Raw genomic sequence first — 107,695 nt, 5'->3', positions numbered from 1 at the left:
GAGTTTCATATTCTGATTTGTATTTCAATTTATTTTCCTTGGGCAAGGTTTGACGGCAGGGAACTCCCCACCATCCGCCCCCCCACCCCACCTGTTCCTGCCAAGTTACGTCCACGAGGAAAGCAAATAAAGGCAAAAAGGTAAGAAAGGAGGAGCGACAGACGACAGAAATGAATTATTAAATAATAAACTGATGTAAGTTAAGAGATAAGTGGATTTATTTCATTGATCATCAAAAGGTAAACTAGGGGGAGAGGGAACACACTGACATGAGAGAGAGAGAGAGAGAGAGAGAGAGAGAGAGAGAGAGAGAGAGAGAGAGAGAGAGAGAGAGAGGTTGGGGAGTTGTTATAAAACGTAAATGTTTAAATGATCATTGAGAATTAGTCATATCATCAGATAACAAGCAAAGGCGTGGTAGTAAGTGAGAGAGAGAGAGAGAGAGAGAGAGGGGCGGCAAGATGGCGAGTTTAAAGAAAAAAAAAATTTCAAATCCACTGAGAATTATAAATAGTTATATCATCGGATTACACGAAAAGACGTGTGTGAGAGAGAGAGAGAGAGAGAGAGAGAGAGAGAGAGAGAGAGAGAGAGAGAGAGAGATGCGGGCAGGGGGCGGACGGTTGGGGAATTGATGTAAAACGAAAATTTTTAAATCACCAATAAGAACTGTAAATAGCCAGATCATCTGATAACAAAAATAGGCGTTGAGTAAATAAAGAGAGAGAGAGAGAGAGAGAGAGAGAGAGAGAGAGAGAGAGAGAGAGAGAGAGAGAGAGAGGAGAGGGGGAGATGGCGAGTTCAAAGAAAAAAAAATTAAACCTCCACTGAGAATTGTAAATAGTTATATCATCGGATTGCAAGAAAAGGAGAGAGAGAGAGAGAGAGAGAGAGAGAGAGAGAGAGAGAGAGAGAGAGAGAGAGAGAGAGAGAGAGAGAGAGAGAGAGGCGAGATGGCGAGTTTAAAGAAGAAAAAAATTGAAATCACCACTGAGAATTATAAACAGTCTTATCATCAGATTGCAAGAAAAGGCATGAGAGAGAGAGAGAGAGAGAGAGAGAGAGAGAGAGAGAGAGAGAGAGAGAGAGAGAGAGAGAGAGAGAGAGAGAGAATGGGGAGTTATAAGAGAACAAAAAATTTTAAATCGCCACTGAGAATTAAAAATATTTACAGCGTAACAGGAAGAGGCGAGAGAGAGAGAGAGAGAGAGAGAGAGAGAGAGAGAGAGAGAGAGAGAGAGAGAGGAGAGAGAGAGAGAGAGAGAGAGGGCGGGGGGAGAAAAGTATCTAATGAATAACCCAACTGAGAACCAGCCCATCGAACCCCGCCCATTTTAATCTTGTTTTATGAAATTCATGTAATCTATCGTAAGAGCTGACTTATAGTTAAGATCAGCATTTTATAAAAAGCTGAACAACCATAATTACCACTATATCTGACATTATTTAAATTGATTCTGATGTTAGTATAATAACAATTGGTAATTAATCTTTAAGGTTAGGATAAAAGATGTACAAAATGTTCAATTTAAGCAAACATGATAATAGAATCAACGTAGTTTTCGGATGTAGAATTGGCAACGATCTGTAACTACGGATGGCACAGCCGTCATCCCTGTTATATGATCAAATTATTTGTAAAACCTACTGTAATATATGGTTAAAGGCAATTATTGTTGTGATTAACGATTATTCGCGTCTCTCTGTCTCCCTCTCTCTCTCTCTCCCACACACTTACACACAGTAGTCGACTAATAACCAGGTACATAATTTACTGGTTAAGTCATCCAAGAGAGAGAGAGAGAGAGAGAGAGAGAGAGAGAGAGAGAGAGAGAGAGAGAGAGAGAGGCTGTAGGAAGAACATTTACTCGACATCTCAAGTCACGAAGAAAGATTATCTAGATAATATTCGTTGGATGTCTTTAAGAGACTAAGGTGAGATGTTAATGTCAGAGGTTAGGTCACCAGAACGCCTCATTTACACATTTCTTCATTTTGATTTTGCATTGGCTATATATATATATATATATATATATATATATATATATATATATATATATATATATATATATACATAGGTATACATGTATATGTATACCTATGTATCTTTACATATATATGTTATATATATATATGTGTGTGTTTCTTTATATATATAAATATATATACACATATACATGTATATATATATATACATATATGCATCTATATATATATATATATATATATATATATGTATATATATATATATATATATATATATATATATATATATATATATATATATATATATATATATATATATGTTTTGTGCTTGTGTGTACATGTGCGTGAGCTTATTTATGTATGCATGCAAATACGCACGTATGTATATGTGTGTGTGTATATATAACTTTTAGGCTTTCTGAAAATATTTTCCTCTCTATCTTCGTTTATAAACCCAAGTGGCCAAAGATTATATATTGCATATATCTTACTGCATGTCATCCTGACAACTCACAGATCATCATCGCCCCAACGCAGTCATATCATCAAAATTATAAGTCCAAAACCAAGAGGGAATTACTTAAAGCACCGAGAAAATATTTATCGCCGAGCATCCACTTGTCTTTGGCAATAAATATTCTTCAGAAACAATTTTTTATACCTTGCTGCAGCTCATGAATGTACCGCAGCTATTTCGTATAATTAAAAAAAAAAAAAATATATATATATATATATATATATATATATATATATATATATATATATATATATATATATATATATACAGTATACATATATGTACATATATATATATATATATATATATATATATATATATATATATATATATATATATATATATATATATATATATATATATATATATATATATATGCACCACATGCAAAATTCAAGGCATTTTTTAAATCTGCGTTTTAGTAAATTTTTATTTCTAAATTGCTCGTAAAAGCACTTGAAAATTAGGTCTATTCTTAAATAGTGTAAAAAATGAAATTGGTGTATGATTTTGTTTGTTGCGCACGCTCAAGTTAGTATGGTCGGGTGAAAATAAATAAATAGTTTCGTTTAAAAACAGACTTTGTACGGTATAATGATATAATTAAATAGTTTTATCATCAATTAAAGGCTCGGTGCGTGCATGGAAAAGAGTATAAACATAAAAAACTTGACGGATAATCGATTATCGTATTTTCAAATTTAGCGGTATATTTACGGTCTGCCATCAAGCGGCCATCTGGGTAACCTCGGAATGTTCGCAATCTAGACTTGGAAAGAGCACTTTTTAAAATAATAAATTTTAAGAGGAAGGTGAAATAAACGATATGAAAAAAGTAATATGATATAAATACCTTCACAAAATAATAATATAGATAGGTTGAACTACCAATAACGTAGCAAGAAAGTCTTTAATTTGCAAATAGTGAACCTTTTAGTCGAAATCATTTCAAAGATGTACCGACACACTCAGTAGTTGTTGAGAGTGTGGCGAAGAAGGAGAGAAGGAATTATGTCTCTCATATAATATATTATTGCTGTGATTGTTGATTTATATAAAAGTGTCTTGTGCGCAGTGATGGAACCATTTTGGTAGAAGAAGTTCGTAACAAAAATACATCCCTCGGAGAAAGGAATAATAAAAAGTAGACTAAAAGAGGTGAGAGTGAAGGAGTTTGTTTACGTCTCTCTCAGCTGTGCCATGACCCCTGTGGGTATTCGGGTATGACCTTCGGTACTTCCTTTTTAGTGTTTGAGAATTGCAGGGCAAGAAGTTTAGATGCATATTTAGTCGTGTGAACAATCCAGAGTATTCCTTTGCGGAAGAGATGACGAATTAGCAAAAATCGAAGAAGTCAAAGATGTCCTACTTCGGCGAGTTTGCTTGGTGATCTAACATGCTCTATTAAACCAGCCAACGCCTATATTTTACGATTAAACTGGAAATTACCACCAACTATCATGTGCTTTAAGCGCCAAGTTTGTTTTCGCTATAGTATGAGGCTATTCCTGGGGCTAATGAACTGTGACAGGAGGATTTAGGTGGGATGGGTAGTAGCTTATTTTGACAGCTTTTGATGACCCACCGTCGTCGTCTGCAGGGCTCCTTGAAGCCAAGTCAGACAAGCCTGTCATGTCTGATTTACTTGTCTTAGATCAAGTTTTGCCACTTTTGTGTCAGTCTTTCTATATTGAGGGTATTTTTGTTTTGTGCACCTCAGAAGGCTTAGGCTATTGAGACCTAGCCTAGGTAGTCTGAGTTTAATCAGTTGCAGTGGACTAGTAAAGGTTAATTTTTGTGGGGTATAGATGTTTAATATAGTTTTGTGACAGTTTTTAATGTGATTATGTCGAATTAGACGTTCACAGGTAGAATGCAGAGTAAGGGGTCACAGATTACATGGGGCCAGGGTCCAGGAGGCCAGGTTAGGACATGGTGCCCAGGTTAGGTTAAGGTAAGTCTGGGTAGGTCATATTCCCTCTGAAATGCCTATTACAGAAATACCTACCAGGCCTACAGTAGCCCTGACCTCGTACTCAGCATTGGCTCTGACACACTTCTGCCAGAAATGGGTGGTTAACCATTCACGAGTTGCAGCGCCCGTTATCTCAAAATTTGGGACTGCAGTGAAAAGCTAGGGTTTTTGGGTAGGCAGATAGATACAAAAAATTGTTAAATACAGAAATCCCTCCAATCCTTACCATTTATAATTTATCCTACCACAGGATCCCAGGTCCCACCTGACAGGTGATGCTTTTATTTTTTTTTTCCCTCTGGACCCCTACCAACTTAACTGATGTAGGCCATAAGTCACTTAGTAATATACAGGGATACATTCTAAGCATGCTTTCCTTAGCCTAACTGAATGTAGGATGACCCCCACCAAAGCTGATCTGGCGTATTGTAAATCATGAAGAATCAATAGTTCCTTGCTTACCCACCTTGGTTATTTGTTCTGTTTGTTCCTCCTCCTCAAAACACTGACTGTAAGACCATTATTGGGAGATGGGTGTATGTGTAGGCTAATGGGTTTACCAATCATTTCTGATAAATGCGAGTCATTAAAGTCACGTTAAAACCAGCAGGAAAACTTAGGTCCAACTAAAGTCATATAAGCCTACTACTTCATATCCAAAATGTCAAAACGAGGTCGGTTTCATATATGATCTCTGTTACCTCTGAGAGGGCTAGCCTAAGTATTTTCAAAAACAACTGGTAGTTTTGACAAGATATTTCACAGTCCCAGCAAAGTATTCCTACAAGATTTCAAAGTTTATACACATTCTTTTAATAGTCAGTGATGATGTACTCTATCTCAGCCACCACATAGAGACCAAGATTGTGAAATCACGACCTTAGCGGAAAACCTATAGGGATGTTTGAAAACCAGAAAGCCAGCATTGATATGTCAGTGAGGGAAGTAATGTCGCACCAAGCTTACACAATTATATAGTGTTGAAGAAGAACTCAAAATATGGTGCTGGATGACATTCCAGACTAAGAAACACTATAGAGCATTTAGAACAGTTTCTTTACAAAAGAAAAAATCTTGAGATAGATTAAAATATTCATCATGGTTCTTTTGCACTGTTCTATTATAAATTGCAAGTGAACCATAAAATAGGTTTCTCTTGAAAAGGTGAATCAAACATCAGAAAGCAACGTCTGATGAAAAACAGGGCAGGAGGGTAAGGAGCAGTTCATTGATTTTGTAGATGAACTTCATTGCCTATTCAGACTACAGCAATGTGTGTTTACCAAGGTTACAGACCTCAGTAGCCTAGGCACAAAAAAGGTTAAATATGTTGGTGTTTAATTAGCCTAAGCACCAAGCTTGGGCTGAGGCTAGAGACTAGTTACCCAGGAGTACTAGGACTGAGGCTAGCCTAATGTCAACTTATATGCTAGCCTTATCTAAATCAATCTCAGATTTTATACCTTAGGATAATTACATGAATTTTCACTATATACATGAACTGGATATTTTTTTGATTGCTTATCTTTTATGAAAAATGTAGGCTTATGCACTGTAAACCATTTTTCACCAAATACATGAACTATTTTTCTGAATGGTTATCTTTTATGCACAAAGTTTCTACAGATCAGTTGTATCGATTTGAAGTGTATATACCATAGAGAATCGGAGTTTCTCATAGCCTGTTTTAGACATTCAGATACTAGACAAATTGTGTTTTGAGAGTTGATGGCATTGATGGGTGGCCAGCAATGTCATTGTGAGTCATTGTATACAGGCAGTCCCTGGTTATCGGCAATCCAGTTTTACGGAGCTTGTCTAGCAACAACGATGACTGGATTTTCGGCGCTGATCTCCACTTATCGGCACCAGTAAGCGCTGTTATAGCTGATTTTCGGTTATCGTCATGTTGTCAGGAACGGAACCCCCGCCGATAACCGGGAACTGCTTGTACAATAGTAATTTCTGAAGAAATTCAAGAAATATTTGTGACAATATATGCTGTTGTAATTTAATGCATTTTTGACCATTACTGTATTGTTATTGCAGACCATCACTTTGCCTTTGACATCTTCAGACTTAGGGAATTGGCTAACTCACCAGTTAAGATTTTTTTTTTATATAGTAGTTGATAAATGTTGCTGCACTAATCAGATTTTATTTGTATATATACCATGGCTCATTACAGGTAACTAAACAAAATAAACTATATCAAAATACTAGCTTATAAGTCTAGGATCTTTATTAGGTGTAGGTTTATTTCTAACTAGCAGTAAAGTTTGGTTTAAAACAGCATGATGAATAGCTACAGTATTATGATTACTCAACATTTGTTTGCGGTGTGGAAAACTGTAAATTTTTAAGAACCGTGCTTAAATTTTTTTTTTTTTTTTTTTACCAGTACTCCAGAAAATTGTCTGCTGTCATATCTTGAGTTGCTTTTCTTCTTCAGCTCTGTGACATGTAGTCAAGAGGATAGTTGTGCTCACTTACTGTAACATAGTTTCCTTAATAGGCTACTTAGCCTATATGTTTTATGATTTTGAGATATGAGCAACCTGTCAAATATAATGTATTTGGAAAAAGAGCTCCTTTTATGAGTGTGTGCTGTTGCTAATAGCATAGGTGTGATTTTCATAATTCTATGGAAACGATCAAGTTTGGATAGGTGTGAGTACTGAAAACAAAATGGACTTCACTGATTTTGTATGTGAAGTAATTTTTCTGATCTTTTTGTTTTTAGGTAAGGACTGATATTTATTTTTCAGAAATGATTGGTTAACCCATCTTACACACTGTGATGGGTCACTTTATCCTAATTGCTTCAAAAGCTATCAGAAAAACTGTTTTACATTTGTACACAATTATAGGTGTAGTTTGGAGATAATTCTTTACTTGCAAATTTAAATCATTGTTCATCAGAAGTATGATACTGATATTACATAATTATCTGGAAAGATACATGTATTGCGACTGTGGAAGTTTGCACTGCAATGGGGCATGAGTGAATTGAATACATGGTAAGTTAGATTATAGGGTAACATTTGATAAGGCCATGTGTTGCCCACATATGTTAATGATGTTAGTAAAGCTAAGGCAAACTTTTGACAGAGGCTTTTGGTATTAATTTTTCTTCATGTTATGCAACTATTAAAATGTAGTCAGTAGTGAGGAGTGGGGTTGTAAGCAGTAGCTGCTGCTGCTGTAATTACCAGTTGATCCACAACCCGAGGGAGTATTATGTGCATCTTAAGACAATTTCAGGAGTCTCAGTATCCAAATAGGCACTTCTTTGGTAGCAACAACACCAAAGTAGTACCATGGTTACACTGACCTCCTCCAGAGACTTTTCGTTCTTAGGAATGTTGACCAGGACAGCAGTCTCCTACACTTCCTTTCTTGGGACTTAAGCACATTTCTTTTTAGACTTTCAGGAGTCTCAAGATCCAAGATAGACACTCCTTGGTGTGATAGCAACAACACCACGGTAGTGCCATGGTCAACAAAATGTCCTAGTGCCCTTTCATCTGCTCTGTTGCAGTGGAAGTACACAAGCAGATAGAAGAACATACAGTGCAGTGGCCAACCATACATCCCAAGCAAGATGGATGTCATTGCAACATTTATTCGTCGACTTGCTTAAGTTGGCGCTGTTCTGTTCTGTCTTCTTGCACCTTTGGTACCCATTTACATCTGGAAGCTTATGCCTTTCATCCTTCTACATGTTTCAAAAGTGGTCAGTGAGATGGATCATTCCACTTACTTGGTCCTGTGTTGTCAATGACAGTATGTCTATGTTGCCCCCAAAAAGACTCGACTTTCAACCCAGTGCTATTGACTTGTTCGTTACCTTTGAGTTGGCCAAGAAACGCTGTCCAAATTGTCATTTCTCTGACTAGTTAGAAGATCAAATGAGCGTACCCCGCAACTTCTTGGTGGACATCAGTGCTTTTCAGACCAGCACTTTCAAGAACTTGTGGGTCGAGTACTGGGATGGAATGTAATCATGCAGATCACATTCATATCTTTTACCTTGGAACATTGCCCATAGGTCCTTCGACTCCTTTTCCTTGGAGCATGTGGTGGATGCTCAACAGGTCATTTAGTTCACCCAGCTCTTGAGGGACAGGTTGCATCTCGCCTAAGGTGTGCGGCTGCTAGTAGAGGGTGTGCGTGGGACTGTCCTCCCTTTCTCCGACTTCCTTCCTCTTCCATTGGGCAAAGGAACAGTGAACGAGCCGTCACGTTCTGGACTGGCGTGTATGCAGGTGATCTAGATGACTGAGTATCCTATCTATAATTTAACTGTTTGGATTTGTAGATGCAAATCCTTCCTTCTCTTAGCAAGGGGAGAGAGGGACTGACTATGAGCAAACCAGTTGGTTATTCTTAGCTTTATAGTCTGTGACAATGTGGGTTCATCCAAACCTTTTCGAATCAAGGATATTACATCCCTGTAATTCAAAATCCCCAGAAATCTGATGTTGAACATCTCTCTTGTTCAATGAATCAGAGGTATGATCATCTTCCTTTGCTCTTTCATGACCAGGAAGAGAGTACCCAGGTGAGCCAAATTACCAATCATTTCAGAGATTTACTCGGAATCTTCCCTCCAGAAGTAAGTCTCCCATATGTAAAGACCGAGAGTTTGTATTCATGTAGGAAGAAATAATTTTTTAAAGTAATTTGTATTTTTCCTAAAATGCAAACCTGAGGTCTTGACATTAAGGGCCCACCTCTTACCTGGGCCAAAAGGTAAACTTCGCAGAACTGAATGTATACCGAGTGGGTGGGTGGTGTTCCACCCCTACCATCGGTAACTTACCATAACCAACCTTGCAAAGTTTAATGGCCGCACTTCCAGCTTGCTGAAAGTTAATCCCATATGTAAAGACCTTAGGTTTGTATGTTAGGAAAAATACAAGTTACTTTAAAAAATTTGCCATTTCATGTTAACCTTCCACCATCAATGTAAAACATTTGTACTTGCTATTCCTTCTGTAACATCAGCATATAGCCTATATTCTGCTGAGGCATTGCAGTATAACATTGTCTGAAGATTTATTCTTTCCACGGTAGAAGTGTGGAATTGTCTTTCTGGTGGCATTTTGGATTTTGATGCTCCTTAGTTTGAGAGGTTGTTATGCTACTGGACATGATTGCTTCAGCTGTGACTTTCCTCGACTACTGTACGGTTATCTTGTTAGTTGGTGGTTTTATTTTATTTTTATCTACATTGCTCCTGTTCACTGCTCTTTTAAAATTGGGGCATTTTGTTCAATCGAAGCTAGCTTAGCACGTATGTGGCCATTTTAGATTGTCCTACATTATGTATGTTCAAATGGCAACAGGTAATTATTTAGAGAAGTAAACCTGAATACTGTACTCTTGCACAGAAAATTTGACTAAAACACCTATTAATATAGCCTTTACAGAAAAAGAGAGTTATGAGAATGCTAAGTATGAGAGGGGCACATTTTGAACATAATCCCCAATTTATGACTGTAGAGGCCTTTGACACAAACGTGTCAGTTTTCAGGCCATGACGATGTTGAAATTTCCATAACCTTTAATTCCTATACTATATGTACTTGCATGTTGCTGGGTCATTTACTTATAAAGTTAAACCTTTTTTTTTTTTTTTTTTTAGCTAAGCAACATTTGATTTCATTTGCTTAAAACCACTGTGCTACCACTATGAACATTACTTGGCGTAATGCTTTTTGATAAGTGCATGAAGACTATGTCTGGTTTTTTAAAACTGGAAATGTTTTGTCTCACACATTGACTTGGGATACAATCATTATCTCAGAAAGTAAAAAGTGTTATTGGTGAGAATATGACTCCTTGATCTTTAACCTGCACTAGGCTAGTCTTGTTAGGTGGCAAAGTACATGCAGTGAGTGCTTCCACTTACTACCACCAGATATTCAAATGTGGATGGACCAGAGAATTCTCTAACAGTACTGAACGTACACAATCCTTGCTTAATTGAAGTTTTTTTTATGTGGCATTTTGAAATGGCTGGGGAAAAGTGCATGGAAAAACACTTAATTGAAGATGTTATCAGTGAACCTGGCTTTAGATTAAGAATCACAATGGGAATGCAAATCATTCATTTAATTTTTTAACACTTGTAGGCCATCTGTGCTGACCTGCCCACAATAACAAGCCTGACTTAGTAACTCCTGTCATCATTCCAGTGTCCCCTGTAGGGTGCAGTGTAGGCTATCCAGTCTCTCTTAACAATTGTTTCATAGTACAGTTGTGTGGTTTTCCTCCTGTTACACTTTCCAATCTTTCTACTCTCAATTTCCCTTTCAGCACCAAATGACCTCATATGTCCCATTGCTTGGTCTTTGGCGTAAATGCTATATTCTGTTTTATTCTAACATTACTGTCAACGGGCACATAGTACCTGCTCTTGTCTGATTTTCAACCAGGCACAAAAGAGCAATAAATATAGGTCTTTATTATCTTTGGTTAGTGAGTGTAGAATATGACAGTCTCACAGAAATTCCACACATAGGCCAAAACAAGACCCTCATCCTTCTTTTATTGGGGGGGTGGGGGGTGTTAGTAAACATGTTCCAGGAAGGGCCCATAGCTTCACAAGCGTTACTTGCTGATTTCTCATTAACATATTGATTTGTACAGCCATGATGACATAAAAGTTCTACAACTTCTAATTCAATGACTCACCTATTGCTTGCCCATACACTCATAGCTTGTTTCATTAGATTTTACTTTTAGCTAAGCAAGTTTATTTTATTTACAATATGAACAATGTCAAGCAAATGGTTTTTTTTTTGGGGGGGGGGAATACCTGTAGATTATACATTTCTTCACACCCATTTACATTACTGGAATTGTTGCAGAGTGAAATTTTTCTGACTTACCTAAGATTTTCAGCATTTCTTTTACAAACAAAAACATTAAAAGATAATTGGAAGAGCACTTCCTGAATTTAAGTTTACAAAACAGCAGTGATGATACTTGTACTTGATTAGGCTAAGCATGTGGATGCTTCTGTTATCTGTCATCGTCCTGTCCCAGACTCTAATTCTTTTGAGAGAAGCATAAGCTACCTTGAAGCAACATGTCATTGTGATATTTTATTGTAGTACTGTATATTGATTACTTTTCAGTTAATAACAAACAGCCTGTATATTTAATGGTTAAGTTTGTACTGTACTGCATTTGTTGGTTTTCTCAAGTTTTTGTATACTGTGTGAGCCTTTAAAGCAAGTTCTGTTTTTCAGTTAATAACACTGTGTATATATAGCCTATTGGTTATGTATGTACTGTGCTGCATTTGTTGTTTTTCTAATGTTTTCTATATACTGTACTGTACAAGCTTTTAAAGTGGGCTAATCACCTTGTATGCATGTTCCATGGCAGTGTTTGTTCTTTACATCCTGTTAATCATAAGATGCCTTATTCTTTGTAGAACCCGTTCCAGTTACACTTCTATCCTGATGGGAATGCACCTGCTGGTGATAGAAAGTAATTTCTCGCTATAATGTGGTTCGGATTCCACAATAAGCTGTAGGTCCCATTGCTAAGTAACCAATTGGTTCTTAGCCACGTTAAATAAGTCTAATCTTTCTTCGGGCCAGACCTAGCAGAGCTGTTAATTGGCTCAGTGGTCTGGTAAAACCAAGGTATACTTAACTTAACCTGCTCTGTCTGGTTGACCACCAACATCCACTTGCATTTGCACTCTTGTTGTTTTGCTCTGTTAGGGGTTGAATGAGTCCAGGGATTAGAGGAGGGCATAGTCCCATATAATTAATGGGTTTGTCTGAAGAACATTTGTATCGTAAAAACCCTTTATTACAAATCATTTCCCCATTTATGCCAAGAAAAAATAAAGATTTGCAATCCATTTTTTTATGATAGATATTGGCTGGATAAACCATAAGCTAGCCTCAGAATTCCCTTTGAAGGCGTATATAAGGAAAAAAGGGGAAAAAAATAAATGTTGCAAAATTGCAAGCAGGGTAACCTAGCTGTCACAGATGTTGCAAAAATGCAACAGTGGGAACATCAGTGACTTAGAAAATGTACGAATTTTCAGTTCTTTATGTATTTTAAACTACAAGCCAGATATCATTCATACTAATAAAAGGGGACTTATAAACTGATTGGCCCCGTAGGGGGCTAGTGCCATCAGAGCACCTCATGGGGTGCACTGTAGGCATTATTAAAGGTTCTGTACAGCGTCTCTTCGGCCCCTGGCTGCAACCCCTTTCATTCCTTTTACTGTACCTCTGTTCATATTACCTTCCTTCTGTCATGCCATCCACCCTCTCCTAACAATTATTTCATAGTGCAACTGGGAGGTTTTCCTCCAGTTACACCTTTAAACCCACTTATTCTGTTTCCTTTCCAGTGCTGACTGACCTCATAGGTCCCAGTACTTGGCCTTTAGCCTAAACTCTATATTCCATTCCATTCCTATAAACTGCTTGGGCAAGCAAGGAAAGTGTATTTATTACTGTACTCAATTTTGCATTCACTCAATTTCAATTTTCTTATTTTATGATCTGATGAAGTTGGAATAATTGAATGAGAATTTTTTTTATCAATAATGGAGTGAATTAAAATGAAACATAATTGTCTTGTTTTAGGATAGAAACTTAGAATAACAGATATTCATATATTATTCATAAATGTGGGGTCTTAAATTGAGAGAATCCACTCATGCAAAGGTTGATATAAAATTTAAATGAAAAGATGTAATGTGAACACACATCACTACAATGTTGCAAAAAATAATGCAAGGTATTTGGACTCAATATAATCACATGGTGATACTTGGTTATTATGTACAACTAAAGGCCATCTTTCCATTGCTCTTTTTAATTTAATACAAAGTCTTCTGGTGTTCTTGGATAATAGTTTGAATATTAGTACCTAAATCAAAAGAAAATTTTAGGATCTTTGTAGGAATGACACTTGAAATGCATAGGCTAGTATTGCCATTCAGTATACCTTATATTATGATACAATAGTTTTTCAATGTACAATTTTACATTATCCCTCTAGTTATAATGGAAATTTTGTAATTGTTAATTGAAATGGTGTATCAGAATGTAAAGTGGTCATAGAAAAAGTTTATATATATTCTGCCAAAAGCAGAGTCATCTTTTTGCTATACTCCTGTTGTGAAAATGCAACACTCAAAAAGGATGGGATACCCATTGTTGCATTTTGGCATCATCCAATTTTATTTAATTTTGAAACAAAGTTATGAGACCAGTAATTTCTTGAGAGCTAAGGAATTGCTTGAATTGCTTCTATAAGCAAGAGGAACAATTATGATATGACAGAAATAGTGAGAACACATGAATACAACAACTGTTTGAGCAATTTACTTCTTTGGGTGTGAAGCCATGGAATCGGAAAATTTTACACAGATTTAGATGGCAATATCTTTGGGAAATGTAGTTCAAGGACATGATATTCCAATGCATGTGTTATCCAAGGGAGGTGGTTAGACACTGTTGGGTTTATAAGCAATGTGCCTGCACTCAAACATGATGAAAAATGTGCAGGCACGTTTTACTGTGCAAAAAATGCAACTATGGGGTTAAACGGTTTAATTAATCATTAAATACATTGAGTAAATAGGAAGGCAGGCAAGAGAGAAAGACTCCCAGATGTAACAGTTCTATGATTCAGGTGGTAATGTTGTTCTAAGAGCCCCCATGAGCGGGTTTGGTTTCATCTATAACATGACATCCCAAGGATAATGAAGAGTTACTTCACGTAGGGCAGGTCAAGCCCCTTGCTATCAAGTCATTTTTGTGAAGCTAAGCCATTGATGTATCTTAGGCAGTAGGGAAAGCCATCAGAGGTCAAAGATGCCACAGACCAGATGTAGGACTCTCCTGAAGGAGAATTCATCTTGCAAGGTCCTCAGATCCTCCCTGGATTCTTCATCCTTCCTTTATCAATATTATCTGGCCACGAGGAGTTGAATCATTTATTTACATTTAGGGCGATAACTCTTTAGGGGCCAACCCTTAGTTGTTTATGTTGATAGACATAAACATGAGTTTCATTTTTGCAGCTTGGATTATTTAAGTGCATTGTCAGTTGACACATATGCTGAGGAGGTATTCAGTTTAATGCTTCATATATCAGTACAGTAAAAGACTTTTCATACAAGTCCCTTACGTGAAATTTTGTACTGTACTTATTAAATTGAGATTTCCATTTTGAAACAGAGGTAGTTATATAGTTTATGTATTTTTAAGAGGCTATGAGGAACTGGTGTGGGAAAAAATGACTTCATTATGTTTGATATGTAATCACTGGTCAGTGATTTTTCTTCCAAAAATGTGCATGATCAAGTTGCAAGGATATTGTATGTACAACCACTTCTTGTAAAGCTAATATGGAAGTTCTAGCTAAGAATGTAGTACAGAACATCACGTTTCAAAGTTTTCTTCCGTATACAGCTATACCATACTACATAGAGTAAGATGATTTTCTTTGTTAGTTAGAATGTATGATTACATCTAAATAAAGGTAGTCAGGTTAGTGAGGGTTGGGATTTGTTTGTTGTAATGTTCACTTATTAGAAAGTTTAAGTAGCTACATCAGACTCATAGATACTAAAACACAAGATAAAGTTCTTAAATATTGAAATCTTTGGACACTTGATAAAATTCATAAACATTGAAACTCCTGATACTCCTGTATTTATTAGGTTAAGCACCCATTGCACTCATGAAAGTGACATAATCAGGTTTGTTTATCTCTTTAGTGTTTAGTTTGAAATAAGATAGGAGTGATGTCATTGTCATTTTACTCCGCTGAAAAGCACCATTAATTCTAATACAGCTCTGGACTGTGGGGTATTTTAGTCTGACTAGGCAAATTACATTCAGCTACTTTAGTATGTAGCCTTTTGTATTGCTTTGTTTTCATGTACACAGTTTTGATGAATATTAGTTGTTGATTTTACTTAAGTGTGTGATGAAATAGGACTAGATGAGTTAAGTTGATGTGTGTATGATACAGGCTAGCAGCCTTCCCAAATTCATTTCTGTATACTGAGATACCTAAAAATTGTTGTAGACAAATTTGGACTCACTAATTGCTATTTTTGAGAAGCAGTATTTTTGGAATTGTTGAGGGATAGACATTGGAAGAAGTTGCCAAAACTCTAAGTTTCTGGAGCTTTTTTTAATCTTTTTTTCTGTAGTAAAAACTTTAAAATGTAACTGGAAGCTGGTTTCTTTCATCTTAATCATTCTCATTGCCATAGGATTTTTTATACCATAAAATTGGTATGCTCATGCAACATCAATGAATAGTGTGGTACTGTATTGTGGTTTTAGTGTTATTAATTCAGTAATTTACAGTAGATTGATTTCAGTTTTATTAATTCAGTAATTTACAGCATATTTCCGTCAAGGATGTATAACACATACTGTCTTGGTGTAGCCTAGTTTAAATGCCATACCTAGGGGACATTTAAATCTGGAAGCCCCTTAAAAAGAGGAAGGTCATATCCAATTAAGGGAACAATGAGAAGGCAATTACATGGTTGACTAGGCTGAGGACCTGTCAGTCATATCATATTTTTACCTGTCTATTTGCTCCCTGACTGCACACATTTGAAACTTTTATACATAAAATGAAAGGAAGAGGCACAATGTTAGGGAAGATATCTCAGTATTTTTTTTTAATCTTACAGAGAGAGAGAGAGAGAGAGTGTGTGTGTGTGTGTGTGCGCGTGCGTGCGCATGTACGCGCAATAAATTGTTAGTAAAATATACTGTATGTACTTGTAAGTTAGATTCCGTTGTGCTGTAATCTGGTTTTGTGGAACTAGTGTAATTTTCCTGCAGTAAAATTTCCAGAGCAAAAAATATGAAGTGAATGGAATGGAGTGTTAGCCTCCATGAAATCTAAATGTACTTTCTGTTGTATTTTTTAAGTTATAAGATTGGAAAGTATTTTTGGTTCGTTTTAGTAGGCCGGTAATGGCATGTTTTGTGTGTAGCTTTTAGGGGATAATGGTGCGCTTGGAGTAGAATGTGACCTGAAAGGAACTTGTGAATGGGGCGACGAAATTCATACGCTTGAGGCAGCCGCAGCAGATTTCCTTCCCTGCCGGAAAGGTTGTCGAACCCACGGTTGGAAACGAAATAATCGTCCTTAGAGCCCAACATTTTTGCCATCTTAAGGGCTGAAGGGGGAGTGGAGTTGAACCATTGTGTGGTTATTTAATTTAATTCCATAAATGTTTTGTGCTCTAGAGTTTTTAAAGAGTTTTATGATTTATTTTTTAATAATTCTTTGTTTTTTCAGACTTTGGACCCTCAATACTGCACTAGTGAGAAAATAGAAAGAACTTGAAGTTGTGCCTCTTCTCTAGTGCTGAAGGAAAACTACTAGCTAAACAAACATTGAGCTTACAAGGGCCTCCCAAGGGTTTGGGGGTCAGCTGTCCCTTTCAGCGTGTGCTCGGCGGGAACAATGGATAGAACAGAAGCTAGATTTGTTCACGCCATGTTTGCGTTGTGATTGGTCATCTGGACTGCCTGCAGACCCTTGTGAGTCTTATACGCCATTAGTTTTTTCCTTTTTTATTCAATCAATCGCTTTTTCTCTTGTGTCCTGCATGCCATTAGGCTTTTGTATTTCTTTATAACTCGCCTGCTGTCTTACTTTTGAGTTGGCATCATTAATTCTCTCTCTCTCTCTCTCTCTCTCTCTCTCTCTCTCTCTCTCTCTCTCTCTCTCTCTCTCTCTCTCTCTCTCTCTCTCTCTCTCTCTCTCTCTCTCTCTCTCTCTCTCTCTCTCTCTCTCTCTCTCTCTCTCTGCCTGCTCCATTGTTGTCTTCCACAACCTGGAATAATATAATTATGTATTCAGTTCAGTTATCAGGAACTACTTTTGTGAATGTGGTTTTGTTTTAATGTTTAGACATTCTGTCTGACAGGAAGCTGCAGGATATTCCTTGCTATTATTATCATCAGAATTTGAGGGAGAGGCTATTCAGAACTCCCATGAAGGCCTTGTGGGAAGACAAGAGTTTTAATAAAATAGTACCATATTAATTTTTTTTTATCTCTACATAGTACAAGTTATAGTGTGGTTTGGTTATGCATGTTGGAGAAAAACACACAGCAAACTATTTTACTCAATAGGAAAATGACACGTACTGTATTTAAAATTGGAGTTTTTATGATTTTTGTGTGTCAGTCATGAATATTTAGGTTGGTATAAAAGGAATTTAAATTATCTGGGGTGATAGCTGTTGGATTTTACAAGCTTTTTCCAGCGAATGTAATTTTATATAAAAGATTTGTGTAGAGATGTGGAAACTCCCAAGGTATATAACCACAGAATGGTTTGTCTGCAATATGTAAATTTAAACACCACTGCACTTTAAGGGGCCATGTGATTAGAAATGTTTGTTTTTGCATTTTATTTTTTATAGACTTATTTTATTAATCATTTATATTTTTAATTTTGTGTAGTTTACTCTGATATTTTGTTCATAATTCATCAATAGCTGCAGTTGAATTTTTATTGTTTTTAATGGGGTATGTTATTGTTTTGGTTTGTGTGAATCTTTTGTGATTTGTTTGCAAGGTATACTGTATATTGCTTTGTCTCCAGTATATGTGGGTTTCTCTTGCTCTTCTCAGGAAGAGCAGCCAAGGAAATGAATGGGGAAATAATAATAGGGGATTGTTCTCTCTCTCTCTCTCTCTCTCTCTCTCTCTCTCTCTCTCTCTCTCTCTCAGGAAGAGCAACCAGGGAAACGAATGGGGAAATAGTAGTAGGGGGTTGTGCTGAAGGGAGTCGGGATAGTACGCGCTCCTCATTCTTCGAGGGGGAACAGCTGTGGAGAAAAAGGGGAGGTAGGAGATTGGAGTTCTACGCAGCAGTATTGAGCAGGAGCATCCCTTCCATATTGGCAAAGTCATCCAGCTGATTTATCTTATTCAAAGGAAAATGGCGGAGTTTAAATCTTGAGCATTTGTTAATAATGAATGCATATTTGTTAAGATTATCTTGAATAAAAGGTATTGTGTTATTTTACCTGGGTTATTTGACTTTGTACTAAAGCAACAAATTGTTATGTCTTGGAGAGACTGAGCGTGGCCCCCTCCTCTCTCTCTCTCTCTCTCTCTCTCTCTCTCTCTCTCTCTCTCTCTCTCTCTCTCTCTCTCTCTCTCTCTCTCTCTCTCTCTCTCTCTCTCTCTCTCTTTTGTTTACGCTACCTCATTGTTGCTCATATTTTGGTGCTTCCTCTGTTTAGTTCTTGTGAGCAGAATCCATATGTTATCGATCCAGATTGTATTTTGCCTCCATATAGTCTCATTAGTTCAGTTTTAGTGAGAGAGTATATTTCTTAAATTTGTTTTCTTGTATTGTATCTAATATTTGATCATTCATAGTGTTCAAATGTAAAGCTTGTAGCTTCAACTGGACTTCTCCAAGTTATTTTATTTGTCTCCATTGACTTAAGCAGTGAAAGATATTTGATTGTAAGTGGACTGTTGGGGGTAGTGGATGGATTGGATACAGAGAGAGTGATTGATTAGTAATCCTGTTATGGTATTTTATATATTTTATTTGCATTTGGAAAAGGGATATTTAGGGAAAGCTAATGATTTTGAGTATTGTGAAATTTCAGGTAATATATAGTGTATTTCATTTATTTATCATTACGGAGGAAGCTATGGAGATTTTCAAAGTCAGTTGGGTATGAAATTTAGAATTCTCCAAGTCCTATTAAGGATTTAATTGAGCTACTTGTGTTGGATACATTCAAACATTTAATAGTTTCCTGTAGTGTTGTGGTTTTATGACAATTCAAATAGAATTTACTGTTCCATTGAATGTCAGCTTCTATGGTTTTATGTAAATCTTGTAAAAAATGATGTACACTCACACCCTGTTGTTCTTTTTTTTTTTTTTTTTTTAAGATAAATTTTTTTTCCCACTTCAAAATATGGATATACTGAATCAAAAGACAACAGTATAGATACATGATGATTAGTTTAGCCTTATAATTGGGCAGTGAAAAGTAAACACCTGTATGTGCTTGTGCTCCATATTGAACCACTTCCTGGAAACGAGTTGAGATTTCTCAGTATGTTTCTGTAACTTGTGATAAGGTCACAGTCTGATGGCTAAAGCAGGGGTGTTTATTGTTCTACCTTGAATAATGGTGTGATTTAAATGTAATTGGAATGTTAAAGTGCAATTTATTAGGCTTTATTCACAAATTTTGCAAAATATTTGCAATATATTTATCTTATTGTTAAACTGTAGGTAGGAGGTAAGGTGGTTGGGTGTGGGCTGTTATGGGTAGTTGGGGTGGGAGGGTGGGCTGGATGGCAGTACTGGGTAAGCCAGGTAGCAGATGAGAACCTTTGTTACAGGTTATTAACAGTAGGTAGGAGTTTGTGTGCACTTATTTTTGGGTCTTTTATAAGCCTGGTTAGCTTCTTTATATCTTGGGTCTATTAAATCTGCCCATTGACTGCCGAAGTTCTTTGTTGTGTGCTTTTCTGGTTTCGATAGGATTTTTGATTTAGGAACATTATTGGGGAATTTTGAAATGGAAAATTATTGAGGAACAGGTGTAATCTTTTTTATTAACAATGCAGTGGTCCTTTTTTTCCCCCTTTGGTGCTCGTTGAATGTCACGCTAAACCCAGAAAATTAATTTTATGATTGTGGTAGAATTTGGGCATTTTTATGTATGAGCGTCTTTCAGATGTTTTAATTGATGTTTCTGGCCTTGTGAATTTGACTGCCTGAAGTATCTTGGTAATTGAATAAAGTTGCTGTAATTGGGCTAATTTAAGTACTTTAATATTACTAGCCAATATTAACTGTTTATTGTTAATTATATCATTCATTGTCTTCCACCCAGAAAATATATTTGTTGCTAATAAGATATTAGGCAGTTGTATTTTGAAGGACAAGCTTTTTTATGATGGCGTCTTGGGATAATCTATTGTTAAGAAAAATGTGGAGAGGCCAACGAGTGGTTGGCATCCCTGGAATCGATATGCCATATGTCCGGCGAAGGCTGGGAGGAGGAGGCTGCAGTGAGGAAGCTGGGGGGAGACGCTCTCTGACCACCACTGATACCGGCCGCATCGATCGGGGGTTTACATGCGCACTTAGAGATGGGGGCCTGGGATATGGAGGAGGGGCAGGGAAAAAGCGTTTGTTGTTGTTCGAAAGGGGGGAGGGCCAGGGCCACTGCTCCCCTCTGCTGGGCGTGCACAGTGGTAGGGTGACGCACACAAGTGACGCACATAGGGTGTCCCCACAGCAGAGCCGATCACATCCGTGGGAGTGAGGTAAACAAGTTGACCTGGAAGGTGAAGTTCATAAAGCCCAGGGCAGGGCTGACCACATTACCCTTCCTTCTACCCACTTATTGTATTGTAATAGTGTTATTGTGTTGGCCTGGATGCCCTGGATCATCGCTACTAACATAGAATGGGTAAGACGATGATGGGTTAGGTATTGTTCCTCCCTTTCTGTCCAAACTGCTTGGCGTTGGCCATCGATCGCTTTGTCGTTGCGGAATGGCCGAGCGCACGTTCTCGCGCGAGTAGGTTCCTATAACATCTCCGAATATTTCTGAACAGAAGGATTATAAAATGTCTAAACAAAGTCCAATAGTTTCGGTTGTTCGGGAACATCATGTAGTTGGCCCCTCATGTTGTGACAGTCAGGTAGTGTCGTGAATTAAGCATATATTGGACTTGCCAGTTAAGATTTGTCTTAATAATATCTAATTTAAATATTTCTCTTAAATATATTCTAAAGATTTGTGTTCCTGAATAGGTGGCAATGCATTCACAGTGCTTTGTGTCTGTACGATTGTGTACTAAATACTTGCGTATAGATGTACGAACATAAACATAAATAGCATGCTGCTGTAAAATTCTTAATTTATGAAGTCTACCGCTGTGCTAGAATTCACAAAGATGTAAAGCTGGACATAGATTTACTAATTTTCGTTTCAATATGCAGGTGTATGTGTGTAAGCGTTTTACAGTATAGTCTTAAGTGCCTCATAGCAATGTATGGTATAATGTTCATGTGTCAGATCTTGAATCAGACCTCTGAAGAGACATTATGGCTTTAGACAAGTTTTGGTAGTATTTAAGAGTATCTAACTTTTGTTTATGTAAGATTTTCTTTTGCAGACATGAGATTTCAAAGGTTGCTTGGTGTTTTTTCATTATGATATGAAAGAACTTTTCCCCAGAAAGCATAGTGATGTTTTTGCTGTTGATATGTTTGAGTAATACCAAGTTGACATGATGGAAAACATTTGCCTTCATATGATTTGGACTGAATTTCCGTAAAATTTCAAAGCTGTTATCTTTCAGCTATGGTTTCTAGCATTAATATCTTGTTTTGCATAGCTTGCTTTTGGATAAGGTGTAAATTGCCTGGTTGTGAAATAGAATATTACTTAGGATTTAAAGAAAGGATGAGGGATTGAAAATCACATTTTGTCTTATTATTAGATATATAAAAGAGTTGTCTCAGTAGAGATTGATCATTTGAAGTCATACTTCATTTTCCAAATATGAATTGCATATTATTATTATTAAGAAATTGATGAAACAGATCAACAAAATATATATTCATGAACCGTTTTTGAGGGAAGTGAAAAGTGGCGTACGGTATTTGAAAGCAATATTAGTCTCTTTTAATCTTATATCCAAGTCTACAACACAGCCAGGAGATTGTTCAGTAGCTATGAAATCCTGTCATCTTCATCGTCATTGTCACTGTTTTTATGTCAGTCCCCCTTTATGGGGCTAAATGTGAAATAAGCTCTTCATGCTCTCCTTAGACTCATGCACTTCCTGCCAGAGTTCCCATCTGGTTGAAGACCCTGTCCATGGCCCCTTTTCCATGGATTTCACCATACTACTGTGCTTCAGTATCCACTTCTTTACCTAAATGACAAATTACAATTCTATATAGGGAATAACAGGCCTCTGGAGCTGGTCAGTGTCACATCATGCTGCCCCAACAAAATATGGGTGTTGTTGGAGAGGCACTTGCTTTGTTTGGGATGAGATTTTCTTGCAAGGAGCAGGCAGTAATTATGCTGTAATTGAGGAATATTTGTTTATTAGACAGATTATTGATCTGTCACCTTAAAAGAATATGATTGTTCTGCTAACAAGATTCCTTAAAGAATACAATGATTGTTATTTTTTTGTTTCAGTTCTTATGGTAACTAATGTAGATAATTATGAATGTTGGGGTGACATTGTATAGTTGATAGGTCTCTTAATCTTTTTTTACTTTGCAATTGGGTAAATTATGCTAATTGTAGGACTTGCTTTTCATTTGCTCTACAGCATCATTATGACACTGGTTTTGTATTGACCTTGGGTAAAAGGTACTGTGCAGTCATGTTCATTTACCATGTGCCATATGGTAAAGTGAATAAAAAGTGATCATTTGTAGGTTAGACCTTATCTCGAAGAGAAAATGAAAATAGTATTTCAACCTCTGTGAACTGTGACATACCACACAGTTCTGGTTGAAAAATTGCTGTATAACAAGGTGGCTGTGTTCATAGGATGGTATAGTGTGTTTTTAACATGAAATCGTTACCTAATTCAGGTATATAGGCATATAGAATATATTAAAAACAGAAGTAGGCTAGCTGACTGTAAATTGTAAGTGGTGTCCCTTCACCATGAACAGAAAACAAACTAGAACTCTGTTTTACCTTGCATTAATGTCTCATTGCCTATGATGGTTGCATTGGTTATGTTAATAGGTTTTAGGATGACCAGTACAACTCTTGCTGTGAAATGTGCAAATTTTTCCTCTCTTAATGATGTAGGAAATGACTGTGGTTTTGTGCTTAAACTCTCCAGCTCTCAAGCTTAACTAGGATAGCTTAGGCTGTGAAATTCATACCATAGCCTAGGTTAGCTTTATGTTTGAGCTTGTCACACAGACATATTTGTTTAAAAATTTACTCATTTTTGTTTAATTTCATTGCCTCATATGTGATAGTAGTATTTTGCTGTAGTGTTGTATAATACTCACTTTCAATACTTTTCTAACTCTGTGTTAGCTAGGATAGGCCAGGTTATGAAACCTCTTTGCTTAGGTTAGGCTAGATTATTGTTTGTTATGTACTATAGGGTAGGCTGAATAAATTGTATAGCCTAGGGTATCCATTAATATATGAACTTATTACATAGATATTCACAAATTTTAGGTAAATGAAATACACTGATGTTTTTCTCATTATTATATGTATGTGTAGGGTAGACTGAGTAAATTGTGTATCCTAGGCTAGCCTTGTAAATGTATGAACTTAGTATTAGGTATGGAATGCACTGATGTATTTTCCCATTAATGTGTGTATATGTAGCGTAGGTGAGTAAATTGCAGGGTTAGGCTAAGGGTTAGAAGGAACAAGGAATTACCCCATTTTGCCCCCTTTTTCCCACCACTTCTGCTGTATTTGTGTGTGTATGTTGACTTGTGTGTATGTGGCTAAGAGAGCTGTTTGTACTTTCTTACTCAAATACAAGTGAAAACCCATTTGTTTAGGGAACTGTAGGCAGGCTTATTGTCTAAGCCTTTAATTTAAGGATAAAATAGTTGAAGCCTCGATCCCTCTGACCAGTAAGGTCATCTAGCAGTAGGAACAGAGAAAACAAGAAATTAGAAAGTTATACTTTAGATTTAAGTATATTTATGAAGGTAGTTTCAGTTGACATTTCCCCATGAGTTAATGCTCTAGCTACTCACAGCAGCTCATTTGTCCATTAGCACAAGTAAATCGTACAGTGCAGAAAATACTGTATGAAAATAGTTTTCGGTATTTCTCATCAGCTGTATATCTGGAAGGGTGAAGCATATGTGTAAATTGTTCTAAGTCATGTGATCATGTGTTTAGGTTCATCTGTTTGGCCAAACTTCAGCGCAGTACTATGATTCTAGATTTAGAAGACAGCAGCTTTCTGTACAAAAAGGCCATTTTTTGTGTGTAGAATTATTTTGTCGAGGAAGATGATTTATTACCTATATGGAGTTCACATTGTGTAGATAATTAACCTCATTGCGACAAGTAAAGATGGGTACCCATTTGTATTGTTATGATTAATATTTGAGATGTTAGAAGGCCTCTGTGATGGTGAGGGACTGGTTATTGATAAAAATCACATAATTGCATGAGTCACTAAAGTGGTGAAGAAATCCACAATGGTGTCAGTATAAATATATATTAAAAATATATACAAAATAAGCAGGATCTCAAAAGCTCTCATTTTGTATATATAATAAGTACAACAACACTTGTGGATTTCTTTACTAGGCTAGTTAGTATTAGGTGCTTAATAAGTCAGCAGGGTTTATCAGTAATTGTCAGCTTTCAAATACTGTATTGATTAAGGGAAAATGAAGCAATAGCAATCATATGAAAAAAAACTGGTGTGGTGTGCATTGATTGTTTTTAGAGGAAATAGCTATGTTTTAGGGAACTGGTTACATAATTGCTTGGTTAATAAAGTACTGGTATTCAGTAAAGAAGAAATTTGTTTTAAGTGTAGCCTATATTTAGACTTAATAATTTAATACAGGTTTGAAATACAGTAGGATAAAAATGCAAGGCTACATATTTTCCTTCATAGGGAACAGGGAGAGTTACATAATTTTGGTATGAAATTAATTGAAATATCATTTTGAGTAAAATCCTGTAAGCAAGTGAACAGTTTTATATTCTTGTTGAAGAAGCCAGATAGAAGTGTGTGAATTTACTGTGTTTTGATTTAATTTGATTTAATAAATGCAGTACTTGCCATTTCTATTTCATTCTTATTTGTTTTAGATTCACCTTTATGTTGGCTAGCTGCATTATTTTGAAGTAATGGAAGGGTAAGTGAACCCAACTTAGTGCCATACTGTTTTGTGCCACTTTTATTGTTCTGGAGTTTGGAAGACTATGTGGCTTCATGTAGAAATGTGTTTATCAGTAATGACAGTGACTGTTCAAAGAAATTGTAGAGCAATGGTAAAGGAAACTATTTCTTCCCATAATCTTTTAGTGGTTGTTGTAGGATAAAGTATAAAATATGCAAATTACATTGACTAAATTTCCCCCTCCCTCCCTTGTCCTCTCAGCTCTTGAATGGTATAAAAAATATATAAACCAGGCTCCAAATTATATGATGTAATCAGTGTTCAAATGCTGGTAAAAACTTTTATTATTTAGTATTTGTTCAGTTTAGTTTCATTCAAACAAGAACTTAATTGTTGTTTGCCAATAAATTACTCAGCAAAATTGGGTTTGTACCTAAGCTAAAGAAAAGTAAGGACTTGGGTCTTTTTTTTTTTTTTTTTTTTTTTTTTTTTTTTTTTTTTTTACCTCTTGACTATTTAACAGACTATTTAACAGCCACTTGCTGCAGCACTGGATACTGTAGTGTGTTTCTAGTACAGTACACCAAGTTATATACAATAACAGACTAATTTTTCTTGCACCCTAAACCCTGTTGAAAGAACGCATACTAAATGATAAAACTTCTTATTGTCGTTAATATTTGAAGTTCTGTACTTTCTGAATGTGAAAGTACTGACTTCTAAAATGTGGAAACAATGTACAATTATAATCGCTCATAAATCTCTAGGTTTTCTGGATGTGTAGGTTTTGACATTTGAGGAATGGAAACGTTGGTAAATATAAGCTGTGGATAATAAATGTACATACCATAACTTTGTTGTCATAAAGAGATAATTTTGGTGTACAGTTCCTCAGACTGTGATGTTACTTAAACCACTTTTCAGTATTTTTCAGGTAGTTGAGCTGATTTTTTTTTTATCATGGATAGTGTTAGGTCTTGTATGGATTCTGTGTAGAGTACACCAAGATCATGAAGTCATTGTTTCAGGTGCTAATAAATAGGGAGCAATGTTTCCGTTTTTGGATAAGAGGTTTTGTGAAGAATGGTGTGGTTCTGATGAAAGGTAATTTGTATTCTGGGATTTGTGGAGATTGATTAATATACAGTATGCCAAATATGTAACATTTTGTTTGACTAAGAACATGACTTGAAGCTGAGGTAAGCACCTTAAGAGGACTAGCTGGGGTTCATGAGGAGCCTTGAATATCTTCATCTAATCTGGCACATGGTTTTCAAGTTCTGGTACTTACTTGCATTGCAGCTTAACTGTTTACTTGAAGCACTGAATTAAGAGAGATAGTGAAGGAATGAAATGAATGGAAGAGAAGATGAACTAGAAATGGCCATCACTTGTTATTAGATTTGAGGGAGTGTTTTAGTCAAGACAGTGACTGAGGGATTATAAGGATTTGGTCATAAATGAAAGGTGAAAATTTGGTCAATGTAAAGATAAAGCAGTTGGGCAGCAAAATAAGAGATAAGAGGGAATGGATGAAAAGTAATAGACAGAAAGTGGGTGGGGCTGAAGGGATGCTGTATAGACCCTGCTTGCGTGCCTTGTAAGGCACACTGCAAGTAATATTCTCTTACGAGGATTTAGTGCGGGAGTCCTTGTTCAAGGCAACTCTCTTCCATGTAAGAAACCAGAATTCTTACTTATGGCTGGTATCCCCATGGTACCATACAAAAAACAACAGATGGAAGTGTAAAGTATAAGTTTGTGGCAAGGCTTTGTATCATTTCCTGGACAGGTCTCCTGTTCTTTGGTACTGTGAGATGTTGGAATGTGTGATAAGGGCTCAGCAGACAAAAAGGCAGTGTGTAGCTTGTAAACAAGGCTAATATGCACAGAAATACACAAAGCTTAGAGAACTAATTAACATAAAACAGGAAGTCTTTGTGTTCATGTCTAAATTATGCTGGGAGCTATGAATTGCCAGAATTTTAAAGCAAAGAATACTGAAAACAAGAAGACCAGGTTTATCACCCAGGAACATGCACAAACCATAAATTACACTGGGAACCTGAATTGCTAAAACTAAAAAAAAAAAATATTGTGGAGTCAAAATCAGACAGGTTAAAGAAAATCTGATTTACTGAATATAGCTCAGTTTTAATATTAACAAGTAACATGCATGAAAGGGTAGCCTAAAGTAGCAAAATGCATATGCTGTAGTGATATGGAGGGAGAATATGGAGATAAAAGCTAACAGATACATAAGGTAAAAGTAAAACAGGAAAACTGTTAAGGAAAGGGATTAAAGGAACTCGTACTACATACTTGTTGTTGATGTCTTAAAACCTTAACCTTATTTTATATCCATCTACCAAGTGTCTACATATGAAAAGAGAGGTTTTTGCAAAACAGTTTTTTTGTTTGTATTCTCAGAAAGGAATGTATAAGTCCTTGTAATGGATATCATTTTTTTCAGTGTTTTTTAATATCCATAAGTGATAAGTGCATATTAGGTTTTTTTGCATTTTCTGGGATATATTTGTTGAAAGTCAATGCTTACTGACGGGGAAGATTTAGAGTTCACACACTCACTTAAGGCTGGAAGTGGTTATGTAGGATATGTTGAAAAAATTGTGATGAGTTGGTAGGCCTGTAATCTGTTTGATGGTGTAAGAAGCTAGCAGAAGGCTTTTAGATACATGTTTAGTAACCTAGGACTTATTTAATTAGCAAACACATGTTAAAGTTACATCTTCATGATAAGGCCAACCAAGTTTTATGATAAGTTTGAAAGACGAGAAGAAGGGATGATGCATTACAACCATGTCATAGCAGTTAATTCTCTCTCTCTCTCTCTCTCTCTCTCTCTCTCTCTCTCTCTCTCTCTCTCTCTCTCTCTCTCTCTCTCTCTCTCTCTCTCTCTCTCTCTCTCTCTCTCTCTCTCTCTCTCTCTCTCTCTCTCTCTCTCTCTCTCTCTCTCTCTCTCTCTCTCTCTCTCTCTCTCTCTCTCTCTCTCTCTCTCTCTCGTGACTCTTATACTCTTATAGCAGTCTTGATTCTCCAGTGACTCTTATAGCAGACTTGATTCTCATATAATATATGAACTGTTACTTTCTCTTCTTTACTTTGGTAGAAGCATGCACACAATTTTTATTGGCAGCATAGAGAATGCCAGTAAGAAAATATTTAATGCCCTTATATGTGTACACTAGTACAGACTGTTGTTTTACGTGTCCTTAACTTCTGATTGAAAGTTGAACATCTTGCTTGAGAGCTGGAATAGGTTTTGTGTGTGTGTGTTTTTATTATAATTTTTTTTTTTTTTTTTGGTTATAGGGGAAAATTTCAAACTGCTGGTGTATGTGATTAAGTACTGCTTTTGTCAGAATTTCGTATAGGTAATCATGAAACTGCTGTTTACTGTTTAATTGTTTTCGTTGTCAACCTTTGTAGTTTTATGTATAGGAGGTTTACAGTATCCTAGTCAATTTTACAGAAATAACAGTCAGAAATTTGAGGTGTGTTGCTGAAATTTTCATAGTCTAAGTAGACTTTGCTAAAGTCTCTTGAAAATATTTTGTGGACCATTTCTGTTAGGTAGCCATATAATAAATAGACTGGCTGGGTTTGTAGGAGTGTGACTTCATTTTTTTTTATCAGAATCTAACAGTGATCTAAACCATAAAGTTTTGTCAGTTGTTTTACAGTGCACCATTTTAACATACTGGGCTTTATCATAATTTAGTTGAGATTCCTAATTTAGTTGAGATTCCTTGGGTTTCATTTTGTACACTATTGGCTTCTGATTGGTGTAGTTGTCATCTTTGTTGTGGACCAGTTTAAATCATTTATGTCATTCAAACATTATAATTCGATTCCTATAAATGGAAGGGTGGATATTAGTTTCTTATGTAGTGCATTTGCAGCATGATGCAAAATTAACACCTATTTGTAGGTGATGTAAGCATCTTATCAGTATCTAAAATAATAAAATCCGAGTGGATCTTTCTTGTTTGTCTGCCCCAGGTGGGGGTGGGGTAGGTAGGGGATCGGGAGGGTTGGGGAGACATGATGCATCCACCCTCTTCCTGCAAACCTGTGTGTCTGCCCTGGGTGGGGCTGTGGTAGATAGGGGATTGGGAGGGTAGGGGGAACATGACACATCCACCCTCCTCCTGCAAACCTGTTTGCCCACCCCAGTTGGGGGGAGGGTAGGTAGTGGATTGGGAGGGCAAGGGAGACATGACAGGCAGTGCCAGGTTCCAGTGCAGCGTAGCGCGCACCATCAAGCTTGTTGTTAATAATTGTGCAACTCTTCAAACTGTTATCTCAGAGTTAAGGCATGTGAAAAGCAAAGTTTGTGTAATGTACACTATGAAGTATTCATCCAAATCAAACATTTACTTTTACTTTGGCCAAAGTGTATTTTGTTCTAATTGGATCTTCAAAATACTCACCAAAAAATAACGCCTGATTGATTCTCTTCTACATTTGGTGAACTACCTGTTAGAAGTTATTACTACACCATCCATCAAGCTTTTTGCTTTATATAGTCTCACTTGACTTAGCCTTAATCAGCCTACTTAATTTTATTGATTTTTCTCACATTCACTGTTACATGAAATTTTGTTGACTTCTTTAGATTCAGTCAATTTTATCCGTATATATTTTATCCCAATACAGTCAACCCCCAGGATTCGTGTAGGGGTTGGGATAGGGACCACAACCACCACAAATCGTTAAAATCCACGAATACTTGACATCCTCCCCCCTGAAAATGCTTATAACTGTAGTTTGATGACCCAAACACCAAAAAAACCTCTAAAAATGTTTATAACAGTCTATTTTAATAGTTCAAACACTAAATATGCCTTAAATTATTATCCTAAACACTTGAATTTCATGTCAAAGTCATCTTACAACATTACCCTTAAAAATATATGGCTTAGCTAAATGTCAAAACTTAAGTTACCCCTGTATCCAGGGACATCCATTTTCTCTCATACAGTATTGAGGCTGACCTGTTTTCTTTTTTCAATAGATAGGGGAGGCATTGGCAATTCACAAGATAGTTATGTACCTAAATATTTCAGTATACATTGAAAAAAATACATCTGCTTGATATATGCTGTGTTTACATTAATATTAATATTTGAAAATTAGTAAATAAATTTTTTATAAAATTTTATTTATTCATGAAAAATGAAAATACAGTAGCCATTCCCCGGTTATCGGCAGGGGTTCCATTCCCGACGGTGTGACAATAACCGAAAATTGCCAATACAGTAAACCCCCCGTATTCGCGTTCTCATGATTCTCGGACTTGACTATTCTGCGATTTCTGTGTGGAATGTATATACACATTATTCACAGAAAATTCACCCATTCGTGGTATTTTTCAGTGCGAAATATGCACTAATTAATGCATTTTGACATTTTCATGCATTTATTCATTTATTGTGTTAAAACTATTAAAATACTCAGGTATAAGCATTTTTAGAGATTTTTTTGCATTTGAACTATCAAAATAGGCAGTTCTAAGTATTTTTAGAGGGGTTTTAAGTATTCACAGATTTTAGCTATTCGCAAGGGTGGGGGGGTTGTTGTGGTACGCATCCCCGCGAATACAGGGGGTTAATGTAACCGGAAATTGACGATTTTCGGGGCTTATCGGTGCCTCTATTAGGTGTGTATCTGCACTGAGAAGCAGATATTGGTGCCAAAAATCTGTTATCATCGCCGAAAATCCAGTTATTATCATCGCTAGACAGGCGCCATAAAACCGGATCACCGATAACTGGGGACTGCCTGTAATTAGTGAATAGTATTTCTCGACGAAATAAATCCGTGAATTGCAGAATTTTCATGAATAATTTGGGGATAAGTTCCACAGAAAAATCCGCGAATCGGTGAAGCTGCAAATTCTGAACCGGGAATAGGCGCTGGTCAACTGTACTGTACTGTACAGTTTGCATTATGAATTTTTTATTGGCTACATACTGCTGACGTAGATCAGTGTGTGTTGATACAAGGCATTTTGTTTACTTTTTGTAATAATGTTCCCATATAGCCTACTGTAAGTATTTTTACCAAGCTGCTTTGTCTGATGCTCCTTTATAAGTTTTGATTGGTTTTTGAGAGGTAATTTTCACTTAATTTTGTTCGTGTGCAGCCCACTTCCTAGGTTAACTTCCTGTTAGATTGTGCTCATCGTCCAGTCTCTTTTGTTCTCAACACGCCAGAAGGGAAAAGAGAAAATGTTGGTTTTGAGAGTGGCTGAGGAAAAGTGGAAAAGATAAAAAAGAGGCAAAGTACTCTATATATATTGGAATGATGAAGGTAGTTTGTTGACAAGTTTTTAAATACAGAGAATGTGTTAACTGGATGATGTTGGCATAATAAAAGAAGCAGTAGAGAAATGACTGGTTGATAGACTTAAAGGGGCCTCGGGAAGATGGAAAATTTAAGACCCAGAACCAGCTTGAATAACAAGTGATTTATTAAAATCAGCAAGATTAAATGAGGCGCCCAGCAGAGCAAGGATGCAAGGGCTGTTTGTTACAAACTGAGAAAAACACTTTTAAAGTTTTCAAACATCAGTATCTCTGAAACCAACCATACAATTTTAATATAGTTTTCACCATTTTAAAGGAAATTTGTCTTTGTACCATATATGTATTAAAAAATTATTGCATTATTATATGTTATACTTGAGCTGTAGCATAAAATGTAAGATAAAGTAGAATGTGCCGGCTTGTTATTTTGCTTTATTATAATGATTTTTGTGGTTGAATTTACTTTCTCTGGCCATCTCTTAGTTATTGACATTACAACACATAAGAAAAAAATTCATGGTAAACACCAAAAAAAGTAAGCAGGCTCTATATAAAAAAAGGTAAACAGCAACAAATAACATTTATTGTAATTTCTTATTTTTAATCAATAATTTGGTTATGAATTTTTTTTAGATTAATGTTAAATCAAAAATAAACTTCTTAGTTTAACTACATTAATTGAACATAATAACAAAATCATTAGTATACCATACTGCAGTATCAACTTGTAGCGCTATTAACAGCTTCACCTTCTCTAATAACAATCTTTTGGTGATCACTATTATCAACACTAGCAGCCATAGTTAATATATACGCTATTGAATTACTACAAAAATACTCATAAAAAGTAGAAAAATAACAGAGCCTCCACGAGTGAGACAACAGCGTGTTAGCCAGCAATGAGAGAACCGAGAGAAAGGACGGGACGACATCTCTGTGTCCCATTATACAAGATGAGAGCTGCGTCAAGCCAGTAGAAACGCAAACCCAGTCTGTGCGCGTTTTCATTTGCCACTGAGACCTATTGGGAGATGGGTGGAGACAGCAGTGCTCGCTCGCCCATACTCCCTGCGCGTACCACACCAGGTTTAAAGGGACAATGGAGAGGCTCCCTTGCTCAAGGGAGTCTGTTGATCCACGTTTCTACATCCCATAAGGGTAAAAAAGTACTTGTGTTCAGTGTCGTATTAGACCATAATGTTTCAAGCCTAAGGTCATACTGTAAGTACTGATGCATAGAGGAAAGTCAGGGGAAAAATGTCATACTGCTAACTCTAGCCGCAGTGGCGCTTACGCCCTTGCTCCGCAGTGTGCCTCAAATACAGTAGTCTAATGAGTATAGACTGATGAAATGCTTGTCATGGTTGGGGATGTGGCTATGACCTGTGCTGTGGGGGTCACCATATGGAGGAAATCAGTCAATTCTTTTAAGGTTTTTGAGTGGTTTGTGGATCTGATTATTGACACAATGATATTTGGCATAAAGCAAAAGTGATGGCTTGCATTTGTATAAACGTTTAAGAATGCTTAAGTTTTAAAATACTGTACTGCATTCAGATTTTGTACTCCAAGAAAAGTGGGATGAAAATATTTTGAATTAGTATGTAGATTTCGTATGTATCTGTCATACAGTTGTGTGGATGAGTTTCAACTGCTGTTAATTTTAGAATTAATTAATGTAGAAACTGTGACAAAATTTTTTCCAAATCTGCCTATTTACTCAAGTTTGAGGTGTAAGTCAGTCAATCATTTTCAGGTAAGAATAGAAAATTTCAACCCTAGTTATGGTAGTGAGTTAGTCATTTTTTATAATGCAAGAAGTGAACCCTTGTAGTGTGTTTTTAAGAAACAGATTCTTATCTACCCTCTCCAACTGTTCTTTAGAAGGTGAAATTAATCATCACGGTCAAGGTGTTTTTCGTCTTTTAATGCAGCCCTTTTCCACTTTTTTCCCTTCATAAGCTAGTTTTTTCCTTGTGCACTTCCTCATCCTCGTCAGCCTTGCTGGTGCCTTGTACGTGGTCTCTAGTTGCTCAAGAGGTCTTTCTCATGTTCACCAAGAAATCGCAGTAAATACCATGCCCCCTTATCTCTCAGGGTGATACTTAGGTTTTTTCTTTAAACGAGTATTTATTTCATATTTAATCTTTGTAAAATACTTAAAAAAAATTTTTAAGAAAACTATTTTTCTTGAATAGTTAAGTTCTCTGCTGGATGGAAGTAATTTTCCAGTACATAACACAAGAGAGGAGGTTTTCTTATAATGTGCATTTCTCGTATGTATTAATGTACTGCGATCAAAAATAGTGTACTAACCTGCAAAGTTATCGCATTAAAGATAGAAACTCACTAATAGCTTCATAGCACTTGTTAACTTATGTAAGGTTTTGCCATAAATTTTTTCTAATTATGCCAAATACCTTCCATTATTCAGTATGTTAGTAAAGTTTGCCAGTAGCATTTGTACCTAAAAGGAATATGCACTAATTGGAGACCTTTTATTTTTCCTTCTTCTTTCTTGTCTTTTGCTATAGTTCTGTACGAGGACTTTGTCTTGAATTTGATCTGTAATATTGCTATTAAAGCATTCATTGTCATACACATTTTCAGTTAAATTCTTTCAAGTATCGCAGTGATTGAAATGTGGACGTGGTATTTCTGAAGCCTGATCTTGTTTGTGAGACGAACTGACTAATAACCAGTTTTGCACTTATGAATGCCATCGCATGCAAATCACTCTTATTATGTTAGGTTGTCTCCCATGTCATGGAGATATAGCTGCAGTGAAGGGGTAAAGATATGTTGTTAGTGTCTTAGAAGTGATCGGTTTGTATTCCCTTTCTTTTCTTCACCTCCTTCCTCCTCATCACACTGTATTTGATTATATTTCTGAATTTGAATATCGTACAGGAGTTTTGGTGCTTTAGGATGACAGACTTGCAGTATGTATCAATATGAACAGTTTACTGTATTTCAAAGGCCATTAAATTTCCCATTTGATTTTACTTTCGAATCTTGAAATATGATACAGGAATTTTGGTGCTGTATGATGATAAACTTGCAGTATGTATTATGTAAATTTTATTTCAAAGGCCAAGAAATTTCTAGTCTCTAATTATATTCTCAGTATAAAGATGATTTTTGGCATTGCTATATGCTTATTTGTTGATGAATTGTCATTCTCATAATTTCTTCTGTGGCTTTCAAGATTTGAGGCGTCGGGATGGTGTGTTGGTGGTGTGAAGCGCGAGAGTGCAGCAGCAGCAGCAGCAGCAGCGGCACAAGCACCAAGGTGTTGGCTAGATGAGCAGCACCGCGGCCGAACCCCCTCCAGGGGAACCTCCTGGAGGGCAGGCGGGGGACCCAAACACCGGCCCCCAGACATCGGCCAGCTCCTCTCAGCAAGGTCCTCACTCAGAACACTGGTAAGATTGCTAGTATTAATACGATCACTATATTTTAAGGCATTTGATTATGCTAGTACTGTATTGTTATAGAAACAGTAACCTAATGCCCTTTCCTTGTTCATCTACTTTTCTGTATGGTGAGTTTATATGTTGATAAGGGCTTCAATAAAAGTAAAATTATCTGCATTGACTCTTTCAGTCTGTGCTAAGAAACTTGGCAACTGTACATTGCTGTATGTAACACACACACATTTATTAAGACTAAATTAACCTTTCTCTCCCTTGTTTTTATAATACCCTCTTTTAACAAATGAATGGTGTTCCTTTTTTTTCCATATCTTTGGGGGTTTAGGGGGGTAATTAAGGCGTGCTCTCTTTTTTTTATCAGCATTGAAGTATAATAGATGATATTATTATCTCTAAAAAGATTCAAATGTCAAATTACTGATAATAGAATAGCATAGATGTATGCTTAAATCCAGTTCTCTGTGAAAAGTGTCATCTGTAGTTTTAATTACATTATATAATACAGGCAGTCCCCGGTTATCGGCGGGGTTCCGTTTCTGAGGGTGTGATGATAACTGAAAATTGCCGCTAACTGAAAATCGGCGATTTTCGGGGGTTATTGGCGCTGAAAACCGTCAATTTTTGGTTATCGGTGCTGAAAACCACCGATTTTCGGTTATCGGTGCCTCTGTTATGTGTGTATTGCCCCAATACCTAATTATCAGCGCCGATAAGCAGAAATTGGCAATTTTCGGCACCGAAAATTGCCGATTTTAGTTGCTAGACAAGCCCCATAAAACTGGATTGCTGTTAACCGAGCCCCCCGTTAACTGGGGACTGCCTGTATAGGGAAGCATCTACCCTAGCAAATAGAATGTACTGAAGTTGTTATTAGTGTGTGTGTGTGTGTGTGTGTGTAGTTTTGCAAGAAAAAACCATAAAGCAATGAAATATTTAGCATTTATTTAGATATATCCCTGTTTAATAATATAATTTTATACTAGGAATTATCCCAAGTTGGGAGATATAGTTCCCTTGAGGAGGAAATAAGGTGATTTTTTCCTACAGATACACAGACACAGACAGGAGTAGTCTTCAGTGCTAGGTGGAGTTGCTCATTGAAACTTAGTAACAAGGTAGCTAACTATAGTTGGAGGATGATTGGGGGAACCCCCAACCCACCTGTTGTCACCAAGCACTATTTCTTCTGCCACCATTGAGTATGGACTTTATACTGCCCTCATGCCAACTGCCAAATGGAAAGCTCTGTAACTTCTTGTATCTTCTGTGAAAGTGGATAATGAAGGGTATAAAGGATGTAAGCGGGCATTTAGTTGTTCAGTGTTGTTGGTAGTGTAACTGTTATAGGGTAGGCAACCAGCTAACTCCCCAACAGTGTCAGGCCAGGTATCTGCCCGTTATTGAGTCCAGGCTGACCTCTTTTTTTACCACTCCTAAAGGAAAGTGTGACTTGTGGACTGAGCAAGGCAAAGAAATACGAGTGTTGAGCTTCTTTCTAATCCTCATTATTGTTGATCTCATCCTCCTCCTCTTCATCTCATCATCTGAGGAGACCTCTCACAGAAGTTCAGTCAGACCTCCAGTGAACGCTTTCCTCCTCTGTGAATTGGCAGTGGCATTTGCTCTTCTGCTGGAGAGTGTTTGCTGTAGGTGGGGTTGACCAAGGGTTCTCTGAGCATGTCCATGAACCTGCATCTCCCCATAACTTTTGAGGCATGATGCCCCTTCCTGTCTGAACACTTCTTGTACTCTAGCTTAGGAGAACAAGCCTCATGGATGTAATAAGGTGAAGAATGCAAGTGCATATTTTCCCTCTCCACCTCCTCCTTGTGGTCAGCCCTTCTTCCTCTTTGTCTTCTGCTTCTTGTTTCTTCCATGGGAAGAAGAGGAAGGGGTCTTAGAAGTCCTCTTACAAGAGTTCCTTCGTAGATGGTTGATGTAGAATCTGCTCATGTGTCTCCCAGTATACTTCTGAAACATGAGGGCTTTCTCAAACTCTTGCCTGTTCATACCTCTGCTGAGGTGTGCAGAAAAGTCAATGGTACCTTCTCTTTTGGTGTGGTGTGTGCATAATCCCAGGATTGTGTGCATGCAGACAGGTTCATGTGTGACAGGTCATTGATACCATAATAGTATCATCTTGTTAGCATGTATATACATGATTATGTGAACCCTCCAGTAGTGTCTGGTGCATCTGGAATTCTCATTGTATGTGTACATGATCTATGGATTGTGCACTTTCAACAGAAGATTGATGTGTAGAAGGTTGCAGCTCTACAGAACCACTGAGTATAGTGGCGACCTGTAGTCCTTGTTTTGTCCAGAACTCTCTTGATGTACTCATAGATGATCCCCAAATGCAGTGTGTCAACAAATGTTACTTCATTTTGATACTGTTGAGTATCATGGGGTGTCATGCATGTGATCATTCAGATGCTGAAAGTGTTCTTGGTTCATCCAAGATTGCCATAATTCACGTGCATGATGGGGAATTGAATAAATATCTTCAGTGTCTGTTTTGGCTTAGACCCATCATACAGAAGTCAATGGGATTGTGGGCAGTGGTTTTAAGGAATTACAAGTCAACCTTGATTCATTATTATGTGAAATTTTATGTAATTCTAAGGGATTGTGGAAAATGATTTCAACTAGTTAACAAGTCAACTCTGAATCATTTTCAGTGATCTGTAGCTATAGGCCTGATTTTTCATGTCCACGATCCGAGAGCACTCACCAGGCAGACTGGTGTGTCATCCTCTCAGGAGAGGATTCAACTCATGCCTTAGGGGAATCTGTTAGAACCTTATGGTTCTTCTTTCAGAACTCCCCTAGGCAGAGTTGGAATGTAGATTCTTTGGCTCATTGAAAGCTGGATGCTCTTGTGGAAGCTACCCTTTCATTGAGCTTACCTTGTCAATAGAATGTACTCTTAGAGTGCAGTCAGGAGACTAGGCAGTTGTTCCACTGCTGTGGATGCTATGTTCCTGTGGTGTTTTGGGTGAGTTAACATTCTAATCTGCTGCTGTCTAGCAATCAAGCAATCTACTTTCCTCTGTTGATATGCCAAAGGAAGTTCTGCAGGCCTTGGGGTCTAAGATATGGCCAGACTTTCCAGACTCGTTGAGATGTATTGGACTGGGGAGGCCTGGGATTAATAGCTGTACCCTCCATCACAAAATCTTATAGATAACTGCTATACCATCAATGCACCAAGCTGAGGAAATAATGAGTTACTGTATTATTTAAATATATCCAGCTCAAGCTCTCTGTAAAATCATTTGAATACCATGCCGCTAAGTAATATATGTATTCGTTACTCAGATCTCACCCATTGTTGTTGTTGTAGCTCTGTTGATGCTTGCTTAAGGAGTTAATGATATTGCTTTACAAAGTCTGCTATACCTGGTTAATAATAAGACTTACTGAGTTCTATACCCAGATATTATTACAGCTGTATTATTATTGTTATTATTTATTTTATTTATTTTATTATTATTATTATTATTGTATCATTTGTTGCAGAATTGCTAATCCCCATTTTCCCCTCTGTTTATGGCTTTCCTTAAATCTTTTGAATTTAAGTTTTCATAGTTGATGCTTACTAGTTTCAAATTTAGAAATGCAGTGCTTTAAATTTTTGTTTCAATTCCAGTGAGGGAGAAGATGTTGGAGGAGATGATACCTGTGGGAGATTGGACCTTCGGCCTCCTGTTCCAGGAGAAGAAGACCTCCAAAGATCCCACCAAGTTCAGCAAGGGGAATGGAACAAAGATCCCCTTGCTGCAAGCCAGCCACCTTATTCAGATTGGGGTAAAGGCCCCCCGGGTCCCCACTTGCCCCATTCTGTTGACTGGGGTAAAGAACCCCCTGGAGACTGGCATCCAAAACCTTTAAACCCTCATGCAGGAACTCATCTATGTTCCCATTACCAAGGTAAGGAAGGATAAGATTCATCATATATTCTTAAAAAGTATGTGAAGTGACTGTAGTATGGGAAGAGACTAAAATTAATAGTTTGAAAGAAAGGTATTTTTGTACTGGATGAGGAAAGCACTTCAATTTATCTGTTGACATTGCAATCAAAGCATCATGATAGTGAATGTTCTAAAGCACTGAGTTGTAAAGATTTTTGTTTAAACTGTAATTTTCTTTCACATAACTCTCCTCAGTAGTCTAATACAAAGTTGATGATGTTTTTATGGAAAATTAAGTCAATTTACCTTGAAAAATGGAAAGCAAGTGTATTTTTTGTAATTTGATTTTATTTTCTATGTAATTAGCATTAGTTCATAAGGAATAGTGATGATTGCTTGTTAATGTGGATCATGTTCACGTGTAATGAAGTTGATGTATTTAGGACTCAGGTTTTTAACTAAAATTTTTATTCCTTTACCTTGGCAGATATGCAGAACATTGTGTTGAAATGAGAGGGCTGTAGAGTATAATACTTTCAGAAGTCTTTTTTGTTGTATAACTGAATTTTTATTTTTGCAGGTGATGGAGGAGGTGATTTTCCTGCTATTTTAGGAGGATCGGTTGAGGGGGGATCTCCTTGCTTTGGTGGGGGTGAAGGAGGGACTACTCCTCCCGCAGTTCGATGGTCTGAGTCATTGTTACAGCTTTTAGAAGATCCTCATGGTGTCCAGCTGTTTCAAGAATTTTTGAAGGAAGAATGTGGGTCATGTGAGTCATTGCAGTTCTGGTTTGCTTGCAATGGCCTTCGAAAATCGGATAAGCAAGACCCTTCACAGCTGGTGACCATTATCTGGAAACGGTATATTAGGAATTTCGTTGTTCGTGTATCCGAGAAGACGTACAAAATGGTCAATGATCGCATCAATGCTAGAAGTATTGACCGAAGCATTTTTGATGATGCACAGCAAGAGGTTTGTACCCACAACTTTGTACTACTTGACATTTAAAAAGATATTCAAAAGCTCCCTTGAAACTATAGCATCGGTAAACATTTTAATTTAGGCCTTGAATGAATGTCTGTGTTCTGTTTATTGATGCATCCTTGAAAGCTTTGACTGAAAATTCAATCTCATATCCTATTCAAGGAGTTTTTGTTATTAAGTAGTTGAACCAGACCACTAAGCCAATTTATGTAGCTCTCACAGAGCTGGGCAAAAAAATTTGGCTTTATTGACAAAAATGTGTACATTTTATTGATTGAATTGCAGTTTTTTTTAATTTTAGAATTTCATTAATTGATGATGGCAGATTATGACAAAATTTCTTTCAAAGCTTGACATTCATTCTGTAGGGAATCATACTAGAAAGTTGTGGTTTCCATGAAATAATACCTTTTTTAAGTATTTTGATCAATTTAAACATGATTAATAGACTTTAAAAAGTCTGTCTGGGAATAATTGTTTTCAGGCACAAATGTATAAAATAAGTTTGATATTTTATACAATTCACTTTGTGTCAGCACTTAAGAACTTAAAAATCACTGACCAGGATATGTGATAATCCTTTATACTGGAGACCCTTATGCATAAAAGCTCTCTGTGAATTTTGGTAGTTGGTCTGGTAATTCATGTGATAAAAATTTCTCTGGTAATATGTAGCTCTTGGCCTACCCTAAATGGGTTTTGCATTTTTGTCATGGCTTTTGTTTTCAAGGTAAAAGGCATTTTTTAAACATCAGTTTGTGTATTTTGATGTTGAAGCACTTTTTTTTTTTTTTAAGGACTTATGGAAATATGTTTAGTCTATCGTCATCATGAGACTGGGCAACCATTACATTTTCACTCATGGTGTTCAGCTTTGAATCCATGTAACTTAGTTGTTCATACCTTTTAATGTCAGGTGGAGGAGGAAATGGCCCGTAGCACTTATCCCAGTTTCCTGAAAAGCGAGCGCTACCTCACGTACCTGGCAGCTGCCACGCAGCAAACAGGGGGTGAATCTCCCCACTCACCCTCTCCTTGTAGTCCTGGAGCAGGTGTTGTGGGAGGATCAGGAGTGCTTCCCACCTTACATGAAGACTGTGAATATCAAGGCAGCATAGGCAACACTCAGTTGCGCCTCACTCAGGTAGCTTTAGCTGCAACTGTCAAACAAAGAGCAGCTGCAGAGAGAAGAAAACCAGAAGCTTTTGCTGGGTAAGTACAGATAAGGTCAGTTTTTTCTTTGTACAGTGAGAGGCACTGTTTGCTGTTATATTTTCTTGGTGATGGTGCTCTAGGATAATATATCAAGTGATGCAGAGATCCCAAGGTGAGGAAGTACATCATTCATTTACCTCTACAGTAGTGGTAGAATGCGTATTACTACATTCAGTAGTGAACTGTACTGAAAAAATTAGATTTCTTTAGCTTTTGAACCGGAATTACTTTTATACTGTTTAAGGTATTTCTGGTTGAGTTCCTGATAAAGTTGCAATGACGGCTTTGCTACCTGATGATAGCAGGATATTTGAGGCTTTGTTGCTACAAAGCCAATTAAAAATCTGTCAAATGCTGAACTCGGTTGTGAGTACAGTATTGGGTGAAGTAAAATACGGTTGGGTTGGTATGAAGCTACTTAAGTTAAAAAACTTTTATCAGACTGGTGACATAAGCATCAGTTACTTCTTAGGGAAGCAAATTCAAATAGGAATAAGTGTGTGGTATTTGATGGAGGTGTTTCTTTGTATGTTGTGCCTTCTTTAGGAAAGGGACACTTACTGAATTAGTGGGAAAAAGGGAATTAAGTGTGTTCACTACTACAAACAATGTAGTGATAGATACCTTCGAGGTAGGTCACATACTGTAATGTGTCTTCAGGCAAGATGTCCCCAAGAACTTCCTTTTACCTTTCTGCATTGAGATTTGAATCACTCATTTTTAATAGGAATGTATAGTAATTGCTTTATATAAAGTTATTGAAACTGACCAGACAATAATAAGAAATTAAAGGGTTATTAACAATGGGAGCATAGATCTCAAGATCAGTCCAGATTTAGTTAGCATGAGCTTATTTTGAAGAGAGAATCAGCAGATTTAGTGAAATTATATTCATCTATTGAAGAACTATAGTCAAAGTGCCAAGTACTTGTGGCATGTGTCAACAATCCATAAAACTTATAACCAATTAATGGTATATCACCCCAGATCTCCTGATGTTCTTCAGACCCTAGGACACTGTATGTGTGTCCAGCATCCAACTGGAACGTTATTAAAAGAAATCCAGATATCTGTGCTGTAGCCACCTTGTTTCATAATGTAGTAGTCAAATAGAATTCATTTGAGTAGATTATTGTTTATACAGAAGCAGATTGAGATTATTAGAAAGTACAATATAAGGACACCCCTCATTTTGTGTTCTTTTGAAGTGTTCTTGTTAGGGGTTGAGGAAATATTTTAAAATGTTGTACTTTTTCACAGTAGTATAATTTCAAATACAGTACTGTATATATACTGTAAGTGAACCTGTAGATTTTACCTGTATATTAAACAAAATTTTTAACCCTTATCCTTTTCTGTTTATTCAGTTATTTATTATTTTTGATGAGGATTAATTATGGTGAAGGGCTTTAAAAGGTATGTCAGACATCATCAAAATAAGACACATTACATAATTTTTTTAGTGACCCAATGTTCATTTTCTCACAGTTGTTTCACTAGACTGACTGATCTTGTGTACTTACCATAAAGTAGGTTATCAAATACTGTTCCTCTTCAAAAATGTTTGATCTGGTGAAATATTTGAACTGGTTATCTTCAGTTTGAGAAATGTGTCGCAGTCTTTATTTATTCATTGTTTGTTGTCATGTAGTGTTCCTTAAAAAACTGAAATACTGTAATTTGCTAGGAGTGTTTTTATCATCTCTCGCAATCGGATGATGAAGCTTCACTTGTTTCACAGCTGAGATAAGTTTTGCATCAAGTCGTCCTACTCTCCAGAATTTCTGTGTCCTCATAATTGGTGTTGCAAGTGTTATCATTGCAGAAGGGAGATATTACAGAAATTATTTTGGTGACAACATGAAGTTACATTTTTCTTGTAATACACTTTTATTTCATGGCTTGTGTTTGAAAAATATTTATTTCCTTCGTTTCATGTTCAGCAGTTTGAACAATTATTGCAAACTGAGAAAAGTTAATGAAAAAGTAAACATCCTTAAGTGCTTTAATAATAAAGTGTTTTGTGTGCTTCACATTTTGTTACATAGTACTCTTGTAGTTACAGTGAAATATAGTGGCTTCCCTTCTCCCTTTGCCATTTGCTTGAATGTTATTTTTGTACTTATATTTTCTCTTGTGGTGGTAGCTGTAGTCTTAGTAGTTTGTTGTGCTGAGATCAGTCTCTAGTTCCTCTTCTTTAGAGCTCTTTGTGACTGCATTTTCATATTATTTTTACAGGTATTCTCCCTCTTTTGCACAAGCTGATTTTTATTTTATTCCCATCATCTCTTCCTCTGTGTTTTATACACATAACCTTTTGTTTTTATTTTTTCTATTTTGTTTTTATATTTTATGTTCTAGGCAATATTTGCATGGAGTCAGCAACTGTGGTGGTGGTAGTGGTGTGAATCCATATCACGCACTGTATTCCACTGCTCACGTGTCCAGCAGGCAGGACTCTGAACTTCAGAGTCTAAGTTCTGATGCTCTCACTGATGACACCCTCTCCTGCACTGACTCATCGGTGTAAGTACACTTCCTACTTTTCCTGAAATGCATGCTTGCATGTCCTCTTTTTCACATTAGATCATACTGTTTGCATGTCTGAATAATTTCTGGTCTGATTTATAAAGATAAGGTTTGATTTTACACTTGCATATTGATGAAAGCTATGCCAGAATTACTTGATACTATTTCCTAATTAATGAATACATAATACCTATTGTATTGCGATTGTGTGATGACCGGTTTGGGTTTGATGATCCTGGAGTTGTTTGGTATGTATAGAGTTGATTGTAGCAGATTTAAGATGGTATGTGGTAGGTATTTGATACCTTTTAAGTCATTGAAAAGGCCTCATTATTACCAGTATGTGATAGGTATTTGATAGCTTTTAACTCATTGAAAAGGCCTCATTATTACCAGTTTTTGTATACATAAACCTTACAGACATCAAGCTGCAAAATTTTTATTTTTATTTTTTTGGCATTTGGTTTGTTTGGAAATGTGTATACAGGCAGTCCCCGGTTATCGGCTGGGGTCCCATTCCAATGGCGTAAAGAGAGGCAAAAGTAATTGATAACCGAAAATCGGCGATTTTCGGCGCTTATTGGCGCTGATAACCAGGTATCGGCACTGATAACCAGATTGGCGCCTCTGTTAGGTATGTATCGGCGCTGATAAGCAGAAATCGGCGATTTTCGGCGCCAAAATCGCCAATTTTCGTCACTAGACAAATGTAAAACCAGACTGCTGATAACCGGGGACTGCCTGTACTTTGAAAAAGGATTAAAAAGTGTTTCAGTTGGTATTTATGAGACCTTTGCTTGTGTGGTAGCATAGACAGAGCATTCATCCAAGCATGGGTTAACAACCATGTGTTCCTGTTTCACTTTGCAACTTGAACTGTACTGGAAAAATGGTCACAGGTGGACATTGTAAGTTTTGTGGAGGCAGGGACCATAGGTAAGATTTATAGGCCAGCCTTCATGATTAGATGGTTTGGTCATACATAGGAGTAAATTTTAATTTGTTAAAAACTACATGGCCAAATATTTATTATTTAATTAGTATTATAGAATGTGTCACATAATTTATTTTGTAATATAAGCAATGAAGGTTACATGCACTGTATTAACCCTTAAACGCCTATTGGACGTATCATATGTCGACTAAAATTGCCTGTTGGGTGCCGAGTGGACGCACCGTATGTCGACTACAAAAATTTCAACCTTCGGTCAACTTTGACTCGACCAAAATGGTCGAAAAACGCAATTGTAAGCTAAAACTCTTACATTCTAGTAATATTCAATCATGTACCTTCATTTTGCAACAAATTGGAAGTCTCTAGCACAATATTTCGATTTATGGTGAATTTTGAAAAAACTTTTCTTACGCACGGCGGTAACTCGGCTGAAAATTTTATAAATTCTTTCGTCATTTTGTCGTAATTTTTGCACTGTTCTATATTAGCCGTTACATAAAGTTTTATATATGAAAATGTGGGCAATTTCATGTACAATACAGCAAAATACAACCCATGGTTGTAGCTTTTATCAGTTTGGAAATATTTTCATGTAAAACCACGATAACTGCCAAAATTTCAACCTTCGGTCAACTTTGACTCGACCGAAATGGTCAAAAACGCAATTTTAAGCTAAAACTCTTACGATCTAGTAATATTCAATCATTTACCTTCATTTTGCAACCAATTGGAAGTCTCTAGCACAATATTTCGATTTATGGTGAATTTCTGAAAAAACTTTTTCCTTACGTCCCCGCCAGAAATTCTTTCATCACGATGTCGTAATGTTTGCACTGTTTTATATTAGTCGTTACATAAAGTTTTATATATGGAAATGTGCGCAATTTCATGTAGAATACAACAGAAAATAACTCATGGTTGTAGCTTTTATCAGTTTTGAAATATTTTCATATAAATCACGATAACTGCCAAAATTTCAAGCTTCGGTCAACTTTAACTCGACCGAAATGGTAAAAATGCAATCATAAGCTAAAACTCTTACATTCTAGTAATATTCAATCATGTACCTTCATTTTGCAACAAACTGGAAGTCTCTAGCACAATATTTCGATTTATGGCGAATTTCTGAAAAAAATGTTTTTTCCTTACGTCTCTGCGTGCTGTAACTTTCGGCCGAACATCTCAGAAATTCTTTTCGTCATGTTGTCGTAATGTGTGCATCGTTTTACATTAGTCGTTACATAAACTTTTTATATATGAAAATGTGCGCAATTTCATGTAGAATACAACAGAAAATAGCTCATGGTTGTAGCTTTATCAGTTTTGAAATATTTTCACATAAATCACGATAACTGCCAAAATTTCAACCTTCGGTCAACTTTAACTCGACCGAAATGGTAAAAAACGCAATTGTAAGCTAAAACTCTTACATTCTAGTAATATTCAATCGTTTAACTTCAATTTGCAATAAATTGGAAGTCTCTAGCACAATATTTCGATTTATGGTGAATTTTGAAAAAACATTTTCCTTACGTCTGTGCGGTAACTCGGCGAACATCTCAGAAATTCTTTCGTCTCGTTGTCGTAATATTTGCACTGCTTTATATTAGTCATTACATAAAGTTTTATATATGAAAATGTGCGCAATTTCATGTACAATACAACAAAAAATAACTCATGGTTTTAGCTTTTATCGGTTTTGAAATATTTCCATATAAATCACGATAAATAGAAAAAATTCGACTTTCGGTCAACTTTAACTGGACCGAAATGGTCGAAAACTGCAATTGTAAGCTAAAACACTTACAGTCTAGTAATATTCAATCAATTAGCTTCATTTTTCAACAAACGGGAAGTCTCTAGCACAGTATTTCGATTTATGGTGAATTTTTGAAAAAAACATTTTTTTACGTCCGCTCGTTACAAATTCATGCATCATTTTGTGATAATATTTTCTCTGTGTTGCTTTGATTGTTTTAAAATTTGTTATATACCAAAATCATCGCAATTTAGTGTACAATACAACTAAAAAAAATTAACTCATTAGCTTTAACCGTTTTGCTTACAGCGCGATTAGTATACAATTATATACAATTTTTTTTTTTTTGCTGTCATATATTCCAATATTTATATATGATAATGATATTTTTTCCATTTCTGATGGTTGCATACTAAACTTCAGGCAATGACAAAAAAATGAGCCAAAAATGAACTCTTAATCTTAAAAACTAAGCGTGCTGTGATTTTTGAAAAACTTTTTTCGCTTGGCGCTAATCACTAACGCCACGCATACTGGGAGACGTTTTTGTAAATAGGGCTTCGGCTTTAAAGGGTTAAGCTGGATTTGTTAGAGAGGAAATTTTTATTCCTTTATAATCAAGTATAGCTAAATGTTCTTGTTATTGATTGGAAGGAGTGATATAGGAATTTGGATGAAAATAACTTGATCTGTGCAAGAAACTGACGATCTGATTCAGAACTGGAATGTATTTTTCCAGTAATGAGACTGATCGCTTACTGTCATTATTTGTGAATACTTATTGTGCTTTTATTTATTAAGTAAACCCATGTTTATAGGGAAAGATAACCTCTTTAGAATTACTATATACCTTTGTTACCAAAAAAAAAAACTAAACCCAGGACCAGGAAAGTTTACAAGAACACTTGAGATTTGAGATTTCAGCATCTGCCTGTCTGATATGCTACATATGAGTGCTTTCTGAAACAGCAATATCATCTCAAAATGAAGGCATGAAGTGCCCCGCCAAAAGGAGAGGAGGAAAAGGAAAGGTACAATTAGGAAAATGGCATGTGGTGATTGTGGGAAAGTTATTAGGATGAATTCTTTTCACTGTGTACCTAATGTAACAGATGCTTAGGGTTACAAAATATACTGGGGTAAGAGATTTATTTTATACCCAGAATAAAAAACAGGAGCAAATGAGGAAGAGCTTATATTTGAAAAAACTGTTATGATAGAAGAGGTAGATCATTTCTGATATCTTGGGACACTGTATTGCCATGAAGCAGGAGTTCAGAGAGCAGTAAGAGAGTAGCTGAAGCATGGATGAAATTGAGAAAAATAAATAGGCTATTGGTGAAAAAAAATGTTATGATACTGGAGAAAAGAAAGACTTGGATACATTGGGCCTGTACTGCCCTTTACTACCATTTGCAGATGCATGGTTGCTTACCACGAAGAAGGAAAAGATTGCAGAGGTGTGACCAGAGAATGTTAAGATTCATACGTGTAATTTGTAGAGGGATGTGTCCAAAGGCTGGAAAAAATGACAAATCTAAAAGATTGAGGACGCACATGAAGAAGGGATTAGGAACAATTAGAAAAGCAGTTATGAAAATAGGAGGACAAAGACTGTAGGTAGGCACAGAAAATCGTGGAAAAAAGGATAGATGAGGACATAGACTCAACAAAGATTTAGGCAGAAAGTGCCTAAGACAGGACTAGCGAGAGAGCCCCTTACAGGGAACTGGAGAAGCTAACATAAGCATGCTTATGATAATAATTATGAAGAAGTGCCTACCCTGAATTAATTTGGAACTATGTGTTAGCAAAAATGATGTTTGATAAAAAATGCATTTCATTTAAGGATTTGCCTTAATACAAGTAGGCCTTCACCAAAACCTGACAAGTTTCAGATTAGTGACAATTCTGAGTTACAGAAAGATTACCTCTAAACAATGTTCTCTCTATGAATCTGGGAAGAACCATACTTATATAGAATTGCTGGTAATTCTTGAAACCCCTAACCCAGAAAGGTAGTTGTCTTATTTGTACACCCTAATCCTATCTTCCCATGGGGTTGGCTGTTTGAGTCTTCCTTCTCTACAGAATTGTGTTGGGGGCATCTGCATTTTCTATGCCCAACCATATCATGTCATTCCTTATGATCAATACCATGTGATTTCTTAACCATATCATCCTCATCCATACAAACTACATGACCTTACAGCCTCATCCTACTTTCCCCTGTTATTTTACTAACACTTCTGTATTATTGGTTCAGTTGTAGTTCTTTCCAGCAGTGACACTTCCTGGATCCATCTCAACAGTCTCATCTCTGTCTTGTCCAGGACTCTCGCTTTTCTGTGCATTGTGCATGCATGTTTCTGCACCATACAGAAGCACTGATCTGGTTACTGTTTTGTAGCTTAGCATTACGACGGTTTTTGCAGCATTAACTTTAAGGGGAGCATTGATGCAATAGGACCCATTACAAATTTTTACCACTTATTCTTCAACTAATACTGAAAATTCTGTGATTGGGAAATTTAGAAATTCGACCTTTATGTTGAAAAAAATCATGTCATTTTTCAAAAATAATATGCAAAAAAAAAAATTTTGTACTCAAAAATTATTTTCCTAATGACAAAATAAAGATAAACAGTTATACTACATGCTGTAAAAGTTTCATTGAATTTGGTTCAGATTTCTTGGAGAAATGGTTTAGTTTTCTTGGAGAAATAACCATTTAGTTATGAGAAAGTAAGTTTGCAGAAACAGCAAAATGAAAAAATTTTTGCACTCGCAAGAATCCTGAGACAATTAGGACATCTTGTGTGAGTTATCCCTGTATCATCATAACCCATTTTCTCTAACGCTAATGCTAGAGAGAATGGGATATTTTAGTGGATGACAAAGTATTTTTGTACGAGTACTTTTGACACTTTTTTACATGTTTTTTACAGTTAGTCATTCATAGTGCCCTACAAGCAATGAACAAAATTGTCCATGAACATTTTTTTGTTTTGTTTTTTGTTTCAGCAATAATGCTTCAAGGCATGTTTATTTACACATAAAACGGTCCAAAACAGTCTGTAAGTCACTTGTGCCTAACCAGAATTAGTCATATAGACATGTTTTGCTTTTTTTAAAATTTGTCTTTCATAGTGCCAAATGGCGATGAAAAAAATTGTCCATGGACCCATCTAAACATTTTTTTTTTTTTTTTAGCAGTAATGCTTCAAGATATGTTTATCTACACATGAAACAGTCTATAACTCTCTTACACCTATCCAGAATTAGTTGTATTTTTTTTACAATTTGTCGTTCACAGTGCCATACAAGCGAGGAACAAAATTGTCAATAAACCAATCTAAAAATCTTTTTAGCATTAATGCTTCAGGGTATGTTTATTTATACATAAAACAGTTGAAAACTGTTAATAAAAAGTTGATAATTCCTCAAAATTTGGCGGTCAGTGCGCCCTTTAAGGCCTCCTCTTTCCAGGCACTTCTGCCAAGCCTGGTACTTCTCTTTTACTTCTCCTTCTATTTGCCATTTTTTGCAGCATTAACTGTAAGGTCTCTCTTTCCAGGCTCTTCTCTCAAGCCCTGTACCTCTTTTGTAATTCTTCCGTTTCTGCTGTTACTACTAGGTCTTCCCATAGCATATTTCCACTCACATGCCCATTCAGCACATCCCTTATACCCAAAAAGAGGATTGTACTGAGAGCTAATCCTGGGTGTAATCAAAGTTTATACAGGATATTAAGAAAATAAAATAAATTTTCTTTTAGTCGGGAAAAATGAGATGATGTGAAGACGGTAAAGCCATAATAAAACTATCATATGACAAAAGTAAAATGAACCACTCATAGATTGAAAAAATGACGAATAAGGTTCCACCTTTCTTTTCAGCTGTGCAGTTGGGAAGAAAATATTTGGTAATAAAGGCAAAGGTGATAAAGAAGGAAAGGGCCTGGGTATATGTATAATTCTTTGCGGGGTGTGATCTCTTACGTGAGGGAAACTGGGAGAAATCTGGATTTTGTAGAAAGGAACACGAGCAATAAATATACAAGATGATAATGTATTAGCTGCACATTATGAATAGAGCAAATTAGTATATAAAAGTAGTGTTAAAAAAAAAATCAAAGAGGCACTTAAAAACACACTACCATAATAGCAGGAAACAAAGCATTCAGCAGCCTAGAATAATGTCAACAGAAATTAATTTTTTTTTTTTTAAGAGTCAGGCCTAGTAGATCTGGTCAAAAGATCAAACATCGTAGCACAGCTCAAGGTTAGAGAAGGATTAATGAAAATCCCAGATTGAAAAAAGCCAATGGATTAAAGAGTACCCCTTGAAGGTATACTGTGAACTGTGAAGGAGATCAAGGACTAGAAGAAATATGAACAGAAGAATTTTCAGAATTATGTTTTGTAAGCTGTGTGTTGGGGAGCTTTGTGTTTAATAAAGTTATGGAAATTTATGTTATGAGCAATTTATGAATTTGAATTGGTTTTATACTTAGTCATAAAGGTGCATGCCAAAAACAGTACAGTATTTGGCTTTGGTAGAACAGTATGTTTGCTCCTTAATCATTTATTTGGTGTATGTCAAGCAGATATTTTTGTCTACAGTACCTCTCTAGAAAGAGATATTCATATTAAGGCAGTGAATAGTCTTTCCCTGTTTTTTACAATATTTGTTGGAAATTTTTGTTGTCATGAAAGGACTGGAATTACTTGTGTGTGAAGAGTGTGATCCACTATCCTGTTTCTGTCCTAACATATTGTTATTTCTTATACAGTTTTATATTGAATATTGTTATAATCCCTAATGGTGAAAAATTTGATCTGGGAGTATCATCGTAACTTGTGGATCACATCCCATAAGGAACCATGATTAATCATGGTTTTGGCAGTCAGACATAAAGAGCTAAGTAAAAGTCAAGTTTGCACAAAGTGTATTGAATAAAAAGCACTGTTGAGGATAACATTCTTTTGTTTGACAATAATCTTCCACTCGGGCAGTGTTCATATTCTTACTAACAGCAGTAGCGTGCACTGCTTATTTTGCTTTCAGGGTCACCTCCAGGTTTATTGTGTCAATTAAGTACTATAGTGCTTTCCTTAACCCCCTTCAGTTGGAAAATTGGCACAAAGCACCTCGAGTTCATGGTCATTCTCAAAAGCATTCACCATCACTTGCATTAAATATAAATTGCCCTGTCATTTTGGAAGAGTAGAGTTGGCCTCACCACAGACAGGATGCTATCGCTCACCATGTCATATAGGCACATATCACGCTGAAGAATATTTGTAGGTAGTGTCAAGAGGCCCCACGTGCTTTCTGAATTATGAATGCTTTCAGACAATGCTACCTCAGCACAGCAGCAAGAGGTGATAAAATGGATTGGTTTTGAAATTTGTGGTAGTGTCAATATCCCAGGATATGTAATGAGCTCTCAGAATTTGGTTATAGACGAGTAGTATTGCAAGATTTAAGATACAGAAGATAATTTTACTCTTGTTTTAGAAATAATAGCTATGTGAAAAAGATTTTATATGGTTTATGTGCATTCCTATAATTTATTGACTAAAATAATTTAGTTATTAGGTAGTTTGTGATTGTTTCTGGTTATTAATATATTTATAAAATCTGCTACTAATAATTAATGTAGTTTCTCATATTAAAGCTGTGAAAGGTGTGAAGTCTTGGAAATAGGCAAGTTTTTGAAGATTTGATTTAGGGATATCCATTGTGGATGTTAATTAGTGCTTATTTTCCAGGGATGGCATGTCTGTCGGGCTTGGAGGGTCTATTAACCCCAAACATCTCAAAAGGCAGTATTATAAAATGCGAGAAAATGCTCGTCAAAATCGAGAATTGGCTCTCAGTGCTGCCACGGGAGGAGGTTTCTCTGGTGGTCAGAGTGGAGGAATTCTCCATGGAGGAGTGCCTTTTATGCCTAGGACTCATCGGCTACGCCATGAGTCAATACCAAGCACGAAACCTAGTGAATTTGCTGCTCTCCTCATTGAAAAGCTTGAGAAAGTTAAGAGAGACCGTGAGTCACAGGAGAAAGTTCAGCAGTCCTTCAAAAAGATACAAGAGGTATATAAATGTTTAAATCTTGTCGTGTACCATTAAGTGGCATTCTGTCTCTTAGAAGTTTAGTTTTGGTAACCAAGTTACTAATCTTAAATTCATATCTTTAAAGAATCATATAAGGAGGCTTTTGCAGTTGTTTTTTCCCTCTTATTAATCTTTTATTTTTGCTTGCAGGGGGACAATGTCTCTGATGAGTGTCGCAGAGAACATGCTTTCAACAGTCTCCCTCCGTCGTTACTTCTTGATAAACTAGCGCAAAAGATCTCCCTTGATGATGCTGATCCCTGTCAGTCTATTCTTGGTAGGTGTTGTAAAGGGATTACGTTACTTTTGTGATATATTTTGCTATTTTTCACCAATTATTTTCTACAGCATGGATGTTATTTTGGTGTTTTAATATGATTTAATAATTTATGGTGGCATTTTGCAGATGAACATGTGTCTCGAGTATGGCAAGACAGTAATAACGACACTCCGGCTCGTTCCCCTGGTTCTCCACGACCCAAGTCTCCATCTGGTAGGAGAAGTGGTTCCTTACAGCCCTCTAGGCCCACAGTATTATCACATCATGGTATAAAGGTAAGACTTAAGTATTTTAGCTGAGATATTAAGCTTATTTTTATTTAATGTGTAGTTAAAACATTCAAATTTATTGGGTTGGTTTTCACTGTCTTATCTTTTTCTGTAGGGTAATGTAATGGTGGGTGTTGGTCATCCGTCCATGTATGTTTCTGGCACCAACTACCTCCCTCCAACTCAAGCCCCCCACCCTCTTCATGTGCCTGCAAGTCATCGGGCTCATTGTCCCCCAGGTCATCCAGCTCACCTGCCCCCAGGTCATATGCCCAATCCATACCAAGCCAATCGAAGCTGGCATCATCCAAGACGCAGAGAGAGAGTAAGTCAAGATTTGTTCTTTTGTGAATGTGTTAACCCATCATTTTAGACCCTCATTGGGTAGGTACCACCTACAGTATGTATTGAAGAGGTGACACACTGGCAGTATCCAAGGCCAGTTGCAGCCTTGCAACAAAATCAGATAAGTATAAAACTTTGGAATATCATGTTGTTGCTTTCAGACATTGTTTCCTAGCCAGTTACCACAGTTGCTAATCAGAGACCTGCTTTATATACACAATATTTTGATTACAGATTTTTGTGGCTTTCTTAAATGGTAAATCTTGTGAAATGAAATAAGTAATACATGAGAAGTTGAAGGAGGTGATATGCTGAAATGTCCTAAAAATCCTTGATCTGCTATGTCCACCTTTGACATAAGTTTCCAAGGAGTGCATGACAGAATGTAAAAACTTAATTTAGTTAATGTTTATGTAGAAGATGATAGAAAAATGGAAAGAACTATTTCACATGTGCTTGAAAAATTTAAATATGTTAAAAGTTTAATAGTACAGTACTGGAGTATTATAAAGTCTTAAAGTGTATTGCACAAATGATTGAATAATAAAGTAATGCTTGAAGTTTACTTTAAGAGATGTAAAATGCAGTAGATATGTAAAGTTTACATATGTACAAGTGGTGAATCATGGTAGAATTGTTTATCTGTCCAAGTAATTATAGAGAAAATAATTATACAGTATCTCGTCTTCAGTACGTAGTTGTTGATGAGAGTAGAATTAGAGTATCACTAATTTTCATATATATTATTCACAGGGTCAGGATGTGTATTCTACGTTTTCATCTGATTCTGGCAATGTAGCCGATTATAATGAGAGTACAGACAGAAGTAGTCATCTCCCTCTTCCTAAATCTCGCTCCATGCCAGAATACATGGAGAATTATGCAGGTAATCATTAAAAGACATTAGTAACTTGTTTAATCCTAATTATTCCTTCTCTTTGCGAACGCTTCCCAGTAACACCAACTTTGTAGGTCTTGTTGAAAAGACAAAAATCCCCTTGCATGCCCAGCTACAAGGAGATTTTTGTCTTTTCAACAAGATCTACAAAGCTGGTGTTACACTCCACTGGGACAGATGGCTAGATACCATTTCGTCCGAAGTTGTGTGAGCTGTTGTACTTCTAGGATTATTAGGGTGGTGTCCTGTGATTGTGATATACCACTTATTTCTTTTCATTCACTCATTTGCTTCCTTATTTTGCTTCACTCTGATCTGATCTGCCCATGTTTAGTGCCTTTTGCCTTCTGGTCTGTTGCATGCTTGTCACCCCTGGGTTACTGCAAGTACTAATTTTTTTCTGTAATGTCATGTGGTCAGGAGGTGAAAGATATGGAAAACCAAGAGTTTATTAATACATATGCTGAGGTTATTGAGCTCATTCATGAGTATAACAATCTCTCTAAGGAAGCTGTGACAACTTTTTTGGATTTCCTTACAGGCATTGAAGCTTTGTTTGGGTCTAAGAAGGATTCAAAGACTTATAGAGTTGCCATGCTCAAATCATGCTGATTCTGTCCTAGGTCATTTGAATTCTCTTGTATCTGAGAGTGATAATTCACTTCAATCTAGTAGGTCGTTAGAAAGATGTAAACCTTCTTCTTCATGGGAAATCTCAGTGCTGCTCAAAAGTTTTTAGCATTCTTGTTCTCCTAGAGAACTTAAACCTCCTAGTTGGGACCTAACTCTGGTACTAAGCAGTCTCACTTGTGCTCCAATGAGCCTTTATGATGATCATAAGACAGAAACTTGACCCTCAAGATGGTCTTCTTACTGGCCTTGGCTTCATCAAAGAGAGTGGGTGAACTCCATGGTCTCTCTTTTAGTGTTCAACACACGAGGGGTTGGAGGTCCGTAGCCTTCGAATTTGTCCCGGAATTCATAGCTAAGACTAAAAATCCATCAGCTCATGATGACAGGTTTGAGTCCTGTTCGATTCCTTCTCTGGGAGATTTTGTTGATAACAATCCGGACGAATTGCTTTTATGTCCTGTCAGAGCACTGCATTGTTACATAAAAAGGACTTGTCACCTCAGACCCAGGTGTTGTAGACATTTTGTTAGCGCAGGCCAGAACAAGAAAGAAGTGCACAAGAATACCATTCCTTTTGGCTCCGTGAGATCATCAGACACACTTATAGTTCTTCTTCAGCCCATAATGATGACACAGTGCATGTAAGAGCACAGGATGTTAGGGGTTTGGCCCCCTCCCTGGCATTCAAAAAGAATTTGTCTGTTAATAGGATTTTGAAGGCTGGTACTTGGCTTCATCAAACCACCTTCGCATCCTTCTATCTGTGGGACGTTGCCCACAGATTCTTGGACACTTTTTTTCCTTGGGTCCAGTGGTGGCTGCTCAACAAGTTGTGTAGCTCATCCAGTGCCCTTGGTGGGACAGACTGTATCTTACCTAAGATGATGGTATGAAAGTGAGAATGAATGAAATGACTGGTCTTTTTCCTTTTCTCTTTCCCCTTTCTTCTCTACTGGCAGGCAGTGAGAAGATTGATCCATCATGTGCTGGAACTGATTAGATGAAGGTGAGTGAGTGGCCATTCTGTTTGATTATGTTTTATTCATACACATAAAACCTCTCAGAAGTTAGTTCTTCTTCTCTCTAACAAGGGGAGAGAGGAAAGATAACAAACAAAATTGGTGGCTAACATAGGTTTGTTGTCTTAACAGATATACAGTAGTTCTTTAACTTCCTCTTATACAATGCATCTTCACATTGTGTATTAGCCCAGTAGTCTGGCTGTTTGATACACTATTTGTCTAACAGATCAAAGGCTGACATCTTCCTTTGACTTCACTTAGCCAGGAAGTGAGACCAGGTGTGCTGTGAACCTCCAGTTGGTTCATGACTTTCTTTCCTCCACCAAAAGTGAGTCTATCCCTATGTTAAGACCCAGGTTTGTTCCACATATGAACAAATGGCAAATCTTTAATTACTGTAATTGATATTTTTCATAGCTAACAAACCTGCAGTCTTAACGTATACTGCCCAGCTCTTGCCTCCCCTCATTCTGATTACCGGGGCTGGAAGAAACTGGATGCATCACGGCGTCATGGGTGAGGAAGGTCAGTTGATGTCTCCTCTCTCATCCCATTGGCTGCACCCTTTTACCACCAATTCCTTGTTCTACAATTTTAGATGTTTTTTACTGGTTTCCAGGTGACGCTAGAAGAATTTATCCTTGCGTTAAGACTCCAGGTTTGTTAGCTATGAAAAATACAAATTAATTAAAAATTTTGTAATTTCAGGATATAATTTTTACTTGGTTTCAACATTATTCTATTCTGTGGCATTGGTATATTATAGTGTTTATCTTCTCTGTAATCTTTATCAGGTTTGTTATTTTGCAGTGTGTTTTATGATGTAGTTGACTATCTAAGCATGTATTTTGTTTGAATTATCTTATACTGTGTAGTCTGGATGTGCCTGAATAGGTAAGAGATAATTTAAGCCTCTGTTTCAGTTTAATGTAAGGAAACTAACTGAGACCAGTATTGACGTATATTGTACATCAGTATTTCTCTCCTGACAAGCTTTCAATATAAACTTTGACTTTCATGTATTCATTCTTAGTAAGTGCAGGTATCTTGATATGTATGGTTTGTATAGGTGAGCTTCAATTATATGTGAATTTTCTATGTACAAAATGATAATTTTTTTCTGGTCTGTAATTTATATATATGATTTGATATGTGAAATATGACTAGTTTTTTTTTTTTTTTTTTTTTTTTTTTTTTTGAGAGTGTAGAAGTCCATGGAATGGGTATCCCATGCACATTGTTGAGCATAGACGAAAAAATAAATGGTCATAAGAATGGACAGGAACAGAACCAAGTAATTATTCAAAAATTTGAGAGAGGGAAAGAACCATTCAGTCGGAAGGGTATTCATTTCCGTAGAAAAGGTTAAAGCAGATGGCTTGACAAGAGTGTTAGAAGCTTGGCTGATAGCAAGAGTTCTTTTTGAAGCTTACCAAATCAGTGGTTGAAACAGTACTATACTTATAGAAAAATGACAGAGGCATCCATGTTTTGGAGAATAAGAGAACCAAGAGAAGATGATGATGATCAGAATAATTCCATTTTTTTTTTTTTTTTCAAAAGGTACAAGTAGTGATGGTGGAAGTTCTGGTCGACGTCAACAGAGCAGTAGGCGAAGCAGTTCCCGAAGAGCCCCTGCTGATCTAACAGACTCTGGAGTGTCTGTGGTATCAGATTCTGGCCCCTCCCTCACCCCTTCAGCATCATCTACGGAAAGGTAAGTTCTCATGAACGACCCCTTTCTACCCAGTCTTTTTTTGAGCATGCAAATTACAGTACTGCAGTATAGACAAGTTGGTGTACATTTGAGTGTTTCAAGAATCGTAAAGCAGCAGTCATAAATCTTCAGTTGTATATAGGCAAATTAGGTATTGAATTGCAGTTTATCTACTGGGGCTGTTGTTTGATTTAATTGTTATCTGTACATTAGTTTTGTTAATTGAAGTTTGCATTTAGTGAAAGATTTTACAGCTTTACATTGATCTAATTTTTACAAGTACTATGCCACACCGATTGGACTCATTTGATAGTATTGTTAATTTTGTTTTTGTCATATTAGTTTTGATTTACACCTTCTTGGGAAATTTAACATCTTTTTGTAATGCTTAGAATATTTTCTAAATACACACAAGATATATTTGTTTTGAAAAATATTTTGCCTATATGTTGTTTTTAGTATTCAGTGAAAAGACAATGTAACAGACTTCTTATATGTGAAGTAGTTCCTTATGTTTTTGTTGTAGTATCTTTTCTTTTGCATTTTTGTGGCATTGTTTGGTGCATGAGCCTGCCTTAGAATTATGTTAAACATAATATTCTCCATTTACTTTGTGTAACTTTTATATTGTTTGTTTTGTCTGTTGTATTTTTGTAATTTTTGTCCTCATTTGCTGCTTCTCGTAGATTAACAGTTAGCCCATTTTATCATTGTTAATATCGTACAGTAATAATTTCATCCTTAGAAAGGTGAGAGCAGTCTTTTAAAGTTATCCAGTAAAATGGGCTGTTGGAAATAGCCACTAGATTGTATTTTTGAAGTCGATATATTTAGCTAGCTAGGAGTTACTGTATTCTGCTCATTTTTTGCACTCAGATCTGTACACCTGTTGTAGTAGACTGCTTAAGGTTTACCATAGCAGTTCTATTTTGAAAGTTTATACTACAGTTGATGGCGCTGCTTCTGTGTAAACTGTTGTTGGACATTATATTGTGGCTTTTGTGTTGTTTTGAATTTTAAAAATATCTTCCTCTTTTAGTTTCATTATCCTTTTTTCTTAGTTTTCTCAGGTTCCATATTTATCCCTTACAATATATCACATGGCTCTGAAACTTATTTGGATATTTCAGATGTTTTATTTTCTTTCTCCTAGCCACTTTTTTTAGTGTAGCTCTTTTCTTAGTCCCTTTTTTTGATGTTAGTATATCTAATATAACAAAATTTTGAGAGAAGGTTTAGGCTGATACTTTGCAGGATTTAATTTCATTGGTTAAGATGACTATGAAATTCTTAAGTCACTCAGCAATTAAGAGAAACATAATTATCACTGTGAAATGTTTGACTGTTCAAGTCTCTTTAATAAGACTACCCGGTTGCTGAAATGTAATATGCCTCTAAAGTCAGTCACCAAACTGGCTCATTTCTTAATTTATTTTGGCTGATAGTTTTACACATTTATGCCATAACTGGCTCCAATCCTCTTGGGAAAGATGAAAAGCATAAGCAATCCTGAAAATAATACAGAACTATGAACAATAAACTTGAGGGGAGACCATTCCCTTAGAGTGATTTGAAGAAAGTGTGTAGGAGAAATTTGCTTTTGAGAGTGGATTCGCCCCAAGTTTTTCATAGTTTTGCATTGCTATTCTGATCACTGATTATACTTTATCTTTCCCAAGCCATGATAGGGAGGGTTGGAGTCAGGGAAGGCATCCATTCATAAAACATCTTCCAAAACATAACTATGTAATTAAGAAAAAACCAGTTATGATTATGATTTGAGAGATATATAACATTTCAAGGGATTGGGATAAGTCTGTTACTTATCAAGGAGACCTGAAACTAAAAACTTCACATTTAATTGGATAATTGAATGCAAAACTTTTTTCCTATACAAATCTATCAATCATATTAAAACCCATCAGGAATATTGTACCTGCATTTGGTGTCTGATGTCCCCAGGCACACCATCATTAGTCTTCCAGACAGATGAAGAGCAGTTATTTTTACATATTCTAACTCTAATTAACTGTGTTACCAGTTTCGTTTGCTGAATGGAAAAACAGTAAGAAACAAGGGGCTGGGAGGTGAAAACTTAGTTGTAAGAAAATACAGTGTTTTGATAACATAAATGTCTCGATCTGCACATACGTCTCTGATCTGTAACCTTAATGATGGACAGAGACAGAGTTTTATGGACTTGAGAGAAGATGAAGTCCACTATCCAGAGAATAATGACATTGGGTACTGGCACAGCTTGCTCATTACACCATTGGCCGATTTTTCCTGGTAAGGGTTAAGTTGTTTCTCTTCCATAAGGAATCAATATGATGGCAGCAGGTCCCTCCGAGGTTCTTATCTTTTTAAGAGTATGCAGGACGGAATCTTGTGTGAATGCCACTTGACACCCACTTGCATGTCTCTGGTCCCAGAAGTGGAAACTAAATTTTTGAAATCTCTATCAGCTAATAGGTTTCCATTAACTTCCCAACCATTGACAATAAAATTTGAATTGGTACACTAGAAGCGTGATTAACTAGTGCTATCAGAATTTTCTATACAACATATACAGTATATGATTAAAAAAAAAAATTATTTTTTAGTAAAGTTATAGGTACCTGTGATAAGTACAGCAAGTGTGTTGGAAGATAGTGCTAACATTGGGGCTACACAGTATCCCTGTTTATCTAAATCTTTCGATGTTCTCCATTGTAGTATACTGTAATACACTATATTGTAGTACTTTACAACACTTCTTTACTGCATATTGTACAGTATGTAGTGAGGTAAAAAGAAGAAATGTAGTAAGGTGCTCTTTGATTGCAAATGTTGGCATAGCAGATATTGATGTGAAAGGAGGATTAGGCAGTAAAGTTGTGTGTAGCTACAACCAAGACTGCATTTAAAATGTGTACTCAAAACATTGTAAGAAGTGCGGTATAGAAATGAAGATTGAGCTGCACATGTACTGAAATTGATGACAGCTGATGAATGAAGCAGATAAACATACAGTGATTTTCTCTACAGGCTATAAATGTAATACTTTTTGGTACTTTTACAATATTTGTATTTTAAATTTCATACTATCTTTTTTAAAAATAACAGAACGATTTGCAAATGCTACAAAGCTGCTGTTATGTAAGCAAGCCTGTGCTATAAATAGATTTATATATTTTGAAATATTTGGGATAAGTACTGTATAAAAACACCAGAATTAAGTGAATTTATGAAATTACAGACATAGGGTATTTGAACTAAAACCATGTATGCTGTGAATTTCTAACAACTGATGAATGTGAAACAAAGACGCTTCAACAATGTGGGCTTCTTTAGGTTTTTCCATGCATACATGATTTTTTTTTATTATACGTAATACATCAAATTAATTTCAAGATTATCTTTGTTTTATATCATACTTTCTAATGAATCTATTTTAAAATGCAGAAAAATGCTGAACAAATTTGTAAATGGAAGTTATGTTTGTATGTGAACCCAATGTTATGTATAGGCAGTACAGTATAGCTACCATGTGTGTAGAACATCACAACTTGTTCAGTATGGTACTTTGTGATGTCTTTGTCCTGCTCTCTTAGAAAACTTAACAGCTGTTTGTCTCATAAGAAGAAAAGAAACATAGGTCAAAACATAAGCTGTCACTTATCTGATGAAAAAAATATGTATGAGAGCTGATTTATAGGAAAGAAATAGGCATTGAACAGTTACAAAAATATTAGACAGTACAAAAATATTCAACATGAAAAATTAAAAAGTAAATTGAAGTAGAGAAACCCAAACCTGTTCTTTGCACTCGGCAAATAAGAGATCTCGATAAACCTACTTCGTAAGGCTAACTGATGAACAACTCATTCTAGTAAATGCATAAAAGGTGCTATGTGGAAACGGGTAATCAAGAAAAGGTCAGAGGAAAGGCTGAAAGTACCAGAATTATGTATGAAGCGTAAGCAGAAGTTTTATTCACAGTTGAAACAGTTCCAGAAAAAAATGGTTATTGTTAGGACTTGTGTTGAGAGAACCAGTAAGTAGCAAAGGTAACACTTAAATGATTTTAAAGGAAGGAGTGAAGGGAAGCTGAAAAGAAAGGAATAGAGAAGAATGAAAGGATTTGGTACCTACCAGTGAATCCAGATGATGTATGCATTAAAACTGTTTCTCTGTATGGAAGACAAAAGACTGTGTCTAGGGACACTCAGACTGCAAATGTTTACACAATGATTGATGTGTTTGCATTGTAACAATCTATAATTTAGTGTTCCAAGAACACAATCAGCATCTTTTTAATCACATTGATATTCTAGTGAGAACAATGTCTTCCTCATTTTTGTGAAATATTGTGGGTAATTTGTTTATTTTGTTGCAAGTTGTAAGTTTTAGTCCTAGAATTCATGGATTTTTAAAATGTGATTGCTGATAACAAAAGTTGGACAAGGTGAGGCTCTATAGATTTACAAGCAGCGTGATCAGTGGACTGTAACACACAGTCACTGTGGTAGCACAAGATTGATGATGATCACACAGAGCTAAAAATTATGCTCATAGTTGTGGAGCGTCCGTTCCCAGCCTAATTTTTTAAATATTACCTGCTACTGTAATTGCCATTCTTGCAAGTATCTTGCCACTTGAGACAGAACAAAATATATTGGAAAATTAATTTCATCATAACCTCATTAACTGTATGTTGCACTGAATCCATAGACAGGATATACTTGGTCACACCAACATGTATTGTTCAAGACTAAAAATCCCTCTACTGTACATTGCTTGACCTGTGTATGAATGAACTCTCTCATGCCTTTTCTTTGTGACTTGAGACAGACAAGAGTATCGCCTTCCCAGGAATGCCTTTCTGTGTAGTTTTCTATTGTGCTGTCATTATTTTCTCTATTTTAATCCTTTCTTTTAGTTTTATGTCCAATTATATAATGATGCCTTTAGTGAGTAGGTAGTTTGGAGTTGGGAATTGTAATCTTTCTTCCCACAGGGTTTCTATGAGTGCCCTTTATTTTAATTTAATCTACCTCTTATCTATGTTATTTTACATTGTTTCCTGTTTGTTTTCTGATAGTTTCTTATTTTGGAGTTTCTCAGGTAAATGCAAGCTGGTGTGAATTAGTATTACCTGTCCACAGAAATTAGCTGACATATGATTGACAATTTTGTATAAGAAAACATCGTAAGCTCTAGAAAACATTATTTTAGGAGGTTAGTCTAGATGCCTTGCATTTAAAAGTAAATGAATGTAAAAATATTATGTTAGCAGACTTCATAGGAATATTTTAAATGTATTAACAATAGATAAGAAACTTACATGTACAGTATAGCTGGGATCAAGATCATAGCTACTGTAGGTTGTTTATTCAGTGGTCAGATTAATAAAATGGCTTACCCATTGATGGATAACAGTTTATATGATAAACTGGCAAATGTACACACCATAAATTTTTGTAATGTATTACAGTGCCTTTACAATTCATTCTTTTAAAGAGAAATGGTAGAAGTGAGGCAGTAGTGAAATTAAGAAAAGGGTAAAGTTCACATGATTGCCCGTGTATATAAACACATGTTGCTGACTGCTTTTCCTTTTGCCTTTGGTGTTTTGTTAAAATATCCCATTTCACTAGTCTGAGCAGTCCAGATTTTTTAGTTTATCGATCTCCCCCCTGCTATTTGGTGCCACTTTTTTCAGAGTAACATCTTGGCTACTGGAGAATGATAAGTTCAGTGGGAGTATAAGTTCAACAAGTGGTTACCTAGAGCATGAGTGTGACCCCCGTTATAGAGGGAACCGATCCACGCACACTGCTGCGGGAGCCACTTCACCTGGAACTCTGAGGTGACTAACTTCTAACCTTTATTTAACCTTCCTCTGTCTTGTACTTTTTTTTTTTAATTAATGTGAATGCTCCAATATTGCAGGTTGCTGCTTGTCTTTTAATTCATACTTTTATGTACTAACTGCTTGTCCCAATGTACTGTCTGCCTATTTGAACTATTTAAATCACATCTTGGAATGCTTTGTTTTGGGGGAACATGTGAATTCATGTAAGGTTGTAATGCTTTTGTTTGTGGATTTCTAACATAGCATTTATCAGTATTGCTCAAGGGCAGTTATTGTTCCTTGAAAAGGTAACCTAGTAACTAATTCAGCAATATATTTTTAGGAAAAGGATGCAGATTTAGTTTTGAATTTCAGTCTATTATTAAAGTATAGTATTAAGTATTTGAAAACATTAAGAATCTCCTCTTTGGATTTACTCAAAGTTTAAAAGGTCAGTGTTTTCGTGTCTTGATAAAATTCACGTTGTAATATATGATAGCAATGAATTCTTGTTTTTCAGATATTGTTAGTAATGATTATGTGCAATATCTCCAAAATCTTTATTTAGGTTACTTTTATGTCTTTTTATATAATTTTCCTTGTACAGTATCCAGAAAAAGTTCTTTTCTGACACTGAATACCTTACTTTTATATAGTACAGTGTTTGTCTGTTTTAATTTTTTATTTATAAAACAGGTTTTGACGTAGAAAAAGCTATTTTTGGTAGTTGCTATTGAGTCCCCAAGTAGTTACCCTCCATGGTCTACCAGAGCTCCATGGATGACCAAACTAATGTTAAAGAATTCTCTTATAGCTGGTCTCATAGCCGGGTATTATGTTGTAGTGATAAACACTGTAACACTTGGAGTATATAATTGACTCAGAGATAAGGGGGCACCTTCCCAAATCTTTACAGTGGGGCTGTATACCCAGGTTCTTCCATTGTCAAAACCTGCTTAGAAGAGGAAGTGATTAATCTGCATGAGCAGTCTGTTGTAGTGCAACAGCAGACCCGATGCAGAGACCAAGAAGCATTGCTTTTTGTTGGTCAGTGCAGGATGATCCCTTGCCCAAATCCCATGCCTTTTCTTCAGGGAAATGGGAGGGTTTTGAGGACTCAACAACGACTACCAAAAATAGGTTTTTCCTACTTCAAAACCTGTTTCTTGATAGTGTAGGAGCCTTACAAAGAAATTGGCAGGTGACAAAAAAGGCTAAAGCTCTCAATTTTTAATCCCAACACCCAAAAGGAAAAACATTTCTGGTCTGAGGTCAAGCCACAGATTTCAAGCCCCAATCTTTATTCCAAATACTCTCCAGGTTTTGGTACCAAAGATCAAGAAACTATACATGAACTTATGTTTTAGGATGTAGTTCTACAGTGGCTTACCTAAGCATGCTGGGTTTGGTTGCAGTGCTGTTGCCTTTCTCCCAGCGATAGTTAACATGCTCACTGTCAGTAAGACCCCTGGTTTTCTGCTGTATCACCTAGGGGTTAGGACTAAGCATTCCACCTACTGATACACAGTGTAGTCAAATTTGTTCGAGCTTGTGACAATAATGTTTCTTAAAAATACTGTCTCTGAAGACCATCCTGTACATTCAGAGACTTCATCGAGAGAGACATTTCTAAAGATGGTATACAGTAAATCCCCCCGTATTCACGGTCTCATGATTCGCGGACTCACCTATTTGCAGATTTCTCTATGGAACATATATACGCATTATTCGCTGAAAATTCGCCCGTTCGCTGTATTTTTCACTGAGAAGTATTCACTAATTACTGTATTTTCATATTTTCATGGCTAAACGCACTTTTTTTGATAAAACTATTAAAATACTCAGGTACCCAAGTAATGCTCAAGTTATGATAATTTGATTTTGCGATGGGGTAAGCAATTAATACCAGTACGACAGTATTAATGCTCGAGTTATGATAATTTGATTTAGTGATGGGGTAAGCAATTAGTACTGATACGACAGTATTTGTAAAATATTTTTAAATTTTGTACAGGCAGCAGCATACAATCAGACAGCGAGAGAGACCAAACTACAGTAGACCGACTTCTTTTCCTCCATCTCTTTATCCCATCTTCTGGTTAAAAAAATAAAAGAAAATGATAAAAGTACTGTTAGTAATGTTACACTTGTGCATAAATGCGTACAGCCATAAACAACTGAACAAGAAACTGTTGTTCTGCTTATAACCAAACTGGATAACAACAGCCGTTTTGCTTGTATTTTAACCAACGTACGGTAGTAAACAATTACCATAGTTATGGTACAAATGACGTTAATTAGAATAGAACTGATATATTTTTACATTATACCCTTATTCGGTATGAATAAGATCAGCAACGAAATATACTGCTATACTGGGCATGAAAGAACACATATTACTCTATTTTTATGCCGATAAACGACAAATACATAAAGCTTGTATTATGATGAAGTCATGTGAAAATAGCAAACATAATCTTGATTTTTTTACACAAAACAAACAACGTCATCTATTAACGAAAAAATAGCTGAATTAATTTCACAACGAGACGTATTTAGGTTATATTTCGACTTGAAAACACTTCGTATAACAAAAAATAACCTTGCCCCATATAAATAAAGTATCTAGAGATTCATTTACGCTAAGTAGAAGCGAGAAAAGTGCCCTGAACTGAGTTAAATACGGCAAAATAAACTTACCACGTATTCGATTTCCAAACCAAAACATTGATCGCTATGATCGCAATATATAATACAAAAACAACATAAGAATATATACAATATTATTGGATACAGTGAATTAAAGCATAACATTTTAAAAGATCCATGGAAAAGATGCATATTCGTTATGTTGATGTTTGTATAGTATGATATTATGTGAATATAGAGTACAGTACAGTATAATGTAGGCTAGGCTACCGTTTATGTATACGATATACCATAGTGTAGGCTTAGCTAATTCTTGTTTGTTATTCAATTTCTCTTTGTATTTAATTATCATAAGTCACTCTGCGTGAACCTCCAGAACTAGCTGATATTAATAATTACTATACTGTGTATGTATAGAATATACTTTATAGTGTAGGCTAGGCTACCATACATGTGTACATGGTGGTATTGAATACCCTAGTGTAAGCTAGGCTATATTTGAAATACGTTTTTTCCAACAAACAATGGGGTTTTTGGAACCTAACCTCATTGTAAGTAGGATAATACCTGTTTAAGCATTTTTAGTTTTTTATGTGTTTGAACTATCTAAAGAGGCAGTTCTAAGTGTTTTTAGAAGGGTTCTAAGTATGTGTGGATTTTAGCTATTTGTGGGGGGATGTGGTACACATCTGCCGTGAATACAGGGTGTTTACTGTACTTACTTTCCTAATATCATTTGACCTAGGAAGGGAGTATGGATTTGCCTTTTTATAAAGAGACACTACAATCATTCTCAGCCCATGTAGGAAGAGTGGTTAGTTTGTGTTAGGGCATAGGAGAATCAGACCCTCTGGGATGTTTGCCGTGACTTCTAGGTAAACCGTAAGTGCTGGAACCAGGCATAATGTTGTCTGCTAATTTGAGTTTTCTTATCAGAATAGGAGATTTCCTTAAAGGATCTTCATTCTTGGCCAGGAATGATGGGCCATGGGACAATAATAATTGATGGTCAGCAGTTTGTGTGATGTATCGTACCCGTCTAAGAGAACCAAGTTCACTAATACAAGCTCCTGATGCTAATGCAATCAAGATCACCTTTTGTAGCATGAGAGTTGTGGTTGTATTTGGTCCGCTGAATTGAGTGGTGATAGTAGTCTAAGCACCTTGTTCAGGGATCTAGTAATTGGAAGCCTTTCAGGAGCAGGTCTTTGAAGAGCAAAAGACCACAAAAGGGAAGTGACAACTTCTATACTAGAGTCAGTCCCAAATCCATAAAGCAAGGGTTCCATTAATGCTGCTTTGTATGCCATGATTGTTGTAACTGCAAGGTGTTTGTCTTCAAAAAGGTATATAAGAAAATTTAAAGTGTTTCCATAGAAATCTCAGCTGGGCTCTCAGTATTGATATAATCTAATCATATCTTCCATACGGACTTGTATTGCCAGATAGATGATGTCCGTAATTTTTGCACTAGGTACCCAGCAGTGTTGGGTGAGTCATTTTCATGGTAGATAATATTTAAAAAATCCATAAGTGAAGGTCTCAACTCAGAAAGGAGGATGCTTAGACGACTTTCCCTCCTACTGTCTGGTATAGAACAGTGGACAATAGTGGAATTGTTGACTTCACCTGTTTTTGAAGTAATAGGCACCAATGCCTGTTTGGCCAGTTTGGGCCTGTTAAGTAAGCTGTTCCTTTGAAGGTTAGAAGTTTTCTCAAAACCTTCGAAATCTGGTACAATGGAGGAAAAAGATATGTCGTCCTCCATTTGTTCCAGTCTTGTAGGAAGGCATTTCTTACTGTTGCTTGACTGTCCAAGTTCGGAGACACATACTGGGAGCTTGTGATTCTTGTATGTGGTGAACAGATCCACTCCAGTATGTCGAAGCATGTTGGCTGTTGTTTGAAAAGTGTTTGTCCAACATCCACTCAGTTGAGGCTGTTGTTTTCCTTGGTAGAGAGTCTGCTATTATGCTAAGAGACCCTGTGAGGTGAATTGCAGACAAGTGCCACCAACTTGCTTGTGCCATCTGAAGGATGGCTAGCATTATCATAATGAGAGGAGGTGAATGCGATCCTGACCTCTTGATGCAGGACATTGCAATCATGTTGTCTAGACCCAAGAAAATGTGTCTCTCTTCTGGAGATTTGAGTTTTTTGAGAGACAAAAAGACTGCCGTCAGCTCCAGGAAATTGATATGACAATTCCTCAGAGTAGCTGACCACCACCTTGCCACCCAATAATCCTCCCAGTGTCCTCCCAACCTGTCAAAGAGACATCTGTGTTTATTGTCACGTACAGACGGAGGATTCAGAGTGACCTGTTTTGCCAGAGATTCCTTCTGGGACCAAGGCTGAAGTATCTCCCCCAACTTTTTTAATCTTTTGATGAGGTCAGTCTGACTTAGTTTTTCTTTCATGCGATAGCAAGAATTTGTTCACATATTTAGTTGCAATCTGAGTACAGTATTGTATCTATTACTGATGCGAACTGCAGCAGTCCCATCATATGTTCTAATTGCCGTCTGGAAACTCTGGGGTGTGCAAGGAACCTTTTGAGGACTCTGTTTTAAGTACGATGGGAAGAGACAACAGGCTGTGAAAAATATCCCAACACAGTCCCAGCCACTGAAAGCGTCTGCTGGCATGAGGCAGGATTTTTTCCCAATTTATTATAAAACCTTTTGACTGTAGTCTGTTGACCACTGCTGTTAGGTTTTCTCAAGTGCACTTTTCTTGTGGGCCCCCAGATCAACCAGTTGTCTAGGTAGGCTGTTAGTTGTATTCCCTCTTGTTTGAGTTCTTGAACAACTACCGTTGCTAATTTTGTAAAAAATTCTTGGGGCATTGTTTACCCCAAAGGGCATGACTTTGAACCTGTACATATCTTTCCCTATCCGAAACCTTAGGAAGGGGCGGAAGGGAACGGCGATAGGAATGTGCCAGTACAGTATGCATCTTTCAGATCTGTAGAAACTGTCCAAGTCCCTTTTGGAATGATTGAACGTACTTGGGCAGCGGTAGTTATCCGAAACTTTTGGTAAACAGTGTGCTAGTTTAATGTTGATTGGTCAAGGATAACTGTTCGTTCAGAGGAATCCTTTTTGGGGACACTGAAGAGGCGTGCTTGGTGGTGAATATACACTTTTCTCTATGGCTCCTATTAACGGCCTTTCTGCACATGATCTTCCACAGAGGGGTCTGGTTTTGGAAGAACCCCTTTAAAGGAGGGGGAGGGATGAGATTGTTTCCACCCCAGCCCGTTTGAAAATAATGCTGTCCCCCCAAGGGGAAGACTTCCATAGCCTGTGGTGTCGTCGAAGTCGACCCTGACCATACAGTTCCTATTGGTATCTGCCTCTTCCACTGTCTTTGCCCTTGATAGGCATTCCAGGTGTTGATTTTCCTTTTCCCCCCTATAAGAGGATCTTCAGACCTTGTGAAAAGGATTTCCTTGCTGCTGCTGTAGTTGTCCCTTTGTAGGGAGTAGTCCCTGCTGACCACCTACCTCTCTTTGAGGAACAAAATTTTTGGTATGATTGAAGGATTGTAGGATTTTTTATCATAGCGAGCCTTTTTGGTTTCGGTAAAGGGAAGTTTTGAGTTTTTTGTTTCCTGAATTCCCCTTTTCCCAGAAGAGCTTTGTTGGTGGGCTTGCATGTTTAGCAACAACAGACTCCTCTAACAGGTCCTTACAGAAGGGGTTAAAATGTAATAATGAAATTACATTGGGAAGTGACTTGTTGGAAAAGTTAAGTGTACCTTAGTTTAACCAGACCACTGAGCTGATTAACAGCTCTCCTAGGGCTGGCCCGAAGGATTAGACTTATTTTACGTGACTAAGAACCAACTGGTTACCTAGCAACGGGACCTACAGCTTATTGTGGAATCCAAACCACATTTACTGAGAAATTAATTTCTATCACCAGAAACACATTCCTCTAATTCTTCATTGGCCGGCTGGAGACTCGAACTCGGGCCCAGCAGAGTGCTAACTGAGAACTATACCGACCCATCCAACGAAGAACTGTGACTTGTTAGAGCCCTCCAATGTTTCCTTTTATGCGCCACTCTAGAAAGTCATAAAGTGCTTCCCACAGGGTTCTCATAAAGTTTTTGGCCACAACAGCAAAATTGTTTGGAATCTTGTGGAAGCCTTATGGTGGCAAGTTCCAGCAAGGTGATAAAGGTTATAATATTAAGGAGGTGGATCTTAGCATGAAATTCTGCCAAGGCTGTCCCCTCTGAGACTCTTCTCATAGGGGTCCCAAACTGCTACTTAGTTATATCTAAAGGGAGCTTTTTCCTTTTCAAAAGGGAGTTGTAGCATTGCCCAATCCTTGGTGGAATTTCCTGAAACTGGGATGACTGTGGAAAATGGTTTTAATTCTGCAGTTTTCTCTCATTTCGTAGTCACTACAAAATTTTGAAAATCTGCCTTCACATGATTAATAATTTTGAAAGTGAAGGGACGCTGGGGCTACTTGGTGAGCAACTTGGCTCTTATTCAAAATGGAAGTAGAGATCCATTTTTCTTTGACCTGGTAAAGGGTGTCTTCTATAGTTTTTAATGCTATAGGCACAGATAAGAGAACCATTTCTGTTAGTGGTTTCTCCATGTCTGGTGAAGATGGTACCAAGCACCATTCTGTATTAGGGAATGCTGCCCTGTCTCTAAATTCTACATGTACAACTTCGATCATAGTTTTTCTCTCATTAACTAGATACTGAGCATCGGGAGAGAAAATGCACATTGAGGCGTCTCGTCAAGAATTATCAGTATCATCAGGGGTGAGTATTAAAGCCCCATATTATGTTTTGATCTTAAGTTTTGTATTCTGAATTGACCATTTTGTTGTTTCCAGTCGGAATTCTAATATTAGACCTTGTTTGGGCATCATTCGTATCTGCTCTCACTTTTCGGTTACAGGTGCAGTACTTTTACACTTTGGGGTGTACATGACGGACTTAATTTCCTTAATTTCCTTTTCGGAATCATGTTCTGTGGCAAGGACATCTTTAATGTTACTCATAATTTCCTTACAGAATTGAACAAATGCCGCAAACTTTGTATCTCTTTTGGGGGAGTTTGCACCATCTGACTGAGCTTCAACAACTGAGCTGTAACTGCCTGTTAACTAAGGGCAAAAGTCTTGGGTAAGTTACTACTTTATACCCTTCTGAAAATGTCATTTCAGTTGGAGTTAGGTGGATCGTAATATCCCTTTTGGGGGAAAGGTCCTCTTCAGCATCGATAGCTGCATGGGGAATAGAATTCATTCTGGAAGGTTTCTCCCATGGCTAGCTGAAATTTGTCTCCCTGATCCTCTTGGGTTTAGCAGGGCCATTTCAGTGGCAGTGTCCAATTCATATTCCTTAGTAAGAATGTCACCCCCATGTAAAGATTCCTCTACTTCCTCCGCGGGGTTAACTTGGGGACTGATGTTATTAGGTTTTGGCTCAAACATAGATCTTGTTCTGAGAAAGGGTTAAATATCTGCTGCCGCAGTTCTGCCAAAAAGATATTATCTCCCCTTTGTCACCCCTATTAAACCCTAGGACTATTGAGACAGCTTAAAACAAGCTGTTTCGTTCTTAAAACTTCCTGCCAGGAGCATACTACAAATATCACACATATCTGGCAACCAAGCAAATTTTCTTTGTTTTTTACAAGGACTATGCTTATGGCAGGTGGTATGGGCTGTACCCACTGACATAACTCAAACCGAGCAATTTGCTACGGAACACTTGAGCTGAGGGTCCTGCATAATGGCAGCCCTGGAATGATATAAAACAAGTTGTTATTAGAAGCTAGTTAGTATTAATTGTTTTTAGTGAGGGACACTTCTGTAGTTCCTCATATAGTTTCCATATTACAGGTTAACTTGATTACAGGTGTGTAGTTGTAATACATTTAGTTAAATATGTATGTTAACTTGAACCCCTTAAGGTTTAGGTTAGTTTTCATACCTGTATATGGCTGTATTACTTATACCCTGTTAGTCCTTTTGCAATGGCTATGTGAATTTGAAATCTAATTGTCATGCCATTCAGACTAACTGTTATGAACTAATTTAACTAGCCCAAGCTACTGCTTTATATGGCTTAGGTTAATGCTTCTAGTATAATCTATATTAAGCTAAGAGTAGAGGATTTCTTAGAGGGTTCTCGCCCCATTGCTTATTCTAGGCTTATTTAAAACTTAAGGATATAAACTATACAGAAAATAACCCCTCTTATAATCTGGTGTTCAGTTTTACGTGGCTGAGACGACTATTGCATCTGATATTGGGCCACCGCTGTTTCAGACTAATAGTAGGATATTCCCCTAAAAAGGGGTTCCTACTTAATCTGGTTAGACTACTGCCTGTTCTAGGTTTATAATCACGTTTAAGGTATGTAGCCTTACAGATAGGCTACCGAGTCTTAAAACTATGTTATTTTGTTGAGCCTAGGATACTGTTTATATATAATCCTAGGCTTATTTGTTCTTTCTTAGCCTAGTATAGGATATTGCCTAACCCAGATTATTATAGATTACTCTTAATTGTGTAGGCTATATAAAAACAAACTTACTAATATGTTACCTTATAGTTATGCTACTATTTTTGTCTAACCCAGGTTGTTTATACCCAATCCTAGGCTATTTGGTCTACTATTTAAAACAGTAACTCACTAATGTGTAACCTTATAGCTAGGCTGTCACTTACTCTAATCCAGGCTATTGCTTTAATTTGGATTATTTAATTCACACTTAAGAGTATGGGTTACAAAAAACACAATTACCTTGGTATGTAGCCTTAAAGCTAGGCCACTTTCTCATCCAGCAGAGATTACTGTTTCATCTAGTCCTAGGTTACATGGTCTAGGCTAACGATTTACAGTAGTCTAATGATGGGATGTTTCATAAAAGTTATCACTTAAGGTACTGCATAGTCCTGGATTATTTAGATCTTGCTTAAGTGTACAGGCTTATATAAAAGGAAAAAATTTTACTATTATGTAGCCTTATAGCTAGGCTACTGACTTATTTTGCCCAGATATTTGTATTATCTGATCCTAAGGTCCTTGGTCTAAGCTAGGCCACTTAGGGATATGTAAGCCTAGGTTATAAGTTAGGCCACTTTCAGATACGTAGTCCTAGGTTATAGGCTACAGACAACATCCGCTATTAATCTAGTCTAAATTATTCTCACTTACTGCCTAGATTATTGGAGACATTGTATAATCTGAAAGGATTTTCAATATTAATGATAAGTTGTAGAACATTTCTTTTAATTACCACATTTAGTTAAATGACAAATTCTTTAAAATAATTTGCACTTTATGAAAATAGCAATCAGTGCTGAGCAAGTGCCAACTATTGATGGCAAGAAATGCCGGGTTCTGGCTTTTCACACACAAATTAATTATTAATTCCAAAAGTTTAAAACTAAAAATTTACCTTGCTATTTTTGATGTTTCCATGATCCTCGCTAATGAAATCGGAGAAAAATTTCGAATTTTTTCAGAGCGCTGGTAATAATAAACTTCACCATGTTGACCAAGAAGAGTAATGGCTCTTGGTCTCCATGACAGGTCTGTTGCTGACACTACAGCAGAGTGCGCGTGTGCATTAATCACTTCTTCATCTAAGCATGTTTTGATGATGGAAGAACCTGGGGAGGCTGTAAAGATTTGGGAAAGTGCCCCATTATCTTTGAGTCCATTGTATAATCCATCAAGTTTTACAGTGTTTATCACTGACACAAGACCCGGCTGCGAGACCAGCTATAAGAGAATTCTTTGAAATAGTTTGGTCACCCATTGAGCTCTGGTAGACCATGGAGGCATCAGTCCGAGGGAGTGGTGTTAGAAGTGCTTTGTAAAAGATAGACTTGAAAACTTATTACTAAGTACCCAACTGCTAAAGAGAAAAGTTGTCTTAGCAAAATTTCATTTGCATGTATTCTGTTGCATTGTAAACCAGTCTGTAGGAGGATATGATGCTGATCTTTTGTCTTTTATGTAATAAATGAACATTTAGCTAATTAGCAAACTCATAATTCCTCTAATCAGTAAAATAGAAAGTATCTTAGCAAAGAAGTACTGTATTGTGTTCAGTTGCATAAGGAAGGAAGAGGTTTTTATCAGTTATGAGAAATTGGATTTGAGCAGATTTTGGCACTGCTCATTATTATTATGATTAGAAGTTAGTTTTATAATTGCAAGTTAGCTTTAAGACCACAGACTCATTTTGCTTCTTTATTATCATCTTTGCCTCCATTACTGCTTGATGCAAAGAGCCTCTGTGGAATTCTGCCACTCGTTTCTTTCCAGTGCCTTATCTTGTACAAATTATCACTCATCTTCAGCTTCCCTACTCATACTGTATTTCTCATCCAAGTTGGTCTGGGTCTTCCCATTCTTCTGGTGCCCATAGGAGCCAAGCATAGGGCTTGCCTAAGGAACTTTTTTTTTGTAATGAAGGTAAAATTTTGAGAAAAAATATGAGCAAAGTGAAAGCAGTTGGACAGCTAATTGTGTTGAGAAGACATGGAACAGATGAAAAGTACAGAAAGAAGCAATGCATCTTGGACCAAAGGTTTGCCACAGAGACCTTTAGTATCATCTAATTATTACGGCCTGCTTTAAGTAACATCTATCCCATGGGATGGCTACAAGTCATAATATGGTGGTGCTTTAAGATATTGGTTAAGCACCAAGTATTGCTGTTGGTGTGATTGTAAAGCATAAGTTTCTTAGACTGAATATTCTACTCATAATTTTATTGTCATTGTTAGACAGGAAGATACAGTTAGAGGTGGAAATACTAGAAAAATTGTTCTGGCAATACCAAGTGCTTGCTTTAAATATTTAACAGAGAGTTCCATGTTATACCTAATGGAAAAGTAGCTGGAGGGGCCTGAAATCTCATGATCCGTGTTCTTGATCAAGCAGAGATTAAGGTGGACTGCCTGCATTGACAGACACGTATAACTTCTCCAGGACTGTGTGGTTCTAGCCAGAACCAAACAGTTGTCTAGATAGACAATTCACCCAAATTAACTACAGCAAGAATCTTTGTGAATACTTAATCTTGGTGAATACTTGAAGGGCAATACAGAGACTAGAGCAAAGGGCCCCACCAAATGAGTGAAGATACATCATGGAAAGTGAGTGAATGGGGACATGGAAGTATTCATACTTCAGGTCTATGTAAACAAGAAACCACCCCCTCTGCAGACAGGTTTCCGTATTGAAGGGAGGCAGATGAAGAAACTTGAGCTGGCTGAGGTGTATAATCTGACTCTATCACCTTGATTAGGTATAAGGAAGAGTAAAGTTTAGAACTCTGGAGACTCCAGCTGAAACTTCTCAATGGCACCCTTCCGTGGTAAGGAGTCTACTTCGTTTTGAAGAACTTTCTTCTTCGGGACTAGAAGAGTAGGATCTGAAGGCAACTTGATGAGACAAAGGGGGATGCCCATCAAGGAACAACAAGTGATGACCATAGCAGAGAACCTCCAGCATCTAATGCTCCTAGACCCTCCAAAACTGAAGGCAGCCCCCACTTTGGATATAGGAAGACAGAGAGGACAGGTGGACTTCATCAATGGGATGCTTCACTGGGGGACTTGAAGATGAACTACCGTGATCTTTGGGACTAAAGGGTAACTTGTGAGGCTGGGAAGCAGAGTGATGCTGAAAAGGGGAATATGGGCAAGACTTAGGAGGGATGTATGAAGTTCGTTGATTTAGTGATGTAGCAGACCTTTGGCACTGATTAGAGGGCGCTCTGGCAATAAGAAGGATTGGGTTGGGAAGTGGAATGATCTGTTGGGGACATGGAAGCTGATTCATCCAAGTGAATAGTAGATTCCCTATTAATAACTGAAGTGAGATCATTCCTTAGAGTATGGATCAAGTCTTCCGGGAAGTGATCAGGAGCCATGGGATCTAACTCGTGCAGATAGCTAAGCTCTGTTGCAGACAGTAACACAAAGAGATCCTGTAGGACAATTCTTTCTCATCTTCATCATGATGTTTATCATTTAAACACATGCAGACTAAAAGGGTATAGGGCAGTAGCCCTTTTTATACTCTGCCAACAGAAACAGCAGCACTTGAGTACCCACTCCTGCTAGTGAAAAAGTAGCTGACCTTTAAAACTTCTTGCAGATATCCATCTCAGGGGTTGTCTATTAAAGCCAGGGCATCCTTAGTGATGACTTCCTTGGCTAACATGTGGAGCAGTCAGGGAGAGGAATTTGGTTCCCAGAGCTCAAGGGTCTGTTATACAGTAAACCCCCCTTATTTGCAGTCTCACTATTCGTGGACTCAGCTATTCTGAGATTTCTCTGTGGAATGTATATACACATCATTCGCAGTATTTTTCACTGAGAAATATTCACTAAGTACTGTATTTTCAGATAATTTTCATGACTAAATGCACTTTTTATAATAAAACTATTAAAATACTCAGGTGTAAGCATTTTTAGAGGTTTTTTGTGTTTAAACTATCAAAATAGGCAGTTTAAGTGTTTTTAGAGGGGTTTTAAATATTGACGGATTTTAGCTATTCGCGGGGGTGCGGTATGCATCCCCAGCGAATATGGGGGTTTACTGTAACCCTTACTAGAACCACAACAAGCTGTAATTAGCGTGACTTCCTTGTGGATGAAGTCAAAGGCGTTTGCCATTGTGAGTTCTAAGGCCTACTTGACAACTGGGCAAACAAGAATAGGGTAGGAAACTAAGCAGAAACCATACTTGTACAAGGTTGTGCTAAACATAAAAACATGACAAGGGGGAAACAAATTGATTACCACTGAGCACTGGAGTAGCAATTCTATCCAAGATGGACACTCAAGGAATAAAAATAAACATGTCAGTAGATCAGAAGGATCACGAAAAGCTAGTTTGTTGATTTATAATTACCTAAGGTTGCAGGGGTCCATATAAATTGTGGGGTTTATTAACCTTTTAACGCCGAAGCCCTATTTACAAAAACATTTCCCGTATGCCGGCGTCGTTCGGTGGGATAGCGCCGAAGCGGAAAAAAAGTTTTTTTCAAAAAATCACAGCACGCTTAGTTTTTAAGATTAAGAGTTCATTTTTGGCCTTTTTTTTTTTGTCATTGCCTGAAGTTTAGTATGCAACCATCAGAAATGAAAAAATATCATTATGATATATAAATATTGGAATATATGACAACGTAAAAAAAACTTGTATATAATTGTATACAAATCGCACTGTAAGCAAAGCTAATGACTTAATTTTTTTAGTTGTATTGTACACTAAATTGCAATGATTTTGGTATATAACAAATTTTAAAACGATCAAAGCAACACAGAGAAAATATTATCACAAAATGATGCATGAATTAAATGTAGCGGACGTAAAAAATTTTTTTTTTTTTTTAAATTCACCATAAATCGAAATATTGTGCTAGAGACTTCCCGTTTGTTGAAAAATGAAGCTAATTGATTGAATATTGCTAGACTGTAAGTGTTTTAGCTTACAATTGCAGTTTTCGACCATTTCGGTCGAGTTAAAGTTGACCGAAAGTCGAATGTTTTCTATTTATCGTGATTTATATGAAAATATTTCAAAACTGATAAAAGCTACAACCATGAGTTATTTTTTGTTGTATTGTAAATGAAATTGCGCACATTTTCATATATAAAACTTTATGTAACGACTAATATAAAACGGTGCAAATATTACGACAACGAGGCGAAAGAATTTCTGAGATGTTAGGCGAGTTACAGCGCGGGAGCGTAAGGAAAATGTTTTTCAAAAATTCACCATAAATCGAAATATTGTGCTAGAGACTTCCAATTTATTGCAAAATGAAGGTAAACAATTGAATATTACTAGAATTTAAGAGTTTTAGCTTACAATTGCGTTTTTACCATTTGGTCGTTAAAGTTGACTGAAGGTTGAAATTTTGGCAGTTATCGTGATTTATGTGAAAATATTTCAAAACTGATAAAAGCTACAACCATGAGCTAATTTCTGTTGTATTCTACATGAAATTGCACACATTTTCATATATAAAAGTTTATGTAACGACTAATGTAAAGCGATGCAAACATTACGACAACATGATGAAAGAATTTCTGAGATGTTCGGCAGAGTTTACAGCGCAGAGCGTAAGGAAAAATTTTTTTTTTTTCAGAAATTCACCATAAATCGAAATATTGTGCTAGAGACTTCCAGTTTGTTGCAAAATGAAGGTACATGATTGAATATTACTAGAATGTAAGTTTTAGCTTATAATTGCGTTTTTACCATTTCGGTCGAGTTAAAGTTGACCGAAGCTTGAAATTTTGGCAGTTATCGTGATTTATATGAAAATATTTCAAAACTGATAAAAGCTACAACCATGAGTTATTTTCTGTTGTATTCTACATGAAATTGCACACATTTTCATATATAAAACTTCATGTAACGGCTAATATAGAACAGTGCAAAAATTACGACAAAATGACGAAAAGAATTTCTGAAATTTTCGGCGAGTTACGCGCTGGCGTAAGAAAAAGTTTTTCAAAAATTCACCATAAATCGAAACATTGTGCTAGAGACTTCCAATTTGTTGCAAAATGAAGGTACATGATTGGATATTACTAGAATGTAAGAGTTTTAGCTTACAATTGCGTTTTTCAACCATTTCGGTCGAGTCAAAGTTGACCGAAGGTTGAAATTTTTTGTAGTCGACGTTTGCTACGTCCAACAGGCGTTTAAGGGTTAATTTGTTTAAGTGAATTTTGTATAGGTTAATTTACTCTTAAATTTGGTTTCAACAGGGTTTTCCAGTATTTTGCATGTTAGTTAATTACTGAACTAATTTTATTGATTATAATCTAATTACCAATATTCTCAATTGCAATTTTTTTTCATTGCAGACGAAGTAGCAGTGGTGGGGGTCGTCGTAGTGTAAGTGGTGGAAGTACTGGGGGTGTTGTTGGCTTGAGTGCGAGCAGTATGAGTGGAAGTGGAAGTTTAGGTGGCAGTGGCAGTCTTGTTAGTGGACGACCTGGGTCTGTTGAACGATCAGGGAATGTTTGGATGCCTGCATTGAACATTGACCAGCGGGAACTTATTGGAATACATCCAGGTCATATGATGCATCCTCATTCTACCCATCAGTCCCATAGCTCTCATTCGTCTCACTCTGCCCATGATGACAGTAAAAAGAGAAGTCGGTAAGTGTTGAAGCATTATTTAACCATATTGTAGTTATGCTATTCCTTCTTAGAATCATAAATGTAATAAATGTAAAGTTTTAATTTTGGCAATGAATTGTACATTTCATGGTTTTCTGTGGTTGGAAAAAATGATACTTGGGTTGTCAAGGCAATTTTTAAATAGGGAGCAAATTATAGTTCAAAGAATAGCGTTAGGCATGGAATTTTTTAAAAGGGTTTTTCATAGTACTGTCAAGTTAAGTTGTTTAAGGACAAATAAGTTGTTATACATTCCTTTAAGATCTCATGAGCAATCAAGGTAATAAGAAATGAGAAATGAAGGAATGCTATAGGCAGCGTAAGTAAACGTGTAAATGGGCAGATATGGTTAAAAGAAGTTTAGTGGTAAGAAATTAGAAGTGTCAGAGTTAATATAATAAGTTAAGTATACATTGGTTTAACCAGACCACTGAGATGATTAACAGGGCTGGCCTGAAGGATTAGACTTATTTTACATGGCTAAGAACCAATTGGTTACCTAGCAACGGGACCTGCAGTTTATTGTGGAATCCGAACCACATTATACTGAGAAATGAATTTCTATCACCAGAAATAAATTCCTCTAATTCTTCATTGGCCAGCCGGAGACTCGAACTCAGGACTAGCAGAGTGCTAGCCGAGAACTTTACCAACTCATCCAACGAAGAACTAGTTAATATAATGAATGTCATGATTGGATATAATAGATAACTTTGAATTAAAAAGGAGAGATTAATGTCAGCTTCTGCATATAATAATTCAACTATTTTACTGTTTGTTGCTAGTTCCTCTTTGGGCGAGTGGGTTCCGTTCTCAGCTGGCACTGGCGTCAGTGAAGAATGAGAGGAATTTATTTTTGGTGATAGAAATTCATTTCTTGCTACAATGTGGTTTGGATTCCCTAATAAACTGTAGGTCCCGTTGCTAGGTAACCAACTGGTTCTTAGCCACGTAAAATAAATCTAATCCTTCGGGCCAGCCCTAGGAGAGCTGTTAATCAGCTCAGTGGTCTGGTTAAACTAATATATACTTAACTGTTTGTTGCTAGTAAGGTCATATGTAAATGGGTTTTAAAAGAAGGGAAACTGAATGTTGGAACATAATTATGGTCAGCATGTAGCCTGTAAGAAACAGCAAAATTAGAAAGCTTACTAAAGCTGTTTAAGGGTAAATTGAGTAAATAAATGTCTATGAACTACTGATATAAACTGAGGAGCTGAATATCTTTCAAGTAGACGGAAGGTACATGATGCATATTTAGCAGGAAATAACAAGGCAAGGTGATAAAAGCAGTGCACTAGGAAATTTCCAGACATATTAAGAGTAGATTAGTCATATGAACACAATACAGCAAAGGATTTGTACTTTCACTGTCAGAAGGATGGGAAGAATGATTGGGTAGCTAGTCAGGAGAGTTTAAATTAAGGCTAAAACAAATGTGATGACTGCTATTACGTTTCTCTTAAGTGAATTATTCTTGTGCATAGTATAACATAAGCAAAGCATTCAAGTAAAGCAAATGTATATACTACATATTTTAGGAGGGAAGACTACCATACAAACCTTGTTCTTGCAGAAATTATCCATACAGGCAAGAAATTGACAATAATTCTCTCTCTCTCTCTCTCTCTCTCTCTCTCTCTCTCTCTCTCTCTCTCTCATGATTATGATTTAGACAAGAATGGACAAAAAATAAAAAAAAATAAAACATTTCAACCTAATACTATATGTAATAACATAAGGCTTATTTATTATGTATTTATCACCTTCCAACTTGAAATCTGAACTAGCAGTGTCCTTACTAAAGAGCACTGTGGGCACAGTCACTTGTTATTTAAGAAGTGCCAGTTATGTTTATTTTAATTCACTGTTTAGCAATGGAAACCCAAGGAGAGTGTTTTTATATTTCTTCTCTTACTTAAAGGGGCATGTGCAAAGTTGATGCACATGTTTGAAAATACTGTACTGTAACTAACAGAGAACAAAGAGGTATCAAAATAAACTGAAGAGAAGCAAAATAAGTACCTGACTGATACACTCTTATTGCTTATTAATCATTCCTGTACTACTGATCACTAATCCCACTGCCAATCACAAAGTAATGTGAGTGAGGCAGTGTTTTTGTTGACTATCTAGCTGTCCCCTAAACAGAAAGTGCATATTGTACTAAAGGAAGCTTGTCTTCCAAAGAAGGGTGAGTCGTTAATGACCAAAAATTATTTTTTCTAGGGTCTGTAATCCATTCATGCAATGTCACCTTGGGTTCTTTACCATGAGCAGTTAAAGAAGGGTTGAAGTGCTTCCGATGGTATTGTATTGTATGTTTTACTATCTTAAGCATTCAGTTCTTGCAATACGACATAATACTTGTAATCTGCTTTTAATAGGGGTGGAGGAGGTGGTTGTCATGGATCAAGTAGATGCGCTAGCCATAATTCTGGTCACAGCTCTGGTCACAACTGGAGTCACTCTGAGGGTAGCAGTGGGCGTGGGTCATGCCATGGAGATGCTACCACCCCCTCTGCAACTAATCCTTCTGGTCCAGGCTCAAATGGATCAACCTTAAGAAAACAAAGACCATCTCGTCACTCTCAACCAACTCCACCAGGTAGTGTACTGATAGACTTTTAATTTTGAGTGAGTGAAGCATTGTTTTCTTTAATATGTCTATGTAAGAAGGGTGCATTTGGAAATAGCATGCAGTTACTGGTACAAATTGTGGAATTGGTTTACATTTTGGGTGTGGTAAACAAAGACTATTATGAGATGGTAAAAAATCAATTTAAAGGGAGCTTTTAGTTTTCTTTTGGGGTAGAAATGTATCCATTCTTTGCTTTCTTGTTGCATTTGGGTTCAGTACTCTATTGCATTTTTATTTGCTATGTAATTTGTCTTTCAGAAGCTTGTAAATTCACTGGTTTTTGGGGAAAGTATGATGATGAGGAGATAGAACTATAGTGTGCTGCGTTAGGCACTCTGTAAATGGTATTCCCACGGGGAACCAAAGAAAGAGATAAAATAAACAGTGACCCTAGGAACAATGAAAAAAATAATTAATATGAGACTCAAGTTAGTAAGAAAATATGTCTGCCTTATTTTATTGCACACCCATCAGTTAAGCAATCAAATCTTAGGTCTTACCTTTTTAAATATAGTGCATCTAAATGGAAAAGCTCATATTGAATATATAAGAGGTAAATGCAAAAATTTTTAGATCTAATTGGAAAACAAATTTGGGAGCAGATGAACAAACATACTGTAACTGTTATTACATAAAGAAACTGTATTATCAATTCTAGGTTGAAGAGGCAAATTTTATGAATCAACATCTGACCCAGTATTAAAAAATCTTATATGTTCATAATGAAAGGCTGAGATTCTGCACTTGTCTTTTAAATCATCTCCAAATGCGTTATAAGTTGAAAGTGGTGAACCCCCACTGTGTCCCTACTTTGACTTAACCATGCAAAGTGCAATAAAAATACAAATAAGTGATTCTCCCAGTAAAAGTTTTTTAAAGTGACATTCCTTAATTAATCAGTATATGTGGGGTTCAGATTTCTTCCAGAACTGTGGCTGTCTTCTCCTTGGATTACCCTTAAGGTCTAAATTTGTACTCTTTGTCTAGAAATATACGCATACACTCCTGAACACCACAAATAACTCACAGTCGACACTAATGATTCCAAATCTCTAATGGTTCTGTTTTCACAGCAGTGTGTAATATTTTCAGCACTCAAGATAATAATAAAACATACCACCTCAGGAATATGTAATTTTCAGTGACTCGAAGTACTGTTAAATCTCTTCAGAAATATAGTCCAAAAAATTATCTTTCACTGTAGATTAAGTTTGCATTCCACAAGTTATATTTAGAAGGTGTAAATGTTGAAATATGTTGGATCCTGCTGATGCCAGCATAACAGGAAATGAGGATGCTAATAAATTATCCAAAGCTGCAGTTACTAGACCAGATCAAATGTAACCATCCCAGATGGTGATGATTTAGCACCTTCAAAACCCATAGTGTTTAATATATAGCATAGTAACCCATAATGTTTAATAAATAGCAGAATTTATGGAATAATAAATCCTATAGCAAATTAAATTAGATCAAAACTGTGGTTGAATCAGGGTATTCTTCAAACCAAAAAGATTGCTGCACTGAATAAATTCATCTCATCTTTGAATTGGTCACACACTATTGACTGATGGATAATTGATAAATAGCCAACATTACCCAGTCCTTGTATACAGAGAATGCAGGTCATCACTAGTATTTGTACTTATGTGAATGCCTATACTTGAACAAACAGTGAGTGTCAAATTTGAAAAATGAAATTTGGCATTCTTCATCAGTATCAATTTATCCAGTTAAATTTATAAAGAATTGCAAGTTATTAGGTAAAATTTAAATTCTGTTATCAAAGACAAACCCTATGGGCTGGAAGTATGAGTTCAGTATTTTCAATCTGTTTAAACCACTGAATAATGGAAATAATAATCCTGTTTCATTTTATAGCAAAAATGAGTTTTAATCCAGATAGGTATATTTGAGTCGATCTGTATATAAAAAGAATAAGTAAAACCAAAATACATATACTTTCATGAGATTTATGATGATCTGGTTTATCCAAGTAAAACAAATGCCCTAAAATGGAACTTTGGTAAAGTAATCAATCTGGGATGGGGTTAATTGTATGTTTTTTCTGTGGCTTGGAACTCTTCCATTATCAAAGTTTTTGTGGTGTTTGGGAGTTGTTTCAAGCATCGTTTTAATTTTCAGGAGCAGTTTGTGAAAGTGGTGGTAGTAGCAGTGGAGGCAGTGGTGGAAGTGTATCAGGGATAGGAGGAGGGGGAGCTACATCATCAGTTGGTGGCACTGGGTCTACTGGTGCAAGTGCCTCGGAGTGCACCACTGTTGTCTACAATTTTCATGACGATTCCGTTCCCTTTGTCATTCGTGTTCCTACTCGCCCAGTTACTCTTAAGCGCTTCAAGCAGCATTTACCGAAGAAAGGAAATTACAGGTTAGAGTGTGTCATTTTGTAATCTTTATTTATTTATATGTTTGAAATATTCTCTCTCTCTCTCTCTCTCTCTCTCTCTCTCTCTCTCTCTCTCTCTCTCTCTCTCTCTCTCTCTCCAAGAAAAATCTCCCCCAAAGACCTCTCTCTCTCTCTCTCTCTCTCTCTCTCTCTCTCTCTCTCTCTCCCAAGAAAAAAATTGATCCCATGCATTAAGAACCTTTTATCAGTTTGTACTTAAGTTCTTGTTTTTTAATATACCTTGCACAGTTGTCTTAAATTATGGCAACATGTATTCCCAGAAGCTGTAAATCACATTTCTGAAAAGCAAAATAGATTTTAAATGGGATGAAATTGTAGAAATGCCTAAGAAGTCATTTAAAAAATCTGGTTAATAATTTTCTCACTCAGGTATTTATACTTGAGAATAAATCCTTTTGCTCAGCCTTGTGAGCTATCATTGGATCTGCAAGTACATATTTTAGATTAAAAGAATAAGTAATGATGATGCAAGGGAGGATAACCCCAGGATTGTTTATATATGTTCAATTTTTCACGTCATCATAAATATTTTTGTATATAATGCAATAGTATCTTTAAGCAAAGTAAAGTACAGATCATTTCTGTAATGAAGGAGAAAGTTTGCTCCACATATGTTGGTATTGCAGTTTGGTTAAATTGGCTGTAACAGTTTTAAGTGGCCTCCATTTATGAAATTATAAATCTACATTGTTAAAGAATCACATCACAAAGTTTTAATCTCCCATTATCAGTGGGATTTATTGCAGTTTTTCCCAATAGGGAAACTAATATTTGTACCTGAAGTAGCCTTTAGTTTTCACAGGAGAATTTTCCAGAAACTTACATACTGTATGTTCTGTCAAAGTCATTAAAAATATACCTCAACAAAAAAGTACACAATTTTCAGTTGTTTAGGTCTCAGGAGCAATGAAAATCACTGCCCCAGAAAATTCCCTTTTCCAGTAGATAAATTACAATAATCTAACATAAATGGTGAACAGTGTTGGAACATAAAGGCGTGAAGGGAAATAAGATGCAGATAAAAGCAGCTTAGTCAGCATTAAGTTGACTACAAAAAAAAATTTCCCATAAAGGATTGTGACTACTGAAACCCATTATCATGAATAAAAGGCACTATTTCCAGAATGATGAAACAACAAATTAAAGTTACAGAAGGATCATGGCAGTCTTCCAAACAATGGATGTTAACGTGCCAGAGAATTTAACATAATTTTTACACATGGTTACCTGATGGTTATTGGGTCTCATGACCAAGCTCCTTCCTAAGCAATGGAATACAGTATCAACAGTGAACCTTTAGGCGAATGTCTAAATTTGTTAATGGAAGGAGAGGTAATGGATATGAATCTCCTTAAAGAAATTCAGTTTCAGCATTTTTACATCCATTTATTTTGTGAAGCTTTAACCCTTAAACGCCTACTGGACGTATCATACGTCGACTAAAATTGTCTGTTGGATGCCAAGTGGACGTACCGTCGCATCGACTACAAAAAATTTCAACCTTCGGTCAACTTTGACTCGACCGAAATGGTCGAAAAAACGCAATTGTAAGCTAAAACTCTTACATTCTAGTAATATTCAATCATGTACCTTCATTTTGCAACAAATTGGAAGTCTCTAGCACAATATTTCGATTTATGGTGAATTTTAAAAAAAACTTTTTCTTACGCCGCGGTAACTCGGCCGAAAAATTTCAGAAATTCTTTCGTCATTTTGTCGTAATTTTTGCACTGTTCTATATTAGCCGTTACATAAAGTTTTATATATGAAAATGTGTGCAATTTCATGTACAATACAGCAGAAAATAACTCATGGTTGTAGCTTTTATCAGTTTTGAAATATTTTCATATAAATCACGATAACTGCCAAAATTTTAACCTTCAGTCAACTTTGACTCAACCGAAATGGTCAAAAAACGTAATTGTAAGCTAAAACTCTTACATTCTAGTAATATTCAATCATTTACCTTCATTTTGCAACCAACTGGAAGTCTCTAGCACAATATTTCGATTTATGGTGAATTTTGAAAAAACTTTTCCTTACATCCGCGCCAGAAATTCTTTAAATCACGTTGCCGTAACGTTTGCACTGTTTTATATTGCACATTTTATATTAGTCGTTACATAAAGAAAGTTTTATATGTGGAAATGTGCGCAATTTCATGTAGAATACAACCGAAAATAACTCATGGTTGAAGCTTTTATCAGTTTTGAAATATTTTCATATAAATCACGATAACTGCCAAAATTTCAAGCTTCGGTCAACTTTAACTCGACCAAAATGGTAAAAAAACGCAATTATAAGCTAAAAACTCTTACATTCCAGTAATATTCAATCATGTACCTTCATTTTGCAACAAACTGGAAGTCTCTAGCACAATATTTCGATTTATGGTGAATTTCTGAAAAAAAAAAACTTTTTCCTTACGTCTGCCTTGTGGTAACTCGCGGCGAACATCTTGGAAATTCTTTTCGTCATGTTGTTGTAATGTTTGCATCGTTTTACATTAGTCATTACATAAACTTTTATATATGAAAATGTGTGCAATTTCATGTAGAATACAACAGAAAATAGCTCATGGTTGTAGCTTTTATCAGTTTTGAAATATTTTCACATAAATCATGATAACTGCCAAAATTTCAACCTTCGGTCAACTTTAACTTGACCGAAATGGTAAAAAAACGCAATTGTAAGCAAAACTCTTACATTCTAGTAATATTCAATCGTTTACCTTCATTTTGCAATAAATTGGAAGTCTCTATTACAATATTTCGATTTATGGTGAATTTTTTAAAAAAACATTTTCCTTACGTCTGTGCGGTAACTCGGCCGAACATCTCAGAAATTCTTTCGTCTCGTTGTCGTAACATTTGCACCGTTTTATATTAGTCGTTACATAAAGTTTTATATATGAAAATGTGCGCAATTTCATGTACAATACAACAGAAAATAACTCATGGTTGTAGCTTTTATCAGTTTTGAAATATTTTCATATAAATCACGATAAATAGAAAAAATTTGACTTTCGGTCAACTTTAACTCGACCGAAATGGTCGAAAACTGCAATTGTAACCTAAAACACTTAGTCTAGTAATATTCAATTAATTAGCTTCATTTTTCAACAAACGGGAAGTCTGTAGCACAATATTTCGATTTATGGTGAATTTTTGAAAAAAAACATTTTTTTACGTCTGCTCGATTTATTTAATTCATGCATCATTTTGTGATAATATTTTTCTGTGTTGCTTTGATCATTTTACAATTTGTTATATACCAAAATCATCACAATTTAGTGTACAGTACAACTAAAAAAATTAACTCATTAGCTTTAACCGTTGTGCTTTACAGCGATTTGTATACAATTATATGTTTTTTTTCGCTGTCATATATTCCAATATTTATATATGATAATGATATTTTTTCATTTCTGGTGGTTGCATACTAAACTTCAGGCAATGACAAAAAAATGAGCCAAAAGTGAACTCTTAATCTTAAAAACTAAGCATGCTGTGATTTTTTGAAAAAAACTTTTTTTCCGCTTCGGCGCTAACTCACCGAACGCCACCGGCATACGGGAGACGTTTTTGTAAATAGAGGCTCGGCGTTTAAGGGTTGATTAAATAAAATCTCCTTAATAACTAGTTCTTTTTCTAAGAACTGCCCTTTTTTTGCGAGCCCATGACTATTTTTTATCTAATAGAGTATTGTATATTCATTCTTGGATGCTTCTTAATGTACCCTTACATATATAGTAATGTAGTGCAATTCTCAAGCATTGGAAAACATTGTAAATTGTTATGTTAACTTAGTTTTCTGTTTTTCAGATTCTTCTTCAAAAAACACTGTGAAGAGTTTGGCGTGATTCAAGAAGAGATTACTGATGATTCCGAAATCATCCCTCTATTTGAAGGAAAGATAAATGCACAGATCAGAAAAGCTGATTGAGAGTGAAACGTAACTTCTAGAAGGTTCTTTTTTTAATGTTTATAACTAATTAATGCTGGTGAATTTGCGAACCAAAGTGCATCATCAACTTGCTGTGAAAGTCTGATGATGATTTTGTATAGTATGAAAAATAATAAAAAAAGGATGCAGCAGTGGTTCTTTAGTGGCCTCCCAGGCTTTGAAAAAATGATTGATTTGGCCATTGCCTGAGAAGGACCATCATATAGTGTTAGGAAGGGAGTGGTGCTGGAAGCATGAAGAGACATCAGTGTATTTAAAGATTTGATGCAAGGATGTATGCAGGTCATTTTTATTAGTGGTCCTCTGCATGCAGTCAGAGACTGAGCCGTTTTGGTCCAGTGCTGTTGGAGCCTTAGAGCAGTTAGGCTAATTTCTTACCTCATTTTAGAGATAAAATATTAAGGCGATGAATGAAGGATGAATGTGAAGATGTGGCCTGCTGTAGAAAGTGGTTGTCATGGGTCAGTGTTTCAAGTTAGTCACAGTTGCTTGTACTGTACCCTGTCGAAAAATATTGATCATAGAAGTGTTCCACAGTCAGAACCCAGATTCATTTTGAGAAATTCTTCCACCCTCCCCATTTTTTATACATATTTATATATATTCAGAGAAGGGTGGCTCAACACCTTGGTACGACCACATGACAGTCACTTTCTATGCCCTGTCGAGTGGGATGAACATTTTGTGTCACCGGGAGACCCTCCATATGTATGGGCAGCTTTTCTAGAATGGCAACTATCATTGCTGTCTCAGTGAATTAAAAGTGTATTTTTGGGATGTTTATCATTAGAGAAAATCAAATTGCTTTCATTATTTATTTTATAAAAAGAAGGAAGTAACTATTACTATTGCAATGCTTGACATTTTCAAATAAGAATACATAGCTGTTGAATTTCAATTTTCTGAAAATCTTCAAGATATAGGTGATACTGATTTGGATAATTTTTTTTTAAAGGTATGTCAAATTGTCAATGAAATGGACTTTGGTATAGTGAAGTATATAACAAATTTATATCGTTTACTCTTTGTGTCTCCTAGAGGATTTTATTAAGTGTAACACAAAAGCTGTTGCTGTACTGCACAAAGTATTTCTTACCTGATTTTCCACCTTTTCCTCTTATCTTCAATCAGAACCTCACTATTTATTTAAGAGTACAATGAAGTGGATACATCAAAATTAAGGTTCTGGGGATCTTTTGATGTAAATCAAGCGCAGGTTTCTTTGTTTTTATGTTGAAATCTTGGTGCATTGTCTTAACCCTTTCCAGTGATACAGTGCTGCTAGTTTTAATAACTTCTGTTCTGCGTATGACACTTGATACTGACACAGGTGAGAGATATCTGGTCATGTACTGTATTACCACAGGATGCTTGAATTTGATTTGTAATAAGCTTCTTAGGCATCACCACAGTTGTGAATGTGCCGTAAGATAGTACTGGGGTACATCAAAAAGCACTTTGAACTATTTTATTCTCCATGTAAAAAGTGATCAAAAGTGCCTTGAAATATTTGAAGTGGAATTTGTGACTGGGAAAAGATTTTAATTTAAGAGATCACATATTTATATTTGGTTAACTTATGTCATGAGAATTTTAATTTTTAGTAATACTAAGAGTTAATACTTTTTAACCAACATGTTTTGCTCTTTAAATTTCAACCCTAATCTATCTCTTCTCTTCCTCTTTTTTGTTACAGGTATGTAAATCGCCTGTAGACCACAGTTACACTTTGTCAGTACATTCTTAGATTAAATACGTACCACTGTGATGGGTTAACGAAGTGCTGAGCAGCTGATGTTACACCTAGAATCTGGATTGGAATTAACAGAGGGGCTCTTTTTGTGATTTTTTTTTTTTATGAGTAATGATGGTAATGTCCATAGCTAACAAATAGAAAAAATCAAAAGGTTCTACTGTTAATGGAAACCCTCTATATATAGATATATATTAAACCAACCAGCCATTCTTAACTAGTCAGAGAGTCAGATGGTGTGTGTGTGTTGCCATTGATGTTGAATAAACAACGTCACTCAGTTGAGCGAATTTCCACACCCACCAATTGGTGGAAGATCGCTGGAAATTGTGCCCTGTGATACGTGTCCTCTCACACACAGCCACAATCCACAACTTAATTATTATCGTTGGTGCTACTAGTGGGGAGGCAGCCGAGCTTGTATACTATTACACAATTTTCAAAGAATACTTTCATTGCAAAACATGTACTACATAATAACATACAACACTTCTCCAAGCATTCTCTTTTTGACAATTTTTTGTTTCAAAACAATACACATTAACATTCTCTTGCATTCAGATGTTTATTGCTCGAGATATACTTGTTAACTTGATATGCAACAAAGCATTCTCTGTTGAACAACGTACAACATGAAAGCCCTTGTGTATAATTCATATGTACCTAATAATCTCCTTGTTGTTTACTTGCCAGCATACACCAAATTTGATATTGTGATTTTCCATGCTTATTGTTTATTCTTTTTTTCACTTATGTTACAGTGATCTATTTATACTGCTCAAGAATGTAATACATTTTTTTTCTAATTTTATTACTTGTCTCTTTTGCTGCAGTTAACATATATAATTTTAAACCTAACAACATATCCAAAATGTTTATCTCATCTGTGTACATAAACAGTATTTGTATATACACATCTAGTTTACATACACATTGCACTGCCAGTATACATTGTCTCCGTGGCTATTCACCATCTTACGAGAGACTATAGTGATGATTCCCATTGTTTTGTGCTATTCAAGTCACCTTCTCGGTGGTTTGTATCATTATTTTTTTTTTTATTATATCATCGATAGCAGTGTACATTATTTTCTTGTGTACAAAATGTTGTGTGGTGTGGCAGGTCAAGCCAGGGTCATTTTTTACAAAAAATTTCATTATTATTATCGTTTCTAGAATGATGCTAATGTGGATGAGCTTGCATAGTAATACCCTATTAAGGGAAATACTGGTGCAGGTTCCTTCCTCTTTTTGAAGTGTATATTGGACATGTTCATAGTGGAACAAGCATACAGGGACCTCTCATTCCTACCATCTGGAATTTTCTGTAAATTTAATTACCATTTGAGAGTAAGCAATCTGTATGGTCATAGATGCATAGCTTAACATTTCATGCTAGTGAAGTAATTAAAATTATGATATACTACTCTGTAGTTCTGGTATTGATGACTGGGTTTTATTATGCATAGGATTTTTTATCCAATGATGGTGGTGTACACGAGGCCAATGTGTGCCATAACTTTGGACATGCTTAATATCAACTTAATTGTAAAAGCATTATTTAATTATTTACCCATTTTGTTAATGTCTCAGGTATGTCTTCTCCTTTTATAGACTCTTTAGATGTAATAATGATAATTTTTTTGGTATTGTCTGCCAGGGCTGAAAAATTTTTATGAAAATTTGCTAGGGAATGAGTCTTATTGTAATTTTTTTTTAATTTCTACTTTTTTTTGCCAATAAAGTATTCTGAACTCTATAGACTTGTTAATATTTGTAATAAAAGTTTTAAACTTTAATTTTTTTTCTGTCAAGTTTAAGAGTATAAAAGTTCCTGTGATATTTAGTATAATGTATAATTATGGCTCTGTATATAGAAGACTTGTTTGCTTTGCATGAGGATCAATTATTTAGGGAAATAATGTACAGTATACCAAAATATGTTGGGGTCATGTTCCAAGTGAGTTACTAATCCACCCACCCAATCATCCTGCACTGTTCATGGCTCCAGGTCTCTCTTAATTCTGCCTTATAAACTTGTATAGTTACTATTAAAACAAAACCAAATGTGGGGTTAGATGGCATGCAGCTCATCCATGGAGGAACTAGGTGAACTAACCCAACGTTGAAACCTGCTCTGATCTTGCTGAACTGACAACCATTAAGGCACTAAGAGCATTGCATGCATCTTTGTATGAGCAATGGGACAATCCTCATAAAGGTGTTCATGTCCTTGAATGGTAGCAGTTGTGGTTGGTACCTGAAGCTACCTCATTGAAATTTAGCAAAGGCAATCATTTGTTTTTCATTGGAACAAGCCAGCAGTGAATGTTGGAGTTTTGGAAATCAGTCAGTGAACAAATGTCAGAATCCTAAAATTTTTGTATTATACAAGCTGATAATTTTGGGGAGCCATTAAACATAACTTTTTTAAAGCAATTTATATATATATATATACAGTAAACCCCCCGTATTCGTGTTCTCATGATTCGCGGACTCACGCATTCGTGGGTTTCTCTGTGGAACATATCTAGCCATTATTCACGGAAAATTTGCCCATTCGCGGCATTTTTCACAGAAATATTCACTAATTACTGTATTTTCATATAATTTTCATGAATAAATGCACTTTTTGTGATAAAACTATTAAAATACTCAGGTATATGCATTTTTACAGGGTTTTCCTGTGTTTAAGCTATCAAAATGGGCAGTTCTAAGTGTTTTTAGAGGGGTTTTAAGTATTTGCAGATTTTAGCTATTTGCAGGGGGGGACGCATCCCCCGCGAATACGGGGGTTCACTGTGTAATATATGTATATAATATATATCTATATATACATATACAGTATATATATGTAGGAGTATCCTTGGGCCATGAATGCAAGTTGGAGTGGTTATTGAACAAGGTAGTAATGTGGCGTTTATGGTGAGTGTGGGAGAACCCCACACTTCGCTTTCCTTTGGCTGCAGGGACAAAGCAGGGTGCTTGAGGCAAGGTTAATCTATAAAAGGCTTTGGTTTGTATGCCCAGGAAAAAGGTAAATTACTTTTGAAAATTTGTTAGTTGTTCCAACAGAAATACAAACATTGCCTTTTATTACTGGAGACTGACCCCTTTGGTGGGAGGTCAGCACTGCAGACTGACTGGAGTTGAATCCACCCAGAAATGCCATGCTTCCAGTTGTGCATGCAAGCAGATGTCATGACTCCTGTAACTTCTATCAGGCCTGGTAAATGGGATACCAGAGCTTTGGGCCTTGTGCTAGAATAACTCAACTAATTGGAGGGTACAAGAGTAAGGGAAATCTTGGGTGAGCGATGACATCCCCTTACGAGGATCTCTCGTTGATATCGATACTTCTAGATTATTTTGAACTCCCAGGTGAACACCTAAGTGGCTGTTGCCATTCTGAAGCATAACACCCTGAACTAGAATGTGTTCCTGTTGCAGACAAAGTGGAGGAACCTCAGATTCCTGATAAATGGGCATTTGAAAGTTTACAGCCTTCTGTTCTATCTGGATTCCAGAACAAAATCTGTCATTTCCTTGAGGCAATTCTGTAACACACAATTATTCAGCAGGGAGAGTTCAGTTGCCAATCTCCAAACCCCAGTTGCCTTCAAAATGAAGAGGGAACTAAAATCTTGGAGACTGGCTTTCAACTACTTTCACAACACCTTTCTCCTTCATTGCTTCTTCGTCTCCTGAAATGACCAGAGACTTTGTGGCTGAAGGTTTGTGAGAGTGAAGGACTGCTACTACACAGGGTTCCACTTTCTGTTCTTGCCACTTTGCCCAATGGGGAGACAGGCAATCCCCTACTTGTGGCAGCAGAGTTAAAGGGTTGCCACCCTCAGTGACCCCTTTCCTTCTGCTTCCCTTTTTCTCCCATCCTAACCACCATGGGGGAGAAGGGTGAAAGGGCTGGTAAGACTCCCCAACCCTCTTTAAGGAAGATGATTGGCCTTTCTATCTGGGTTTAGGAAAAATAGGCTTCCTCACAGCTCCAGATGTCGAAGGCTTTGCTGCATACGAAGGTTGAGCTGCAAATGCCTTTGCCCCAGGAATCCAATCTTCACAACTCAACCATCACCTCCTTGCTGTTATTAGGGAATTGTAGCAATGAGCCCAGTGCCAAGATGTTCATTAGCAAGAACCCTGACAAGAGAGGAAAGGCAACAGTGTCTCCCAGTTAGAACCAGGTTAGCCTATGTGTTGGCATTATGGTGCACAAAACAGCTTCCCTCCCAAAAATCAGCAACCTCCTAAAGATCACTCTCTCAACACAAGATGAGATACCTGACAAGAGCTAAGTCTGCCAACATGTTCAACCATAGGTTCATCCACAAAACAGTCTGGAGAGATCCCTGGGAGGTCATTTGTCAGAGTCCAACTGCAGTGAAATATCTCTGCATAAGAATACAGCCTGAGTGGCTTATTCTTCACAAGCCTATTTAATATATAACTGACCAAACCACCAATCAACTACCCAACTTGCAGAGCAGGGTGTTCATTTCATCCAAAACACCATGAGCCAGGCAGGGCCGCAGCAACGAGACATGGTCTCACTTCTGGAGCATTTCTTAAGGGAAGCTGTCCCTCCCCTGAAGAAGCCGGCAAACACTTCTCATCCTTCTTACTCCTTTTACAAACTTCAGCCATTACAGGGAAGACCAGCAGGCAGAGTCTTCAGGGGAGAAGTATAGGTACAAAAGGAACAGTACCTTTGGGGTCTACTGTTACCGGAGACATGAAACAATTACAACAATGCCCATGCCCCTCGCAGTGGCCTTGGTTTGTATTTTTTCAATTGCTGAACAAAAAACAAGACCAAGACAATCAAAACAATAAATAACTTAGAAAGGTTATTCCTATATAAAAGGCTGTTTTCAGTGGAACAAATGAGGATTCATATTTCCTCTAGAACTAGAATTGCCGCCTCATTGGATTACCCATAGACATGGCAACAGCCCATCAATGCCTGTGGATTACCCATAGACGTGGCACCAGACTATTAATGCCTGTACCTTCACAAAGCCTTACATACTCTAGATAAAAAGCTCAGCATAAATATATACTATGAAATTTAATTTTTCTCATCTATCATATGGAGAAACCTATGAAACAACAATGAGGTCGATAGCAAGAGTCCATTGCTATACACCTACTTGAATAGACCTCCATTTCGTGTACAGTAACAGGAAACAGAAGAAACGGAATTAGCCATCACCAAACACCATTGAAAGACAAATAACCAACTAGCACCGAATGCTAATAAAGATTTGTAACCATCCAGTCAGGGAGGGGGCGGGATCACGAGCAAAATCCTTCCCCCCCCCTCCCAATCAATAGTCAAGTAGGCTCCAATGTCTTAGGATGCAAGTGTTAATGCAAATACTGTAGTTCCAGCATTGCACCTGACCACTGACAATTTGGCCTGACCTTTAGTCCACTAACCTTAAATAATACCTGAACATCCTGGTCTGGTTAAACTAAGAAATACTTACTTTATATTTCATTCAGCCTCTCAGGAGATGACCGCTTGAGTGTGCAAGTCAGTTGCAAAGTAAAAAAAAATAAGCAATGAAAGCAGAATATCTTTCCTTGTCCTTTGGATGTGTATTATACCATGTACCTACTGATGAAAGGAATATACCGCCAAGCCTGTATAAGATGAATGCTGTTGAAGCTGTTTTCAATAATATAATAATGACTGGTTAATCACCTAATGCTGACAATGATATCCATGAAGACTAATGCATTTAGGAACATGGATACTTCTTAGTCCTCCATTCAAAAATGAGAAAAAAAACGTGCCAAAAGGAAAACTCAGACATCCACCCCTTGCCCAGTTTTAGCAAGTAGAAACTGGTAAAGTTTCAAGCAATTAAATATATTTTAAAAAATAATTTATGAAGACAAAAGCAACCTATCCCTGCAGTCCACTGAAGCAACAGTGTCTCTTGTAGATAATGAAAGAGAATAAATAAATGGTTGGAAACACAACTACTGTATACTTAAATTAGTTTAAAACTAATAAAAAAAATCCACCAAGGTCTTTGATCAGACAATGCCATCAACATTTCCAGCTCTTGTATGGATGGTCCAAAGGGTTCACTTCACATAAATCCTGATTTCCTGTCTCCCATCTTACTGTCCAACCTCTGTCCTTATTACTTCTTAGTACAACTATGGGGCTTTCTTCCAGTTCCAATTTTATATCCTTGTGCTTAACCATATTTATTTTCTGGATCTCTTGATCCTGCTGTCCAACCTCTCCTCCTTCCTCTTTTTACTAACTTCAGTGTTGAAAGGCTGAAAATGCCCTTTACTTGGCTTTGTAGCCTGGCTATTAATGACACCAAGAATAGCACTGCTACAAAATACTCGGAACCATGACAAACCTGTAATAGATTCTCCAGAATGATAAAAAAATTTACAATATAAGAGAAAAAATTATAAATGTCTTGCTAAAGCTGCTGAAAAATCAACGTCATGGACAAGACGTAATGTAAAACCCAAATACTAGGATAGAATATGAGATTTGCCATGTGCTTCTTGTGTGGGAACACAACTGGAACCTATGCTAAATACACATAATATAAACTTAAAAAGACTGCTAAATAAGTTATAGCAATAAAAGAAGCAAAATTAGAACGTCTGTTCATTAAAACTGGCATCACAACATCTAGGTTACTGACGCCAGCAAAATTACAGCGATGTAACATTTCAATAACCATCCAAATTATAATAATCACTCAATTATTTGTTGCGTAAGATTCACAACTCAATGTTATTTGCACGCACCAAAACACCTCAGAATAGAATAGAACAGAATATACAATTTAAGCAGAAGGCCAAACACTGGGACCTATGAGGTCATTCACCACTGAAAGGAAAATATGAGAGTAAAAGGTTACAAAGATTATTAGGTATGCATGACCACAGAGGTATAATTCCTGATTCTCAAGGGAATGGGTGTTCTTTCAGGGTGTCTCCCAGAAACATAAAGGCAACATTGCTAATCACCATTAAGCTGGGAAGCTGATATTGTTCGCATAGGCAACTGATAGGCATAACACAGGGTATATTCAGAAGAGAAAAAGGAAGAGTAGTCATATTTATTTGCATAGATTTTTAGTTCAATTACAGATAATCTAAATATAGCCTGCTTTTCACACTACACAAGTCAATTTTAGGACACTGCTCAACAAAACACCTAAATGAAATTTGATCTAAAATCAAAACAGCCTGTACCAACAGTGAAGGTTGACCTCCTATGATGTTACTGCTTAAAAAATACTATGGTGAATAACAAAAATATCACATGTATGGTAATAATACACTGCATGAAGTATTCATATAATTGAATGTACTCTACAATATTAGAATTTCCCATGTGTAAACATTCTAAACATGCCTACATTCAAAGGCACACTTTATCACACACAATTTATATATCATTGACGGTTTCCAGTCTTAAAAAATGACACAAAATGCCGACACATACTTTTGTGCTATACAAGTACACTTGGTGGAGCTACAGAGATGGCATTGCACATGAAATCCTAAATAGGGAAACATAAATAATGTTATGCCCACATATTTTATTTATTAAGGTATTATTTTTGTGTATTTAAATTCTGGGGTAGAAAAAGTACAGCTCCACAGATGTTTTTATATATAACATCCTACTCAAGTGCTCCTTGAACTGAAGTGATACCGTTCCAAAAAAATGACATATGCAGACAATAATACAATGCAAGGCTGAATATTATTATGATAGCATGTTCATTTATGATGAACTGATGTAACGAGTCTTATAGATGTGACATATTGGTCAGTAAATATAACTGACTTGTATTTCAGTACCCTGTATAGCCCAAAGTTCTAAAACCAGCAAAAGGTAACAAGGTTTTTTAAGAAGGAACAATATCTATAAAAAGAGGAAATTGATTTCTATAATATAAACCACTTAAAAGGAATTAAATGCTATACTTTGTTTAATAAAGGAGGATAGTTTTGATAGTTTAGTACTTTGCTGAATGCTAAGATACGGAGTCTCAACGATTATTTGCAGGACTAAACCCCTTTCAATACAATACAAAATTACACTGTTAATAAATGTGATATATCACACAACAACAACTACAATTACTTAACATTTGTTTGCAATCATGCTCTACTGTACATCTTGATTTAAAATTCTAATTGCTTAAATTAACGTAACATACAAAAACTTATTTCTTAAATATCTTTCAATGCTGTCAACATGCATAACACACATTCTCTACAAAGTCAACAACATTACTCTTCTGAACAACAATGGCCTACAAGTTTCACAGTAAAGTGGTTGCATTTTAACACATGATATTTTTTTTACATAAATCTTCACTTCTATTGCAAGTACTACCTACTTATATACTGTGCAATCCTACTGCCCAATAGTATGATTTGATATTTCAATGGCTTGTCACACTTTATAAGTGGTCAGTTCATGTATGTTTCATTTAATTGATATTTATCTCTCTGATGCTAAGGAAAAAATCAAATCCATCCACACAACATGATGCAACATATGAACAGGAAATTATCTCTTCATATACAGTTTTTAATATGTGAAAATTCTGATTTCATATCCATCAAAACCCCAAGCAATTTGAGAAGCCTCCAACTCCAAGTTGTTTATAGACTTGAATAATATTGTTTCTGTTATTATAAATTTTTAAACATATATAACAGAGCAAGAATACAGAATTATCAATTTATTAAAGCAATTCAACAACTCATAGCAGTTATACATTTATAAAAGAAGCACAGCAATAAAAAAATTACACATGCAAATATCATTAGGAAAACATTTTCATGAAGTTTGTGAAAGGGGCAAAGAAAATCTGACTGCCAACTTTTATAAATAAATTGCTTTACAATGGATTTCTCTCATGGCTACTTACATAACATGTACTACTTCTTTTAACGTCCTTTTTTCCTATTTGTATGGGGTAAGCACGATGCCTTCTTTTGAAGGACTTCGATTTGGCTTTGGGGTAGACCGTAGTCTCGATCAGCTGCCCTGCCTGTCATCGCTTAGACCCCGGTAGAGTATGTACATGTATTGTACCGTAGTATGTAAATTTGAATGTATATTGTTTTGTTGAAAAATATTTTTTAAATAAACTACAACTTTTAATTCATTTTATTTTATATTTCTTCTGATACTAGCCAATTCTCTGTAAGGATTAGATAATGATCTTGCAACTACCTGTACTATCTATTTATAAGTTGTGATCTTTACAACCACATATATAATGGTTATTTCAATGTAAAATGTTATACTAGTATAGTTGTACGAATTAATCGATATAATACATAGTTTAATGATAGTTTAAAATTTATTATTAAATATTTAATTTATATTAAATTTATATTACAGGCAGCTATTAGCTGCGATGAAAACTCATGTAACAAATATTCAATCAAGTATAGGCTATTACTTCCCTGTTTTTATTATATTATATTTAAAAATTTTCATTAACCCTTAGGGGATGGGCTAATTACATATCATGCACACCCCCCAAGACTGGGCAAAGTTAAGGTTGGCCAATTTAAGAAAAAAACACATCTATGGAAAGCGGAAGATATGAAATGCACATGGTGTAAGAAAATAACTTCTACAAAATTTTTCCGTACCTTCCACGGAAGTTGAAAGTGACTATTTACAACCCTGTGTGGGGCCTCTTTTACAAAACAGTTGTAAATTTTACCCAGTTCAACATGTTTTTTCTAATAATTTATTTTATTTTGTAAAATTATAATTACAGCTTACACAATATCATAACAGATAAGAACTAATTCTAAGTGTGGTTCTGTAAAGTAGTTGCATAAATTTACTAGGATCAGGAGATGCGGTAACTTTTTTGGAGGTATACATGTTTTTTCCAATATTTCTTTGCAAAATTAAAATTATAACTGACATCATATTATAAAACATACGAACTAAAACCAACAGCAATCTCTGGGTATAGTTATGAGCAAAAAAATAATGTCATGGGAGAGAGAGAGAGAGAGGAGCAAGACAATACCCCATCAAGTCAAGACCAATACTGATCTCCCTGAGACACCCACTGACTGAGCTGAGCTGAGTCTCAAGTTGCTACCTGTCACTTATGGGCCACTGAAGTGATGGAAACTCTTTCCACCTCAATACAGCCAAATCATATGGTGCATAATATTAATACTCATATGAGGATTCCCGTCCATCACCCAAAACCTGTTATAGATACTCATATGCGGATTCCCGCCCATTAAGGGTTAAGTTGCAAAGCTGTCAAACTGTTATGGCATGCATATATCAAGTTTTTTACTGCTTTGTTTCTCCTACTATAACTGTCAGCTGTTTCACTGCTTTGATAATTGTGATAAATTTCTTTAATACATCTGATACTGGTGTATTTTTGCTCTTTTCTTGTTTTCAATTAGCTTACACTACTCTCTCTTTAGTTTCATGTGATTAAATACCATGTGGATGAATTCAGTTTTCGGAAGATCACCACTAATGGAAGCCTTGTACATACTTAATATAAATTTTTAATCTTTGATTACAGAAATACCAAGACAAATTAAACACAATCTAATTTACAGACGTACAGCCTAATTAGAGTATAATTTTGACATTCTAGCTTTGACTACAGCTAGAATGTCAAAATTATACTTTCTTTAGGCTAGTGAAAGAGAACTGTAGAATTTCTGTTACGTGCTCAAAAAATATCTACAAAAAGGTTAAGAATATCATGGGTATGGGATGGAACAAAATACAGAGGAAAATAAATGATACATTTCTATCACACCACGTTAGGTCCTCTAAAATAAATGCTACAGTGCATCACCGACTTACGGCGGGTTCGATCTTACGGCGCTTCTTCAACACCGTTAACGGTATTTTACAGCACCGTAACTTGATGCTGCATCAAGTTATGGAGCCGTAAGTACCACTGACAGCGCTAATGGCAAGAATAGGCATCAAGTTAACGGCGCTTATGGCACTGTAACTTGATGCAACATCAAGTTACGGCGCTAAAAGAGAAAACACTTGACTTACGGCAGAAATCAACTTACGGTGCAGCACTGGAATGAATCCTCCACCATAAGTCGATGACCAACTACCTTTTTCTAAAATTGTAATAATTATTTCAAAAGTCATTAACAAGAATTTTCCTTTCCAACGTATAAATATCCTTTATAAAACTGCTTGCAAAACAGTTTCAGATATCTAAAACGTTAGGAACAGAAATATCCTAAAAAGAAAAAAAATGAGAAAATTTTGAGGATCTAATGAATAACGGCAATTCACAAGACTCCTTCTGAACTGACAAGCAAGTACTGTACCATAAATTATTTTGAAATCACTACCCTAATGAGTAATACAAAACATTATGGGATACAGAATGTTTTTGAGCATATGACTACTCAACTATCTGTCAAAGCTGAAAATATCTAAAACTATAGTCCAAAGGCAAAGCAACTGATTGTGAATTTTATTAAGTTAAATAACTTCTTGGCCACTATCTATCCACATGATAGAAAATTACATTGGCTACCTATGGTATCTCTCACCTAGACTTTGAAGCATCGAAAATTACACTGGCTACCTATGGTATCTCTCACCCAGACTTGAAAGCATCAGTCTCAGGTAAAAAGAAAAATGTTAAGTCCAATATCTGACTACTTTTCTGTCTTTTATGGAAGTAAGGCATCAATAGGTGACACCTTTAGAGCATCAATAATTTCATAGTTAATTAACCAGGCAGCTGTATTCAAATGGCTGGTTTCTGAACATAATAAGTGAGATTATGGTAACGTTCCATGAATAATCAGCTGTGATAATTAAAAATTAATTTACAGGCTTTCATCTTTATCGGCACATCTACATCCAACTCACTTTTATTTTGATTACTGTAAGGGCATTAACACCCTTCTCTGATAAATTCTGCGTAAAAACATTTATCATATTATATAATTCAATGACAGCATAAAGGTCTTTAAACTTAAATGTACCAGAGATTATAAATGAAGTTCAACATGCATAACACCACTTTATATGTACTGTAATAATAAATGCATGCAGTAATACATGTACAAAGAATTTCACATTCAACAATAAAACTAATCTTAAAATATAGTAAAGAGCAACAAGTTATCTAACATTCTAATTCATCCTATTTACACAACAAAAATTAATTCTACATTTTAAAACAATTAAATCTATGAAAGCACAGATTTTAAAGCCTTGAACATTGGCTAAGGTATACTTCATATGTAAGAGATACCTCCAACATTCTCTTTTAGGGATGATAATGTACATGCCCTATATTAAGCACCTTCAGTTGTAAACATGACGAAAAATCAAAACAAACAAGTCCAGCAACAACTCCACTTTACTATTAATTTTTATAATTTAACTAGCTTCTAATCCACAGTCAGAAACTGATGGGAATATGTAAAACTGGACTCCCTAAACTTTAAAAGCTAAGTAGAGGATGGAATGGAAATACCTTTCAATGGTCAATGACCATATAACAAAAGAGGAAAATAGAAAAGATATGTGACTATTTACACAGTAGATAATATCCATTCCTGAGTAAGCTTTCTTCAGTTGCAAAACTGTGGATCAAAAACACTTTTTAAAGTATAGTACTGTAACTACACATTACCAATGCTTATTAAGTACCAATTTTCAGAAAAAAATACTATATCTTTGTTAATTGCAAAGCTATTGTACTTACAAGAAAAAATATTAGTATAAAAAAATTGAAGTATTCCCAAATAAAAATACCTAGAAAAAGATGCATGGGCAGCCACATACACACACATGATCATTTCAATAGAAGAGAGCCCCAAAAGATTTAAGCACCATCACTATACAACGGGAATAGTAAGCATGGCAACATTTATAAACTGAAACCAAGAATTCCACTTACACTAACACAATCCTTGATATCACCTGTAATGTAGAATTGCCATCAGCATTCTTTTCAATTGAAGTAGCAATTACGGTGTATGCCCAGCACATCCACCAGTTACATTTCTCAATCTCTTTCCCAATGCACTCATCCAGAAGAGTGAGGGGAGGAGAGAAGGGCACTGAAGATTATGATCATTGGGTTTCAAACTTTATTTTGTTCTAAAAACATTAATCATAATTAGCCTGAATTGTAAATTAGGTGGAAGGACAAAGCAGAGCCTCTGTAAAGAATAGCAGACCCAAAAGCCTAAGTCCAATTCCCATACACAAAGGACACAAGAGCCAATAATATCCTCAGCAACCCAGGTAGCTTTCATAAGTGGTGTAAAGTAAGATTCCCATGGACAGTACATGTACCAAGTACCTACGGCATAAACACATCTCCTGATATGGTTAAACAGCTGGAACCCAAAGAGCAATGCTCCTGAGCTAGGTGAAGGCCTCCTAAGATATCTCTATGTGCAACCAGGAAACTAAGGAAGTCAATACACGAGAGGTTTTGAGAGTTCCATTATGGCTAGTCAAGAGAAAGAATGAGGGTGGGCTAGAAGGTACAAAGCCCTGGAGGCTGGACTTCAGAGACCAAATCACCTTAAAACTCCTGGCCCAACTGAAAATTCCCATGAATGCCAATTGGGATGAGAGACTCTGCTGGAAGAAGTATGACGCCCACTGAAGTACTTACAAGGCGTGAAGGCAAACAAAACCAGCTTTGGGGTGACGGAGTCTGATGGTGGCCCAAAAAGTGACAATCTACGGTATGAGGGCCACCAACAAGCAACTCTAGGGCACATGGAAGTCTTTGGAATTGCAGTAATTAAATGGATGAACAAGATCATTTAGTTCTATTGCTGTTAGAAGCCAGTTCCTCTGAAGGAAGACTGAAGAGAGGGCAGGGTCAAAACCAAATTAAAAGAACCCCTGTACTACCCATGAATCCCAGCTGGAGTTTGTTCCATACAAAAGGGAGAGAACCTACCATCCATGCAACAGCCACTGCCATAACTGAAGAGTCACCCTTCCTTAAGTTATGATTGATATGTGCAATTGGAGAAGATGCAGTGACCATTAAAGGTCATAAAAACGATGGAAGAGGTTGCTCCTACTGTACCGAGGAAAAAAAAAAATCATAACCGTGAACAGCAGGTAAAGGAGAGTTGGAAATTATTGCTGCTTTGGCCAAAAAAAGTGGAGCAATGAGAATCATCCAAGCCTTGGGAACACCTGGTATCTGTGAATGTCTATACTGCCAGAACAGGAAAGTAAGTCATGACACTTGGACTGCCCATGGTCTGAAGCATGACAACCACTAAAGGGGCTGAAAAACAGAAACACACAATGGGTAAACAAAGTTCTCATCACTCAGAGACCTCCAAGGGATGGAATCATCCTGAAGGAAGGACCTGATAATAAGAAGTGGGCTCAATGGTGGCATGGCAGCTCTTGTACTATGCTTAAAAAAAAAAAAAAATAAAAATAAAATTTTTATCAATGACACGCAAAGTGACCTCAACTTATCCATTACTAATCACAGGAGGACATGGAGAATTCTGATACAATGATTTAAGTAAGGGTCATGAAGGCAAGTGTGTCTGACAAGACCGGCTGCTGATAAAAGAATCACACTCTAACCACCCAATTTCCTGGACCACACAGCCATGCTCAGTACACTGACAAGAACGCATCTGTGCTTCCAACAACAAAATGTCACAAGCAAGAATGACATGGAGATGGCTACAATCAAAGAATTACTCAAGCGGCTTCCATGGAACCACCACTGAAAAGGAAATCAGAGAACGCCACTCATAGGATCGACTCCAATGAACTTCCCCCAACGAGACAAAAATGCACAAAGCGAACAGTCACTGTAGCAACTAAGAAGCAGCACATTCCCCAGGGGAATATGAAAACCCAAAACCTACTTTGTATTTTTAACAATTCATAAAACCAGTACAATGGATTAACGCAACTCAATATTTACGATCATGGGTAATATCACGGTTGGCTATTTAGAAGTAAATATGCTCTAGTTTAGGTACAAATGATACTGGGAACCTTTGAAACACCTTCCTACCAGTTTTTGTTGGTCCTTCACGTCATGGTCATCACATAAAAACAGCCAAGTACCTGACAGAAACCTCAATCTAGCTACAATAACAGCTTGAACAAGACACAATATATTTAAAAACATTAAAGCCCTAGGTTTGGGTACACTGAACCTTGAAAGACCATAAACCTAATAAAAAGCTTAGCTATATGCTCTGGTAGAAGCTTCACTCGCCAAATGATGGTTTTCTTGGAAATCCTGTTTGAAACATTAATAAAGACAGTGTCTTGAACAGCCATGTCTGCAGTCCCTTGCTTTCCTGAGATATGGATTGGGCATTCAGTTCAGAATAAAGAAGGATATCTTCTGTTTTGGTGTGTCCTCAGGAGCAAGAATGATCAAAATGGGTTGTTATAAAATCCTCTCACCCCAGACCTGTTTTTGTCACTATAAAATCAACAGCATAAGATGAGACCAAAACCTAGATCTCACATAAGTCCCACGCATGATAATGTCAACAATAAGACCAGTGCTTAATGATTACTCCTTCAGTTAAGCTTGCTTTACAAGTTCATATTCCTCCTGATGGTAGCACTGGCACCACAAATGAAGTGAAGCTGGGACAGGATCTTGTGCTTTCACAAGTTCCCTGGAGGTGTTTATTTGAAGGTACAGTTAGCTGACAAAATAAATGTTTGGGCTACAACACATTTACTAATGTTAATTATAGCCCTACAAGCAACTTAAGGTCTTTGCTCAGCACTAATACCATTCATTTAAGTTGCAACCTTCCATACCACTGATACTCCCATTGCCCATGATTTTATTATAAAATGCACTACATATAGGCATTCTAAGTATGATAAAACAAATTAAAGACACTGCCCACCTATTAAATAAAACATTTAACCAATATGAGCTTTACAATACCCATCTTGACCTCACTTACAACACAGACATGTGTCTATGTATAAGCTAAATTAGACGGGTCACAACACATTTGGGTGCAATACAATTTCAGTACCATTTCAGCTTTATCTTCCCAAAAATATGATACTTTTTCCACTTATATTTTATTTTAATGAGGCAATATACTATCCTAGATTTGAAAATCTTAATCGAGAACATACCCATTTGTAACTTTAATAAAATGTATATCAACTGCAAAACAATTACTTCAATTGTATCATTTTATTCATATACAAACACTACCATTTCACCTTTCTTTAATAAGACAGTGGCTTGCAATGAACTTAATTCTGAGATTACACACCAGTCCCAAGAAGCCTCACTGAAAGCTCACATTAGCTTCTTGAATTGGTGTCCCTCTAGTTTCTCAGGGACAAATTTTACTGCATTTATTATACCATCAGAAGGACCATCTGATTTCCCAGATAATTTGATAAACTTTTCCCAGGTTTTGACTGAAATTAATTTGAAGTTCTGTACACGAAATTGCTATTCAATACATAAATAACTTCCTGAAGTCCGTCTTTATGATTGCTGCCAAACTTGCTAGAGTATATTTTTCCCTACTTAAGCCCAAATGTTACCTAAAAACCCAGGTACTTTGGATAACCCTTGGGAGTGCTTTTTAGACTTACAAGAGGAACAAGTTTTATGTGGAGTCCTTGTCAATGGAGGCTACAAAGTTCAGTCTGTCTTCAAGGACTACAGCAGCACCTAACATCCTCATCCCATCTCTATTATAAAAAAAGACGAAGGAAACACCACCAGAAAGATGGCAAAAATCTTCTAAACTTCAAGTTTTTTGGATGTAAATCACAGAAGATTAAGGTAGAAGCTCTACAGCCATGAAGACACCACTAGCTCTGGTAAGGCTTGTCAGAAGTTGGTAGAACTGTCAGAGCCAGTTGGGCTATCCATCACAGTAATGTGGGCAGAATGAGAGTCATGATCAGAGTCCCACCTGGAAAGGCTTTATGTTATGCAGAGTTTGGGTATGAAAAAATGGTAAACCTGTGGTGCATAAAACAAAGTAGCTGTCAAGAAATGGAAGTGATTTCTCTCATGGTAGGAGGATGAGAAAGTTGACTCCATGATTAACATTTACATTGCCTCTGAATAGGGTTACTGTGTCCAAAGCAAGAACTATATTTTCTACAACTCTGGTGAAAACATAGCCCTCTTAGAAACAAGAGCGGTACAATAAGTTGTAATAAGCAAACCCATCATACTGTTTCAGTACAAAAATGAATGGGAAACAAAAGGCAAGTTGCATGAACACTGATTACACCTAACATGCACAGTCAGATAACCAAGTCCATCAACAACACAACAAAAGCCTAAGTACACAAGATTTTCATGATGATGATGATG

The 107,695-nt window shown here is 36.3% G+C and overlaps 1 protein-coding gene across 7 annotated transcripts; it reads left to right on the top strand.

Annotated features, from left to right (window-relative positions):
- The first annotated feature begins 3,467 nt into the window (after window positions 1-3,467).
- Window positions 3,468-92,086, top strand: LOC136851570 (axin-1-like). Of its 7 annotated transcripts, none has more exons than XM_067125832.1 (18): window positions 3,468-3,661; window positions 16,809-17,053; window positions 34,935-35,151; window positions 38,813-39,093; window positions 39,655-40,046; window positions 40,975-41,270; window positions 43,635-43,799; window positions 52,294-52,618; window positions 52,790-52,916; window positions 53,046-53,194; window positions 53,304-53,513; window positions 54,287-54,419; window positions 57,650-57,803; window positions 63,508-63,654; window positions 79,179-79,478; window positions 81,887-82,107; window positions 84,286-84,529; window positions 88,393-92,086. In XM_067125832.1, exons 3-18 carry the CDS (start codon window positions 35,030-35,032, stop codon window positions 88,511-88,513), a joined length of 3,387 nt encoding a protein of 1,128 aa, XP_066981933.1. In that variant the 5' UTR covers window positions 3,468-3,661; window positions 16,809-17,053; window positions 34,935-35,029; the 3' UTR covers window positions 88,514-92,086. The 7 variants fall into 7 exon arrangements, with proteins under 7 accessions (XP_066981933.1, XP_066981937.1, XP_066981939.1 ...); XM_067125833.1 differs by having other exon boundaries at window positions 3,655-3,724; XM_067125836.1 differs by lacking the exon at window positions 63,508-63,654.
- The last annotated feature ends 15,609 nt before the right edge of the window (window positions 92,087-107,695 follow it).

Source organism: Macrobrachium rosenbergii, chromosome 23 (genome assembly GCF_040412425.1).
Source record: "Macrobrachium rosenbergii isolate ZJJX-2024 chromosome 23, ASM4041242v1, whole genome shotgun sequence".
In the NCBI taxonomy this organism is placed as follows: domain Eukaryota; kingdom Metazoa; phylum Arthropoda; class Malacostraca; order Decapoda; family Palaemonidae; genus Macrobrachium; species Macrobrachium rosenbergii.
This window is presented reverse-complemented; position numbering and strand designations above follow the sequence as displayed.

Coding starts and splice junctions, on each gene's coding strand:
- LOC136851570 (XM_067125832.1), top strand. CDS start 35,030: ATGAGCAGCACCGCGGCCGAACCCCCTCCAGGGGAACCTCCTGGAGGG. Junction 41,271..43,634: donor AAACCAGAAGCTTTTGCTGG/GTAAGTACAGAT, acceptor TTTATGTTCTAG/GCAATATTTGCATGGAGTCA. Junction 84,530..88,392: donor CCGAAGAAAGGAAATTACAG/GTTAGAGTGTGT, acceptor TCTGTTTTTCAG/ATTCTTCTTCAAAAAACACT.